Source organism: Salvia hispanica, chromosome 2, assembly GCF_029641045.1.
Source record: "Salvia hispanica isolate PSC_SH4W2 chromosome 2, Shi_PSC_v1, whole genome shotgun sequence".
NCBI lineage: Eukaryota > Viridiplantae > Streptophyta > Magnoliopsida > Lamiales > Lamiaceae > Salvia > Salvia hispanica.
In genome coordinates this window covers 5327137-5468002 of record NC_142693.1, presented here as the reverse complement: position 1 = coordinate 5468002, position 140866 = coordinate 5327137, and the positions used below count along the sequence as shown (strand labels likewise).

At 35.4% G+C, this 140866-nt stretch overlaps 16 protein-coding genes, 2 non-coding genes and 4 pseudogenes across 32 annotated transcripts in view; 9 read left to right on the top strand and 13 right to left on the bottom strand.

Moving 5' to 3' along the window:
* The first annotated feature begins 1708 nt into the window (after positions 1–1708).
* LOC125208313 (ARM repeat superfamily protein) lies at positions 1709–6651 on the top strand. Of its 2 annotated transcripts, none has more exons than XM_089064519.1 (16): positions 1709–2167; positions 2462–2638; positions 2721–2845; positions 2942–3077; positions 3312–3461; positions 3553–3609; positions 3702–3797; positions 3872–3931; positions 4047–4121; positions 4202–4255; positions 4355–4456; positions 4570–5184; positions 5308–5406; positions 5632–5739; positions 5958–6119; positions 6304–6651. In XM_089064519.1, exons 1-15 carry the CDS (start codon positions 1772–1774, stop codon positions 6105–6107), a joined length of 2400 nt encoding a protein of 799 aa, XP_088920645.1. In that variant the 5' UTR covers positions 1709–1771; the 3' UTR covers positions 6108–6119; positions 6304–6651. The 2 variants fall into 2 exon arrangements, with proteins under 2 accessions (XP_088920645.1, XP_047963855.1); XM_048107898.2 differs by having other exon boundaries at positions 5958–6128.
* Positions 6652–7667: 1016 nt separating this feature from the next.
* On the top strand, positions 7668–13179 carry LOC125208324 (phosphatidate cytidylyltransferase 1-like). The gene is made up of 12 exons (XM_048107910.2): positions 7668–7826; positions 8728–8924; positions 9807–10057; positions 10350–10501; positions 10804–10945; positions 11318–11474; positions 11773–11820; positions 11916–12002; positions 12200–12328; positions 12434–12490; positions 12685–12768; positions 12841–13179. The coding sequence occupies exons 2-12, from the start codon at positions 8841–8843 to the stop codon at positions 12928–12930; spliced, it is 1281 nt and encodes a 426-aa protein (XP_047963867.2). The 5' UTR covers positions 7668–7826; positions 8728–8840; the 3' UTR covers positions 12931–13179.
* Positions 13180–13960: 781 nt separating this feature from the next.
* LOC125221667 (CRM-domain containing factor CFM3A, chloroplastic/mitochondrial-like) lies at positions 13961–18553 on the top strand. The gene is made up of 9 exons (XM_048123864.2): positions 13961–15079; positions 15699–16269; positions 16346–16476; positions 16650–17000; positions 17116–17272; positions 17347–17639; positions 17761–17820; positions 17931–18017; positions 18165–18553. The coding sequence occupies exons 1-9, from the start codon at positions 14135–14137 to the stop codon at positions 18291–18293; spliced, it is 2724 nt and encodes a 907-aa protein (XP_047979821.1). The 5' UTR covers positions 13961–14134; the 3' UTR covers positions 18294–18553.
* A 117-nt stretch (positions 18554–18670) lies between these two features.
* Positions 18671–20952, bottom strand: LOC125221672 (DNA-directed RNA polymerase V subunit 7 pseudogene; annotated as a pseudogene). Its single transcript, XR_016135520.1, has 3 exons — positions 20823–20952; positions 19969–20132; positions 18671–19357 (listed from the first exon to the last, which is right to left on the bottom strand). The product of XR_016135520.1 is annotated as a DNA-directed RNA polymerase V subunit 7 pseudogene (transcript).
* Positions 20953–22191: 1239 nt separating this feature from the next.
* On the bottom strand, positions 22192–23847 carry LOC125205945 (small ribosomal subunit protein uS19x). The gene is made up of 4 exons (XM_048105171.2): positions 23697–23847; positions 23468–23613; positions 22986–23043; positions 22192–22697 (listed from the first exon to the last, which is right to left on the bottom strand). The coding sequence occupies exons 1-4, from the start codon at positions 23697–23699 to the stop codon at positions 22449–22451; spliced, it is 456 nt and encodes a 151-aa protein (XP_047961128.1). The 5' UTR covers positions 23700–23847; the 3' UTR covers positions 22192–22448.
* A 944-nt stretch (positions 23848–24791) lies between these two features.
* LOC125185353 (calmodulin calcium-dependent NAD kinase-like) lies at positions 24792–29225 on the bottom strand. Its single transcript, XM_089063661.1, has 9 exons — positions 29114–29225; positions 28815–28997; positions 28501–28724; positions 28361–28419; positions 26282–26506; positions 25860–25989; positions 25469–25791; positions 25256–25400; positions 24792–25117 (listed from the first exon to the last, which is right to left on the bottom strand). The coding sequence occupies exons 1-9, from the start codon at positions 29121–29123 to the stop codon at positions 24875–24877; spliced, it is 1542 nt and encodes a 513-aa protein (XP_088919787.1). The 5' UTR covers positions 29124–29225; the 3' UTR covers positions 24792–24874.
* A 5193-nt stretch (positions 29226–34418) lies between these two features.
* On the top strand, positions 34419–34489 carry TRNAG-GCC (transfer RNA glycine (anticodon GCC)). The gene has a single exon. It is a non-coding gene; the product is annotated as a tRNA-Gly (tRNA).
* A 2224-nt stretch (positions 34490–36713) lies between these two features.
* LOC125201374 (uncharacterized) lies at positions 36714–38552 on the top strand. The gene is made up of 2 exons (XM_048099457.2): positions 36714–38159; positions 38285–38552. Exon 1 carries the CDS (start codon positions 36770–36772, stop codon positions 38153–38155), a length of 1386 nt encoding a protein of 461 aa, XP_047955414.1. The 5' UTR covers positions 36714–36769; the 3' UTR covers positions 38156–38159; positions 38285–38552.
* A 2338-nt stretch (positions 38553–40890) lies between these two features.
* LOC125218409 (rust resistance kinase Lr10-like) lies at positions 40891–45592 on the bottom strand. 3 transcript variants are annotated; one of them, XM_048120070.2, is made up of 5 exons: positions 44884–45592; positions 44773–44805; positions 42797–42838; positions 42587–42673; positions 40891–42493 (listed from the first exon to the last, which is right to left on the bottom strand). In XM_048120070.2, exons 1-5 carry the CDS (start codon positions 45572–45574, stop codon positions 41187–41189), a joined length of 2160 nt encoding a protein of 719 aa, XP_047976027.2. In that variant the 5' UTR covers positions 45575–45592; the 3' UTR covers positions 40891–41186. The 3 variants fall into 3 exon arrangements, 2 of the variants coding, with proteins under 2 accessions (XP_047976027.2, XP_088920132.1); XM_089064006.1 differs by having other exon boundaries at positions 44773–45592; XR_016135172.1 differs by lacking the exon at positions 40891–42493 and having other exon boundaries at positions 42576–44805; positions 44884–44988; positions 45234–45371.
* Positions 45593–53695: 8103 nt separating this feature from the next.
* TRNAG-GCC (transfer RNA glycine (anticodon GCC)) lies at positions 53696–53766 on the top strand. The gene has a single exon. It is a non-coding gene; the product is annotated as a tRNA-Gly (tRNA).
* A 138-nt stretch (positions 53767–53904) lies between these two features.
* Positions 53905–55930, bottom strand: LOC125217343 (SWIB/MDM2 domain superfamily protein). 4 transcript variants are annotated; one of them, XM_048119013.2, is made up of 4 exons: positions 55794–55900; positions 55534–55651; positions 54638–54823; positions 53905–54175 (listed from the first exon to the last, which is right to left on the bottom strand). In XM_048119013.2, the coding sequence occupies exons 3-4, from the start codon at positions 54809–54811 to the stop codon at positions 54044–54046; spliced, it is 306 nt and encodes a 101-aa protein (XP_047974970.1). In that variant the 5' UTR covers positions 54812–54823; positions 55534–55651; positions 55794–55900; the 3' UTR covers positions 53905–54043. The 4 variants fall into 4 exon arrangements, with proteins under 4 accessions (XP_047974970.1, XP_047974967.1, XP_047974971.1 ...); XM_048119010.2 differs by having other exon boundaries at positions 54638–54832; positions 55794–55898; XM_048119014.2 differs by lacking the exon at positions 55534–55651 and having other exon boundaries at positions 54638–54832; positions 55794–55930.
* Positions 55931–62944: 7014 nt separating this feature from the next.
* Positions 62945–65374, top strand: LOC125185344 (DNA repair protein XRCC4-like; annotated as a pseudogene). The gene is made up of 5 exons (XR_016135027.1): positions 62945–63180; positions 63253–63395; positions 64405–64533; positions 64793–64915; positions 65047–65374. The product of XR_016135027.1 is annotated as a DNA repair protein XRCC4-like (transcript).
* On the bottom strand, positions 65351–66467 carry SYP111 (syntaxin of plants 111). The gene has a single exon (XM_048102846.2). It carries the CDS (start codon positions 66391–66393, stop codon positions 65467–65469), a length of 927 nt encoding a protein of 308 aa, XP_047958803.1. The 5' UTR covers positions 66394–66467; the 3' UTR covers positions 65351–65466.
* Positions 66468–67404: 937 nt separating this feature from the next.
* Positions 67405–73111, bottom strand: LOC125201619 (CwfJ-like family protein). Of its 3 annotated transcripts, none has more exons than XM_048099806.2 (11): positions 73046–73111; positions 72312–72386; positions 71645–72053; positions 71392–71537; positions 70969–71157; positions 70724–70888; positions 70048–70434; positions 69641–69720; positions 69171–69534; positions 68340–68552; positions 67405–68107 (listed from the first exon to the last, which is right to left on the bottom strand). In XM_048099806.2, exons 2-11 carry the CDS (start codon positions 72354–72356, stop codon positions 67778–67780), a joined length of 2328 nt encoding a protein of 775 aa, XP_047955763.1. In that variant the 5' UTR covers positions 72357–72386; positions 73046–73111; the 3' UTR covers positions 67405–67777. The 3 variants fall into 3 exon arrangements, with proteins under 3 accessions (XP_047955763.1, XP_047955761.1, XP_047955760.1); XM_048099804.2 differs by lacking the exon at positions 73046–73111 and adding an exon at positions 72802–72973 and having other exon boundaries at positions 69641–69717; XM_048099803.2 differs by lacking the exon at positions 73046–73111 and adding an exon at positions 72802–72972.
* An 8197-nt stretch (positions 73112–81308) lies between these two features.
* On the bottom strand, positions 81309–84149 carry LOC125203575 (putative late blight resistance protein homolog R1B-23; annotated as a pseudogene). The gene is made up of 2 exons (XR_016135089.1): positions 83916–84149; positions 81309–83680 (listed from the first exon to the last, which is right to left on the bottom strand). The product of XR_016135089.1 is annotated as a putative late blight resistance protein homolog R1B-23 (transcript).
* Positions 84150–84745: 596 nt separating this feature from the next.
* On the bottom strand, positions 84746–94714 carry LOC125221067 (TNF receptor-associated factor homolog 1a-like). Of its 4 annotated transcripts, none has more exons than XM_048123206.1 (13): positions 94624–94714; positions 93812–94027; positions 92316–92427; positions 91749–91837; positions 91592–91660; positions 91349–91478; positions 90829–90987; positions 89955–90303; positions 88584–88696; positions 88041–88188; positions 86926–87395; positions 86645–86846; positions 84746–86331 (listed from the first exon to the last, which is right to left on the bottom strand). In XM_048123206.1, exons 2-13 carry the CDS (start codon positions 93990–93992, stop codon positions 84958–84960), a joined length of 3396 nt encoding a protein of 1131 aa, XP_047979163.1. In that variant the 5' UTR covers positions 93993–94027; positions 94624–94714; the 3' UTR covers positions 84746–84957. The 4 variants fall into 4 exon arrangements, with proteins under 4 accessions (XP_047979163.1, XP_088920756.1, XP_088920755.1 ...); XM_089064630.1 differs by having other exon boundaries at positions 84746–86333; positions 86650–86846; XM_089064629.1 differs by lacking the exon at positions 94624–94714 and adding an exon at positions 94127–94145.
* Positions 94715–100494: 5780 nt separating this feature from the next.
* On the bottom strand, positions 100495–102420 carry LOC125205713 (putative acetyltransferase At3g50280). The gene is made up of 2 exons (XM_089063422.1): positions 101724–102420; positions 100495–101205 (listed from the first exon to the last, which is right to left on the bottom strand). The coding sequence occupies exons 1-2, from the start codon at positions 102417–102419 to the stop codon at positions 100597–100599; spliced, it is 1305 nt and encodes a 434-aa protein (XP_088919548.1). The 5' UTR covers position 102420; the 3' UTR covers positions 100495–100596.
* Positions 102421–103819: 1399 nt separating this feature from the next.
* On the top strand, positions 103820–106298 carry LOC125219395 (putative acetyltransferase At3g50280). The gene is made up of 2 exons (XM_048121369.2): positions 103820–104501; positions 105529–106298. Exons 1-2 carry the CDS (start codon positions 103827–103829, stop codon positions 106150–106152), a joined length of 1299 nt encoding a protein of 432 aa, XP_047977326.2. The 5' UTR covers positions 103820–103826; the 3' UTR covers positions 106153–106298.
* A 3589-nt stretch (positions 106299–109887) lies between these two features.
* On the bottom strand, positions 109888–111283 carry LOC125185337 (phenolic glucoside malonyltransferase 1-like). The gene has a single exon (XM_048081861.2). It carries the CDS (start codon positions 111281–111283, stop codon positions 109934–109936), a length of 1350 nt encoding a protein of 449 aa, XP_047937818.2. The 3' UTR covers positions 109888–109933.
* Positions 111284–118116: 6833 nt separating this feature from the next.
* LOC125202514 (trans-cinnamate:CoA ligase, peroxisomal-like) lies at positions 118117–120631 on the top strand. The gene is made up of 3 exons (XM_048100920.2): positions 118117–118347; positions 118537–119543; positions 119850–120631. The coding sequence occupies exons 1-3, from the start codon at positions 118150–118152 to the stop codon at positions 120337–120339; spliced, it is 1695 nt and encodes a 564-aa protein (XP_047956877.2). The 5' UTR covers positions 118117–118149; the 3' UTR covers positions 120340–120631.
* A 15202-nt stretch (positions 120632–135833) lies between these two features.
* On the bottom strand, positions 135834–137179 carry LOC125185325 (anthocyanidin 3-O-glucoside 6''-O-acyltransferase pseudogene; annotated as a pseudogene).
* A 2626-nt stretch (positions 137180–139805) lies between these two features.
* LOC125202031 (7-deoxyloganetic acid glucosyltransferase-like) overlaps positions 139806–140866 on the bottom strand; it is a 2711-nt gene continuing 1650 nt past the window's right edge. Inside the window, exon 2 of the mRNA XM_048100342.2 lies at positions 139806–140866. This exon is cut by the window's right edge and continues 110 nt beyond it. Within this exon, the coding sequence (XP_047956299.2) occupies positions 140000–140866 (867 nt within the window). The 3' untranslated portion in view covers positions 139806–139999.

Genomic DNA, 140866 nt, shown 5'->3' with positions numbered 1-140866 from the left:
GAACCTTAACCGAAATTATACAAATTCACTCATTAGGATTTCAAAATGTATAGTATGTTTTACTTGGACACGAACTTAATTATATTTACTTATACAAAGAGTCAAAAAAGAAGGAAAAACCAGCAGAAAAATAAACTTTAATAGTCAACTAATCCAGATCTAGTGTATTTATTTTGATTAGACTACTTATTTTGAGGGGACATCTTACATTAATTGAGCAATAAAAATTAGATTAAGCTAATAAAATGATGACCCTAAATTTATTTTGTGCTAGCTTAATTAATTAATTAATTAATTAATTATGTTGTGGGCACCCACACCTGCAATATATGAGAATCTTGGGGCACAATAATAATTATTCCATATGTTGGTTGAAGTTGGGACAATGGATCCCCCGTGGTAGGGACTAATCATCCCACTTATTGCTTTCGATTATCTTATTAATCTTCTTAATTAAAATTTATTTATAACATTGTATAACAATTTGTTTATTTTGTGCACTATGAGAAATGAAAAAATGGGCCTCACCACCTCTTATTTTTCAGCATCCAAACGCGGTTTTTGGGTACCATATCAATTATTAACTCAAATTGGGTCAACTTTATTGTTCTTCAAATAATTATTTTTCATCGACAGAAAACTATAAATGAAATGGGGGAGTAGCTCAAATTTAAAAACTGGAATCAAAACTCATTAATATATTTGCAACTTTCGATACTTGGTTATTTGAGGACTAACCGTGATATCCAAGAGACTCAAATAAATAAATAATATTGCCAAATTAATTGAAAATCTTTACAATATGCTAAACATAACATCAAAAATTAATACTCTCTCCGATCCTAAAAGTAGGAACTTTGGAAACGACACGAGATTTAATGCAAAATTGGTAAAGTAGGAGAGAATGTGAGATGAAGAAAAAAATGGGTTAAGTAGATAGGAAGAGAATAAATGGTCAAATTACTATTAATGGATTGTGAGGTCCATATCCTAAATTGGAGAATTTCTACTTATAGGAAAATGGACTTAAAAAAGAATAGCAAAAGAAAAGATGGGCTCAAAACTACACCAACCGGAAATCGAACCGAGGTATGTACTAGGTGCTAATATATTATAAAATACTTAAGTTATTATTCACTTATAAATGTTAGATAGTGTTACGTTAGAAAAAAAAATTCTAGTGGAACTTATCCTTTTCTATGCTCACAACGCCTACAAGAAATGGGTCGGACCTAGGCGCGACCAAGGAACATCCGTTGCAAAGGAGCAACGCGGACTGTGGACCATGGCCGACAATCGTCAAGGCCACAAGTCCATCTATAATATTTATAACTTTTCTCATTTTATCTTAAATTTCATTACAATTCCTTTATTTTTCATCCATTGATATTATAATCCATTCACATATTTCACATATAACTATTAAATATTCATGGATCCCATGAAGAAAATGAGAATTCATCTAATAATAGTACTAACAATCAAGATGAAACAACGTAATATAATCGTTGAGGACAAAGGACATTAAAGCCTGAACCCTTTACAGGGTGCGTAAGATAAATAAGCCCAAAAATAGGATCATGGCCCATCACAAGGAAACGACGTAGACCTAACAAATTAAATCAAATAATGAGCCCAGCCAATTTTGTTAGTACACGGCCCATTAATTAATCAAATGTAAAAACAGCAGTAAATAAAAAACAAAAATAGCAAACAAAAACAGAACCCTGAACCCTCACCGCCGCTTCTTCCGCACTTCAACTTCTCGGCCATGGCGGCGCTACCGGCCAATGAGATATCGGCGTCGGGACGGACCTCAGTAAAGCTGAACCTCACATCCCTGCAATCCATAATGAAAGTCGATCCCGAAGGATACAGCTCGGAGCTTTCGCTTGTTTACGATCAATTTAAATCGTCCCTCGACCTATTTCAGCAGCAAGCCGCCTTGAATTACACCTCTATTAGTGGAATCTCCGCCGATACCACCGTCGCCAAGGACTTAGGCGACAGGGCAATGTTTTTGGCCCATGTTACGCCGTTTTACCCCAAGGAATTGGCCCAATTCCCGACTGAATTGGTTCAATTGCTGGAATCCTCGGCCAAGAGCCTGCTCTCGGGTCTGCGGGTGCAAGTGACGCAAGCCTTGATACTTTTGGTCAATAGAAAGGTAACTCTTTTCTCCGTTTAATGGATTATTTCTCGGTATTGTCAATTAATTGATATTATCAGGATTTAGGAGTAAAATATAAATGCAGTATTGTGCTATTTTCCACGCTATTTGGCCATAATTTTGCAAAAAGTAAAATGAAATATGGTGGCATAGAAATGTGTTTTTTTAATCATGGAGTGTAGTTAAGTTTAACTGGATATGTTGTTATGATCAATGTTTCAACTAAGTGTGTATTCCTAGGTAGAATGAACACTAGATGTATTCATATGTGTTGCTTGTGTTGTATTCCAGATCATAGATATTGTTGAGACACTAGAAGTATTCATGGTGCTCCAGACACTGGGGGACAAAGCGTTACAAAAACTAGCATTTTCCCACGTTATTCAAAGCATTAGGCGCATGAATCAGAAACATAAGAACGATCCGAAGAATAAGGCACTCCAGAACATTTTGTTCAGAATGCTGCAGGTATAGTGTTTACATGATTTGTTTCTCACCTTTGTTTTTAAAGTTTTTGAAGTGTGATGTTAATGATTTTTGTGGAAATCAGCAAGAGGACGAAGCAATAGCTAAGCGAGCGCTAATTACCCTGTGTGATCTCCATCGGAGGAAAGTTTGGTGTGATGATAGGACAGCAAATGCTATATGTACGGCATGTTTTCATCCGTCGACAAGGTTGTAGCTGTACAGTTATTTTTTTCTGCTGCTTTATTAGTTCTGGCTATCTGGCTGATGTCTGATTGTCTCTATATATATAATTTAACCCTGCAGGATCATGATTTCTGCCTTGTCGTTTCTTCTTGATTTTGAGAAGATTGAAGATGGTGATAGTGATGATTCTGACAGCGAAGATGACCAAGCAACCCCACAGCCTCAAGTAGTACTGAATAAAGAAGCTATGTACAAGGTGTGTTTCATTCTTTTAACTCGTTGTGGGCTTTTGCTTCAAATGATTATATAAACTGACTGCGACAATAGCATAATAGCTTAGTAATACATTTATATAAACTTGAGCTATGTTCTCCTTCAATTTCTTTTATCAACTTTTCAAGCATTAATTGTTTTGGGACATTCTTGATATGTTCCATTTCCTATTTCTGTATGCATACCAAATGTTTATGTATTACTTTGACCAATTTAGGCAAACCATAAAGGCACAAAAGCAAGCAAAAAGAAGAAGAAGGCAAAACTGGAGCGTGTTGCACGAAGTATGAAGAAGCAGCAGCGTTTATCATCCGAGAATAGTAACACAAACCACTCCTCACCACTAAACCATTTGATAGATGCACAGGTTTGCTTAATAATTTCACTGTTTCTTCTCTAATATTATCATTCTTTAAAGGCGCTGGGGGAGACAGGCTCTCATCAAATTTTGTCCACAGGGTTTTTCTGAGAAGCTATTTTCTCGACTGCAGTCTAGCACCCAAGAAAGGTTTGAGGTACTTCATTTATATACTTTAACATGATGGGGCGATGGCTGGAATATATATGCTTTAATGATGTGGTAAATATTTTGTTTGTCTTCTCATAGGTTAAAATGATGATGCTTAAAGTAATTGCACGAACTGTTGGCCTTCACCACCTGATCTTGTTGAACTTCTATTCGTATCTTCAAAAATACGTCCAGGTATGCTTATCCATTACTAACATGAGGAGGGTATTCATCCTGATATTAACCAAGCCCGCTTGTATTCACTGTAGCCACATCAACGAGATGTTACAACTCTACTTGCAGCAGCTGTTCAAGCCTGCCACGAAATGGTAACTTCAAGTTTTATTACCCAAATTTATGTGATTTCTGTTCATGATTCCTCATGAGCTTATCTTAGTTACTGGATAGTGTTCTCATTGATAAATTTTGGATTCTTTCAACTAGGTACCACCAGATGCAGTTGAACCATTGTTTAAGCAAATAGTAAACCAATTTGTACATGATCGATCACGACCTGAGGTACCATTGTGCTTTATTAAGAGGAACATCTAATTCATTGTATCTTGAGTATCTTAAAATTTCATCTCTCCTTTTTCCAGGCCATCACTGTCGGGCTGAATGTAGTTCGCGAAATATGTCTTCGCATGCCTTTGGTAAGTTCAGAATAGTTTTGAAGTATGTTACTGACCTGCTTTTTTCTTCTCAGTTGCAGAGAGCCAGAGACTGACTGTGCATTTTGCTCCTATTTCCAGTTAATGACTGAAGAACTGCTCCAAGACCTTGTCTTATATAGGAAGTCACATGAGAAAGCAGTTTCTGCTTCCGCTCGATCACTTCTTACACTATTTAGAGAGGTACATATCTAGCCCTCCACCCCTTGTGATTGTCTTTACTCAAGTAAGCACCTTTTTTGGAAATTGTGTTGTTTAGATATTTATTTCATAGAATCTGAAATCTTGGTTCGTAGGTTTGCCCATCATTGTTAGTCAAGAAGGATAGAGGGAGGCCCACTGGACTTAAAGCTAAACCTAAGGCATTTGGTGAAGTGCATGTTGAGAGCAATATCCCAGGTGTTGAGCTATTGGAAGAAGAAGATCAAGGGAATAGTGATGAGGACATTGATGGGGATGATAGTCCTGATGAGGACATTGATGGGGATGATGGTCAAGGAGATGATTCTGTTGATCTTGTTGAAGAGGATGGAATAGGCGAAAGTGATGGTGGGGGCTCCATTGGCTCTGATGATGAATTGGATGATGGCAGTGATGATAGTGGCGATGATGATGAAGTCTCTGATGGAGATGATATTGATTACAGTGTTGACGGTGCTAGTGGTGATGAAGAGAGTGAAGATGATGATTTACTGGAAATCAATAATAGTAGTGGGAAGGATGCCGATGTTGATAGCAATAAACTGAAACAGAAGAAGCGGAAGTTCTCTGATTTTGAGGGCCAGTTGAATGCTGCCAATAATAGTCTTCGTGCTTTAAAGAAATTAGCAGGAACTACTGAGAACGTCGCTTCATCCTCAAATGATGGAATTCTTTCTAACGAGGACTTCCAAAGAATCAGAGAGCTGAAGGTTTGTGCTTTTTACTCCTGAATGAAGGACGCGTTGGCCATTGACCACTTTTTTTCTTGGCTAGTATCGCAAAGGGTCGTGTGTTTCTATATGAATGTAACATGTCACTGGCTTTGATAATAGGCTAAGAAGGATGCAAGGACTGCTTTGACACAACATGGATTCAAGCTTCCTACCTCAGACCAACTTAGCCTCAAGAGAGTAGATGCTGCAACACTCGAGGTGAGCTCTCCTATTTAGTAGTTTCCTTACCCCATATCAATTACACGCAACATTATATTGGTTTCAAGTACCCTGATAAATACAAGGAGAAACTGACGAAAAATGACACGGTTCATTTACTGTATTCAAGTTGGAGCTTTATATTCTTGTTTCCTTATCAATTCTTAGTTAGTCTTCTCTTATTTTAGTTAGTAAAAATCTAATGCATTTGCTTATGTGCATCAGGCAAACATAAAGAGGAAGTTAACGAAGGAACAAAAATTGGCATTGATCAGAGAAGGAAGGGAAGACAGAGGGAAATATCAAGCCCGCAGCTCTCTAAAGAAGAAAAAGGTATGTTATGTTACCTATGCTATAAGAACTTTATTATTAGAGAGACCTTTTGTTTCCACATTCGTAAGCAAGATTCGCAACTATCTCTATTTTTACTCTTGTAGGGCAGAATTAGTCTCTGTCTCGATTGATTTATGTGAATAATAAGGTCGCAATATTGCATTGCTTTTATGATTATAAGTAGGTCTAGTGTTTTTATACGTATCGTTGTTGGACAGACTGGTGGTTTAAGCAATCGGGAAAAGGAGCACAAAAAGATCATGCCTGATGCCGCAAGAAAAGCCAGGATATCAAGAACTCGCCAACAAAAGAAGACTAAACAAAAACATTCGGATAAACAATTCCGTGGAAGGAAAGCATGGAAATGATCTGTGGTCTTGGTAATCTTGGTTCGTCTTTTATGCATTACATCTTCTTCCAAATCCAAGTCATAGCGTACCCAATGTTTATCAATTCATCTAGAGAATATCTGGAGACGAGTGTCGTGCACAGCACACAAATCCACTCCTCTCACAACCCTCATTGATGATCTAATTAAATTCTTTTTTTCGTAATTTCTTTTAGGACTTGTGTGTTGCATTGCTACTGTGCCGGACGAATTTTGGCCAGGAAAAACGAAAAGTCAAGATCATAGAATTTTGGCTTGAAACCATCTTTCTTCTTCATGGAAGAGCATGAAGTCCACACAGTGGGAGCAGCTACATAAGTTGAATATCTAACTTGCCTTCCGAATCAAGATGAAGGCTTCAAAGTTTTGTTAGCTCTGTTGAGTGTTTTTAGGATTGAATTTCGAGCTTTAGAGTAATGATTTTATTGTTCATTTTAAATTATATAAGTGGGTTGTTTTGGAATCAGAAAGTGGTGTATGAATATTTGCAAGTGTTTCAATACTGAAAAAGTGTTTTATGACAATTTGGTCTTTATTAGCAAGTTTTCAAAATTGAGTAAAAAATCAGAAAATTAGTTGTTCAATTGCAATAGACCCATAAGAATATTTGATTGAGTGCAGAATAAAGTTAAGTGATACTAACAAGTAATCATAGTATTTTATTATGCATGATTCGACACTTGTTACAATTCAATCAAATCCAGAAAATGTAGTACTACTAGTAAGTTCTACATTTTGAATAAATAATTAACAAGAATAGATGCTCAAATCAGCATAATCTTTTATCTTAACTTTTCCTAATCAGCCAACTTTCCTAGATTCCAAAAGTATAATTTGGTCGTGAGGATCCCATGTAGTGTGTATAAAATTGTGTGGTGAAAACTTTAATTTCACTAAATAAGTGGGACTTGTATGCAAAAGAAAATTTGTACATAGGGAGAGACTCAAATTAAATCTACATACATAGGCTTATTAAACCCTTAATAACATATCTAACTAGTGCATAAATAGTACACAGTCTCGAGATCAGTAATAAAAAGATAGTAGTAGTAAATTAATTTAAATAATTAATGATCTCAACCACTTCAAATATTTTATAACTATAGGCTTAGTAAATAGCCGAAAATTCCTCGTGGCCTAATTATACGTCTATAAAGTTACATTTGTAAATAGTCTTAATGAACCCTAATCATGCATTTATTTGAATTTAAATGCCCACAACACTCTACTTTTTTTTCACCAGCAAATTAACTACAAGTGCATAGTAATTTTATCTTCTATATAACATTAATAATCTTATATACTTGAATTAATACTTTTTATTTTACAACAATTATAAACCATTGCGCTATAATAAAACTTTTTATGATGTGTATTTATGGTCATAAAACTTTTTATTATGAGAATCTCTTCATTTGTTCGGTGATGATTTGCACCCCCGATCTATTGAACGAAGTTCCCACAAACTATACATAAACCCCTTTTAATTAGATATAATTACATTTTCAGCCCCAAATATCTTAAGCGAAAGAATCCCACCAATCCTCACGCACTTACTTCCCCCACTCTGTTGGACTTCTCCTTTTCCCTCTAGAGAGAGAGAGAGAGAGAGAGAGAGAGAGAGGCGAAGGTCAGATCTCCCTTGCTATTGAATCTCCTTGTTTCTGCTCAGTTAACGAGACGCCTTGTAATTGCTCAGGTTTGTCTTCTCTTCCCTCTTCTCTGCTGCTAGTTTTTCTTATGCAATTATGCGTCCATTTCTATCGTAGTAGTGCAGCGTAGTTGTTGCTGAATCCTTTTAGATACTTGTTGTGAAGTTATGCATATGTTCCTCGCCATTATTCTATTTTTTTTTCAAATGAATTTGGTTTAATTCGCGAAGATTTGTCATTTGCCAGTTTTAATTTATGCTTCGCTGTATATGTACATATCTGTCGTGTTTCTGGCAATTTGAATGATTGAATTCTGCGATTGTATGAAACATGTCGAGGCATGATGAAGATATGTTAAGTTTCAAAAAGGTTTTGAAATGTTTTGGTGGTGCATTTATTGCAGGAGCTTCTACCTTGTTATTGGTGTATAATAATCCGGAATTCTGTTTCTGGCTGTTGAAATGTGTTTAGTATGAGAGTGTTTGTTATAGAAGTGTGCTTCTGTCTATTTTGGTTGTGTAAATAGGACTGGGAGGTTTAGAATTGGGACGAGTGATTGGAGAAGTTTGCACACTATGCTTCGTTTACTTTGGAGTTTGGACATTCTGGGGAGATTGCTTTGGAGAATATGTCATGATTGTAAGATTGGAGAATTGTAGATAGAAGATGTGCTAGCAGAAATATGATAGATGTATTTTGGGGAACTCTCCACGTATTGTTTGTTTTGGCTTTAGAATTTTCGGATTTTATTGATGAGCGGCTAGCAAGATAAAATTATGTATCCTAAAAATATTTAAAGTAAAGTAGTTTTTGTTGCTGATTAAGGGATTAAACATAATCACTGAGGTGAAATTTATGTATTATTTTCCTTAATCTGTTGAGAAACTTCTGGACTTTTGGGTTGATATTGATTGTGCAATGATGAGGACTTTATTTTGGTTATTCCAGCTACTTGGAGATTCAAGTGGGAGTTAACATTCCGAATTCCCAATGCTAGCTCTCAGTTCTTAAGACTTGTGATTCTAAACGGAATATATTTGTAGTGGCTATACATAGAAACAATGGACAGGGATAATGGTTCTGGTGGCCCATCAACACCTAGTGGACCTACTGCAAGGTTACGTCGGCGGAAAGGCTCAACTGAGGTTCGTCAGGGTTTGTTTTGTTATGTTTTCAATGTCGATATCTGATATTTGGTATTTCCAGCTGAATATGTGAGGTTGTATTAGTTTTTGTTTGAGAATGAAGGTATCTTTGGATCAGTGAATTTCAAATCTCGTAGTAATAGGTTTGAAAATGAAATTATGTTTTTTTAATATTTTATGTTTGATTCGCTATAATTTAAATTTGTAATAAGAAAATGAATAAATATATCTTAGATGCGGCCATTGAAATGATTGCTTATGAATGTGGAATGATTATATAGGATTGCAAATATATTATCCAACCTAGTGATGCATTTGGATTTCTAGTGAAAAGAGAGTTCAAATGAAATTAATGAATATAGTTTGTAATGTTTGGCATAGCAGAATGCTGAAATGTTCCTTTGGAGAATCAGAGATATGACTGAACATGGCCTTCTTTTTAGATATAATGTGATGCTGCTTACTCTTATAATATCCATAATTTTTTTATAAAGTTCACTTTCCATCTCAATGCAGTGTTTATTAAGAAAACCAATCTACTGCCTACTTCTTCATGTGAGAAGAACCTATGTTCAAGCACTTAAATTGCCTCTAGTATTTGTGTACTAGCAGTGTCAATCACTGCATGTATGTTGAGATCAAGTGCCCAGTTCCCCCCTGCTTGCTTCTTAAGAAAGTTCCTTAGAGGAATAAACTGTAGCAATAAAGAGTTAAGTAACTAATAACTCATAGAAAAACTGTGCATTGCATTCATATTGCATTTATTTTACTTCGCTTGCGTAATCTGAATATATCCTTACGCTATTTTAGCTTTGACTTCTACTAATTGATTTGGAACTGTTTTAAAAAGTGTCTTAATTGCCTTTTATATTACAACTCCAGGTCGCTCCAGAAGTTGAAACAAACGGCGATCGTTTACTTTTAAATGACCGTAGCAAGTATAAGTCAATGTTAATCCGGACATATTCAACTGTCTGGATGATTGGAGGATTTGTCTCGATAATATACTTGGGTCACCTTTATATATGGGGTATGGTAGTGGTTATTCAAATATTTATGGCTAAGGAGCTGTTCAATTTGCTTAGGAAGGCACATGAAGACCGGCAACTCCCTGGTTTTAGGCTCTTAAATTGGTGAGTACTGTAGCCTTTTTGCCAACTCTCCCATATTTATGTTATTGGCATTCTCTTTTATGGACTTCAGATTTCATGATTCCTGAATGCTGAGCTTGTTCCATCTTGTTAATATGCTTAGAGTTTATAATGCTGCTTCCATAGTTATTACACGGTGGCATCAACACCATAACTTTGGACTGACTGACTGAGCTTCTTTGGTCTCATTAATCCTGACCTCCTTATTTTTCTCTCTCTTTGTTTTCTTGTTGTCTCTATCTTTGCCTTACATGACGTCACTTCATACCTTCAGGCACTTCTTCTTCACAGTCATGCTTTTCGTATACGGTCGTATTCTCAGTCAAAGACTTGTCAATACTGTGACTATGGACAAATTCTTGTATAAGCTGGTGGGCAGACTTATAAAATATCATATGGTGACCTGTTATTTCTTGTATATCGCAGGTTGGTATATTAGTTGATACTGCATTTTTCTTCTGTTATTGTTTTTGTATGCATCAGTAGGCTAGGCTGTATCTAATTATTAATTTTCCCTTTTCAGTTTGTTGTATGCCTGTTCATGGATTCCCCTTCATGCTCTATATTTAAGCTTTTTTGTGTGATGGACTGATGATGTACTCCACACTTTATGATTTGTATGGCCTCCAGTATACGTGCTTGTATGTATATTATCTTTTAGGTGGAGTAAGATGTCCTATACATATTTGAACAAGAAACTGAGTATAACCTCTTTTTTGTCTGTTCAGGTTTTATGTGGTTTATCCTTACATTGAAAAAGAAGATGTACAAGTATCAATTTAGCCAATATGCTTGGACACACATGATTTTGATTGTGGTGTTTACACAATCAGCATTTACAGTGGCTAATATTTTTGAAGGAATATTCTGGTAAGACGACTTTATTTTTCCTGTTTATTGTAAATTTGCTTCCATTTCATATCTCCGAAATAATTGTGGTCTTGTAATATTACTTTAATACAATTGCAACTCTGGTCGAGTTAACAACAAATTACTTAGAAGAATAAGTGACGGACTATTAAACTTCTCGATAAACATACTACTTTGATTCCTTTTATTGTTTTCTTTATGTATCTTGATGACTTCAACTTCTCTTTCAGTGAAACTAGTGCCTACACCATACACTTATCACCTGATTCACATATCATTTACTAAGAAATGAAATGGTGCTTGCTGACTGTATTATACTATAAAATTTGAACTAGTACAAACGAGCTAAAGCAAAATTGACGACAATTTCAGGTTCCTTCTTCCAGCATCACTTATTGTCATCAATGACATTGCTGCTTATATTTTTGGATTCTTCTTCGGGAGAACTCCTTTGATCAAGCTCTCACCAAAGAAAACATGGGAAGGCTTTATTGGAGCGTCTTTTGCTACTATGATCTCTGCCTTTGTGGTGAGTTAGCCATCCATTTATCAATAAAAACCACAGCAATGGACACATAATTTTTGGCAAAGGTTTTTTGGTTTGCTATCAATGTCTATTTTGTTTCTTCAGATCAATATATCATTTCACATTTCCCAAGTCTTCATGAATGGTGATAAACTGCTTATTCAATCGTTTCTTTTGTATCTTCTAGTAAATTCTTATTTAAACTAAATAAAGCACAATTATGGATAATCTAGCTTTAATGACAGGCGGCTTAGTTCTATAAGTTTTGATGATAAATTTATTTCTCATTTTTTTTCTACAGCTGGCAAATGTAATGGGTCGCTTTCAGTGGTTAACATGCCCAAGAAAGGTAACCGTGGCAATTTCTTAGTTGTCGACTATCTCTTTGAATTTTATAGGATTATGTCCGGTGGAGCACTCAAACTATCTCTTTGAATTTTATAGGATTTGTCGACTGGTTGGCTAGAATGTGATCCTGGTTCATTGTTTAAGCCTGAATATTATACTGTGCCACAGTGGTTTCCTGAATGGGTAAGCGCTTAAGCTATCATTTTAGCTTCAAGCTTGCATCATCTAATATATTTACTTTTATGAAGATAATTATTGTTTAATACTGTATTAATTTTATCCTTTGATCTGCTTGCCGAATTTTTATCATCTTTGTACTCCAGCTGGTGATTTTCCAGTTTAAAGTTGTCTAATTATGAGCTACAATACACTTATTGCAGTTTCCATGGAGAGAGATTTCTATTTTACCTGTGCAGTGGCATGCATTATGTCTTGGTCTTTTTGCATCAATTATAGCACCTTTTGGAGGCTTTTTCGCCAGTGGCTTTAAACGGGCTTTCAAGATCAAGGTTCGGAAATCATTCTTCACCAATCCAAGTTCTGTCACAGTTAGTCTTCTTTTGTTGGAATCTGATGCTGTACATGCTCTTTTGTGATTTTCTGGTTTGTACCAGGATTTTGGAGATAGCATTCCTGGACATGGTGGTATCACAGACAGAATGGATTGCCAGGTGGGTTCGAAAAAGTTTGTGATTTTTGAACTGCAACTTAATACTTGGAAGGCGAAACCTGTTCTGTATGATGTTTGAGTTGGTCTGAACAGTTTCTTACATTTTCTTTCAATGCTCGGAACAAATTTCGTAACAACTACGTCTTTCTTGATCTACTTGCGATTTTCTGCTTATTAACACTGACCAATGTGCAGATGGTGATGGCCGTCTTTGCATACATATACCACCAATCGTTCATCGTACCACAAAGCCTGTCAATCGAGATGATCATGGACCAGGTATGTACCCGTAATCGTCTGCAAAGATATGCGAATATTTTCTTACGACTGTAAATTATACTGCTGTCGTAGATTCTAATGAACCTGACGTTTGAGGAGCAGAGAGCTCTGTACACGAAACTCGGGCAGATAATTATGGAGAAGCAGTTCGGAGAATCCTAAATCTCCAAGCCGTTGCTTTCGGTAGCCATGTGTTTTTAGTTCTAGTTTTGATTCTTCTTTTTGTGAAACTCAGTTGCCATGTACATGTCTTGTTTTTTTATTCATTTCTATATATACTTTGTGATAATGTTGAATTTAGGTGCTGGTATTGTATAGCACTTTGATAGTTGATTGATTAGTTACGATGCCTTCTAATTGTTAACGTTTCAACAATGTTGTGATAGAATAAATGTGATTGGTGTTCGATAATAGGAGTATATTCCATTCACTCATTTTGCCACTAACAATCAAGACTAATAAAACAGCATCCTAACATAGTACACAAATTTTGCCACTAACAATCAAGACTAATAAAACAGCATCCTAACATAGTACACAAAAATGATCTTTTACAAGTCTCATTTTGACAGTGTCGATTAATTCATTTTACTCATATTTCATTATAAAATTTGTAAATTTAGATTATTTGAGTGAAAAAGTAAAATACTACTACTATTAATTTTTTTATATTTACTAGCAAATTGTCTTATTTATTCAAATTATATCCCAAACTATCTAAACTTAAATTATTTATTCAATAGGAATCGACGGCCTTAGGAAAATCAATCATATATGCAGGGTAGTGATAAAATCCAGACCTATATATTGTACAAACTCCAAACTATGATCTGGACCGTTAGAAAATATCAATAGATGATTAAAATACATCAACAGAAAATGTTAACACAGTTTCAACATATTTTCAATATAGCATCAACCGTTGACATTGTATTGACATTTTCTGTTTGATAAAATTTTGTCATCTGTTGACATTTTCTAACGATTCAGATCATAATTTGAAGTTTGTACAATATTTAGAGTTTGAATTTAGAGTTTGAATTTGTTTGAATTTAATTACATCCCCATTTGATTAATATTTACTATTTAAATGATATATTAATAGGTAGTAAAATAGTAATGAATTTGAAAACCATAAATGTGAAAATAGAAAAATTACTACAAATAATTTGTGAATATTACCCTTGGTGTCTCATCATCCTAAACCTCATCTCTCTTTTCCACCCACACATACACCACCACCTCTGCCACCGGCGCCGTCTGACGTCGTCTCCATCTTCTCTTCACACACCACACTGCATTGCACCAAACTTCTGTTAAAAAAACAAGCTCAATTTTCATGTCTTGTTTCGTATGTGCGTAGAAAATGAGAATTTCGGTGGTGCCCACCTACCAATTCTGCCCACAGCCTACCTTCTTGATGGATTCATTGCAGAGCTCATCCTGCAAATTCCATCTAAGAAAAACCCTAAGTCTCTCCAATCCCACTTCTTTCATTCCCGCCAAGAAACAATTTTTCTGTGCAATTCATCACAGAAGCAGCTCAGATTTTACACCGAGGAAAAATCCTCGCAAAAGATTCAATCTTTTGCAGAAGAACAATGGTAGGGTCGGTTTATCTTGGGAAGATTCGAGCTCAAAGCCTAGTATTAGTAGTAGTAGTAGAGTAATTTCATCTGGTAGTTCTTGGTTTGATAATTGGAATGTAAGAGGTGAGACAATTGGTGGGAGGAGACCTCAGGCAGTGATGAATTATAGGAATAGAGGGGATGCTTCGAGCTCGGATGCCGAAGAGGGCACTAGTACTAGTACTGGTGGTAGTACAATGCAGAGGATTGTTGAAAAGTTGAAGAAGTTTGGATACATGGATGATGTTAGTGAGGAGAATGGCAAGAAGAATGTAATTGAAAAGGGATCTGTTGAGGATATATTCTATGTTGAGGAAGGATTGTTGCCTAATACTAGGGGTGGATTTTCGAAAGAGTTCCCTTTTGGGGATGAGAGTGCATCTATGGGTGGTAATGGGGAGGTGAGTTTCCCTTGGGAGAAGAATACTTCGAATGTGCCAAAGAGGACTTTGGATAGTCGAAAGAACCGTAGTTTGGCAGAGATGACTCTTCCTAACTCAGAGCTAAATAGGCTGAGGAATTTGGCTCTTAAGGTAAAGAATAAAACAAGGGTTACTGGAGCAGGGGTGACGCAGCAGGTTGTGGAGACGATTCGCGAGAAGTGGAAAACATCTGAGGTTGTAAGGTTGAAGATTGAAGGGCCTCCTGCGCTCAATATGAAACGTGTGCACGAGATTTTGGAGGTGAGCTTTTCTAGCTCAACATTTTTCGGTATCCTTTATATTTCACTGTTGATGGTAACTCTATTTTGGTGTGATAACTGTGTAAAATGTAGTTTCAAGGATGTAACTGAAGTGATTTATTGATTTTCATTTCTTGTTTTGAAACTAAGTATTTATTGATCATCAACTCACAATGCAATGATTTTGAATGGTTTACAGTAATGTCTCAGGGTATGGACACTAGGATTTGAATATAAATATGATAATAGTCTGCATTCTGCAAATTATGGAAATCCTTAAGTCTCTTACTTAGAAGTTATATTGTTCTTAGAGCAGGAAAAACTAGTGTCATTGTATTCCGCAATTCTTCATTTTTAAGTTCTAAAGGTAAGGTGTAGTCATGCTGCTTTATTTCATAACTGTCACTTCTTGTATTCTATTCTCCTGATTAGTCTTGTAAAGGTAGTATTTTGGATTTAGTAACTCTTGGAATAATATGCTCAAGCACCGTTGTAACCTCGTATCTGGTACTAGACTTAATAATAGCCGGTATAATTCTACCTTTAATAGAGTTCTTTCGGAGTTGTGAAAGTAAATCAATATTAGTCATTCTAGTTGACATTGTATTCTTTTTGCTTAGAGAAAAACTGGTGGATTGGTTATTTGGAGATCTGGGACCTCCGTTTCAGTTTATAGAGGCGTGACTTACGAGGATCCCACACAAAAGATGAAGAAAAAGATATATAAAAGGCATGAATCACCTCAAAAGTCTCTACCTACCACTGAGAAGACCAGTCGGGATTTTTCCAACCTCATTCCTTTAGCTAACAAGGATGCTGCTCAAGCAGAACAATCAAACATCATGAAGCTGGATGCTGCTCAAGCAGAACGATCAAGCACCATGAAGCCGGATGTTGCTCAAGCAGAAGGATCAAGCATCATGAAACCGGATGATACAACGTCTGAAACATCATCTGAAGTGAAATATGAAGATGAAGTGGACAAGTTATTAGACAGCCTTGGCCCAAGGTATGAAGATTGGCCAGGTGAGGGTCCACTTCCGGTGGATGCGGATTTGCTCCCAGGTGTTGTCCCTGGTTACAAGCCCCCCTTTAGATTACTTCCCTATGGTGTGAGATCGACACTTACAATGAGGGAGGCGACTTCTCTGCGGAGGCTTGCTAGAGTGCTGCCACCACATTTTGCAGTAGGTAAGCAATGCTGAAGGAAATTAGACATTCTATGATAAAGATTATCGCTATACTATTGATGATTTGCAATCTGCAGGAAGAAGCAGGCAGCAACAAGGATTGGCTGCAGCCATGGTCAAGCTATGGGAAAGAAGTTCGATAGCAAAAATTGCTCTTAAACGTGGGGTTCAGCTAACAACCAGTGAGAGAATGGCAGAAGATCTCAAGGTATCCCAAATAGGCCAATTTAGTTTAGTTGCCCATATATTTAGAGTTGTAAATAACAAGCTAAACAACCAAGAGAGATACTCTTATCACTTGCTTGATTTCAAGAAACTGACAAAAATTGAGGTAGATTTAATTATTTTAGAATATGGATAACAACATGCTACCTGATACAGAGATTAACTGGAGGTATGCTGCTCTCAAGAAACAAGGACTTCCTTGTTTATTACAGAGGGAAAGACTTTTTGGCACCAGATATCTCTGAAGCATTGCTGGAACAGGAGAGATTAGCAAAGGCTTTACAGGATGAAGAAGAACAAGCACGGTTGCGAGCCTCACCCTTTTTCACACCACGTTTTGAACAGATTGAGGAATCTGGATTTGCGGGTACACTTAAAGAAACTCTAGATTTAGACAATAGATGGGGAAAACAACTGGATGATGAAGATAAGGAGAAGGTGATGAGAGAAGCAGAATTGTTGCGACACGCCAACCTTGTGAGGAAGCTGGACAATAAGCTTGCTTATGTAAGTCTCGTCTTCTGGGCAACTAAGTAGTATTTTGCACCAATAACATGATTATTAATGGATGGATAAGTTTAAGAAAAAAATGTTTTGAATGACTTGAAGCTTCTCTAAACAGGCTGAAAGAAGGCTACAGAAAGCTGAGCGAGCCTTGTCAAAGGTGGAGGAGTCTTTATCTCCAGCCGATCAAGCAGATGACCCTGAAAGTCTCACCGATGAAGAAAGGTTTATGTTCCGGAAGCTTGGTTTAAGGATGAAAGCCTTTTTACTACTGGGTAAATAAAATGTCTACTATACTATGCATTTTGGTTTCATATGTGGGCATTTTTGTCAAATAGTCTCATTTCAGGGAGGCGTGGAGTTTTTGGCGGCACAGTGGAGAACATGCACTTGCACTGGAAATATCGGGAATTAGTGAAGATCATTGTTAAGGCTCCAAACTTTGAGGAGGTCAAGAATATTGCACTAGCTCTTGAAGCTGAGAGTGGTGGTATCTTGGTTTCCGTAGATAAAATATCCAAAGGATATGCAATAGTTGTTTTCCGGGGCAGGGAGTACAAAAGGCCACCATTGCTGCGGCCTAAGAACTTGTTGACGAAAAGGAAAGCTTTGGCACGTTCAATTGAACTTCAAAGGAGTCAGGTACCCACTTTGTTTGTTCAACTTTCTAGCACATTATGTCCATTCCAGTAGACGTCATCGTTGTCTACCCTCACAGTGTGATGCATATTGTAATTGACATGTACGTTGCATTTTCTTGCAGGCCCTCATAAACCATATAGCAACCTTGCAAACAAGAGTGAGGGAACTAAGAAGTGAAATTGTATGTAGCTTTTTTGCTTATTATCTGTATCAAATTGGGTCGGTTACTATACTTGTTTTAGTGGATTGTAGAGAGTAATTTGTGTCAAAACCATTATTTGGTGATTGTAGGAACAAATGGCTGCTATTAAAGACCAAGGAGATGAAGAACTATACAATAAACTGGAATCAGCTTACCCTTCTGAAGATGACAGTGAGGTAGATTCTTTATTTTCTTTGTAAAATTCAAGATTCTCAACAGAATTAACAGAAAATATAGATTTTATAGACTTAGATAACATGATAGATTTTTTCTTGTGCTTGTATAAAAAAATGTTTCCTGATTTGATTTTGGAACTTTTACAGGAGGAAGGGGATGAGAGTTATCTAGACACCTCAGATGGCGCGGTTGAAGAAAATGACGAAGTGTATTCAGAAACAAATTTTCCTTATGGTTTTGAAGATGAAGTAGAAATAGAAAGTGCAGAGGTATGATCAGCAATGACAGCAGTGGTTACTGTTTATAATGGGAAAATTGAACGAATGAAGAGATGTGCGCAAGTTTGATGCAACGAATCCTCGATATGTAGTATGTACTTGGCTCTTCGTGCGCAGGTTTGATGCAACCAAACCTCGATATTAGATGTTCTTAGATATCGGATTGAAGATAACAACACTGCTATCTCGAGCTGTGTGAATGTATACAAGTTTTTTATAAATGGAATTATACTGCATTTCATCTTGATGCTCGAAAACACATTCCATTCACACATTTTGACATTCAATTAATTTATTAGAATTCATCTCAAAAGCAAAGGAGACTTCTAATAAGGGGTGAATAAATAGTAAACTCAGTCGAAATTGAAATGCTGTTGGAGAGGTCAAATGAAACTCATTAAACATGATGAACAAGTTGATACATATCGGAGGTGTTAGCTCAGAAGCTCAGACTGTCTGGACAACATTCCACCACAATCGGCACACAGATATACTTATGCTAAGAAGTTGCAGATTACACAGGCCCGAGAAAGTCACCTTCCAGGCTGACAAGGGCTCGAAAATCTTTCTCATCCTCATCATATCTCTCAGCAATCACCGTAACTCGCACCAACGTGCCATTTTCGATCTTCAATTGCTTGTCATTCACAAAGCACGGGTTCTCTCCGGGAACATACTCATAGCCAGCCATCTTGTGGTGAGAGATGTATACCTTCTCAGCAGGCCCGCATCTTAAGAAGATGCCATGTTTCAGAACCTTGTGGACAACGCCTTCCAGGGTCTCGCCTGGGAGGATCTTGAATGTTATGCAACTGAAATCCACTGGGAATAGGAGGGCCCCAGACTGCTGGCTGATTAATCCCTCGCCAATGCGGTCCAAAGTGGTTACGGCAATGAAGTAACCTATATCTTTAACAGCCTTCTTTGTAGCAAAGTCATCCAGGAGGCGAGTCAATATGGCCCTCTGGAGCATCAGTCCTTCAGTATCGAGGTTCTCAGCAGGAACTAACACGTTCCAAGACAACTGTGTTTTAAGAAACATTTTTTTCACCTCAAAGCACCTGTCACGACAGTTGAACGTCAGAACTATTAGTACCATTTACCAATGAAACCAAAATTGTAGTCCTTCTAAATAATGAGAGCTATCATCAGAGAGAAAAAATGTAATAGCAGCACGTGTTCATTGGTGCCAATAGATCCTAGTACAGTAGAAGTTGAATATGACTATGAGGATGTGCACTAAAGTGACATGAATTATGAATTTGACCAAGGAAACAAATAATGGATGGTGGTGAGACCTTGCTGGTGCAGAATTGGGAAAGATATTCCTATAATTACAGGAAATTATTAGTAGGAAATGGCAATCAATAGCATACTACACCGACTCCTCAAATTATTTAGTGAAAAGGTCTGCTAGAGTAATCAGCAGGATAGGGCGACTTCTGATTCTAGGTAACAAAATCTGAGATTTCTTCTAATTACTCAAGTGCTTTGAAATTTCCTGATAATTTAACAGTGAAAAAGAAATTCAAACATCATGGACAATAACAAACTACATTAATAGAAGTATAGAACACATGAGTAAACTACAAATTCACAGAAAAATCCCAAGAATGAATAAACAAGAAAGATGGCAATACAAACAAGCTGCAAATATTTCTAATATGCTGACCTTGAAGAGGGGGAGCAAATTGTCTCAACTCAGGTGGATAAAAAACCGATTCGGTAATGTTGCAGAATCCAACTAAAAACTGGGTAATCTTGCAGCAAATCCAACTAGAAACTGATTCTCCAGGCACTGAGGCATCCCAAGGCTCTCTTCAAGTTTTTACGCATCTAATACAATAAAACATAGGATATTCACTTTCTACACATCTAACACAACTAACTATAGGATATTTTCATGTTTTTGAATAAGATATATACAAAAGTAACCATTAGAGCACCCAAATACTTCAAGAACTACAAAATATAGGAGTATACAAAACATGAAAATCGAGACAGGAGGAAAAGCAAGCTAAAAACAGCAGCATGTGAGCTCGAATACGCATTATTCCTTACAAATTAGTCGATCCTCGCTCCATTCATTTCGTATAAATTTGACTTAAGCAGCAGGCACGAGTAACAGTCTAGTAGTGATCACAACTAAAATCCTCTGTTCCAAAATCAACAAATTGCACAAAAAACTAAACTTTTAATTTCTTTTAGTGATACGACTCCCGGTGATCATCATAAGCACAAAATTTCAGTATCTTCTAGGTCTTGTTACAATTGATTTATATAAAAATCAGTAAATCGCATTAAACTACTTTCACGCATATAAAATTGAATGGTGAATTAGCACATTTGGTAAACTGCATCTAATGCCCTTCCTTGCATGCTTGGATTGAGAGAGAGAGGGTATGCATAATTGGGGTTAAACCAAATTGCGTTACATATTATAAATGAAAATTGAATTAAACAGAGAGTTAAAGAATTCAAGCAAGTCGGAGAATATAATCAATAGCATTAATTGAATAGTGAAACCTGTTGAGTAGAAGAATGAAGAATCGACTTGTTGAGGAATGAGGGCAGATTTTGAGCTTCTCTCTTCTTCGTTATTTTTACCCAAAAAGGATCGAATTTCAATTTTCACCACTTTACACATACACAGGGGATTCCGAGTTACATTTATTTATTTATTCTTTTTAATTTATAAGGTTATATATTGTGTATTTTTTCCCTCTTTTAAATAAAAAATACATCAACATTCATATTTTCTGATCATTTTTACATTTTTTTTTGATAAATTTTCTTTTTTTGAATTTTGGAAATTTTTTAATTAAAGTTTGTTTTATAAATCGCTATAGTTTAGCTCTTTTCTAAGTAGGTTTAGATCGTTTAGTTGTCGTTTTCTTGTTAATGGAAATGATTTAGATATTGTCTATTCGTATTAAGTGGGGCACGAGTTTTATGAAATAATGTGTATTTTGACATTTATGATTTTTATCTATCAAATTGTATTTGCTTCGGCGTTTTCATGAGTCATTATATATGAGATGTTGGCAAAATACAATTAGATGAGTCTTCTCTTAATATTTGAATTCGACTTAAACTGAAATTATCTTGCTACAGAGATACAATGTTGGAAATTATCTTATAATGCTATGAAATCATCTCTAAATTTCAATACAATGTTGGACATTAAATAGTTTTCAAGAAACATCTATCGTTGAAAACAGGGTAATGCTATGCAGCCACATTATGACTGGCCATAAAATAAAATTTTAGTAAGTTTGATTATATGACTATTAATGATTCAAATAGCTCATTTAATACTCCAATAACTTTACAATATTATCCTTTCTATTTAATTGTTTGTTTTTAATTTCATTTCTTTAATCCGATTTTTACATTTCTTTTTTTAATTCATTTATTTTTGAAGTAATTTATTAAACTATTTTTAAATCTAAGATTAGGGTTTTATCTTCCCTAAATCTTTTTCTATTATACCATATTAATGTTGAAATCAATAGCAATTAAGTTGTGACACGATCAGGCAGTCTATAATATTTTTATCATGTCATAGTTTAAAATTATCAATTATACTAAAAATATAGGGTGTATTATAAAACAATTTCATAAATCAATATACTAATTATTTTTATATACTATGATATAGTTGTGTTTACATAATTATCTTTTTCTCTTTATTTTAAACATATTATGTTATGTTCTAACTTAAATTTTAAAGGAAAAATAAGAAAATATCATTATATCTACAGATATATAGTAATACCTGTTAAAAGCAACTTGTTTCAAGGATCATTATTTGCTCAAGTGAGTTGGTTATGCATATTAGCTAGTTACAATTATTATCATTCTAAAATTAAAAATCAGTTTCGGCCGAACTACATGTCTATAAGCTCATCATTTTTTTAAAAATATACTATACTGTAATTAAAAAAAATACAATGAAAATAAGTACTATAATCCAATATGCAGAATTCGCATAACTTACTAATAGTACCACACTAACAAAACTTCAGAAATGCAACATTTTCCCTTTCCACAGAGCATGGCTCATGTAACTCTCTAAAGAGCCCAGAGTAGCAAGCCAAGCCAATGCACAAGCACTCGAGGCTTTGCTCGACCATCCACCATGTAGAGTTTTTACTTGAGAGGAATGAATCTAGAGGAGTGGGTGGCACCAATACCGGGCCTACCGTGCTTGACTGGCTTGTATGAGATTGAGAACTCAGCAAGGTATTGCCCGATCATCTCAGGCTTAATTTCAACGGGGTTAAAGGTCTTTCCATTGTACACTCCAAGAACACTTCCGATCATCTCGGGAACAATGATCATGTTCCTCACGTGGGTTCTCACTAGGGCGGGCTTCTCACCTGCTGGGGCTTCACGTTTCTGGAAATTTTGATATTCCACCAGTTAGGATAGATGAGACAAATCAATTGAAGGTTAAACAAACATGTCTAGCGAGATTATCACAATAGTGGAGTAACAAACTATTATTAAGACAGCACCAATTAAGGACTAACTGTTGGAAAGAATTTCTGTTTTAATGTTGCAACTAGCAAGACATAAATTCATAAAGAAAGTGTAGATATGATCAAACCAAAAGCACAATCACAAAATTCAATGGAATAAGTAGCGACGGAAGTAAAGTAGTATATAAAATATTTGAGTACTTACAGCCTTGCGCAATTTCTTGATCAAGGCCATGGGCTTCCTCTTCAAACCTCTCTGGAAGCTGCTCATTCAACAACCAAATGAAAGATCAAAATTTATTCCAGATAATATAAAAACTACATTAGAGACACCCTATATTTATTTAATTAGCTCATGACACTCAATATGAATTTAATAAATTTTAACATTGTAATCTACTAACTAAACTAGATTAGATAGAGAAAAACAAGTCTACTTAAATCTGGAGATAACTAAGAAAGGTGTAAATACAAAACGGAGTAATGTTAAAATAAGCTGAAAATTCTAATAAGCAAGTAAATACATCCTAAACAACAGGCCATGTCACAATCCAGCAGAATGCGAGGCAATTTGCAGAAAAGTAGAATTCTGTGATCAAGCAAGATAAAATCGAGTTCTAATTCATAAACCAAACGCAGCAATTAAGCAACAGGAAACTGAAAGGAACAAAAGGATAATGTTTCTACCGCCTTCTGGCGCGGGCACTGAGAAGCTTGACGAGGTCATCGGTCGACATGTCAAGCAGAGAATCGAGATCAACGCCGCGGAAGCTAAACTTCTTGAATGTTCTCTTCTTCGGCAGTCCAGCCGCTACTTCGGGTTCGACGTCCGCCTGAAAGATGCAACATAAAGGCAGAGTAAGTTGAATTCGCACAAAACGAATGTGATGGAGATTGATAGAGATACTGCATTCACCATAGTTGCCGGTGGATAGCTCTGGATTGCAGCGAGAAGGTGTGTGCAAGTGTGAGCTCCGCAGCTAGGGTTCCTGGACGTAATTGGGGGAGAAATTGGAGGGAGAATCAATTTATATGAGTGTTAGGGATGTGGTTACCAAATCCAAAGCCCATATTTATTTTTAGTTGTTTACTTGAAGCCCAATAGTTTTTTTTTTTTTTTTTAATCGTTAATTCTATAAATTTTACTACTACTACTATTATTTTAATGTTCCAAATAACTAGGAGTATTTACCAAATTTTCTCCATAAATACACCTTTTCCATGTCCTTCACTATCAAAATACCTCCAATTTCATCACCAAAATTCTTCCATGTCAGGGAGATTTAGATTATTGAAAAAAAAAAACGGATAATCTGAAAGTCGTGATAAATCACTTTTAGATCAAATCAATTTTGGTGTTTCTAATAAAATATTTGATTGGATACAATTCAGAGAAATCAGAAGTTCTATATGTTGATGATCGAGAAGTGTCTAGAACCAAAAGAAACGATCAGATTTTGAAGAAGATGAACCAGTGCATATGTTGGAGGGAAAAAATTGAAAATAACTAATTTTCAAAAGATTTCCGAAATTGCAAATTAGTCCTTTGACTTTCAAAAATTACATTTTCGGATGAATTTCTTACACAACAACTTCGTTGGACCCCGCTATCCGGGGGCGCTGCCCCCGAACCCCCGTTCATCTAACATCATAATGAATTCAAATAAGCGTGCACTCCGCACCTCCAGACTTATATGATGTGTCATTATGATAATACTGATAAATCAAGTTAATCCAATTACACTAAAATATCCAACATTCCAATCATATATCCTCTTTTTTTAATCTATTTACCTTAAAATATTTCTTCATTATTCAAAAATCATTTGTCACATGCATAACAAAGGTGATAACACTATTGCAACAAATAACCAACTTTAATTTAATTTGGTTGAAAATGTGGGTGCATTAGGCGATGATTAGTGATTTATGTATTCTTCATTTCACTTGTGCTAGTGTCATTGTTGCTAATTCTTGTTGCAAGTGAATCTTCCTAAAAAGTGAGAAAGCAAGAGAAAACAGAACTCTTTCATACAGATTTTGTCTGCAGCTCACACCTATACAGTTGATCAACATGAAGTAAAACACAAAATCTCATGAAGAAACATGGGTTTCAATTTTCTTGACAACAGTTTGAATCTGCAGCTGAAGACTATCCCTAGCAGAGTGCAACACTATATCATTCCAAACTGACTCAGCTTCATACATAATGGCCGGATCTTTATACAGCTCGTATATCGACTCTGCTTCCTCGTTCAACTCTTTCACCCTTGTCAAACACTTTATATCATCCCTATCCACCAACAATTTGCTATCTCCATCTTTCCACGCTATCAACTGCACAAAATCACAATAGGACTCGATTCAGTACTCTCTCCGTCCCTTAAAAATAGATACTGTCGAATGCAGCACCAAAAGAAGTTGTTGTATTGCGAATAGACGATATATTGTGAGTGAAAAATAACGGTAGCTTACCCTGGGAGGGCCTCCGGGCGCGTTGGTGCAATATAGCCTAGCATTATCAACAAGCTCAGTGTATCTTGAAAATGCATTTGCAAATCTCTTGTGTGATTTCAGCTGTGATTTCACCCTCACTGCTCTCCCTATTTGTATTGCTCTCCTACAAATGAATCATCAAGTTCAAAATCATACTATAAAAATGTGAAAAATGCAAATGATCAAACTCACCTTATGCCTCTAACAACAGCAAGATAGGGATCACACACAACTCCCACTAACTCAATCCTATAAGGCTTCATCCTCTTCTTCATCGTCTCCTTGTCTCCCTCGCCTTCCACACGAGCCCAATAGTTCTCCGTGATGGTACCGTCCTCCTCAACCTTGTACCCAACTCCCATCCTATACCGGTGCTTGTGCACGTTCCTCGCCATTTCAATTGTCTGCTCGACAAACGGCTCCCATGACAGGGTCCCGTCCATGATCACGTCCCGCCCTTCGTTCAGCGCGGTCACCAGGAGCGACGATGCAGCGTCTGTCGAAGATTGGTGCACCTGTTGCATGAAAAGTGTAAGCGATCTTCTTGAAAAAAGTCGAATGATTAAAACAAGAGCAAGCGTACGAGTTCAGCTGTTTGAAGCATGTCTTGATGATGGCCTCTTGAGCTCAAGGCACGGTATATTACGTCTGTCTCCTTGAAAGCATCGGCCTCCACAACCACAGCGTTCGCTGCTGCTCCCGACCAGAATGATCTGCAAAATTCGACCACATCCAACGTTAATTAGAACAATCGAATTAACACACTCTCATTGTTGGTGTCCCAACTAAAATTAGAGGACGCTAATGAAAGCGTCATAAAAAAGCAAAAGATTAAGTTAATTTGTCCTTTATTTAGAAACGTTTTCTTTTGCTTCCTATTGTTATAATTTAAAATTTACCAATGCAAGTAATTGCGTCTCAAATTTTTTTTCCCTTTAAAAACAAGTTTTTTTAGTGATGTGTCATGTTTCAGAAATATAAAGGTGATCTAGCTAGGTACATTACTCTTTCATGATGTCCTTAAGGACAGTGCTCTTGCCGGCGCCCATGCCGCCGCCCATGAGGAGGAGGACGGGGCTCCTGTGGCCCTCGGCCACCGGAGCCATGACTTCGGAATGATTTAGGTCATTGTTTGATGTTATCGTTCCGATTGCTTTCAACTCCTCCACTAATGTAGAGAACACTCTAGTCACCTTAAGGTCCTTGGTCATCTTATCGAACCTTAGTTTCCTGTATAATCAAATTAAACATCAAAGAAAATTAATACTAAATCCAAAGAATACTGTATAAATATGCATTAATATAAATCCAAGCATTGCTTGAAATAAGGACAACATGCATGTGTTTAAAACTTTAATGTGTATGAATTTACAGCTGGTTATCTGTGGTGTAATTCCATGGAGTTTTGTAGTGACAATATTAAAGTACAAATATAGTACCCCTCCGTCCCACCGAAGATGACCCACTTTCCTTTTTCATTCGTCTCAACCAAGATGACCCCTTTCTTATTTAGGAAATATTTAAAATACTCAATGATCATTTCCCTCTCTTACTTTTTCGCATCTCTCCTACTTTTAAACGTCCAACAACCTTTTCCCTCTCTTACTTTTTTGCATCTCTCATACTCTTAAACATCAACAATCTTTTATCTCTCTTACTTTATCCATCTCTTCTACTTTTAAACACCCAACAACTTTCTCTCTCCCTTTTTAAACACTTTAAAATTAACATGCATAAAATCTCATGCTATTCCAAGAAGGAGTCATCTTCCTTGGGACGGAGGGAGTATTGATAATGACCTTAGAATATAGGGACTACTCTCTTCGTCCTATTCAAGATGTTCACTTTTACTTTTTAGTTTGTCTAATTCAAGATTTTCACTTTTTTATATTTGGAAATACGGAGTAAATCTCTTTCTCCTTTTTCTTCATTAAAATATTCAACTATTTTTTTTTCTCTACTCATTCTATTTAACAACTCCTCCAAAAATCTCGTGTCATTTAAGAATGTGGACATCTTGAGTGGGTGAGGGAATAATATTTTCGATGAGCCGACAGCTGAATCTTAGCCTATCTTCTTCATAGTTGCTTACAGCCTAATTGGGTATCTTAGTCAACTAAGTACTCCATTACACTTTAATTTTTTTTTAAGTAGAATATGTACTTACTGATCTAAGATTCGAATTATATACTCATATCCAAGCCCAATATCTTGAATTTCATTTCAAAATTTAATAATATAATACTCATATCCAAGCCCAATTTTATTATAAATGAAACATACTTTTCAGTAAGTAATTTTATATAGCATTGTTTGTGAATTAATAATGAGAAAATAAAATAAAAGATATGAAAAACTAAAGATGATATTGTTTCTATTTTAAGAAAGATTTTATTCTTAATGGGACAATTAAAAAAAAATAATTTTTAATGGAAAGTAGTATATTTTTTCTCTGCAAACATTAAACTTAAAATTATACTCCACTTTTGTGCATTTTTTATATACTTTCTTTTTCCCTAGGTCTAGCCTCGAATATTCCCCACAATTACTTAAAATTCACTTAAATGATTCGATGGGATAAACAACATCAATATATAATTATATAACTAAACCAATCCATCTTTATCCTAATAATCGACATATCTAATTAATTACTTTTAAATGTAGAAAGCAAAAGTCACCTGGTCTACAACTTTTAAGTTTTATAAGAAAATATATGGACCCCTTGATAATTGAATCTATCACAATAGAAATACACTTTATATTAATTGTGTCAGCCAGATAACACATTGTGATTATACTCCATTTGTTATCCGATTATGCTTGTATCTATTATCTTCAAGATACATAACTTCTATTAACAAAATGGATTAAAAAACCACTATTTTATCATCCAAAATTATCAAAAAAAAAAAACTCTATTTCAACATTTCTTCCTAAAATAATTTATCGCCAAAACGTGTATCCAATTGGATGAATTCAAATCCACCACCTAACCATAATTATTTATTGTGAGTCCTAGTCATGCCACCATAATTGGTGGTATAAATGAATAAATAAAGTATAAAAAAATAGTGAAGTGACCTCGTTGCTGCCATCACGAACTCCTTCAGCCTCTTTTGTTCAGAATCAACGCTCAGTATCTGCACATTAATTAATCTCCAAATCATTAATATGAGAAATTCCATAAAAATCATATAGTACTATAAAAAAAATAATAGAACCTGAGTAATTAAGTGGGAGGCATGACTCCAATGAAAAGCCAAGTATCCAAGAATGCATCTTTCAAATTCTTCAACCAAATTGACATACAAATCCTCAGCATTTGGCTGCTTTGAGAAATACTCATATATTTTTTCATCAACTCCTTTGGATCTCTTGAGATATTCATACGCCAATTTAATCAGCTGCGGACACTCCTTTTCATCCTCAAATCCAATTTGCCTTGCTGATTAAAATTAATAAAATCAATCAAATTAAAACACCATAAATCAGACATATTTATATTTGTACATAAATTATAGTATATGTAAAATACCAAGATAATGGGAAAATTTCTCGATTTTTCCGAGGCGGCCGGAGCCGGTCTGGTGGAGGATCGGAGCAAGGCGGTTGAGATCATCCTTTGAGAGGGCGGATTGGCGGCGGCGGAAATGCATGACGGCGAGACCCACGGCGGTGGCAGCTGCCACGTGTGCAGCAACAATTTTGGCCAAAGTGTCTACACAAAGTGGATTGAATTGGATTGAAAGGATGTTTTATATGTAGAGAAAAGATTGGTATGTATTTAATTGTGTGGAAATTGAGTGGGAGTCAAACAAGGGGGGCTTTGCTTACCTCGATGCATCGCCACTTAAATTAGTGGGAAGGAAAAGTCTGATGAAATTAATTTGACCTTTAGCTTTACAGACGTGGGGAGAATTAATTCACCACACTTACATAATGGAGTGTGTGTATGTGGTGTTATATATAGTGAGAGGTCGATCAAGTCAATGATTTCATTTTGTGGGATTAGGCATCAACATCCATGTGCTTGTTTATGATCACACTACAGTTTAATTAATTTATTCAAATGATAATACTGTACATAATATTTTACATAAAATGTTGCATAATTTAAATACTCTACAAGAGTGTAAATTTTAAAATTTTCTTTTAGCTAGAGTTTTGTCAATTTTTTTAAATAATAAAATATTAAATTTGAATTTATATCGAGGGCGTTGTTGTGTTTGTCAATGACATTATTTTGATGGTCGGTGGAACTTATCCGTATGTTTATCCGAAAAACCAAAGGTACGCTTCATTTCATAGACGGTTGCTCCTTTCATTCGGTTCGACAAGAAGCTATGGATTATCACCCTTTATATCAAATTATGGTCTATAAATTTCATTTTTTAGGTTAAATCATGGTCTGTATGGAATACATGTAACAAGATGATGATCAAGGCTCAGAAGTTTGTGAAAAAACTTCAGTTTTGGCATCTTTGCACACGAATTGGCGGATGGTGCTCCCGTTTCTCTTTCTCATCGGGAGAATATTTGAGAATTAGAGTACCATCGAAATTGTGAGGGTTGAAAACGGAAACAAGAAACTACAGTGAGCACTAGGCATGTAGTAGGTTGACGCCCTTTCCGATCAACTTTTTACCTTTTTGGTAGGTGTTTGTGTTGGTGGATGTCTCCTCTCTATTAGGTCTTATCGCGCACTCCTTGCTTGATTGCTTTCTCTTTTATTTTTTGCTCATATTCTAATGTTGCTTCCACTAAATTATTTTTTTCTTGATCGATTGTTACTCGCTCTTTTATTGTTTAGTTTTTCGATGATCTTACTTTAGGCCATTTTTTGTTGTTTTATCTTTTGGCTAAATTCCATTATTTGATATGAGATCTTTTGATCTAATCGGAAAAAAATGGTACTACTACCGTTACTAAAAACCGTGCTCTTTTACGTACTACGCTAGATAACAATCTCTAGTTGGTGGTACATTTATTGATTCGAACTATAAATAAATTAACCAACGAACATTAATGTTAATTTAACTACCTAAGCTAATTTCCAATGTATCTCATAACCTGACTTTCCCACTCATTTCCCACTATAATTGCTTCAAATTACAAAAAAATTAATCAACGAACACTAATGTTTTTTAACTACCGAAGCCAATTCTCAATATCGTAAATTTCCCACTAATGTGGTGTGGGACGGTAAGATATCTAGTATGTGATGTCGACAGCGAACGCTACATAGGGAAATTTAACCTTCTAGAATATATGCCACTAATTTCTAGTAATTTTTTTATTTAATTCCCTGGCAAATTTTTTATTTCCTACCTAATTTAACATTCTATGCCCTTATCAACAGCTCTACTTGAATAGTTTCGTTTCAATTTTATATGATATAAAATGTTGTCGTTGCATTTGTGTTGATGGTGACCAAGAATATTTATATATCAGTTCGGACAAGTTTGAGAAGAGAAATTAATTCTCATTGGATAAAAAAAGACTTGGATTAATTAGTTTTCGCCGCAGTTCTCGTGTTAGAATTACGTTTTAAAACAACTAGATATATTTTACTAAAAAATGATAACTTGTCAATAAAAATAATCCCACATCTATAAGATCATGTATTATACTAGTAAATTTTAATTTAGTCAATTATGTAGTATTGTACTAGTAAATTCTATTGTACACAAGTTTGAATTTAAATAATAATATTGTTCAAACAATTTGTGTAAATAATTGAGAGTGTGAAGACTTGTAATTTGAGTTGACCCGGTCATTGTGTTTATGAATTGGAATTGACCGAAAAAGTCTTCTCTCGTCCTTTGAATACAAAGTCAACTGGACTAATTGAAATAATTGTGTTTCATGCTATCCACCAAGAAATAATTAAAACCAAAAATTGATTGTATTACAAAGTTAATTTGGAATATTTTATTTATTTTTAATTCTATTTAACATTAAGTACTCATTGTTTAGGAGAGTTGAAGTGGAAACAAAATATAGTGCACGGCTTAATAATTGACCGCGAATGCACTATGTAATGTGATTTAGAATGGTTGGTTGACACTACTATCATTGCTATTAACAACTTTTAATTCTGAGATGGATATGCATTATTGCACTTACCGTATACAAATTTATGCCACATATTATTAGTTTATTTCACACATTGACATGAAATATTATTAGGTATAATAAATTTTTTTTTTTTGGTAATTACCGAGAGTATCTAAAGGCGGGCAGTGATTATTCCCGCGCTGATTTATAGGCACTTCGATGGGTGGGACAACTGATCCAAGGATTTAAGGCTACTCCACACCCAAAGGCAGAGATCGATCTCATGACCATTTAGTTAATGATCGATGAGTCCCATGCCATTAGGTATTATAAGTTGATTAACCTCCGATCAACACCTAGCACTGAATAGACTAGTTATTTTTTAGTTCAAATGTTGATTGTTTTGTCACAAAGCTAAGGTAATACTATTAACGTGCACTTAGAGAATAATCACATGTTGTTAAATTCGCTTATTGTTCGGTTAGCAAGATTATATCCCCGGCTTAAATATGTATTGTGCGTATTTGGTTCATTAGATTGAATCCCACAACTTAATCATAGATGGATAAATATATGATAATTAGTCATAGACATTCCCTTCAATTAAAATAATCCCATAACTTAATCTTAGATTATATCTTGGTAGTATTTATTATATCTACGAATCCGAACACCACCTTAATGTGATACTTATGGCGTGAATTATGCTCAAGAATATAAACTTACGATTTAAAATTCACATCCTTAGAATAATCAAGAATCCGCGATTGATGTAACATTCTCAATTTAGATCAGATACGACAAATGATCGGTATGGAAAGCTCAATGAGATGGAGAGAGTGTCGAGATGCCATCTTCCGGGCGCTTGGAGCCTAGAAGTCAGAATAATTGTTGCACTTCCATGTGTGAGTTGCATACATTTTTCTATTTTTTCAAATTTTTATATAGATAATGGGCTAATAGATATAATATAACAAGTTAAAAAACCCAAATAACAAAATAAGATTTTAAAAGCAATTACATATATAAAAAGTGAGGCCTTTAATTTATTGTACTGTTAATTTTAAAATTGCAAAATTAATTATGTTAGATACTACTACTTGATAATTATAATACTAGTACTAAAAAGATTGGGGTAAGCTTATACCAAACAAAGAATGATAAAGCAAAATGGAAGTTGAGTGGATAAAATGCCAGAATAATACGACAGCACGTTTTGATTCCTCCAGCTGGTAATGGAGAATCAATTTTTTATGTTGATTCTATCTTTGGAGCATTTGATTCGATTTCATTCTCTTCACAAGAAATCGGAGGTACGTAGATTCATGTCCTCATTAAGATTGTTTTAATCCAATTGTAGGAATTGAAGGAAAAGGCATACCCCTTTTTATGGCTATCTCCATATAAAATAGTGGAGATGTTCCTTTTCTTAAAATGCTTTTCCCTCATGTAATATTATAAATCTCGATTGCACCCTGGTATGGAAAATACTACTCCCTTCGTCCCACAAAATTCGTCACCATTTGATCCGGCACGGGTTTTAAGAAATGTAAAAGAAAGTGAGTTGAAAAAGTTTGTGGAATGTGGGTCCTGCTTTTATATATTAGTTTTATAAATAAATGTGAGTGTAAATGTGTTAGTGGAATGTAGGGTCCACTACCAAAAATGATAAAAGTGAAAGGTGATAAATTTTTAGGGACGGACGAAAATGGAAATAGGTGACAAATTTTCAGGGACGGAGGGTAGTAGTTGTTAAATAGAGGACTTTTTACTACTATATAACTAATAGAAAGATCATTTGGAAATACATAGATAAAACTCAAACTACGAAAAATGAAATTAATAATGAAAATCAAATTAATTCGAGTTGAACCGTAAGTCGGGTCGAGAAGAAAAACTCTTCTGGCATTGACATATTTGTTCTTGAAAGTAAAACAAGTTCTTTCTACCCCATCGTCGTAGCACTGCTTGACCGGATTTGACAGAATTGTGTCGTTGTGTGTACTTTCTCTCAAAAACCATGCTTGTATGTGTATTGTTTTTAATATAGTTTGAAATTGTTGTTGATTTGTAATAAAGAATTAAATTGTTTTAATTAATTGTTTAATATGAAGAAAAGTATAAGCAAAGAAATAAGTTGATGTTCGTAAAACGTAAGATTATTAATATTCTAATTAAACTTAAGGCAAAAGGGAGCGTTTATTCCAATTTAAAGTAACTCATTTCTTTCTATTGGTCTGTTTTTTCATTTATTTTGTGTTCCTTATTTTATCTAGCTCTAGTAATAATGCACGAGTACTCTATTTACTCCATTGGCGATTTTCTCCTTAAGTTTTGATGTAAATGCTTGGGATAAGTTTGTGTTGTCTTTGTTAGATATTCATGTAATCATGTAATGAAAATGTAGCTGAAAAAACATATAGATAAAGATCTGGATTTATAATCGTGTGCATTCTTATCTACGATTGTCACGTGCTGCTGTTGGATTCACTACTATCGTGGTCCATGCGTATTACAATCCGACAGAATCATTTCAATCCAAACGCTCGTAGAAGAAAACTAAGCAATTTTCCTATAGAACTGTACGTAATCTCTAGAAGGTTTTTTCTATTATCCTTGTTGCACCATGGAGAAGTTAATCATAAAAGTTCTAGGCCAATGGGCTCATTACTTATTATGGTGAATTAAGTTAATCATAACCCAACTATAATGCTAGCCCATTTTCTTTAAGTCTAAGGTTGCTATCTTTGTTTTTAATACTTACTCCATTTCTTTTCTTGCCTTGCGCTTGTAAAGTTGTACTAATAGATAAATATTTTAATTTACCTATGGTTTTTTTATATATAGAAAGTAACAAGGTAACTTACAAGCCAGATTGTAATGTTTATTCCTCAACTATAATTCTATATAAAGAAAATTTGACTCAGACATCACAGTCCCCATTCGATAATGTTTTTATCAAATTACTACTATATATAAAAGGTCACACTTTGAAATCGAACTTACCAAACATGACTTTTAATTAGGCATTATTTATATACCTGTATATTGAATTTTAAATAAACAGACAATTGTGCAAGAGGCACCAGTGGTCTAGTGGTAGAATAGTACCCTGCCACGGTACAGACCCGGGTTCGATTCCCGGCTGGTGCAGTTTCTTTATTTTCATTTTTTATCTTATGTTTTCTGCTTCAGAAACATAACATATTTCTTTGTTTTTGACATTATATTTTTGTGTAATTTCTTTAGATCAGATTGCTATAGTCTTATAGATGTGTGGTTATTGATAAGTCATATTGATATTATTAGAAAATAATACTCCCTCCGTCCCCATTAACAGTCACAGTTTGACCGGACACGAGTTTTAAGAAATGTAAAGAAAAGTTGGTTGAAAAAGTTAGGGAATGTGGGGTCCACTTTTTTATATTGGTTTTATAATAAAATGTGAGTGAAGTGAGTTAGTGGAATGTGAGACTTACTACCATTTATGGTAAAAATGAAGTGTGACTCTTGGGGACAGACCGAAATAGAAAAGTGTGACTCTTAATCAGGGACGGAGGGAGTATAAAAATATATTATAGTGTAATTGAATGGTTATTGATAAATCATTGGATAGAAACTACGTAGATTGAAAGAATATTTTTTAAAAAATTTAAATAATATTCAAAATAAGGAAAAAATAAATTTAGTAATAAAAATAACTATTGAAGTGGCTTGTTTGGATGCTCATAAACATAGCTTTATTGGAGTGGGTGGATGGTCAACTTGCCCAAAATAGAGTATAAAAAATTATAAGCATCCTTATTAATGAATCCTTCCATATTTTTATGAATACATTATATCCCAAATAATATTTGACCTTCAATTTTAGCAAAAAAAGAAAATATGATGGGTCTAGCAACAAAAATTAGACCAAAAGGATTTGGTGGTGAGAATAAAAATGAAAAGGTGTAACGAGAGAAGAATACTCATTGGAACCTATGATCTCTCGTAAGAAAATGAAGGCAACATTAGAAAGAATCAACACTTTCACTAGGATAAACAGTTCACTGGCTTCATAATTTATAGATACATAACCATAAATACATCCATTTACTTGACTTAAACTAATAGAGGAAATCAAGCAAACCTATAAAGAGGAATTTGAATTAACTCTCACATAAGGAGATGCTCACGAATGAGTCTTCAATTCAACATTTAATAAAGTCTAGAATTTAAAGTCTCACAAAGAAATACTCCATATAGGTGGGGTTGAAAAGGAAAAGCCTTAAAAATGAATAAATTCAGTCAGACAGTGTCAAATGCCCGTCCGGGCGATTCCTACGCTTCATTTTGCCCGGTCATACGCTTCATCTCTCTGAAGTCACCCGTTCTTCATTTCACGAATTTCGTAAAACGGTCATAACTCTTTCCACCGAACTCCGATTGAGACGTGAAAGATACTCACGCGAAAATCTTCCAAAGACGAAGACATTAGTGGTCTTTGAAGAGCATTTGGATGCCATTTCAATAGGCCGATTACTCTTAAAATCTAGTTACAGTTGATACCTTTGATGCACGGCTCCTGTAATCATATCAGAAAATATAATAATTATTTTTTACTGTGAATTATCAAAAGAGTAAAATAAGATACTCCCTCCGTCCCGCTTTAGGAGTCCCGGTTGATCAATTTTGGGTGTCCCGCTTTAGGAGTCCCGGTTGAGATAAATTAATAAAAAATGCCTACAAAGTGTTAAAAGTGGGTCCCAACATCCACTACAACTAATAAAAAAATGTTAAAAGTGAGTCCCAACATCCACTACAACACTTATTTATTGGACAATTAATTAAAAGTGGGTCCCAACATCCACTACAATATTTATTTATTACACATTCAAACATTTTTTTCTTAAAACATGTGTCCGACTCAACCGGGACTCCTAAAGCGGGACGGAGGGAGTATTTTATAACGCAGTAGTATATTTATTTTTAAAAGGCTTGATTGGAAAGTTGGGCACAAATCACTATTTCGGTGTGATTGTTATCCGCAATTTTTTTTTATTTGAATTATCCAAGACATTTTGTATTCATGTAGTACCCAAATTTTCAATCACAAGTATAAGTTCGTCCCATAAATAATCCACTCGTATTAATACAGCGATTTAGTCCAGATATTTTTCTATAAAAATAAATCAAAATATGACAGGTAGCCTTCACAACGAGTCCAAAAATTTGTCATTCAAAAATCAAAATCAACAATTAATCACAATGATTAAATTTCCTAATCACTTCCATTTCCATTGATTCCTTAATAGTACTCTAATAATTTACTCCAATAATGTCAATATTTAGTACTGATAAAATTCAAAATGTTAGGTAAAATGTAGACATCTTATCAAATCCTCCAAATTAAAAAGAGAGTCCAAACAAACCCCAAAAAAACAAGTCTTCAAAATGGATACGCATCTCTGCGACGAGCTCCTCGAAGAAATCTTCCGCCGCCTCTCTCCGCCGTCCTCCGCCGCGGTCTCCCTCGTCTCGAAGCGGTGCCGCCGCCTCCTCCGCTCCTCCACCACCTCCCTCTCCCTGAACTTCCCCCCTCCCCACAACCCCACCACCATCAAATCCTTATCCAATTTCCTCTCCCACCATCCTTATCTCTCCTCAATCTCCCTCACCGGCGGCGGCGACCCTCTCCTCCTCGCCGTCACCGATTCCTGCCCCAACCTCCGCCACCTCCGCCACCCGGGCGACCCAGTTTCCCCCTTTGCCCTTTACACCCTCTCAGCCTCCTGCCTCCATCTCACCTCCATCTCGGTTTCTCTCTCTAGACCCCTCTCCTTCCACTGGCTCCCCTGTTTCAATTCGCTGAAACGCCTCTCCCTTTCCTTCACCGGCCCGTCAATTGAAGATAACAATCTCGAAATTGAAGAGAACAGAGACGTATCTGATTCGGAATTGAATCTGGAAAGCCTCTCTCTGCGTGGAATTTCCGCCGGAGACAGTGCGCTGAGCTTTCTATGGAGGAATTGCAGGAATGTGAGGAATTTGCAGCTCAAGAGCTGCGATAGCGTCGGAGATTACCCTTCGTTCTCGAAATTTCTGAAATTCTGGAACAATTTGGAAGAAGTCGAGCTGAGAACTTCCAGAAGCATCGTCGATTTAGTCCTGCTGAAACTCGCCGCCGATTGCTTATCTCTGCAATCGCTGCTCGTCCACGACGGCGGCAACAAGGAAGGCCTCCTCCACTTCATCAATCACGCCAAATCGAGCTTTACGAAGCTCGATTTGAGATTGCCGCTCGATCTCGAAAACGCCCATTTAATCGCGCTATCCCAAAACCCTAATTTCAAAAATTTGAAAATCCTACGGCTGGAGAGCTGCTGCCTCGTCACGGGGGAAGGGCTGAGGGCGGCGGTGGGGGAGGCGATGGAGGAGCTCGCGCTGATAAACTGCGACGTGGTGGAGAGGGAGGCCGGATTGCTGGCGGCGCTGGGGCAGAAATTGGGGAATTTGAGGGGGCTGGATTTGTCGCACAACGAGATGATGGTTGGTAAGGATCTGGTGTCGATGGTGGTGTCGTGCGGTGGATTGGAGGAGGTGAGGCTGAGGGGCTGCGGTCGATTGAGCGACGCGGCTGTGATTGCGATGGTGAGGAGCTGCCGGAATTTGGAGAGAGTTGATGTGAGCCGCTGCGGGGGGATTGGAGGGGAAGGGGTGGAGGCGCTGGTGGTGAAGGCGGCGGCTTTGAGGAGAGTGGCGGTGGAGGAGAGTAAGCTTACTCCGCTTGCTACGACGGCGGCGGCGAGGAAATATGTGGAGATTGTGGATACACTTTGATGGGGTTTCATTTTATTTAATTACCTATTTATATAATTAATTTATTAATTACAATTACAGTAGATATATAAAAATTTAAAAGTGTGTCTAGTAACCCTTCTTGATTGTATATTGGATTTCTTGCTGAAGCACAAGTTGAATCCCCAAGGGCACTCACAGCATGCCCGGAAGAGGTGTCGCGCCTAAGGCCCGGGATGAGATGGTGCATCGCAGGTGGGGAGGTTGGGCCGGGGACCGGGATTGAGGTCACATTTGCCTATTTGTAAACTGTGAATTAAGGTTTTAGAGTCTGATCTGAAAAGTACTCCACATTGGCCTATTTGTAATCTGTGAATTGTTGTTGTTAATGTCTGGTCCGAAATATTGATATGATACATGAATTATATGTTTGATACCATTGTAGACTAGTAGTAATATGTTATATGTTGTGAAGTTGTTAGTGAAGTAGGGGTATGATTTTTCTTGTAATATTAAAATTGCATGTGGTAAATGGTGATTAGTTTTGGTTTTAATTTATTAAATTGCAGGGCAAAAGAAATTGTGTTCGGTTGAAATCAATTAAGGAATTAATGGCCATATTTTGATGGATTTAAAAAGATGTTATGACATACTGTATAAATTTGCTAGCCAAAACGAATTTTGTCGGAAGAACAATAGTAGCACTATGTAAAAACTGAACAATTTACAATATAAGTTGTAATGAAAAGACTGAATCTAAGGCTAAAAAATGGATAGTCAGATTGAAGACACTTTCTTGTGTTTCTGCCATAAAACTGAAGCAAACATCTCAGTCGCCAATTGGATAATGTTTTTATCAAATACTCGGATTAGGATCCTCACTTACACTGACTGGGCTGCGCAAAAACTGTGCAACAATTGTGCCATCGTGGGCTACTTTTACTTTTTAAAACTTTTTATTTATTGCAAAAGTCAAGAATTGTGTACTTTAATTTTTTATATCATTTTTGTTTTGAGATTTTGGGTCTTTTCTTCCTTATATCTTTAATTGTAAAAAGTTGTTAAGTTATAAAGAATCAAAATACACAAATAAAAAGGTTGTAACTCTAACTGTAAAAGTTGTAACTGCAAAATACAGTTATAATGAATCAAAATACACAAATCAAAAAGTTTTAACTATTGCAAAAAGTTGTAACCGCAAAATAATGTATATTTATAAGAATTGAAATACACAAGTGTTAAGTTAGTTTTAACATTAAATAAGGTTTCCCATTGAGAAAACAAGTTAGTTTAAATCTAAATAAGTCATAATTAGTCACACTTTCACCGGATAATAAACTTAACATTAAATTTCAAAATTTGAAAAAAAAATTCTATCTTTTGACTTTACTCATGAGTGGATGCTTTTCTCGTATGAACATGCAATCTATATATTTTCCATCATAGTAGTATTTATTTCCAGTTGTCTTGTGTCTTGATGTTATTTATTTCATTTTTTATATAAGGTATAAATGTGATTTTTTAGTTTATAAATACAGTAGCTACAATAAGCATGAAGATGGAGAAGATAAGGATTTGGATTAGGATCCTCACCCGCAGCGCTGAGCTGTGATAAAATGTGCCATTTTGGGCTATTTTATCTTTTTAAAACTTTTTATCTATTGCAAAAGTTATAATTGTGTAATTTAATTTTTTATGTTTTTGTATTTCTAAATTTTGGCTCTTACTTCCCCTTTATTATACACCAACCTGTATATCTACACATGAGATAAGAGACAAAAATGAATTAATTATGCAAATAAAAGTCAATTTATGCTGATTCATATATGTTGTAAAATTATTACTCCCTCCGTCCCGCTTTAGCAGTCCCATTGACTTTTCTGCCATCTTTTTATAAAAATGATAAAAAATAGTTAAAGAAGAGAAATGGTAAATTAAGAGAGAGAATAATATAGGAAAGAGTCTTATCTAAATTATTGTCTCTCTTACTTTACTATTTCTCCATTTTAACTATTTTTTATCATTTTTACAAAAAGAGGGCAAAAAAGTCAACGGGACTGCTAAAGCGGGACGGAGGGAGTAAATTTTTTAGTGAATACATTAATCGCTAAGTGGAAAAAAAATATGATACTTCACATATTATGAGATATGAAATATTAATGAAGTAAAAAAATTAATACTCCTATATTATTACTCCTAGTATATATGGGGTTTTGAAATAAATGGAGAAAAGAAATTAAATAAATTGGATTTAGTTTATCAACTCTTTAGAAAACAAAAAGGAAAAGAAAAATATCAAATTTGTAGATCCCGTATCTGGGGTCGAGTATTTACTGGAGGCTTCTGCTGCTGAGGTGCTTGGGAAAGGATCATCCGGGAATAGTGTCGCAGGCTTCTGATGTCTATAGCTTTGGAGTTGTGCTGCTTCAACTTTTTTACGGAGAATCATCTCAAGATTTTGCATCACTACCAGCTGAGCTGGTTCGATCTGTTAATCATACTCATGAATTGCCTGCGGAGCTGGTGGATGTCGTTTGTCTGAGGTACGGAGACGAGCAGGCGCTGGCACAAGTGTTGCCGATGGCAGCGGGTTGTGTTGGCACAGTCGTGGAACGTAGGCCTACGATATTTGAAGTAGTGAAGGTGTTGGAGGAAATTGAATGTTCACCTGTTCAATCAGGATTGGAATCCGTACAGAGTTACCGGACATGAGGAACTCCGGATAGAAGAACGGCCATCGAGACTCCAGAAGAGAGCTGAATAAGTTGATACCAGAGTTTGATGCAGAGAAAAAAAAGAAGAATTCTATTACGATAAAAGGTCTGTAAATGTTAACAATGTGTAGTATCTCGTTGGTCACGGAGGGTTCTTCACCTGACCACCACTCTGAGTCGGCTCAAACGTACTCGCTGTGATTATACAATACAATAATGCATTATTTTATGCAATGGACGCTCCACTTTTAAATCCTAAGTTCTCAATTCCATAACACTAAACACACTCCACAGGAAAAGGAAAAGAAAATTGGGACACCAAATTTGATACAAGCAAGAGGTGAGGGAGGATTACATATTCAAGCTATACTAATCTCAATGACACTGCCATCATCATAATCCAACTGTGATATAGAACTAGCTGAATCTGCAGGACGACTCTGGACCTCGTTCACTAAGTGGGATGGATGCTCTGGAATCTTCAAATCTTTAACATCACCTTCCAACATCTCCAACACTCTGTTCATGGATGGACGATTATCTGGATTCATTTGTATGCACCACAATCCAACTATTGTCATCTTCTCAAGTACACTCTTTCCAATCCCATTTTCATCATCAACATTGTTGTCCTCTTCTTCAATAATTCCAATCCCCTCGCCTTTGTTAATGCAGTCATATATCCAGTCTGGGAAATACTTGGTAGAATCATCTTTGTTTCCCCCCAACTCTCTGTTTACGCCTGCCATCTCCATCAATAGCATCCCAAAACTATACACATCGGCCTTGTGAGACACTGGGCCGATACACCTGTTGATGAGTTCCGGAGCAACATAGCCTATGGTGCCTCTAGCTGCCGTCATCATCACTGTGTTCTTGTCTACCGAGTATAACTTTGCAAGCCCGAAATCGGAGACCTTGGGGACAAACTTGTCATCAAGAAGTATATTGTGGGGCTTGATATCAAAATGCAAGATCTTGATATCGCAACCACAATGCAAATAGTGAATCCCTCGAGCCACTCCAATTGCAATCTTGAATTTCATATCCCAAGCCAATGAAGATGCTTTTTCTGGGTTGAATATGTACTTGTCAAGAGAACCATTTGGCATGAAATCAAAAATGAGGACGCGCTTGGATCTCTCTGCACAATATCCAACAAGTTGGACAACGTTGAAATGGTGGATCCTCCCAATTGATCCGATTTCATTGATGAAATCTTTGTCATTTATTTTGGCTTTTCCCAATAGCTTGACTGCCACATAAAGGCCACTTCGAAGCTTTCCTTTGTAAACAGAGCCGAAGCCACCTTCACCTAGTTTTTCTCGAAAGTTTCTAGTCATCTTCTTAATGTCGGCATAGGAGTACCTGATAGGGGACAGATGGTTGTCACTTTGTAGGAAGCTCTCTATTTCCTCGTACGCGGACAAATGCCTTCTTCGGAATATGTAGATTAAGAACCCCATTGCGCAGAGAAACCCTACGATGAATCTTACTTCCAAGCCGAGAACAACACTATTAAAAAGTTTAATGCGTTGTACTTCATAATATACCCCCGGTGGGTTACCCATAAAGAATGGGGGACCGCGGAGCAGGTGCGTTGGGATAGCAACAAGGGTTTGAGGACCAGGGAGCTCACCAACGGACATAGAACGGGGGAGCCAGGCTGCATTTCCACACATATTATTGCAAAACAGAGTGAAAACATATCCCAATAACAGAAATCAATCCAGACAAAAGGTGTGAAAGAAGTCTTTACAGGTTGTTGTTTCAGTAAAAAAAAAGGTGACAAGTCCAATGGTGATAATGATTTTTGCTGGAATGGTTATCCCCCCAAATACAATAGCTGCAAATTTCTGTACAAAGTTAATCACTGTCTACATACAAATCTCTTATGAAAATTAATTTATTCTAGACATTGAATTAGTAGTCAATAAATAAATAGTGCAGCAAAAATTTAAGAACTCACCAATTATGAGCAATAAAATCATGAGACAGCCTCCATATGGACCTAATGAGGAATACAATCAAAGTTGTAGAGATGTGTATATATAGGATGATGGTCTTTTTAGAACTCTTCTTAGAGTGCTGTAGAACCAATCATATCCATTAGATCTATGCTTCATACTCATACTACTGTGTGTGTAAGAAACTGATATTGTGAGTTACATGTAAAATATTGATATATTGTTATGGCGTATTATTAAATTTCTTGACTTGAACAAGATGATGCATTCCTCATTAACTGAAAAAATAATTTAAATAAAGAGTTACGTGAAATTCAAAGTATGAGATATTTTTAGGAAGGAGAAAGCAATTACCTTTATTAGTTGACGACCATATATATATACTTACGGGAGTTATCAATTACTAACTTGACCTTTAATTGCTAACTACGACTAATTTAAAATCATAAGATTAGTAGAGATCTAGTGGTCTACAAATTGACACGGGTAATTTTATTTTATTATTATTTAAATTTAAAAAGATAAGAAAACTAATAAAATTATGATTTTTGATCAAAATGTCAATATAGTGTATTAAATATATCAATACGATGTCTTGAATATGTAAATACAATTTTGAATTAACATTGTATACACATTATATTGACATATTTTGATAACTATATTGACATTAAACTGCTTCATAAAAATCCGAAAATTTGAGATTTTTTTTTTCAAAAAATTTGACATCGGAACATACGCAAGCGAGATCTCGTTAGAATCCTTATAAAATTATCTTTAATTTGATATATGTTGTGCGCAAAAATAATTTAAATTATGGTAGTTATATGAATTTACAGTTTTGTGATATTTTTCCAAAAGTTAGTTATAACTAATTTGTTGTTAATTGACCTTAATAATATTTTTTTTTGCAATATATTGATATTCTAAGTTGAATGATTTTAGCCTTTAATTTGAAGATCTAATGCATATCATTTAATTATAGTTAGCAATTTAAAGAATAGTTAGTAATATAACACACCCTTATATATTTACTTCCTCTGTCCGCGAATAGGAGTCCCGGTTCACTTTTACCATAAATGGTAATACGGTCTCACCTTCCACTAACTCATTCCACTCACATTTCATTTAAAACTAATATATACAAGTGAGACCCTGTTCCACTAACTTTTTTATTTTTTAAATATTAAAAATTCTAAATTTAGGGTTTCAGGTCTAAATGTCAACACAGTGAATTGAATATATCAACATCATGTTTTGAATATGTCAACACAGTTTCATATTAACATTTTACATGTATTAAGTTGACATATTTTGTTAGTTATATTGATATTATCTGCTTAACAAAAAATACTAAGATTCATAAAAAAAAAATCATATTTTGCTCGAAACATATGCAATTGAGATCTCGTTGGAATCCTTATTAAATTATCTTTACTTTGATATATATTGTGGGAAAAAAATTAAATTGAGATAGTTATAATCATTTAAAGTTTAGAGATATTTTTCAAAAGTTAGTTACAACTAATTTGTTGTAACTTGACCTTAATACCCTTACTGACTTATTTTTATTATCGTATTGACATTCCGGGGCTATGATCTAAGCCCTTGATTTTAATATCTAATAGCTATTATTTAATTGTAGTTAGCAATTAAGTATTGAATAGCAATATAACACTCCCCCACACCCCTATATATATACTTCCTCTGTCTGCGAATAGAAGTCCCGGTTCACTTTTACCATAAATGGTAATACGGTCTCACCTTCCACTAACTCATTTCACTCACATTTCATTTAAAACTAACATATACAAGCAAGACCATGTTCCACTATCTTTTTTTTCACCCACTTTTCTTTATATTTCTTAAAACTCGTGCAGCCCATAAATAAGACTCCTAATGGCGGACGGAGAGAGTATATATCACTACTTGTTATATTCTTCTTAATTTATAAAGTTTGAATAACAGATTATCTTACCTTCAGGTGATAGGAAGGTTTCCTTGATGTCGTCTGCAATTTCAAGAACACAAAAAGGTATCAACATTAGAAATAAAATCCTAAACTTGTAAACAAATGATCTATTCTTACCCCATTTAAGTAAAAGCTGTGAACGCAAGCAACCTTCTCGGCTGTAGCGACACCTCAAAACGATCCAATTTAGATTAAATCCATATAGCAGGAACTGATGGATTTCTGGGAGCGACACATTATTCAAATACTCCAAATTAGGTGTATTAATCCAATAAGATGTTGCTAGTACAGAGTTTAATGTGCACATAGAGTCCATATCTTTGACACGCATGTCTCCAACATTTATATATGTATATTTGCTATATTGTTCACAATCAGTAAGTTGGGTGAAGAGGGTAGAATTATGCAGCGGATGCTCGCAGCTCACCAAACTAATGAACTTATATAAGCCTCTGATAAAAGGAAACCTGAAATAATAATCAGACGATGAATGTATAGGGAAAGAGCAAATGCTGCTGTCAGTGGAAATTTCAGAGACCCTCATGGTGAAGTTTTGGTAATCGATTGCTTTGACATAGTATTTCCGGGATTCGATGTAAATTAAGGTGACGTTGTTTTCGCATACTAACTCGTAGCCGGGATCGCTACAGTTGCTGAGGCGGAAAGGGGAGCTGATATTGCGAATGAGGCCACAGGAAGAAGGGGGACATTTTGCATAACAATTTTGAATGAATTGAAGTGAGAGAATGAAAAGAGATGAGTAAGTGAGGAAGAGGAGGTTTTGAGTGATCATCACTCTTGGCTTCATATTTTTCCAAATGCAAGGCTCTGGATATATGACAACCCAATTATGCATAATGCTCATCCACTCAACCACCCAATATTTAATAGAGAAGCAAACCAATAAATGAAAGACTTGTAAGTCTTCTCTTCTTGATTAGTCTAGGGTTGCTTGTACTAATTTCTACCATAAATGATAAACCCTTGACTAAGTCTTCTCTTCTATATTTATGAATATGAAAATATTTAAGAAAAATGTTTTGGAGACATAATGTCTAAGACATAACGAGGTTAAAGTAGTAATTTTTTTATTTTACATTTAATTTTAAATTAAATTTATATTGTGTATATGTACTTTGTTGCCCCTGCATTTATATATGGAAGTAGTATTAATTAAGAGCTTGATAAGGTTAATTTGATTATTTGTAAAATATAGAGTTCTTAACTAAATTTACTATATCAAGAAAAATTAAATTATATTTCAAAATATAAATAACTTTAAATTATTATTTTTTTACATCATTGTTAATGCTAGTATTGACCATAATTAATATTTACTTTTCTTTATTAAATATTGAAATTTTACTATATCATGTAGCAACAAATTTGGAGTATGCAATTTTGATTTTAAAATTATTTGAGATGCAGTTTTGATTTTAATACTAGTTGAGTACGTAATTTTGATTTTAAAATTTTTACAATTTAATATTAATTCTTTACATTTCATTTTTACTATTATTTCTGGAATTACAACTCAACAAAAAAAATCACATGTTCATAACTAATACTCCTATATTTAACATTTTAAAGCCATATATTTAAAATCTTCTCATTTTCTAATATTAAAATTACTAACTAAAAAAGTATATTATTAATGGAGCTTACTAATTTTCTTAATTCGTAATATAATTAGTTGATGTACGATATATTAAATAATCTAAAATGAGAAAAGTGAATTCATCCAATTATTTTCGTATTAAAAAATACAATAATTTTTTATTTTTGAAACATTATAGTGTTAATTTTCTAAGCATAATTTTATAGAGTCGAAGTCTAACTAGTAGTACTTGTCAATCAAAATATAAAAAGAATATTGCATGTGATAAAAGTTAAGAAAGTTAATACAAAAATACAAAAGATAACGCAAATAAATGATTCATCATAATAACTACTACTATTAATTTAATCATACAATTCAAATTTGAATAAGAAATTTAACAAAAAAAATACTAAAATTAACTGGCTATGAAAGTATAACATAAAAAAAGAAAATAACTCATAATTAAATTATCAACTGGTTAGATAAAAAATTATTTGAAAAAATAATAATATATGAAGTTATCAAATTATTTTATTATTAAATAATAATTTAGTATGCATTATAATACCTAATTTATAATCTGAATTCATGATTTTTAAATAAATAATATAGTATAAAATTAACATGAAAAAAATGGCATGTAAACATATAAAATGTTTTGAGCATGATTGTAGCTTATCTCTAATCAAATCAACAAATATGCATTTAGATAAAGATATTTAATTTGATTTAATATTCCTTAATTAGATTTGTATCCATTTAATATGATATTGGATAAAGTAATCATTATAAAAAATATATCTATGTTAAAATGCCATAAGAGTATTATGTCTTAGAGACATTATATCTCTAAATCACTATTCAATATTTAATAGCAGCAGTCACAACAACCAACCCACCATATTAAAAGTGAAGTGGGACTTTTTCAAAATAACTTAAGAGATTATTTTGTATATTTCATTTTGAGTCCTTCGAGAATAAAGGAGTGATTTGTATACTTGAGTAATTTGTATACAATAAAATAGTAATTTGAATACTTGAGTAAGTTTCTTTTTCGCATTTATTTCGTAAAAATGATAATAAATAGTTAAAGTAGATATTATCATTTTTATAAAATGAGTGCAAAAAAGAAACGACTCAACTACCTTGACACGGAAGGAGTACTATTGAATATTACTTGAGAACTTAATCCAAAATTCAGTCTGAGAATGTAGTTGGTTTTCCATTATTGTTGATAGTGATATGCTAAATAGTCATTTAAATCCTACTCCAAAGTCAACAAAACAAATTAGAAGAAGAAAAATTGGTCATAGATCTTAAGATGTGAGTTTTGTGGTGGAAAAGTATGAGAAAGAATGATGATCACTCAGAACCTCCTCTTCCTCACATGTTCATCTTTCTTCATTCTCTTTCCAACTTGCTATATGCAAACTGCACCTCTTCTTCATGTGGCCTCGTTACAATATTAGCTTCCCTTTCCGCCTTACCAACTGTGGCGATCGTGGTAACGAATTACTATGCAAAAACAATGTCGCCTCCATTTATATCCACTCCCGGAAATACTATGTCAAAGCAATCGATTACCAAAGCCATACTATGTTTGGTATGATGGAATAGAACGAGGGAATTAAAACATAGATTCCAAACACTATACACACACTGCACATACGCGCACACACACTACACACTAAATACACCTGCTGCACACACTACATATAATATACTCACAATAAAAATTTGAATTAAATTAAATTAAATTATTATAGCTTCAAATCCAATTATAACATAGTTACAAATCTATTATACCAAACATTGTTATAATCTCTTTGTCCCATTAAATATGCAACATTTGCTTTTGCGCACTTTTTGAATAAATTATACAGTAATAAATAACTAAAGTGTTGAAAAAATAAAGTAAGAGAGATAATAATGTAGAGGAGAGTCCCCTTTACATTATTCTTTTTTTTATTTTATTTTTTCTCCACTTTAATGATTTATTATCATTTTTCAAAATATGTGTGAAAAAACAAACCTTTTCTATTTAATGAGACAGAGGGTGTATTTAATTTTTTCCTTCAATTTAAACTTTGTGGATGATTTTTGTTTAATTTTTTAACTATCAACTAGGATTTATTCTACCCAAGCAGGATAATGTTTAGTATTGTTCCATTGGTTCAACAATATGAGTCATTTTTCACTACAAATAGTAAGTAGACTTAGCAATAGACCTAGGTTGAACTTAATCGAGATTCAATGTAAGAAACTGAGTCCAGTCCAACTCGTTTCTGTCATGAGCCAAGGCTGAGCCGACCTCAAGCAACCTAGGCTGAAATGGGGTTGGATCGGCCCAGTCTAGTTGGCAACTTTATTATATGTTTCAAATTTGCATTTACTCATTACTCTTCTATATATGAATTTACATTCAACTACTTTTTTAATAAAGTATTTCTTTATAGTTGTTATCTCATGCAAATAAAAAAGTGGCTTAAACAAAGAGAATGTTACTTTTAGTTAAAAACATGATAAATTCAGAACTAGCGTATGTAATTTTTTCACTTCGATTTCTTAAAATAAACATAAATTAATTTACTCCATTATAAGTGTTTTATTATACATACGACATGAAAGCAAAATTGAGCTTAACATTTTTTCTGGTTTAAACACGTCTATCATAAATGATGGAGACAAAGTTTTTACTTTTATCTCTACCTTTTTTTTGTGTATTACGGTTCTTTAAAACTTGAATTTTATTCCTAACATGTGTAACGAGTATGCTAGATTAATAAATATAATGAGAAATAATCTACAATTGGATGTAAAATTAAATTTAAAAAAAAATCATTTCATTTGAAAAGATTCAACAACTTTGATAGTAGTACTTATATTTTTTTTTCTCGAGGGAACCCATATCATAGTTTCTACATACGCAATTTTATGAAAATGAACATATAAGAATGAGTTATTGACTATTCAGGGATCCCAAATCATAGTTCCGTACATACACAATTTTATGAAAATAAACATAATAACTATGCTATGAAAGAGGAATCACATATCATAGTTCTAACACACACAATTTTACGAAATAAACATAACCAAGGATGCCTTTGATTTAGAGGCATAGGGAAGAGGCCGTCGTTGATGATTGAAAATACTACCATAAAGTATTTTAATTTTATATGAAAGCTACACTAATGAGAAAGATCGTTGTTACCATAATGTTGGACGCCAACTAACGATATAATTAAAGTGTTGTGACTTTAACGATAAATAATAAATACAATTATCACTAACGACAAAGATCATTATCACAGACAGTGTTGTTCAACGGCGAACAAACGAAAAAATCGTTGTAAAGTTACAAAATTATTCTATCATCAAATAATAAATTGCGCATTTAATTTCAAAAGTACTCGTGTTTATTGAATATTCGACAAATGTCCACCGACGACAAAGATCATGTGATAATATACAAGCATAAATAAGAGTTTTAACATAAATATACAAGCTTAGTTTAATTTAAATTAGAATTATTATTTTATCAAATAGCGAATATATAACATAAGATTAGCAGTTTGTTTTTATCGATAAACTAACGACAAAGATCTCCATGACAATTACTGTTCAACAACCGACATACGACAAAGAATGTTGCAAACTGCAAAAAATTAAGATTTTCAGCTTAAAAAACAAGCTTAGTATAACCCATGTCCTAGTTAATTTCACTATCACCATTCATTAAAATTCAAGAATCTGGAATAAAAATAAGAGAATCATTTGACTTTGCTTATGAATGGGATCCCACTTAATAGTTCCTACATTCACAATTTTATGAAACTAAACATAATAACTCTGCTAAGAATGAAGGATCCCATATCATAGTTCCTACATACACAATTTTATGAAAATAAACATAATAACTATGCTAAGAATGAGGGATATCCCATTCCAATATCATCCTACATACACAATTTTATGAAAATAAACATAATGCCTATGTTAAAATGAGGTATATGGAAGAGGGCATGATTGATCTTGAATGCACTGGTCCTCCTCATCCCATTCCATTTCCAAAAATTAAATCCCAAAATTAGCAACATGAGATCAAAGATGCATACGATTCCAAACACTTTCCATGATATTTCTCCTTTATTTTAATATTTTTATATTAAAATCCTTTTAAAATTAGTCTAATTTATTGAAATGAAGATAATACTTTTCATGGATTCTAAAAAATAAAAAAACAAAAAATAAATTGTTACCATGGCATACCAGAATCCCGTTGAAGAGCAACAACACATTGCTTCTCCACCCCACTCTCCTCATCATTTAATAATAATAATAATAATAATAATAATAATAATAATAATAATAATAATAATAATAATAATAATAATAATAATAATAATAATAATAATAATAATAAGATCCCAAAAGGAGGACACCATCGATCTTGTAGCATAGGGGAGTGAAACTAACAAAAGGAGGCTTCTCATAGGCATATGGGAGAGGACACCATCGATCTTGTAGCATTGGTCCGCGTCATGCCATTCCATCACTGGAATCTGCAAAATAAGATCCCAAAATTAAAGTACACACGATTGTGTGTGTGTTTTTATAAAATATTTTGTAGTCACACTATGTAAATATTTTGTAGTCACACTATGTATATAGAGATAAATGAACCGATATATAAGTTTCACGAGTTAATATATTATCAGATGATTTTGAGATAAAATCCTTACCTTCTCCATCTTTTGAGAGTCATTACGCTCGCGAAGCTAGACTAGCCACATGCCTTGTAATCGTTGTGCGATTGTAAGGTTGCTTTCATTGTCGATGTTCGGGTAGACTTCTCCCTCAGTGGCTCTCGTGAGATTTCTAGCCCTTCTTACACCATCTTCCTCCTATAATAAAAAATAATATAAGTACCAAAATTCTGAGAGAAAATATATACAACTTTGTTTATGTAGAAGCTAACCATTTCCAGAAAGATGAAATTAACCAGATATATTTCAAGTATAAAATCACCATTCTATACAAATTTATTAAAAATAATATTATACATATAAATTAGAAAGTGAAACCCTATAACTAAAATACACATAAGTGTGTGAATGTGTGTGTGTGAGAGAGAGAAGCGCATACATCTTCACTGGAATTGGATCCTGATGCCATTTCCTTGAAGAAAGTGAGCTATTTGAGAGAGAAGAGGCAAAGAAGAATGAAGATAGCAGTTGAGACCGAGAGAGATGAGTGAAATGTGTGTGAGTTGAGAGGCTATTTATAGATGGCATTTGCCAAAAATAAAATTTTAATTATGATGAAAAAAGCATCCTCTTATAATAAAATGTCAAACGATTCTCTTTCGGAAAAGACAGGGATCTTATTTATTTCAGATTTTATTATTTGTTGAAAGTTTGTCTAAAGTAATTATGACCTAAAGAGCCAAACAATTCTCTTTACGAAAGTGGTGAAAGTGTATTTAATTATGACCTAAATATAAACAAAACTTTATTTTATACATGGTGAAACTCTTATTATGTAGCTTACGATATTTGTCGTATGTAAGTCGTTGTTTTATAGTTATCGCGACGATATTTGTTGTTAGTTAATGGTTAAAAACAAACCTTAAATCTAACATTAAACTCTTTATTTGGTAAAAAAAAATAACACGTATTTAAATTAAACTATGCATTTTCATGGCAAAACTTTTATTTTCGTAATTTACAACTATATTTATCATCTGTCGTTGCACAGTAATTATCACTGTGATCTTTGTCGTTAGTTGACATTTGTCAAATATTCAATAAACGCGGGTACCTTTTGAAATTAAATGTGAAATTTAATATTTGGTAATAGAATAATTCTATAACTTGCAACGATCTTTGTCGTATTTTGGCCGTTGAACAATATTGTTTGTGGCAATGATCTTTGTCGTTAGTTGACAATCATATTTATTATTTGTCGATAAAGTTACAACAATCTTTGTCGTTAGGATGGAGCATGTGGAGACAGTGAAGCCATGGTGTGGGGTCGACATAAGCGGTGACGACGTAGAAGAAGGAATGGGGCATGGGTTAGAGGTAGGGGTGGCAAATCGTGCGTGTCGGGTCGTTATCGTGTCGACACGATAACGACACGAACACGATAACAACAAACACGAACACGACCCGTTAAGAAAACCTCAAACACGAACACAAACACGACCCGCTACCCTCAGACACGAACACGACACGAACCCATTAACGACACGAACCGTTTCGGGTCAACACGACACGAACACGACACGAACCCATTAATGACATGAAAATAAGTATTGAAAAATGAAAATAATAAGAATAATAATATTAAAATATTATGTGTTAATAAGAATAATAATATTAAAATATTATGTGTTAACGGATAACACGAACACGACACGATCACGCATTGTTAACGGATAACACGAACCCGACACGAACACGACACGAAATTTTCGTGTCCTTAATGGGTCGACCCGATAAGAACACGAACACGATAAGCTCTGACCCAAACCCATTAATTTCGTACCGGTTCGTGTCGTGTCAAAAATTGTCAGCCCTAATTAGAGGGTGTATATAAATAAAACAAAATGCAAAGGATAGAAAACCTTTTCAAATGAAACATCGTCGTTTTAAATAAAATAAAATGAAAATGATTGTAAACTGTGAATTAAGGTTGTTAGTGTCTGATCTGAAAAGCAACTCCACATTGGCCTATTTGTAAACTGTGAATTGTTGTTGTTAATGTCTGATCCAAAATATGGATATGATACATGAATTATACTTATGTTTGATACCTTTGTTGACTAGTAGTAATATGTTATATGTTGTGAAGTTGTTAGTGAAGTAGGGGTATGATTTTTCTTGTAATATTAAAATTGCATATGGTAAATGGTGATTAGTTTTGGTTTTAATTTATTAAATTGCATAAGGCAAAAGAAATTGTGTTCGGTTGAAATCAATTAAGGAATTAATGGCCATTTTTGATGGATTTATAAAGATGTTATGACATACTGTATAAGTTTGCTAGCCAAAACGAATTTTGTCGGAAGAACAATAGTAGCACTATGTAAAAACTGAACTATTTACAATATAAGTTGTAATGAAAAGACTGAATCTCAGGCTATAAAATGGATAGTCAGATTGAAGACACTTTCTTGTGTTTCTGTCATAAAACTGAAGCAAACATCTCACTCACAACCTGACATCTAATTCTAACTTTTAAATTGGGGATTATTTAGATGCGTGCATATATTGAAGGAATTAAAAACATACAAATTGTAAATAACAACATCTTAAACAAGCAGCACCAGTGGTCTAGTGGTAGAATAGTAACCTGCCACGGTACAGACCCGGGTTCGATTCCCGGCTGGTGCATATTTTTTTTCTTTTTTTAAAGCCTTTTGATATTTTATAAGCCTTTTGATATTTGGTGTTTAGGGTTCAGGGTTAAAGCCCATATTAATTAATTAATTGAGGATTATAACTATCATTAGCAATTACTGACTGCAGAAGTACAGAACATACCAGCCAATATTTTTCAATGCAAAAGAGTAACATATGTGAAATTACTAAAACTGAAATACTAGAGCATTACATTAAACCAACACAAACTTAAACCAAGTTCAAAACTGCAAATGCAGAGCCAGAGCCCTCAACTGCCAGGCTGCTTTGGAAAATGCAACTTGATCAACGGGGGAAGTTCGGTCAGATCAATCGTGGACTTGCCCAATAGAATGCTCTTCAGCTTCGGATCACAGTTGACTACATTCCTGTTGACTGGATCCTATAGCAATTGATACAAATGATCAAATACAGTTCAAATTTTCTAGAAGCTCAAGCAGTTCGTTACTACAACCTACGAACGAACCGTGCTGCTTTTCTTTTCTCTATCACAGCACAATATATCAATCACCATTCACCACCATTTACATACAACAGTTGCTCATCAACACAAAAAAGTCATGCTTTGTGCTAGCAAGAAAAGGAATTTTGGATCATATCAGGAATTTCAAGAGAGACGTATATATGCATATATCATTTAGAAACTCTTATCTGCCAAGTTGTTTCTAGTCCACCTATAAACAATTATCATAAATGAGACGTATATATGCATATATCATTAAAGAGAGATGTAAATATGCATATATCATTTAGAAACTCTTATCTGCCCAGTTGTTTTTAGTTCAACTAAAAACAATTATCAGAAACATAGGTGAGTACTAATGATGTGGATTTTGGAGCTGACCTGGAGATTGTTATCCTTGATATAACCCCAAACACGCTTAAAGCAACCGAGTTGTGAACTTTGAGACTGGCCCATGAAATCTCTAAGCACGGTAGGCAAATTCACAATGTCGATCAAAGATGCAACTTTCTTGGGGTTGTCTGTAACAACCTTCTTCAACCTCTGCGGAAGCATTCTCACCAGTACCTGCAGCCCCTAAACGATTGCAATAAAACATCAGCAGCTAGTCATCTGTTGTTATAAAACATGTTCCATCAATGCATTACTGACATTCACTTAACCATATCCAAAAATCTTTTCCTTGAATTAGTGGTAAAAAGAGACATAATCAAAGTTTCTTGACGCGAAGACCTCAAAATTCCAATAGTTTATTTCTTTAGGGGGTAGGCTTCTCATTAGCTTATACAATAACTTCCCAACATAATCGTAAATCCAATCAAATTTTCTGTTTTGGCTCCTCTGAGATTTGTATAAGCTAAAAATTTTTATAAGAAGGGCGCCTTCAGGCCCTTTAACGCAGAATAATAGTTCAAGATAGTTTTTTGTCACTTTTCCCTAAGCTTATAAGTCAAGCATAAATATTTCAAGTAGGCAGAAACTAGTATTCTTCAAAGCAAAAAACTAGTTATTTCACCCAATTTTCAAGCTAAAATGTGGAGTAACATAGGTGAATGGCTCTTGCCCAAATTAGGGCATGATAATTGCAAATTTTTGCTCACACTAGATCACATATAAATTCGAAGTTTTGAAGGCAGCCATTAAAGTGTAAAACTAACACAAATCAACATCATTATCTTATAGTCTCTTTCCACCAAAACCTCAACAGTTAGCATCCACAACTAAGAGTTTCATTATTAAATATAAAAATGTAAAATGTGGAAACTTGAGTTGATTACCTAATACGAAAGTAAGGCCATCGAAAATCCTATCCCCACATTTCCATTCCCTCAATTTCTGATCAACGTAATGGATTCCCTCAAAATCCCCCCTTTCTGCAACTCTTATCGACACACACTGTTTTGAAAGAGTAGCGAAAGGGAGAAGATGGAATTTAGCGATGGCCGTGTTGTTGGGGGCTTTTTTGTTTGATGATTAGAGTTGTTAGAGAATTGAGAAAGCATGATTGATTGATAACAGAGTTGGAAACGGTGATTACCTGAACTCAAATCAGCTTCCTGATTCTTGTTGTGGAACAAATTAGAGAGTCCTCACAGTTTACAGAGCAATGCGACTAGGTTTCATATATCTCCAAATGTGAATTATCCAGAATTCACCCGCGCGTGGGAGAGCGTGAAAACAAATGTTAATTTTATTTAAGTATCAAAATTGGTCTTCAATACTTTATCTTTTAAATTTTTGCATCCTCAACATTTCAACTTGGATTACAATTAGTCACACACTATTAATTCCATCAATTTTTAAACGGTTTTAACGATTTTGATGGTTTTAACGGTCCTATTCGAGTTAAACCAGTTTAAAAATCGGTCAAAATCGGGTTAAAATCGTTTAAAAACTAACGGAATGGTTAGTGTTGGATCAATTGTAATTCAAATTGAAATGTTGAGGATGAAAAAATTCAAAAAATAGAATATATGACCAAAATCATAAAATGAACATATGTTAAGGACAATTTTATAATCATATTTTAAGAGCAATATTATAATATAATTCGTGGATCGAGATTAGGTGTATATTAATTGGACTGGTCCATTAGTTATGGACTTTTGGCTAATTTAAATCCACGGGCTAATTTGTAACTATAAATGTTTGGATTTTAGGTTAGCCCGATAGACTAATCGACTAAAAATTGACCATGAAAATTAGTGAGTATACGCACATTGTAATTTTGAATGCTAGAATAAATTAGAAAATGACATTGGATAAGAATGAAGTTTATTTAATTTGAAGTTGTTGAATAATTTAATTTATGCACTAGAGAAAAATGTCGAACCTGAGCACCGCCCGTGCTTTCTAATTAACGAGCACTTTTCAAAATTCATCGAGCACGTAATGAAAACATTAACAAGCACTTTCTGAGTATACAATCTAATGCTCGGTCTAATCCAAGCCCTTTTGCCTAGCGGTAAAGGGATGTTTGGATATGGCGCCATATCCTAGAGGTCACGAGTTCGACCCCTAGGAGGTCCAATCTGGAATTAATTTCCTATGTGGACCTGACAAGCTTATGGGCTTGTACCCAGCTGTGGGGGGTTAAGTTTGCTTGTGTGGGCCTGTACCCAGCTGTGCGGGGGGGGGGGGGGGGGGGGGGTTAAATTTGCTTGTCATAATTCGTGTGGGCCTGTACCTAGCTGTGCGGGGGGTTAAGTTTGCTTGTCATAATTCGAACTCATTTCAGGGGTAGATGGGGAACCATTGACGATCCTCTAAAAAAAAAATCTAATGCTCGGTCTACTTTAGCAAAAAAAAGAAGAAATATTTTAACACGTTACACACCAGTGCACCACCATAGTGCATGCCTGCTCGGTAAACTGCTTGACCACATTATTGCTCGGTAAGAGCATCTCCAATGCTAAATAGGCCAGCAATAGGCCAGCCACTCTCTCTCCCTGCCACGTCAGCAGCATTAAAAATCCACCTGCCACATCAGATTTAGACCAGCCATAGGCCAGCCGCAATAAAAATAATTCAAAAAATACTGCATTTATGGAATTAAAATTACGATTAAATTACGGAATTAAATTTACGACACATATACGGGAAAATTAATTCATTTCATTCAAAAAAAGTACAAATATTTAAAAAAAAAATACATGATTTTTTTTTTTAAAAAAAGGGCTTCCACACACAAGCCCCGCCACTCTCTACTCCTCGTCGCCGTCGCCGCCGTCCTCGCCGTCCCCGTCGCTGCCGCCATCCATGGTATCTGAGCCCACGTCAGAACCCGCTAGTCGTGCCCTCGCGATTTCCAAATCAACCCGCATGCTCTCGAGCATCGAGTGAAGAAACATCTTCTCCGTGGGGTCAGTGGCGGTCATCCAATCTTGGAAGACCTTGTACATCTGATCCCGCGTATGGTTACGCGAATGGAGAGTGTACTCGAGTGGGGCGGGTGGGAGGGCGGAGGACTAGACCTCCTGGGGCGATAGGGGGGATCCTCCCCTCGCAGCCCGTTGCGCCCGCTTTTGTCCAACCGGGCGAGGGCGACCAGCAAATGAAGGAGGGGATGGAAACTCCTCAGCATCCGGGGGGAGGTCGTGGGATCCGCCGCTGCTGCCGCTGTAGTCGCCGGAATAGTTCAGCCTCTGCTTCTTCGGCCACCCAGCGTCGCACCCCGCCCGGAACTTCTCGGAGTCATTCAGCAACAAAAGCACTCCCAGAAGTTGAACTCCTTATACTTCCCCGCCAAGGGGAACTGACTCTCGGCTATCCTCCGGGCGTCCTCCTCATTCTGCCCACTAGTGAGCTGACGGACGGCGTTGGCGTACAACGACAAAAAACGGCCGACCGCGGCCCTGATGCACTCCCACCCCTTCCGGACCTCCTCCCCGCTGAAGTCCTTCCCGTGCGGGCAGTGCCTCCTATAGGCAGCTCTGATCTTCGCCCACATGTTGACGACCCGCTGGTTGTTCACAACCAGCGGATCGTCGCACACCTCCAACCACCCCCTGGCCACCCCGGCGTACTCATCCTCCGTCCACTTCCTCCGGCCGAGGGTGTCGTTACCAACGGGCTGCGACGACTCGCCGACCGCCTTGGCCTTCCCCTTCGTCTTCTTCTTCAGCGCGGCCCGCCTCGCTGGTACGGGAGTATCCGGATCCCCGAGATCGATCCCCATATCATGCAATGACAGAAGGTCATCGCTTGTGAACTGCGTCTCCACTGGGATCGACGTGTGAGACGAAGCCGTCAAAAAATCAAGCGAGGGACGATATACCGTGTCCCCTCCCGGTGACCCCTGCATCCCGGGTTGCATACCGTGCTGCATCCCCCCTGCATCCCTCCCTGCCACATCATCCCCATCATCTGCTGCAGCATCTGCTGCTGCATCTGGGGCATACCTCCCCACCCCGGCGCTGACTGCCCACCGCTCCCCTGCCCCCCGCCCGGCATCCCCCACGGCATACCCCCCTGGTTCCCCCCCTGCATCCCCCCCGGCGCACCGGCCATCATCCCCATCAACTGCCCCCAAGGGATGTTAAACCCTGGGCCCATCTGGCCCCATCCAGATTCCATAGGTACCGTGGGAGTCTGAGATCCACTCGTCGCTGGACTGGACTCGTTGTTGTGATACATCGCTCGATGATGCTCTTGGACAGAAAGTTAGAGAGAGAGAAAACTCGTTAAAACAAGTGCTGCAAATGAAAATGAAACTAAAATCGCGTTTATATAGGTTTTTAAAAAAAAAAAAAAAACAAAAACAAAATTCGGCGCTGGCGATCGCTGGCCGATCGGGCCGCCACAATGGCGGCCAGCGCCGAGCGATCGGCCAGCCCACGGCGACCCGCTCGCCGATTTCCCGCTGGCCGCCTCTAATGGTTCGGCTAGTCGATCGGCCAGCGCCGCAAATCGACTAGCCGGTCGCTAGCCTACCATTGGAGATGCTCTAATGTAGATGTGGAGCCAAGTAAATAGCTGGTACATCTAGTGGGAACCAATTCAACTCATATTTTGGTCGAAAAATTGGAAATCGTCGAGCACCGCAGTGCTTGGTACCGTCGAAGCCGGAACATTTTGCTGAACATCATCCCAAGCATCACAGTACTCGATAATATTAATCGCTTTTGGTATCATTAGTCGATGTCGCGATGAAGACCATAAATTAATGTAAATTGGTGACATAAATGTCAATCAATTTTTATGGATAAATGCACGGGTATAAGGAAGAATTGAAGGAGAAATCACTTCAAGAGAATAATGGTAGTATTAGAGTTATGATCACCTAAAAGATTATATATTATGTTTCATTTGATGTACTTATTATCATCCATCTATACTATGACTATTGGAATATAGTACGGAGTATTAGATATTACATGTGTAGCATTTTTTTGAGTTGGGAAAAGAGAGACGTATATATGCATCTATCATTAAATCTCTACAAACTTTAACTTTGCAATAGTAATAGTTTAAGAAGAGTCAAATAAAAAGGAATGCAATATATACTGACGGTCAATAAGGGGTAAAGACAATGAAATCTAACAAACTAAAGTGAAAAAGTTACAAATTTATATTCTTTGCCAGTATCAACAAGCAAAGTCCAATATAGAAAATCAACCACAGAAAGAGATCAATACCTAACCTAATTTGTCGCATTTCCACACCAATATTCTTCGCCTGTTTTTCAAATAATTCGGTGAAAACGTTGAATGATAAACTAAACAACAAAACTCTAAACCAAATGGTCACAAGATTTATTATTGCTTTACTTTTTAGAGAAAAGGAAATTTTTGGCTTCTCTCTCTCCCTCCACATATTATTTTCTTAAATCCCACTTGACATACACATACACACACCATATGAAAAACAAGAAATTTTTTAACCAAATGACAGTTTCTTAATCCAAATTTTGATATTACTTTCAAGGGTCAGAAGATCATATCATTACCTTGGATTGAATTCCCAGCATATCTTCATCAGCCCCAAAAGAAAAACTTTTGAGCAAATTCATAACAATATACAAAAATTTTGGGTTCATCAAGAAAAGACATACCTAGAGTGATGAGCAATGAGAAAAGTTTAAGAGAGCTGAGGGGAATGAAGCCTGGTCCGAGATCATTCTGCACATATATGGATCGAAGCTAGAATGTTCTCGAACCAGACAACATTCCCCTGAACATCTCATCACTAGTATCCTTGAGGGGTTTGAAGAAGTGGATCTTGATGTCTCCATGCATTGATGTTTCAAGGAGACTTATATATACACATGTGTTTGTGTGAAGGAGAGAAGGGAAGGGGGATAAGGGATTTCTTTTTTGACAATTATTTCCACTTTGTACTTTCATGCTTTTCACACACTGGAATTCAAACAAAATCACCATTTTTGTCACACAACCTTTTCATCTTATAACTAACTTGTACTCCTACTATCAAACAAAATTTACTTACCAAGTCGCACCTAATTTTGTACGTACCGTGTTGGAAAACGATAAATATATTCGAGCATTGACCAAAATGAGTATATGTATATATATTTCCACGTAATTTATTACAATTTCCGTGTCAAAATTTCCGGTGCGGAAATGTAGGCTCGATCGGGCCATATTTGCAACTCGCTGCAAAAAGATCAGGCCGTTTTTGCAATATTTCAAAGGTCGTTCTATTTTTTGCAACACGGGCCAAAGGTCAGCCGTATACTATAATTAACCCTACTCTCCAATAAAAATGATCATAGTCTATATGGGTTCAATGTTATGCCATTTTCAGCTCAATGTGTAAACATTACACAGATCAAAAGCATGTTATTTTCGGGAAATGCTCCATGATCAGTCTTATCAGCAAAAAAGAAGTTATTAGTACTAAAGATTGTTTCTTTATATTTAATCAGTAATAAACAATTAAGAGAAATTATTGTGTGAAGAGTGTTACTTCTACATTCCACTAATAGTAAAAAGCAGTGAGTTTAGGCAGAAGTAGACAACATTCATAAATGAAGCCGTTATTTACCAATTTCGAGTGATTCCAACCTTAAAGATGAAGCAACAAATAAATGGTGCATGTGGTGGTTAAGGATGTCTCCATAAAGAAGAGTACTTATAAAGAGAATTAATTAAGTAGGAGAAGAATGAATCTTTCTTGAACATGCTCTAGTATGCTTTCTGAAGATGTAAATTTTGGTTAGGGGTGTAATCGAACCGAGTCGAGTGCTTTAGTGTTCATATATTATCGAGCCCGTATTATCTCATAGTGAAATTAGAGTTATAATTCAATAAAGTAATCTCTTCCAAAATTATATTCTGGATCGGCCATTGTCAAAAATGATAGATACATCAAACTCAACTTCTCTACCTTTGAAAATGACAAAATCTACAAATATCTATGTAAAGGGGTTTGACAAAGTCATGTGGGAAGAAAGATCAATGTTGGGCTGTTCATGAATTGCAAACACTATTAAAAAGTTTGTTGAAATTAAAGTGGTCCAAATCATGTCATAACCTAATTAGTGTCTACCTACATAGTGAACATGAGCATATCACCCCACATGTCATGTAAATGCTTTTCTTGTGATGCTTGTTAAAACTATAACATGCAAGTAGGGTTCTAGCCGGTTCCGGTTCCAAGGGGAGTGGAATCGTAACCGGACTGACAACCCTATTTATGGTCTAGTTTTGAATCGAAAACTTGCCATTTCAGTTTATGTTCAAAATTGGTGGGTTTTTTCATGATTTTCAATATTTTTTGCCAATTATTTCGAGTTTTGAGCCAATTTTTTCTTTTTCTTTTTTTGCCAATTTTTTTGGACTGCGACCGCCGGTTCATGGTTAAACAATGTTAAAACACTGGTGGTCCAGTTAAAACCTAACAATTCTACACACAATGTCCTAAATAATAAATGCTAATGAAGGGAACTACTATAAATTCCTACATTCGTCCCACATTAAATGTCACATTTATTGTGAGCGCGAGTTTTAAGAAATGTAAAGAAAAGTAGGTTGAATAAGTTAGTGGACTATGAGTCCCACTTATATATATTAGTTTTATAATAAAATGTAAGTACAATTGGTTGGTGGAATGCTTTAGTAAAAGTGAAATGTGACTCTTATTGTGGGACGGACTGAAAAGGCAAAATGTGACATTTATGTGGGACGGAGGTAGTAATTGACTATCGTCGATGGAATATTCCAATGCAGATTACCGTAATTCCGTTGACAACCAACCAAATCCAATATTCTTCTACTCGGTTAGGCTCGACTCATATACAAACCTAGTTAGGATCCTGATAATTAGCTAAGGAAACAAATAGAGGCAAACGATGAAGACACTATATCTTAGTTGATTTCACACTTCCCCTCCAACCATTAATTATAAGATGTAGGGGATATTTCACTGATTTTTATAGACATATGGATGACAATAAAGTGCGGTTCAGTTGGTAAGACGTTTTTCCTTCAACCGAGATCAGAGGTTCGAATCATCACGAGTAGATGGGAAATCATTGTTGATTCTCTTTAAAATAAATTGTCATCACGAGTAGATGGGGAATCATTGTTGATTCTCGTTAAAATAAATTGTAGACAGATGGAAATGAAAATATTTGGGCTATGATGTTGGGCTTACATATGAGCTACCAATTTTCTAGGTTTTTTAGATTTGGGCCTTTTTATGCAAATTGAATATGGATTAACAAAGCGGGAACTCCTCTCTCTCTCTCTCTCTCTCTGTAAAAGCTTCCTCGACACACCGCCAACAGCAAGCTCGCAGAAATTCATCATCGAGAAAAATGGAAACGCCGAAGCACACATGCTTGAAGCTCCAATTACCGATGGGCGGCGGCGTACCTGAACCCGTTTTTGTGAAGGGTACCTGGTACCCGACCCGATTCGACATTTCCGTAACCGACGGCCTCCAGGCTTGGACTTGCCATGGTAGGTACACTAATGGTAGCCAAATTTGTTGAATTTATTTATTGATTTGATTATTTTTTGTATGCGGGAAAGCTACTGAGGAAGAGGTGATGGAGAGAGCGTCGTGCTGGGACCAAACGGCGCCGTACTACATTGACTTGGCCGAGAGGTATCTCGGCTTTCAGCAACCCGGGTCCGTTTACGGATTCTCGGATGCTGGAGGCGGATGCAAACGGGTATGTTTGAGCTTTCGTTTTGATTGTTCCTTACCAATTGGTTCAGTTATTTAGTGGAATTTCGTGAATTCAATTTTTGTGTAATTTGTAGGGATTGTTTTAATTTGTGCTCTGATTTGGGGGAATTCGATGGTTTTTTGTGTAGTAAGGCTGAAAAATGGAGACTTTGGGAATAATATGAAAATGGATGTAGAAAATGCTCATGATTTTGATATGAGGATTCAGTTCACATAGTGATCATTTAATTAACATTAAACTGACATGGTAGATTTATGGATTTCTATGGCCGAGTGAGTTTATTGATTCTGAGATGATATAAGTAAATGATAAGTTATATCTGTGAAACTTTCTCTATGTTCTCATTCGCAAACTATGCTGATTTTAACATGTGTCAATGAACTCTGTTTACCATAAAACTATTGAAGTCATAATTTTTATGGTGTAGCTTGTAGGAACTATGCTGATTCTCCCATGTGTATGGATTTTTCTAGGAATTTCTTGTACTAACAAAATCTATGTAGAGAGTTGGATTTTGTTGTTAACTACAAAATGAAGTGAGGTTTCTCTACTATACGAACGAAAGGGCGGATTTATGTCATTTTTCAGTATTTGATGCATTAATGAAAGCGAATGCAAAGTTGGGTATTCTGTGTCTATTTTGATGGAATCAGGAGTGGGAGGAGTCGATTAGTTGACTAAGTAAAAAAATCAGACTTCTAAATGAGTTCAGCCTATTCATTTTCTAGTAAAGCTACTACGTACTTTTTCTATTTGTAAGCATTTTCTTTACAACCTCTTTCTGTCATAATAAAATTCTCATGCAGATCTAAGCCCTCCAAAACCTTCCTTCTTCTACCATTGATATTGTCGATCAGAATATCTTATTTTTCACCAAACTTGAGGTTACTATATTGAGTTATCAACAATAAGTGAAAACAGTCTTCCTATTGGAGGGATAGGAAAAATATCCAATGATTACTTTTTTTACGCGTGGTTTCTGATTTTGCAGTTATCGTGGACGTTTGAGAAGGAAGGTATGAAACTGGAATGGCGGTGGAAATGCCACCCTTTGCCCAATAGCAAACAAACCACAGTGGATGTGTTGGACTTTCTTATGGATGCTAACATAAAGCTGAGTGTAAGAGAGAAGACTTTATATCATATATTGCGCTCTATCGCATTATAACCCTTGCAACGTGCTACGCTGCAGATCCAATTCTATTTTCTTTTGGCAGGAGTTCTTTATATATGTGCAAAATTGTCACTTGCTTAGTTTTTTTATAGATCTTGTGAAAACTAACTGTAGACTACATGCACACAAACTCTATCCTCTCTCACTCTCTTACACAAAAGAACAAACTATGATCGCTGTTGATATGGTTCTCTTTTTTGAATAGGAGGAGGTTGTATGGAAATCGCAGTCGTTTGACAAGCTCAAACTGGAGGCTGAAAAGTGCCTAGCACAAAGTGAGAAACTCAGCAGTGAGAAATCAGAGTTTGAATCTGAAATATATGGAAAGGTACAATTTCCAGGCTCCTGACCGTGACTGCGTCTCCCTCAACCGTCTCCTATATATTTTATATTTTTTGTCTTGTGAGTGTTACAAGTGTAATCATAATTTTTGCCATAACATGTCAATTTTTCTTGCAGTTTGTTCAGGTCTTGAACTCAAAGAAAGCAAAACTGAGAACGCTACGCAATAGGCTCTCCAAAAAGCCCTCAGCTGAAAATTCCCCTCAAGAAGAAGTGTCCTCAGATAGTGGTGAAGAAAGTGAAAAAGAACAAGTGTCCTCGGACAGGACTGAGAGGATGAAGAAGATGAAGAGGACCCAGCAAAAGATGGTGGCGTTTCCTCTTCTAAAAACGCCCCAACCTCTAAGCCCCGCGGTAGAAAAAGGAAGTAAGAGAGCATAGGGTTTGTGATATTGTATGTACATTGAAAAAAAACTCCGAATTGAAATGAAATTTACTTCTCATACTTGCAAATATTACAAGAAATTATACATGAATGGATACATTCATCTCACGAGAGTGAAAGCAAAAACAAACATATCAAGGAATAGTATTCCATCACGATCTAGTGAAACTGGTGGCAATGGGGATGACAACAAGAAGAATAATGGCTAGCAGCAGTATGATCCCGATGCACAAGCATCGCCGGCTGCTCCTCTGGTGATCCTTCGCAACCTTGAGGTTCTTCGCTCCAGCGCTCACATACTGCTGCGCGTTCATCACGTGGTGCTCGATGTCGTCCATCTGCTCGCCCTGCGCCTCCACCATCACGGCCATGTCGAGGAATATCTGGTGCAGCTCCAGCAGGCTCTTCTCGATCTCCTTGGCTGCGTCGTGCCGGTCCTGTATCTCCACCACCGTCTCCACCACCTTCCCCCTCCCGTGCTCCTGGATGGCCCTAGACAGCAGCTCCTCCCCGCCGTTCCCGTCGCCGCCGGAGATGATCTTCTCGATGACCTCGTCGTCGGGATGCTCCCCCGTGACGGTGAAGTAGCGCCTCCCGACGTTCTCCTTGTACTCGGTCATCATCCGCTGGCGCAGCGCCTGGAAGTCCATCATCAGCTCCTTGAGCTTCTTCCGGAGGCCGTTGGTGACGGCGGAGCGGGTGCGGTCGACGGGGGTGCCCTCCTTGCAGCCGGAGAGGCGGCGGTTGAGGGCGTTGGAGCGGTCCATGTCCTCGAGGCGGGCGCGGATGGCGCGGGCCCGCTTGAGGACGGAGAGGATGTCGGCGTTGACGGAGGCGCGGAGGGACTTGAGGGCGTCGGGGTTGTGGAGGGACTTGCCCTCGTCGTGGGAGGCTTGGAGGCGGGCGAGGGTGTCTCGGATGGCGGCCATCTCTTGCTTGACTTGCTCGGCTTCTTCGAGGAAGGAGGTGAGGTTGGTGTCGATGGGGGTCGTCACGCCCATTTCGAGGTCGAGGTCTTTCATGGCTTCCTTCTTTAGATCGACGTAGCTCGTGAAAGATTTGGTCATCAGATCGTTCATCTTGATTTGCTTGTGTGTGTGTCTGTGTGTGTGTAAAGAGAGAGAGAGAGAGAGAGGTGATTGGTGGAATGAAGTGAGAGAGCAGTACTGAATATATTTGAATAGATTGAGATTTAAATTGGAATAGCCGTTGAAGTTGAGGAAGCAACGGCTAGTTTATTTGAAGCCGACAATATACTTTTCATCTGGCAATTCTATCGGATCCGATGAATGTATTTAATATCGTAACCGATGCAAAAATGTATTTTAATAAAATGTTTTTTTTGTATATTTACTTTTGTTTTTATACTTGATGGTGCGTATTAATTTTATATTTTACTTATTACTCTATAATTTTAAACAATTTAAAAAATAGTTAATTAAAGTAATTTGCAAAATTAATAATGTTACATTTGTTCTTTAAAAATAACGACTATTTTCATTATGGCACGTCTCTTAAAATTATGCATTTCTAATTTAAGAAAAGTTTTTTTTTCTCTCCAGTGATGTACTAGAACTAATTCTCCATTAACAAGACTTTAATAATTTTTTCTTTTGGTCTCTTGTTTTACTAATTGTGCGTTAAAATCTATGCCGTTTTAAAAGTTGCTATTTTCAAAGGACGGATGTTGTGTAAATTTAGATTAAATGAATGTGATGTTGACAAATATTGCTCACATGAGATATATACCACCATATCATTTCTTTTATAAGTGTATTTGCTTTTAATATTTGATTTAAAAGAAAAAGAAAAGCTGCAGAAAAGTTTGGATGCTAATCCATCTATAAATATCGGTTGACGGATATTTTCAAACGGAATAATTTCTTCTATTTTCTTTGATTACAGATGTACCGAACACGCCTTTAGCAGAATCCGACTAATCATGCTCGACCAAGTTTGCGAATTAAGGTCAAAGTCTTCTAGTGACCTTAAGGTCACCCCATTGCGCGTTGGTAGAATAATTACTTTATTAATTACTGCTCCGTACTTATATAATGGATTTGTGCATCAAATGACACGGAATACTATAATTGATCATAAAATGTGTATAATTTAGCTGATTTATTTTACAATTATTCATTAAGAAAATGTTGTTCTTTATGAAAAAAAGAACAATATTAACCTTAAAATCAAGTATCATGGCTATAATTCAACATTGTTCAGCGACAATTTACATCAAACTTGACCCCAACTCTCTGAAGCACCAGCCAGACTCACAGCATTCATTCGAACGGAGTTTTATCTCCCATCCTATTTCTCCAACTAACATGTTTGATAGAAGTGAGGATCATCACCATATATAACAACACAAGATGGAAAGATAACGACCGGATTGATCATCGATAGCATGCCTCAAGTAGCACGAAACCTGACTGAGAGACATCAGCAAAATCAATCACCAGATTAGTCCAGCTGCTTTGTCCAATCGAAGGGTTGCCAGTCCTTCACAAAACTGGCAACTGCTTGCTTTTGTGTCTCGACAGACTCCTTCCTCCTACGTCCATGCATATCTTCAGCTGGCAGTTGCAGCATGCCCCGGACTACATTGAGGCCAAAGTTGCCTGGAAAATCCTTTTCATCGTCTATTACGTGGACAAATCCCTTGCTCAGTCCAAATTCAACATGAAAATATGGGAAGTTTTTGGGGATTGAACCACGCAGTCCCTTTTCGCTTGTGTCAATGAGCTTCTTAGCATTGTGTTGACTCCATTCATCTTCAGCTTCGTCGATTGCCTGCAGCATATTATACATTTCGAAAATAAGTATCTCGGCAAATTTTCAATCATTTGCAGAAGCATCAAAACTATCAACCTGATGCAACTATAACTAGACTTAAGAAGACGTCACATAAAAGATGATCAATATGCAAGGTAAACAAACCAATCCCTAAATTTCAGAAGTCTCTGATACACATTTGGTAAGAAGGAATATCACATAAAAGATTATCAATATGAGATGAACTGACCTTCTTGAAGTAAAGAGGTGCCTGCTTAGCAATATCCCGGGGCACAGGTATGCATTCAACCAAACAATGCCGTCTTTGTCGTGCCAACCCCACTACAGTCTCAAAGAAAACTACATCTTTCTCCTGCTTTGCAAACATCATTATCAAGCATTTTTTGAAATTCCGTATTTCATCCCACACATTATTATCAACAGTTCTCGTGGAAATCTCGTGCTGTAAGAGTGAAATGAACAGGCATAAGGTAACAATCAATAACAGACATCAGTGCAAAACTTAGATTACAATCTAGTCAGAATACAATATCAACAACTTTAGGATGGGAAACTTTTGCTCTTGGAAGTGATGAGTAATGAGTGAAAAATTAACAAAATGTGGTTAGAATCAAAGCACACACAGCAGCATAGTCTAATCGAGGATGTTTGGTTGACAACTTGTAGAACATCAAGGAACTGACAGGATGTGTTTGATCAGGGATCCAGAAAAATAAATCTCCCAATTCTTCACCTCCAACAAGTTTTTGAACATTTAATTTAATTATCAATTCTTAAACAAATCCTCTCAATGCCTCTCCCGATTCTCAAACCTTTTAAGAAAACCTCTGATGTCATGTAATTGAGTTTCCGTTGCTCAGAAAAGGATTCTAGAAGAAGTTAACACAGGCAAAGAAAAAAAAGCTCTTTTCTTAACTTAATCTAAACTCCTTAAATTGCAAATATTTTATAATGACTGGCAGTTAATTCATATAAGCAAAAATTCTCATAAGTCAAAACCAGAAAAGCTGTGAAGCAAAAATTCATACAGAAAAAAAAAATTGATTCACTTTGAAGTTACCTGCAACGTCAAAATGCAACAATGACCTGGGACGACTGGTTGCTGATGAGGCACCGCCAAATAGGTAAAGTTTGCAATGGAAATCACTAGATGTTTGGGCCTTGATGGATTTTCAAAACAAAATTGGCAGCGCTCCTGCTGAGTTAAAATGCGGTTTGCCGAATTAGTGATCTCAGATGACTTGCGACTGCTATCCCCTCCTTTCTTCCGAGTCTTTTTCCGAGGACCATCGTCATAGTCATATTCTTCATCAGCTTGATTAGATATGCTGAAACGTTGATTCTGCGCGATTCTCTGAGCTAGATGCAAATCACCATCATCCTCTTTCCTCTTTTGCCTAGCTGATACATCATGCATAATATACCTAACCAAATATGTAACCAATTAGGATGTAAGAGGCAGATGAAAAGGTTTAAAACCAAACGCCAACAGATTAGGATTCGAGAATGAGGCATAAAATGAAAATTCACCTGCTTGTGGTTCCATCAATTTGTGGTCTACTTGATTCATTACCAGCATCCTGTTTTCCTTTGATATTCTCAGCTTCCTTCTGAATAAGGGGTCAGACATCAGACATCAATTGGAAAAACAAAAAGAACATAGAAAAGTTTAAACTGTCAAACCAAGCCTGCAACTAAGGTAAAACCATAGAGGAAAAGAAATGTGGATGCATAGTAAAAGATTCACTTGTTAAGCCTTCTACTGATTTCTAATAACAAAACTAATTTACGTCACTACGTGGACCAAACTACAAGCCAGAGTTTCAGAAGTATATCGACATGATTGAGAAATACCATATGCTTATCCGAGGACATCGGTAATAGGAGCAATTAATGAGATACATAATGACCCATTGAAGAATGAAAAAAATTATTACCATCAGTTTTTCCGCTTCTTCGTGCCTTCCCTTCAAACGAAGTTGCAAGGCTTTGGCAGCCAACTGATTTGCACTCATGGGAGGCCCCAATGTTCCAACATCCTCTTTATTTTCTCTAAATGCAAAATCAACTGAAGCAGAAGAGTCTGCTCTTGCTTCAGACTTTGAAGAACTGCTCTGATCTACACTTTTCTCCTCCTTATTCATAAATGCGGCCATAAAATTTCCATCATTAGAAAACTTATTTAAATTAGACATAGCAGCAGAGACAAGAGCACTATCTTCAGCTGACATTTTGTTCCTTTCACGCTTTCCCCAAGATAAAGAATCATGAACTTTGGGCATTTTCATTTTAGAATGCCGAGGGGTTATGTCCTTTCTGTCAATCTGACAAATATCGTTAGACAAAAAAAAAGTCAGCGTATAGAGACCATATCTTTTAGTTCAACAAGACATAATCACAATTTGTGTAGCCTTGAGAAGGAACATAAAGCTACGAGTATCATGAGTTCAATCATATAACGATAAAAAGCAATCCACCTGATTTTGTTTATGATGATTTAAACAAAATGGTAAATTAGAGTTTCGGGTTAGATTCTTTATTGAAAAAAATGCAATCATGTTTCACCAAAAGTATATAAGTTTAACGATGTAATGAAAAATGAGGAGCCAATACCTTTTCAGCACTATTGCTTTCTACATCTAGATTCTTTTTTTCTTCTTTCATCAACCCTTTTCTCCTGTGATTTATGGCTTGAAGATGGGCATGAGTTGATGCAACATCACGAGAACCCACAGAAGCTGCAAATTGACCCATAGAACCCCAACGTTCTTCAACAACCTGTAAAAGTGTAAAAAACAACTGAATTAAAGATTACGCAAAATGATTGAATAGACAGCCTACTGTTCCAATGTTCATACCTGCTGAAGGTTCCGTCCTTCACGGGCTGCTTGCTCTTTTGATCTTTTCAAAGCTTTAAGCCTCCAGCTAGCACCTCCATCACCAACAACTGTAGTAGATTGCCCAGCCTTACTATCAGATTCTTCAGGATAACCACTCCCATTATCTTTCAGGTATGGATTCAATTCTCTAGGATTATCCTTCTTTATCTTCAGATCACAAAACAGTTCAAATAAAAAAAGATGAAGTTCATGAGCTGAAGTTCGATGACATCAACTATAATCAAAATAACATATGTGGCACAAAAACCTGGAAGGGCCAACACGTTACTATCAGAAATATTTCTTTTACTTTGCTAATCATAATATCTACTGAACATAACATTCTTTAATGGTTTCATTTTAGTTCTTGAAGCAAGAGCTGACATAAGTTAGGAAGTATACCTCTTCAACTGAAGCTTCTTCTGGCTCAACAAGAGAGGACTTATTAGAGATCTCATCAGAACTATTCTTTGGCCGAAGCATCCATCCCAATCCGGTTTCTTCTCGTAAAAGGTCTGAACTTTGTGATTGAGATCCTTTACTACCAGCTGATATAAAAGGCCAAGCAGATTTAGAGAGATCACACACATACACATACACACCAAAAAATAAAATCCTAAAAATATTGTAAGAGTAAATACTAATTTATACGTACTGGTCAGTTTATTTTCCATTTCCCCTCTATGATGTCCCCTTTCTTCACCTGACCTTTCACTTTCAGAATCACCACTTGATTTATATTCTGATGAATAGTCTCTTCTCCGACTCTTAGCCTTCTTCTTTAACTTACTTCTGTGCTCATGCTTCTTTTCTCCTTTTCGATTCTTATGCCTCTTAGGATCATGTCCTTCACTTTGGCTATCACTTTCATCAGAAAATGAAGACAAATCCTCATTTGAATCATACCACTTCTTTTTCTTTCTAGATCCACTCTTTATTCTTTCAGTGCCTTCATCATCAGAGCTACTATACCGGGAATGTTTACTTTTTTTTCCAAGCTTTTCCTTGGAACTTCCTGATTTTCTTTTCTCTTTTCTTGAGCTGTAGGACTTCCCATCTTTTTCCTTAAATACAAACCAAGCAAAAAGTTAGGAATACAAAATAAAAACTTTCTTATACATGGTGATGACTGTATACGATAGTACCCAATACATGAGGTAAGCATTTGAATTGCATATCATATGAAGCTGATAAAAGCACAGAAATGCATAACCAACAAGGATAGTTAGCTACACTATGGGACAAATTTATTTGGGAGGATATTGTGCTATAAACTTATTTAAAGCACACAAGCGGTAAAATAGCACTTTGATGACACTTACTTCATCAATATGATCCCGTGGTATGAACTTCAATCCAGAAAACATAGTTCCTCCCGAAAATGTCAATTCAGAAAGCTACAGAGAAATAAAGCAAGTTAATTGCTAAGTTAATAAAAAGCAGTACAGTATACTAGCCTTATACGAAACAAGATGAAACAATAATATCAGCAAACACAAGAAATCCACAGCTTCTATCAGTCATTGGGTTTTTTACCTTTGAGAAAAAGACAGACAACATAAAAAGCTAACTATAAATTGCTGAACCAATAAGGGGCTTGTTAAGCCCTTAACTACAGCCTAGTTGGTGGAGTTGATGGCTAGTGACTAATAAAATTGAGCTCAATTCCAATAAGTTTACAGCTTTGTATCCCCAATTAAATTTCTCCAAAAACCTATATAATTTCACACTTTCAAATAGTTAGGTTAAGTTATCAAACACTGCTGTATTCAAATTGTGTCAAAACAGATCTAATTTAACAGAGATAATTACCAAAATGCAGTCAAATAAATCATAATGTGGTCTCAAATTGTCATCTTCATCACACTCCATTCCACCGAAACTAAAACATACAAGTATTCCAAAATCGATTGCAAACTAGCAAATCCATAACCCGGCCATAGCCGCCCCCGCCCACATGCTATGTCTATTGTATCGAGAGACTTAATATCTATTGTATTGAAAGGCTTAATTTTTGTTGTAATTTGAGATGAGAGAAAAGAGTGAATGAAATTACCTGAAAGACGAACTGCGGCGAAGAAAAAATTGCAGGAGGAAAAAAAATTACGTTTTCGTTTTCACGAAGAAGAATACGATTAATTGGGTTTATCTTATATGGAATTTGATTTTACTACTTTACACATTCAAAAGGTAATTACTATTCTGTTTTGGTTAATGGTATTATTAATTTATTTTATTTAAATATCTGTATTACTTAATTAAATGGCTTCACTTAATTAAATTAACTGTATTCACTTAAATTAAATGATGATACTACTATTAAACTTAAATAAAACAATTAGAATATACTCCCTCCGTCCCATTAAATATGCAACATTTGTTTTTCGGCAAGAGATTTTGTGTAGTGTTGTTTTGTGAGTTAGTGAAGAGAGAGTAAAATAATAGAGAAGAAAAAGTAGAGAGAGTATTGTTACTATTTTTAGAAACGTTTCATTTTTATTGGAAAAGACCAAGAAGGAAAACGTTTTATTTCTAATGGGACAAATGGAGTACTTATTTGAATTCATAAAATCAAATTAATGACAAATAACAAATTACAACAATTAGTACAAACAAATTACAACCCCAAGTACTTTAGTTTCATTTTGTGATGTCCACGAAATAAAATGTCTCATCTCTAAAAATAGAAAATTTCTCTTTACTTATTTTTTCTTTATAATTCTCTTACTTTACTTATTTTTCTCCTTATCTTTATTACCGTATCAATTTCTCATTAAAATCATACCGTTTACAAATTGAACTAGGAGTATTTTTTATGGATACCTTACTAGATTTTTTAATTTGATTGCAGATTTTTATTTTAAGTTCGATTTAATTTTTAAAATTTAGACAATAATAAATTGAATTAAAGTTTAGTCCCGCTCCGAATAAACGATTTAGGTGGGCGATTTGCAGAAGGGCGATATGCCGAAAACAGAGAAATTTTCTTTATTTTTTTGTTTTCCATCATTACCCAATGGGCCGGCCCAAAATAAAGATGATTTTGTTTTCTAAGTTTTTCATTCCTAGATTTTATGATGAATATATTCTTTTATAGTACTACAACTTATTTTCCTAATCTTTTTAATTTATTCTTTTTAAACTTGCCTATATTATTTTCTCATTTTTTATTTTTATTCACGGACAGCCTCACATCACTTTCTTTATTTTCATGCCTTAATCGTTTCACTTGACAAAGAGTATTTATTTGTAACAACTCCTTGTTATTTAATGTGCTTGTTCGTCGATTTTATTTTGTGTATTTGTTCGCTATTCTCATTTCTCACAAAATGTGGAATTCTCACGGATTCTTCTCATTCATGGCAGAGGTTGATTTGAGACGATACGTTAGATAAGACATTTTTTTATCATTCAATCAAGTCCACAAGGTAAATGAGAAACATTATTAATTAAAAAATATTCACTTTAACTCTACTTAAAAATTATACCATTATAAAAAAGCGAGATGTTTATATCACCCCTACAAAACTATGTTTATATCAATAGTTAAATATTCGGAAGCAATTGTGACGAACATGTAAATGTGCCGTTGACAAAGCCTACCACAGATAATAATTGTTGATACTCATTCCGTCTGCCATTAGAAGTCTCATTTGAGTTCAACATTCGTTTTAAGAAATACTTTCTCCGTCCACTATTAGGAGTCATATTTGAGTTTGACACGTGTTTTAAAAAATGCAAAGGAGAGTGGGTAAGAAAAGATAGTTGGAATATGGGGCTTATTTTTATATAGAGATATTGACACCTGATATCATGGAACTTTGAAAAAAGTTGGATTTTTCCCACGAACTACAAAACAATATCACAAACTTTACCACGAGTTTGTTATTTCCCAACAGTGCCAAAATTCTGGTTATATTAATAGATTAAAGAACAAATTTGGAGGGTGTGCTTTAAGAAAAACTATTCTCAAATATTGAAAATCATGAAACTCTCGAAGTTGTTGTCGAGAAATTACGAAAAAAATCAGTATCATGACATTATTTGCCAGAATTTTTTCATTGGTGGGAAATAACAAACTCGGGGTTAAGTTCATGATATTATTTGCCAATTTCAAAGTTCGTGGGAAACCCAACTTTTTGAAAGTGATGTATACCTACCATTTATAGTAAAAATGAATCGGGACTCCTAATGACGGACGAACTAAAATAGTAAATCGAGACTCCTAATGGCGGATGCAAGGAGTATAAAAGAAAGTGGGTGAGAAAAGATAGTGAAATGTGTGACTTATTTTTTATATACTCCCTCCGTCCCAAGTTACCTGAGTCGTATTTCATTTTGGGTTGTCCCAAGTTACTTGAGTCATTTATCTTTTTAACCAAAATCAAAACATCTAATCACACTTACTTTATTCTTTGTTTTACTTTATCATCTCTTACTTTATTCTCTTTTTTACTTTATTTAACTCACTAAACACAATTTTCTTAAATCTCGTGCTGAAAAAAAGCCTCAAGTGACATATATAGGACGGAGGGAGTATTAGTTTTATAATAGAATATAAGTGTGATAAGTTAGTGGAAAGTGAGATATTATAGTAAAAGTGAGGTATATCTACCATTTATAGTAAAAGTAAACGGGAACTCCTAATGGCGGACCGAAGGAGTTCTTGATAAAGATATGACCGCCAGCTTTGGAGAATCCACGTTGGTTCCAATTAAGCTTCTAATTACGTAATTAAGTTTATTACATAATTCGAGATTAGTGCGCATTTAATATTAATTAACTTTCCAGCTAGCCCACTCTATATTTTGCCTAACTTATTATTTTTTGAGTATACGTATCAAATACACAGGTTAAAATAGTATAGTACAGTTATAGTATTTAGATTTACGTATCCGTTTCTATTTTTTTGACTGTGTATGGTGAAAGTATTTTCGTTTTAATTTCCAAGACATTTGCTAATCGAATGTAGTTAAGAATTGAGTCGAACTGAGGATTAATCAAATTGATTTTTATTACTTTAAATTGTACTCCGCATATAATATTATCAATTTTCTGAACATAATTAGTTAGTTTTTATGCCCAGAAATGTAGTAAATTTCTTTTCATAAATAGGAGATTATTTATGAAACTTATGCTAGAATGTTTGAGCTAATAATTAAGCCTAATGAAACGAAATTCAATTAACAAACTATTGCAGGGAAATTGAACGGCTTACTCATTTGCAAGTTGCATTTTAATTAATTTGTAATAATTTTTCATTGCTTGTTGTACTAGGTTCGATGATCAAACTTAATATGCATTTATAGCATTACTTTTAAATAGAAACGTTGATTTGCGAATAAAAAATTAATCGGAACATTTTTAATATAATGCTGGTCTAAAATCGATCATAATACAGCAAATTACAAATATACATATATACAAATTCATATTACAATGAATCAGCTGAAATCCATACAGATATATGGTATTAACATGATTACTACTTCACGTACGCCTTGTATTATTGTATATAATACACAAAAGGAATTAATTATAAAAAAATAACTTAACAATAAAATAAAATAATATTCCTATAATTCTTTGCCATATGCTTAAATTACCTACTTTAAAGTTTACAAAGCAAAGATCTTCATTTCTCTAGAGTCATTGCTCCAAATGAAGGCGGAGGGGCATGGGCGCGACGACGACCGGCAAAGTGCATTTCCTTGATGGGACATCCGGTGCCACCGCTGCTGCCAGGGATGTTAGTGCAGCTCGAATGGTCGGAGGGAGGGACGGGACCTCTTTCGAGGGAATTCATGAAAAGACTCATTGCTTCATCATGCAATAATAATCTGCTGCTTTGGCCCATCTCAAAGCATAAAAGACAGCTTAGAGCTAAAACTAGTGCAATATTGAAGTTCTTCATTTGTTAAAAAATGTGTGATTATTTGATGGTAGGGATACGAATATTTATACCGTGGAGGCAAAATGAGATTACTAATTTTCTAGTTGTTGATAGGTTTAATTGACTATTAACAAGTAAGAATTTTTGGGCTTTGATTGTTTTAAGTAATGAGTCATTCAGCATACCATATAAGATTTGAAATTTGGAAAAAGTTAGGATTTAATTTCAACTTAAGTATCCATTCTTGTTATTAATTTTGACCCCAACTTAACATTGGTTGGATGATTTATCTCAAAAACTAAATTTTCGATGACACAAAATCATTATTTTTAATTTAGTTTCTATTTCGAATGAATATAATTAGTTTATAGACTATACAACCTAATAAACATAGACATATTCACATGATTGATACGTAATTGTAATATTTGCAATAATTAATAAGCTAGTTTTATGTCTGGTTTTCCAAATAACTTACGTGATTAAATTACATTAAGGGACTTTTTTCGTTGTTATAGTTGAATTTATAATACCATTTCAGAATCGAATACTGTTCAAATTCAAAGTAAACTTGTGTTCCAGGTTTCCACATATGACAAATTAGAATTCAAATGTCTAATTGCATCGTGCAAAGTAACAAATCTCAAAACAAAATCTAGCTATAAATCACAAAGAAAAAACAAAGTGTACAAATTATAGCCTTTATATTAGGGCCAACCATTTAAATTAAGCAAAACACAACTGCTTATACTTTGATTGTTTATTTTAATAGATTCTTATACAATTTTTTCATTTTAATAAGTCCTTATACTTTTATATTCGATATATTTCAATCCTTATTTAACGGAATGTGTTCCAACGCTTATAATTAAACAACAAATTTCCTCGTCTTTGTGCGCTATTTTAGGTTTTATTTTTAAATTTTTTGCCTTTTTAATTATATTTATGTTATGCTGATATTTTTCAACTAGGATATTAGATGGATTATATTTAAATAATTAATATATGCTGTGTTATTTTATAGCGGAAACCGTTAAATAAGGATTGGAATATATCGAATATAAAAATACAAGGATTTACTAAAACGAAAAAATTGTACAGGGATCTATTGAAATAAATAATCAAAGTACACGGACTTAAGGATGTGTTTTGCCTTTAAATTATGTCACGTGACATATTTATAAGATTTACTATTTTATACAATAAATGTAAATTAGGGAATCAACTTTTTTATACTCATGGAATAATCGACAATGTTATGTGTAGATTCATTGCTGTAATGTCATAGATATAATATATGTAATGAAATCAATTTATTGTTATAATGATGTAGATTTTATATTATTTAATGATATATGTGCCATTTCAGTGACAATGAACAAATCTAAAATATCTCAAAAAAAATAATTTTTTATGGTATAATTTTCTTTTAAAATAAAGTTTCATAAACTATACTCCATATGAAATGGCTTAGTTGCAATGTATATACTACCAAAAATGTAGTACTAATATATAAGTGTGTTTTTGAATTGTACTTAACGTGTGGTTTTGCTCTTTCTTAAGTGCATGTTTTAACGATTAAGTGCGTAAGAATACAAAAATTAAGATGCAATTACGTCACAATTTAAGATACAAAAGAGAGTGTCTCTAAGTTGGTGATAAATTGTTTTAATCTATTTGCGTCTTCTGATTTGGGTTGAGACACATAAATGAAAACATTTTTTAAAGTATTAGTAGTATATTTAAAGCTATAAGTAATTTTTTTTGAAGCCGTTTTTTAAGTGGTAGTAGTTCAATTACATTTTCCTTTTAATTAATACTCCTAGCTAGATTGAAAGGTTAATTCACCCAAAGTGCGTGAGCCGTGAGTAAATATAATCTCTAAAGATTTTAAAGTTTCAACTATAAACTCCAATTAGTTTTGATTAGGGGTGGGTAGGTACGGTATACCTTACCGAAACCACCATACTGTATACCTTACCGTTAATATGGTATGCAAAAAAGTCAACCTTTATCTTACCAAAGTTTTCAGTATACCGTATTTTCGGTATGACTAATTTTCATACCGATACCCGTACCTCATTTTCGGTATACCGTACCGAAGTTTGGTATACCATACTTTTGCGGTATACCTGACTTTCAACATCAATTAAAATAGAAAATCAGAGTTTTTAGAATATTAATTATATTTTATAATTTTATAAATAAATTAAATATAATTTATTCATAATTATATTTATGTTTCACAATAGATTTTATAATTTAAAAATATATAAAATATATTTTATATATAATTGTATTTATATTTTTGTGGTATATACCTTAGTTAACGGTATATACCTTAATTTCCGGTATATACCGAATTTCGGTATGCACCGGTATACCGCGGTATTTGAAAATTCATACCGTTACCTTACCGGAATCTTTCGGTAAGGTATCATACCGTACCGAAAGTCACGGTATACCGAAAATTCGGTATTTTCGATATTTTTTCGGTACGATAAGGCCGATATTTTGGTATTTCGATATTTTTCCCCGGCCCTAGTTTTGATAGATTGGAGTTTAAAAAATGGGAATAGGCCGACAAATGTGAATCTATGCAGGAATTATGAGACCAACTTGGATTTCCTAGTTAGGAAGTCTCTTGGAACTGTCATTATAGGAGTATATATTTCTTAATTTGTTTTCTTTCAACTTTGATAGTCTTAATTTTCTTTGAATAGAAAGAAAATAATGAGTTTCAAACTATGTCGTAGCACACAATTAAATATAAAATGATACTCCTTAACAACCACATTATGCATATACACTTATAAAAAGAAAATATTAATGAAATATCTGAAAATATATGATTATTTATTTAATCTCAATTTTGTAAATGTAAATTTAATCATTTAGACTTTAAAACATTGACTAATCATTAAAAAAGAATAATAAAATACAAATAATAAATTTTTGCCTTTAAATAATATTGATGAAAAACAAGGAAAAATAAATTGACAGTCATAATCTAATTGAGAATTTATGATAGAATGTAAGTATGTAAAAATAATCGAATGTTAATTAGAATTTTGAATTTATTATTTTTGTGACTGCAATAACTTGGAAAAAACGTCACTTATAGACGTATATTTTGGTGTAATTCAATTCAAAGTTGTTGTTTGAAATAATTTAATTTAAATATTTTCTTAAATAGGTCAATCTAAAGATGCAACTCACGAGTCCAAGACCATGACCCATGTTAAGACACCAATAAATAAAGCTTAATTGGGTGGTCAATCGACTTTTCCGTTTTTCGTAGCATATCACATAATTTTCACATGTTCTTGAAAACATTAATTAGTTGACTGTCGATCGATACTATTGGAAAAGTATAGCAACTGCCTATGGGAAGTTCATACTATGTGAAAATGAATACTGTTCCTGAAAATTTATTACTTATTTTTTTTTATTCGTTTCTAAAAATTTATCACCTTTCATTTTTCTCATTTTTATAGTGGACTCCACATCCACTAACTCATTTTCACCCACGTTTTATTATAAACTAATATATAAAAGTAGGATTCACATGCCACTAACTTTTTCAACTCACTTTCTGATTAGTACTCCCTCCGTCCTACAAAAGATGTCGCACTTTCCTTTTTAGTTTGTCACATAAAAGATGTCACATTTTCATTTTTGGAAAAAGTTCTCTCACATGAATATAAAAATAATATTTTCTCTCTCCATTTAACACACAAAATAAAACCTCCTAAAATCTCGTGTCGTTCCACAAGTGTGACATCTTTTATGGGACGAAGGGAGTACTATATTTCTTAAACTCATGCCAGGTCAAATTGTGCCAAATTATTAGAGACGGAAGGAGTATAAAGTGAGTGTAGTTTGTAATGTTCAATAATAGTAACATGAATAATATATTTCATTGAGCGTTTGATTTGTAAGATTGTATCTCGAGATTAAATAGGTAGCATGTTTAGTTCATGAGATTGAATTCCACAATTCAATCACAAAATAATCATGTGATATTTAATCATATTCAAACTTCCTTTAACTAAAATAATCTTAATCCTAGATTATAATATCTTGGTACTATTTTATCTAGGAAATTGAATACCACCTAATCATTTTCAAAATAAATACCCCTCCGTCCAAACTAAGATGACACATTTTACTTTTTATAGTTTGTCCCAACTAAAATGACACATTTTCATTTTTAGTAACTCTAAAACAGCAGCCAAGATACTAGAATTGACTAATTGAGTAGTAAAATAACACAACATAACATTTCTACGTAACATACAACTTCATACTCTCTTTTCAAGCACAAGATAAGAATAACATGATCGTTTCGAGCTCTAAACAGAAGAGTAATTAAGTAATCAAGAATTTAATCATGGGTAACTTAAAAAATGAAGTACATACCAGAGAAGCCCCAGAAATGATGTACTCCATTTCATAACGATGCTCAAAGTTGACATTCAAGATATTGTGGACAGCACTAACCATACAAGATCAAACAAGTGGAAATACAATTCACAAAATAACCTCAAAAACTACAAAATCAGCATGGAATTCCATCAAGAACAGCCCTGGTTAACAACTAACAAAGAGTCGAAGGTCTTGGGAAGTTCAGAAGTTGGTATCATGATTCATCAGCATTGCTGAAACCACACCTTGAAGTTGTAGAGATGAGATATGTATGTGAAAATGCAATCAATGAGTAAATCAATGAACTTGGCTTTTACCTTTTCGCAGTGTGATCACGTGAGATACGAAGTCTGAGATCGTAGTTGTCGTATTCAGATTGTTGCACCTCCTCAATCCTTCTTGCTGAGGCCAATGCAGAATCGCTGCAACCTACTAACTCGATTAATTGGAGTGTTGGGATTTCTCCAATGTCGCCAGGGATTTCCTTTAGATGCGGGCAGTCTTCTATAAATAGGTGGCGGAGTCTAGGGAAGTTGGTCTCATCGGCTATCCAACGCACAAGACGCAATTCTTCAAGACATAGAAACTGCAGTGAGCAAAATATATCTCCATCGCAACTCTCCCACTCGCTTCCAAACATGCATCTATTTATCTTGAGCACTTCCAGCTTATGTAGGGTCGTCAACTCTCCCGGCTTTATTGCACAATCATGTAGAAACAGTTTTCTGATATTACAAGGAAATATAACTCTGGAAAGACAACTACTGAAGACTCTTAATATTTTGAGTTTGTGAAGATGGCTATGATCTATTCCCATGGATGTTCCCATTATGTTACATCCCAACTTTCTAATATTTGGAATGCTTTTGAGGAAACCATTCCTGATTGCCGAGTCAGTTAGATACACGCGCCGAATCATTTGCAGCTTCAATAGAACACTATATTTCATGTCCTCATCTTTCAACAACTCTAACTCATTCATCTTGAGATTTCAAGTGATTCGGCAATTCATCTTCAATAGATCCTTTAATCTCATAGTCTTCAGGGAAAGGTTCCATGTATAAGAAACAAGGTTTTAAGTGATTCGGCAAGTGGTTATAACTTAAAGATAATATACTAGAGAACTGCTCATCTGATTGAGCAATTGCAGCTGTGACGCTGTTCCCAATTTTCTCCCAAGCATCCTTTGATTTTTCGATCTTAGATAGTAGCCCTCCAATCACATTGATGGCTAGAGGAAGCCCGCCGCAGTCTCTCGCAATCTTTTGACCTATCTCTTGGAACACAAGAGGGCAATCCTCTTCTCCAAACACAAGTTGGTGAAGTAGATTCCAACTTTCAGAATTGCTTAGCAACTGCACATGAATACATGATGCATCAGACTCGAAGAGTTGGCATATTTCCCCACACCTGATTCTCAAGTAGTGATCACAATCTGACTCCCCTCATTGTTGTCTGGAAAATAGATCCTTATCTCATCCCAGAATTTCGTGCTCCATACATCATCCAATACAAGCTCTGATACAAAATATGCTTTAACTCATTATCTTCCTTATTAACATGTTGGTCACATTCTTTTCCAATTATGCAACGAAGAAGGCTTAAGAGAATTGCCCGCATATTGTAATCTTGTGAAATTGTGGTCCAAGCACGAGCATCAAAGCGATCAACAATCAATAGATCTTCATAAAGCTTTCGAGCAAGTGTAGTCTTTCCTACTCCACCCATTCCAGCGATGGGAATGATCTTCAGCTTGCGCTCCATATTTGTAAGCCGATCCTTCAACTGCAGCAGATCTTCATCAATTCCCACCAAGTACTTGTTCAAGCTCGAGGAAGGTGCACCAGTACTCATTGAACTGATGGCCGACATCTCCTTTTCTTCCACCTCCACATGCTTCAAATATTCAAGATGTTGCGAGATAGAAGCACCACTGCGAGCTAGCATCGCCTTTCCCTCCACAAGCTTCACAACTTGTTCTTTCGCAGAATCAAGCCGTTGTGTTACTTTATGTAGATATGGCGTGACGAAAGTAAACCTCATCCCTTGAGGGGTGTAAAGCATTTGATGAAACATGCTTGATTCAATAATATCTTCTGCTTGATAAGCTGCATCTCTGATTTGCCTCTCCAAACTTCCTAGTTTTGTAAGTGAAGACTTTTCAAGAATTTCCTGCAGAAATCTGGCTTTTTCGAGTAAGGATTCGAGTCGTGGTTTGTTGTGACCAACATTCCAACGCAGTTCTTCAGGATTAAGAATTTGTTCTAGGATGGTGATAAGGGATTGAAGATTGTAAGCCATTTTTCTAATCCATCTCTTTACATTTCGCACTCAGCAAAGACTATCATAAGTAGAAGCTCTTACCCACCTCTGCAAAATGAGAGGCCGGAAATCACTGAGACTTTTTTGTAAAACCCTTAATCCATTATCTAAACAATCGAAAAGAGATATCATATGATTTTAATTATTACTACAATTCTACAAAAGACATGATTTTGGAAAAATGGGCAGATTTTTTTGTTCCTCACTCTCAAACTTAGAACAATAATTGGATACCATAAGTAAGTTTAGCAGCAAAATTAATGTAGTAGAGGAAGAATCTTACCTAGGATTCGAAATTGTAGAGACATTGAGAGAGATTTGAGGTGTTAGGCTGGCGGCGGTCGGACAACGGTGGGTCGAGAAACAGAGCTGTGAGAATGTGTGACGGGGAGACAGAGATGGACAACCGGTGATGGAAAGGAAAGCAAGCGGCGCGGCAGCGTGAAGGCTGGGGAGATGATTGGGATCGGCGGGGAGAGTGTAAAATGTGAGACTTCTTTCTCTTAATTTCTCTCTTAGTTTTTTTTTTCATGTTCATACTTAAGAGAGAGAAAAAGATAAAATATTGCAGCTGGGAATAAATTGTAATGGACCCACCGTTATATTTTATGTTGTAAGGAGTGAATTAGAAAAAATATTAGGAAAAGAATTCCTTTCATATTTAAATTAGTGTCAATGAATAATGAAATTCCTATTATTATTAATGTTTTAATTTTGGTACAAGTTGTAAATAACTTGATATATATGAGTAATAAATTGAGATAATTTTCATAAATGGAATGTCCATATTTTATGAGACATAAAAATATAAAATGAACATATTTTTGAGACGGACGGAGTATTATTGTTTTCAATATGTTGAGCTGTCGGCCGCCGGTTTACTATGGTGATAGCACCAGCGCATGCACGGAGTAAATATAAACTCATATAAAAATAATGGAATGTACCAAACTAAATAACTGATGAAACTTTTTGTACTAATATGAAACAAAGGTATTACATTTTGAATGAGTTGTGAATTTACCCCGGACATGGATACTTATTTGTTTTATATTACTACTGATTAAATACAAGTGAGATACCAAAACCAAAACTATACATATACAAGTGAGATACCAATACCAAAACCAAAACTCTATAGATAAATTGATGTTAGATAATCCATCCAATGCTAACTAAAGTAAACCAAATATATCGAACTTAAAATTTTTTCAAGAAAACTAAGAAACCATAATCACCTTTACAAAATGTTTAATAACAAACATCATCACTCCATATCCAGTCTCCATCCTTCTCGAGGCAAATCACTGCCATATATATAAAATTCAGAATCCATTTGATGGTCGAAACACTGCGTATCCATTGACATCAACAGTGAGGTTTTGATAGTCTGCCATGCTGTAAGGACGGCTGTCGTTCTCTGTGGCCTGGGCACTCAGGAAGGACAGATCAGGACCAGCCACTTGCCACTGGTTCGGAATGAAACCATCAATCTGCCCGTTATTCGCATATGGTTGAGAGCTAGCTTGAGGAATCATGTGGCCGAGGGTATCATGAGAAGCTCCTCCATAACTATGGTGTAATATGTTGTGCTGATAGCTTTGCATCCTCTCGAACCTACATGAGCTCGTTGACATGACAGGGTCACCGGGGAAACTAAAATGCCGGTTTAGGTAGTGAGATCCATTGCTGAAATTCTGATAAGCAGAACCCGAGACTGATAAATTTCCAACTCCATGCTCATCATCAAGCAAGTCATTGATGATGTCTAGGTGTGGAAACTCATCTGTCAATACATGGTTCTGACGACCTGTTGTGCAGGCTGAGATCCCAGATTGAAGATGGTCATGTGACCTGACACGTGATGAACTATATAAATCATGACTCTGCATACCATTAAGCTGCGAAGCATGATGTCCGGGATCAGGTTGCTTCCTGCTGTTTTCCCTCTGATAAGAGTCTACCCAGAGAGGTCCGTTCTGTAATCTATCGTGGTGACTCATCATTCCAAATGAAAAACTTGGCTTAGATTGATTTGTTTCCATCAAATCAGAGCTACTTGATGAGAACATGGGCGTAGATACAAGGGGAGGTGCATGTGAGTACGCAACGGATGCATTCACCACTGAACTTGCAGAATGATTCTGAGTAAAAGCAGGAAAGCTTCCAGTAGCAGCGCCACCCACAATTGCATTCCGATATGACTGTGGAAAATGGTTTTGAGTTTTAGGAACAGCAGGTTCAAGCCCCAGGCGACCAGCAGCACTTACTGAACGAGCCAATACAGGTGCTGTCGGGACCACAGAAACAGCAGCGACAGAACCAGGAGTTAGAGGGGCACTCAAGGGTCTTGATATAACCGGCATCGATGTCAGTGAGGTCTTATCAGCTTTAATCATCATGGGCTGTATTGGAGGTTTTTCACTCTCAAGCACTTGATGACTGGTTAGATTTTCAGTGAGCTTCGGTGTTGCAATCTTCTGCGTATCTGAAACCAACATGACTGATCTGTCAGCTTGGTTCAGCCTGTTCGAAGAAGATTTCTTGCCTTCCACATTAACCTTCGAGTCCATTTCTGTAGGAGCAATAAGTGGTATGCTTTTCGAAGGGCTCCTGCATAGAGAAGCTTCCTTATCCTCAGATGTATCGACATCCACACTTCTGGTGACAAACTTCCTAGACGAGTCAGATTCTTCATCCTATGACAAAAATGCAGAAATTAGTTTGTTACAAGTAGGGTGAAAGTGACAGATTGATCCCTAGACAATTGAGGCTTATTAGAAGTTAAAGAAAGACAGTCAAAAGGATGCACAACTGGTGCAATCAAGAAAAATGCACTATCGTCTAGTCAGAAACCACCTAGATAAATTGATAGGAATAGATAAATAATCCCAAAGCCATGGGATTGGCATAATAACCAATAGCATGGCGGCAACAAGATCTGTTCATATATAACTATCAGCTTCACACATTTCCATCAATATATCAAAAAATCGAAATGAAAAGAAATACCATCTTGGGCATTTGATGCTCAGCCCCAATTGCCACCCTATCAGAATGATGAGCCACCTGAGAAAGAGGTTTAACAGCCTTGGAACTTTGAGATCGATTAACTTTAATCACTGCATCTAACACCACTTTAGATGGATGAGACACTTCTTCTTTAACCGAACCAGCTTGGTTAGACTTTAATTTGCTTTGGTGGTTCCTCCCCCTAAAACGTTGAAGCAAGAAGTTGTCACATTTTCCATAAACTAGGAGTAAATCAGAGTACGTGTAAGGTTATTGATTACCTGCTGGGAGATTTTATATTTTTCTGGTTATGAGAATTTCCTCTCTGTGGGATACTTATGACAACAGAAGGAACTGAGTCAGATGAACAAGTGGATGAGCTATCATCCACGGCAGATGAACTTCTTCCTTCTGTTCCATTTTGCACACTTGAAAGTCCACTAATCCCACTGCTACTGGCTTCTGTTGGAGGATGCATTTCAGAAGTATCGGTGTCCCAATTGCCAGGACTCACATCTCTGTCTTCTAAATCTGGTGGTAATATTTCAGGAATACATTCCTCAGAATCAGAAATATCCGAAACATCTTCCACAGCATCGGATTTTTCAAGTAACGACTGGGAGTCGGCAGGTAATGAGTCTTTTCTCTTGACAATGTCAATATCTTGCTCAATTTTGTCTTGTATAATACTGAGAGACTTGTCGTCCTTTCCCTTGTCTTTACTTTTACGATTATTTCGTTTCTGCTTGGCCTGAAATTTTAGTTGTGGACGGCATTATTAAACTTTCTCATGATTCCAGGCTTTCTGAAACAAAAGAGATATGGCAAATAGAAAAGGGATATAAAGCGAGAGGAGGGAAAAAGAATATAAGAATTTAGAGGGCAGACATAGTAATAACAACATCTTCCGTGAAATCTAGAGAAGCAGGTATCAATGGAAGTGATGCAAAAACTTTGTTGAGAAGATCGCTCTTATCTACTTAATGTATACCAGAAATCATACATTCTCTTTAATGGCAGTATCAACAAGTTATCACTCTTACATGCAGGTTTCAAAATCAATGAAGCTTCATTTTGAATTTTAGGAAGCATATGTTCTCGAAAGATGTAAATTAAGCGCGAAAGAGATACACATGCAACATGCACTCACACCAAGCAAACAGGTGAGGAGTGTGATGAAGGTAGCTTTTCGAACAAAGTAAACACTTATCACAGACAGCGAACAGAATGAATTTACACGGTGCCACAGGGGAATCATATTTGAGAATAATAGATTACCATGACTAACTTCTTAGCTGTATGTCGAATTACTTCAACCATAGAAGTCTAAAACAGTATCATCCAATGACAGGAACTACTAAAGACTGCAAGGTAAGAAAGATAACTGAAATAAAACCTGTTTCTTTTTAGACTTCTTTTCCTTATCCACTGCTGCACGCTTTGCTCTGTGCTCAATCTCAGCAAGCCAAGCTGCCTCCTCTTCCCGTATGAGCTCTTCTTGCATCTTCAGAGAAACAGCCTCCAGGTATGCAACTTCAATTTTACTGCTAGAGCAGCAAAAAAAAGCTAAGAATCGATACAATATGATAATGTTGAAAAAATTGAACACATGTAACATGCATAAACATTAGATATAAACACCATACATTATACATATATGTGTGTGTGTCTGAACAATGCAAGAGAGAAGGTTATTACGTGCAAAATATAGAAGATCTTTTGAGAAGGTTATACTGCTAGTGGTTATTACGTGCAAAACATACACAACATGACCAGAAATTTTGAGAATGGACACATTATCAACTATAGTGTATATTTCATAGAAGATCTGCAAGAACAACAAAAGCAGAATACCAAAGACAATGTTAATAATAGGCTACTTCTCTACATTCTTGACAGCCCACCTCATGATCAGCCATTAACATTTAATTTGGCTTACCTGAATACATGGGCTAACATGAATATCTCAATAGTCCGGCGACCCAGTTCAGTAAGTCTCCTTTCATCACGTTCAATTGATTCTCTGTTAAACTCTTCCCCCAAAGTCCCATCCTGTAAACATGATTGTCAAAACTAATTTGTGCATAATGTATAATTAGTCGGATGCAGTAAAATCCTAAAGCAAATTGAAGAAGAAATAGTATGCATTAATGCATACAGAAAAAAGCTGGATGCATGGAGGACTCTCAATAAGAGGTAATTTAGTTGTGAATAAGTGTCTGCAGTGCGCAGTCAAGGCTTCAACTATGCTTCCATGATAAACACCAAGATTCTCACATAGGCAATACTTATCAAGTCATAATAACTAGGATCACCAAGTAGAGCATAATAAACATTATACTTTACTGCAACACGTAATACCATAAGTGTTGTCTTGCTCTCTCTCTTACAGCGAGACATACTCTCTCAATCTATGGAAACCAAAATTTAAACTCTTGGTTCTTCTCCTTCCATCCGATCTTTCATCACTGATTTCCTTTTGATAGTCCCTCAATACCACTGCCAACAAGCTCAAGCGATGCAGATACAACTCCTTGATGTTTTTAGTTGGAGCTTCATCAGACCAGCCTTCTGATTTGACACCCTTTGATGTGTCAAATAATTGCCATATTTCTCAACTACCAATAAACACAACGAAGAATAGGAAAAGAAAAAAAAGGAATGGTTTGATATACCAAATGGGGGGTTGTTAAAATATCCCAAAAGAAGCAATTTATTATGTTCCTTCTTTTTCCCAAGTTCTTACTATCTCGTCCTGAAATTGCAATTGTTGGAGGCTCTTCAATCTATGGCTTTAATAATTCCAGGCCACAATCCATTTTATTGCTTCAATTTTTCTTTTTATGTTTATGTGAGGCTTGGTGTTTATGATTACAATTTGGGTTGTTCTTGGGGATGGCAGTGCCGCCTGCACCAATATGGAAGGAGGCGAGAACAAGATAAAAGAAGGGGTTAAATTTAGAGAGGGAGCTTTTTCGAAAATAACTTTAAGAATTTTACATCAAAATGAGGTCATTTTGTATATTTTGCATGTTGATAATCCATGTGATTCAATATATGTTGGCCATGTATTTCCATGCCAAAGCTCGCATGCCACAAATGATTTCAGGTGCTGGAGACTGAACTTCGGGTCAAATTTGTTCAACACATTAAAGGTTGGGTAGTTAAAGTAAGTGTTTAGAGATGTTGGGACATTTTCGCTAAAAGAACTAAAACATTACATAACTGATACTTACCCCCATAAATATGTGACATGGTCGGGTCTGTATAAAATGATGAGCAATAAAATTCACAAAATCATGATCCTCACCTTTGTACGATTTTGGGGGCCCTTCTCTTCCTTCGGAGGCAAAGGTTCTACAGCAGCCCTCTCAAGCAGTGGTAGCACATCATCCACCAACACAAACATATCTTTTTCTATTCGAACAATAGGAACAGGTACTTCATCTGCATCCACATACTTACCCTTGTTCTCTTTCCCCTTATACTGGCCCTCGAGCACTTTCAGACCACTGTACAATGAGTCCATAACAAGGGTAGATGTGACTTCCTTTTCTACAAAGAACTGCTTTACGATGACTTTCAATATTGTCTCAGTTTTTTCTCGGGACATGCGGCGCCTGCAATTTTGGTCCATACCGATCCAGAAAGAGAAGAAGCTGAAAATTCATTACAAGTACATAACTGATATTAGAATGTTATTAATTAATAAAACAAAAGGAACTTCGTCATACAGTTAATGAATCATGCATGCAAAACTCAATCTAAATGTCAAATCAACAAGAGCTTAAAGAAGTCAATTCTAAAGCTCTTCAAAACTAGCTGTATTTCAGAACTATTGGAAAGCAGCTGTGCCTGATGATAAGCAACTGCAAAATAACCTGCCCAATGTCGATCAAGATATGGATGAGCAATATCCACAAAGCTTTTTACCAAACACCCATGCTGTTATACTTGGCTTTTCATACCATAGACTAACAATAAATGAGTTAGTACTTACGTAACATATATAAGCAAAGTCAAATGATAGTCAATATGAGACCTCTAGGACACAAGTTCAACAACCACCCTACAAGATCATACAAAACTGAAACAATACAATGCTCCATTATCAGAAAACGTATAGATGCCATGCGTTTGCTAATTATAAGAAAAAATGAAGTTGGACATTGTACGCACTATACCTGGACCATCTAGCTTTCTCTTCAATTAGCTTTCCGAGTTTCCCTCGACGCTCTTCCACAAAACGCCGGCAAATTTGTTCTACATTTGTCAAATATACGCGTACAAGTTCTCTCCTGTACTGATGATCAAGACAACGAAACGGTCGTTCTGCCCTCTCCCTGAAACCAATGTAATATTCAGGTTTTATTGAAAAAATTATGGGTATTAACTGAGCAAAGGATGAACTTTTTCTTTATTTGAGTGCCAGAAGAATTCTTACTTAATTGTCATCTGCACTCAGAACAATTAGATGAAGTTACTCACTATTTCTAACAATCACAACCAAATGTGCTGCAGTGGTTCTAATTTCTCAGATAAAACCCAAAGAACATAGCAAGGCAATCTAAATACATGTCAATACAAAAACCATATCATCTGAAAGATGCCATTTTTTGTCAACTTTATTAATTTAGCATTTACATGCCTAAATCACACACACACACACACACTAAAAAAAAGGAAAATAAGCTAAGGGGGTACCTTATAACTTGCACTTGAGCTTTAATTATCAAAGTATCAGCATCAACAAATCCATCCACTACCTTTGATAGCTCCATAAATTTCTTCCATCCCCAGTCATGCTCCTTTTTCCAGAAACGATGTAATGTATCTTCAGGTTTACAGAAGCATGTCAAAATAGGTAGCTCATGGACTGGGGCAAACTCTAGTTAAAAGAAGATAATGGAAACCAATATCATAATGTAAGAATAATTGATCACCTACCAGAGTATTTCGACTTTTTAGGATCTTTGTTCACCACGGCAATAGTGAACTGCGCAAAATGGCTCCAACCTTTCACACAGTCAAAACAAACTTAATAGTAATTACTTCAAGTTACAGACACCAGAAAGAATCACGGTTACATGGACAGTCATCATACCTGGAAGAAGCTTGTCATGATTGGCAACACATAGAAACAAAGAGAGGTGATTGCAGACATCACAACCGTGAGGATAAATTAAAATGTACCTACAAAACAAACCAATAGATGAGTTACGGTTGGATGAACAAAATAAATGAAATATCAGGTGGTGGATAGATCATTATCATTGACTTAAACGGGAAATGGATGCAACCTTCAATCGTTACATGGGAATCTGATCATTTATGTATCCATTTGTGTGCCCAATCTTTGAAGATTTAACGATTAATGGAGTTGAAGAATGTAGATATTCATCCTCACAAACATATGTTATTATGTCTTAGAAACTAAACTCTCATTTTGACCAAAGAAAAACAACCAGCAAACAGTATCTCAATAGTCAAGCTTTAATAAATTCTACAAGTACATGAGCATGGGAAACCTCACCTTGTGATCATTGCATTAGCCCGTTCCAGAATCTAAAAATTATGTCTCATAATTATGCAGCATTATAACAGAGCTGCAATATTTTTAAAATGTTTACCAATAGAAAATGCAAAAAACAAGTCTGAAATTAGATCTTACCATTTGTAGCCTCCAATCTCAAACGCATTGCTCCGAAGTTCCCTTTTGTTAATTTGTGAAAACTTTTCGATTTTCCATGTATGCTTTCCATATAAGTCTGATGGTTTAGGACCTGAAACATTTAACTGACCAAATGAACAATGACTAATGATAATAAAACTGTAATGTTCAGTTGTTCACCAATATTAAGATGAAAATGTGAATTAAATAAGCATCAGAGTATGAAACTTTTACATTCTGAATGTGATCTTATGAACAAATTTCTACATATATGGCTGAATTCAGCTTTTCAATGATAGAATATAAATCCATATAGTATTATTAATAATCATAGGTTTCAAGTTATCCAGCAGGAGCTAATAGCAATTAGCAAATCAACCTTAACAAGGCACTAAAAAGTTATTCATCATATCAATGATGATATTGGTTTGAATTGTTAATACACTTAATAAAACTCATAAACCATCCGCATTAGTTCCATCAGAGATAAAACTTGAGACTTAAACTGATATGGTGTGAAAAGCAAATGCACCAAAAGCATTCGATAAAATATTGGCATACGAAACATAACACGCCATAGGCATATAATAAAGTATTAAACGGAATGGAATTTATGCAGATGCTTGATAAGACTTACTAGATGCAGTGGCTGTGGATTGATAATTATGGAATAAAAGTATAGAAACTGAAACTGATAAACGAAAGGGATGAATCCATAACCAAGAACGGAACGAGTCCTATCGTCACAAAACTTGCCGGAGACTACTATTTGATCCCTTCGATACTTCTCTCTAATTGTTTGATAAGTTATATAGAGAACTATATAAGACTCCTAAGCGTACTTGACAAAGTAAATCAAATCTACTAAACTGACACAGATACATACGAAGGGAAAGAAAGATAAACATAAAAATATCCACAAGATAAGGATGGAAAAATCACATCCAACATCCCCTAGCTAATGCAAATACGATCGGTATCATAAACACTCATGAACACATTACAATTCACTTTGACATACTGTTGACAAAGTAGAAGCCAGCTTAATTTCCAGTTAAGAGGAACCAATGCAGTGCTGAATGCATTTATCAAAATACCATCTCAGATTAGACCAAGTGTCAATTTCACAAGAAACAATCAAACAGCTTTATCAATAACATTTAACGGTCTGGTGCAATAGACAATCACTAATTATATGAGCATCACCACTTAGTATCCACATGTGATTTTTCTTTTCTTTCTACATTTCAGTTTTTCTTTCACTTTAATTTTCTTCATTTGCTCATGGGTGGGTTGAATGTCTTACCCAATAGCTGACTTTCATCAAACAGTGACTACTAAGATGCAGAATACGTAGATGTAACAAATTAACGAATTTCAAAATTTTCATAGATGATCACCACTCTTTTTTGAAGGATCCAGAAACTACTTCAGAAACGTATCAGGAGATTGCAGACAACACCTGTTAAGATATCATCAAAATATAAATAGCACACCTCCATCATTGCCGTCATCGCTATCCCAATAAGGAGGCGAAGTTGATGGAGTTCCATTCTCAACCTGGCCCGAAGACCTCCATTCTATCAATGCTTCTTCAGACTGACATCTCTGCTGCTCGCTCAAATCTCCTTCAAGCGACCTCCCAGCACCAGACTCATCAGTTACAGACACACTCATATTCTCCGGTCGCCAACTCTCACCCCCCTTTCAATCTGACCAGAGAAAAGGCAAAACAGCATGAGTTATGCACCTATATGCAGATAAGATAATGTACTATATACAGTTCCAAAATCACATATACAATAGCTAACCAGAAAACAAAACGGAGTGATCCATAAATTACATTCATGCATCGAAATGCATCTATGCTCCGTCGGAATCACAATTCGGATTCATAGCTTCAGCAAACTACATTTCATCAAGTTCTCGACTCCAAATTCATATTAGAAAAAGAAAAATACAAGTAAACCCTACTTTCCCACAGCCCCAGACTGATTTTTGATATAAATTAAGAACTCAAAGTATAACTGCCATCCCTCAGAATAAACACGCATCTAAAGACCCAAACTCTTTCTACACAATCAATAAAAGTCAATTTATTACTGAAACTGTAGACCGAAATCACATACAAACCACATAAAATGAATGTCTATATCACAAAACACCGAATTCATCAACCAACAAACAATTAAAAAAAATCAAAATTGAAGGCGCAAAATGAAATTCAGCAGTATCATAAATCAATCAAAAAATAAAGAGAAATAAGAAGGGTGTAATTCAGATCGAAAGGTAGAAGTGAAGCACATACCGAAAAAAGAAGCAGCTTGACGCAGAGAGATTTAGAAGTAGCAGAAGACGAGCAGAGGCGGAGAACATAAATTTACCTATATATATTGCCATAAATACCTTTCATTTTATTTTTCCCTATTCAGAGTAAGGAATTTACAAAATTATTTTTAAAGTTAATTCAATAGTCCTACTTTGATTTTCTTCTTTCAAAATTATAGTAGTTATTTTTATTTCATTTATTAATTCATGTGATGCACAACACATTATATTTGATTTAAAAAATTATTCCCTCTATTCCATAGAAATAGATCATATTTTATTTTTATTATATAAATTGGTCTATATCCATTTATAGCATATTTTTTTCATTTTCATTTACTTTATCATTTATGGCCACGTCAGCGGCCCATCTTAAAGGCTATCTCCCTGTAACGACAGCCATCTCATAGCCTATCTCAGATCTATCCATTTTCCACATTAGCACTGTTTTTATATATTTCACTTTAAAAATTGTTAGTGTAAATTAGAGAAAACTTAAATAACAAAATAAGAAAAACAAAAAAATTTCATTGAAAAGAAAACAAAACATCCTACATTAAAAAAAAAAAGATAGATAAAAACCTAGAAAATAACGGAAGCACACATCAATAGGACTCAGGTTCTGACACGATCCATTCCGAATTTGGAGAAATCCTTCAGTTGTTGATATATTTCCAAGTACTTGAATCCGTTCGCCCCGTTCGTATTGCCATCGTAGATGTCGTGAAATTTAGCGCACTCGTTCACCAGTCGTTTCCAATGCTTGCGTAGATTGCCGGACTGGTGTGTCGGGGCCTCTACGGGCTTTACTCGTTTGTATCTCTTCGTGATACGTTGATGCACTTTTTATTTGCACTATAAATACCTGCAAGTATACAGAGTAGGTATAGTATAGCAAAAGGTTAGTACCGGGTATCGAACACGGGGAAGATGTACACAAAGTGTCTATCTTCTACTAGAACTCAATTACTATCTGGAGAAGCAAGAATTATTGGAAACTTTTTGAAAACAGTAAATATTAAAAACAGTAAACAACTAAAAACAAGCAAATCACGGAGAGAAAAGTATAGAGATAAGGAGAATTCTAGGGATATGCTTTCGCTTTAATGGTTATACAAATTCCAAACTACAATACCCTAGCACAGTTAATACTTTGAAAGGACGAGTCACCTAGCTTATGCTCATGCGATACAAACGTTGATTACTAACATTAGGGTTGTCAATCCTAACACGTAACTCCAAAAAGCTCCTAAGACCCTTGAAAAGTCCTCACTCTCAATTAACAGTGCCGTATTAAAGGAAGCTAACTGTAGTGTCTACTAAGTGGATCTAACTCGCTAGAACTCTGTCACAGTTATGAAGCAAGTTGTATTGAATCATACATAATTGTGTCACTCAATTATGAAGCATCATGATTAACTTAGGGAAGAAACAAAGTAAAAACAAAACGGATATTAAATAGAAAACGGAATTGTATAACCAAAGTTGCTACTAACACATCCCTAGAATCCTATGAGTTTAGTTACACATGACTGAATAAACTAAAAACATAGATTGAAGGGAAAGCAATTTGAACATAAAACTAAAGCAAATAAAACCCGTAGGTTGAATCCTTGTCGTTCTTGATGTTCTTGAAATCCTTCTTCAACTCCTTGCACAATTGAAGTACTCTAGCTTTTGATCTCTATGAATGTGTTCTTGTTGTGTGTCGAAAAAAAAAACTCCTTTCTTGATGAAGCTTGAGGTCCTATTTATAGGGGAAGATTATTTCTCATCATAGAAGGAAAAGATCTTCAAAATTTGGTAAATCTTGGAGCAAATCTAGGGCTGGTCGGATTCGCCGCCTTTCTCCGGCGGGCCGCCGCACCTTGGCCGGCGGTCGCCGCGTTGGAGTTCAGAGACTCTGACCCTTCGGTGGCGGACCGCCACATGTCCTCCGGCGGTCGCCGGGCGAGACTCTTCTCCTAGCGTAAATTTCCGAGGCGGGCCGCCACATAGCTTTGACCGCCGGGCGCCGGCGGTCGCCGTACAACTTCGCGGCGGTCGCCGTCTGACTCCAGATTTCCAGACTATGCGTTTTTACTCCCCTTTTCGGCTCAAATATGCACATTTCTCACAAAACACGTCAAAATACCAAAATGTATAGAATATGCAAATAATGGACATGTAGAGTGATTTTGATAACAAAAACGGACCAAATAATGGCCTTAAAACAGTGCAAAATCCGGGCGTATCATACGTCCTCAGAAACCGCCCTCGACCTGTACGTAGCTTAGTATTAGGTCCTTAGAGATCTCTGTCCAACAACTAGCAAGAGCAATCGACTCCTTAGTGCCGAAGTCCATATTTGTGAAGAGAAGTAAAAATTGAGATAAAATTTGAGATTAGAGAGGGATTAATATAAATTGTTTTTAATATTTCTTCCTTATAGTTCTACCCTTTAAGATTTCTTTTTTTTGTCTGTTTCCTTATGTCTAGAAATCGGTGCCTATATAAAGGGTCCCTATGATTGAAGAATTGGACACCTTATTTTGAACTTCAAAAAAACCCACTCATACTGCAGCAAAAAACTACTTCTATTCAAAGTTAATACTTTTGGGAGTGTTCGATTTGTAAGATTATATTCGGGATAAAATTTATAATATGTTCGGTTCATGAGATTCAACTTCACAACTCAATTCTAAATAGATAATCATAAGATAATTAGTCATAGCTAACCCTATGGGACTAAAATAATCTCAAAACTCAATGTATCTTATTATTATTTTATCTTGAAAACTAAACTCCACCTTTCTCTGATCAAAACTTACCTTAAGGTTCTTTGTTGTGAAATTTTACTGTAGGAGACAGTAATGTTTAGAAAAGAGATGTTTAACGTTTTATAAATTTCTTGAAATTACATTTATTATGTCAGTTTTTACATTAATTGCTTTAATTAATTCTATGCCATGTTACGCGCAATGCACGTCACATTGCCATTGTACTGCCACCTAAGTTCAAAATTTGCCACATCAAATTTGCGCAATTGATAAAAGTTGATGATATTTATGATCGAATTTAAAATTTAGAAAATACTAAATTTTGATCAACGTTTAACTATTCCCAACCAATATCACATTTTAAGCATTTCAAATTCAAATGCATTTTAAAACATTTTATTTAATTTATGTCATTTCAATTTTTTTTACTTGGATTTATTTTTAATAGTATTAATTTAGACAAATATACTGAATTCAAGTAATTATTTTAAAAAAAATACTCCAGAAACTAATATTTTTTTAAAAAATTTCCAACCACCAAAATACTCGGATACAAAAATTAGCTAATGCAGACAGCTTCCATAATTATAGCGAGCACAAGTAGTTGCTCGGGAGAAAAAATTCCCTAGTCAAGGAATATCTAGGTGACAATCCTATTTGGTATGTCACATCGATAAAATTTTGACAAATAAAAATATATATAACTCTAATTCTAACTAGATATATAGATTATGGAAACACTCTAATTATATCTAGATATCATTTATTATATGGAAAGTTTGTGCACATATTATGCACAATAAATACACTATACATATAGGCCCATCATTTCATGTATTTAAAATTATTAAATCATTTTTTTCACTAAGTCATTTTATACGTAAATTAATTATACTAAGTCATCTTACAATAAGATATTTAGGAGATTACTTTTTTTTTATAAATACAGCAAATTTAGACAAATAAAAAGTGTAATTAACTTCAAATTTGTTGGCATTAAATACTGCTCCATATAAATTAAATTAATAGTAACACAAATGATTATGTAGTGTCTAATTAAATAAAATATATGGATAATTATTTAGAGTTGATATTAACTGTATGGATATTATATATTTTGTTAAATTTATAAACATATTTAATAAAATAAAATAATTAAAAAACAAATTTTAAAAATAATAGTAATAATGATAATTATAATAATAAGATTAAAAAACTAATTTTATTACATTAATCATTTTTAATATAGCATGAAAAAACTTCATAAACAAAATAGACAAAGGATTAGGGATGTCAATGTAGCCCGCAACCCGTAGGCCGGTCCGAATAGCCCGCCAAATTTTCAGGGTTAGGGCTGAAAATTTCTAGCCCGATAAAATTACAGCCCGATTAGCCCGCACCCGATTAACCCGCAACCCGTTAGGGCCAGACCCGATGGGCTGGCCCGAAAACCCGATAAAATTTCTATCGTTCTATTTGTTTGACTATAATTCGACACTTCATTGATTATTTTATAATATAGATTACTAAGCAATAACTTTTATTTTTATATATTAAATATATAAATTATATGTTAAATTTTTATTAACATAATAATAGATATATAAATTAGAAACTTCAAATTCACTAAAAAATATATTTAAATTTCTAAAACATGCTTTAAAATTTCTTGATGTTTATGTTTTATTGTACATAAATCTCAAATATTAGTATTTGATCATGTTTATGTTTGAGTTTAAGCATATATATCAAATTTATCATAATTAAATATTTTACATTCTATAAATATAACTAATTTTCACTATTATTTATAGGATTGAACGCATGTTAATTTTATCGGTAGCAACCCGATTAGCCCGTTGGGCTAGCCCAAAACCCGAGCTTTTAGGATTAGGGTTGAACTTTTGTAACCCGAATAAATTACAGCCCGATTAGCCCGCACCAGATTGACCCGCAACCCGAATAGGGTTGGCCCGAAACCCGGTGGGCTGGCCCGATTGACATCCCTACAAAGGATTGTTGCATGATAAAGCAATTAAATTTAAAATTTTATAAACTAGAACTACTATTAAAAAAATGATCGTCATTCCAATAACTATATTATGTGGTATATATACTCCATTATTTAGTGTTTATATATAGTGTGCCTATTATATATTGAATATGCATAAACTTTCCATATAATAGAATGGTGTACATTTATTATAGAGCGTTTCCATACTGTATATATCTAGTTGGAATATATATTTCCATTTGTCAAAATTTTATGGATGTGACATATCAAATAGGATTGCCACCTTGGTATTCCTTGACTAGGGAATTTTTTCTTGTTGCTCGGATATTCTAAGCACTAGTATGTCCGAGCACAATAGTCATGGTCATCAATGTTGCGAGCATACTTATAAAGTGCTCGGTATATATTTTACTACTAAAGTGCTCATCAGCATTTAGTTACTACTCCTTCCTCCGTCTCACTCTAAGTTGAACATTTCTTTTTCGGCACAAAATTAATATAGTGTTATTTTGTAATTTAAGTGCAGAGAATAAAGTAAGATAGAGAAAAAAAGTATAGAGTACTGATGTTTCAATTTTTAGAAATGTGTCATTTAGAGTCGGTCATCTCAAAAAGGAAAATATGTCACTTAGAGTAGGATGTATTACTCATTCCGTCTATAATTTAAAGATCCATTTACTTTTTTTTAAAATTTTGATATGCGGATGACACACACATTACCACTAATTTTTTCCACTTACAATCTATTATAAAACAAATATTATGAGTAAGACGAATATTTCACTAATTTTTTCTTATTTATTTTTCTTCACAAGGTCAAATAGTTTTATAAAACCCGTGACGAGTATATATGGCCTTTTAAATGGTGAACGGAATGGATATTAAATAAAAATACTCTCTACTCAAATATTTTAAAAAAAGATGAATAGAACAGTAGCTTTCTTGAAAGAGATGTTGTATTGATTTCTTGATTCATTACTAATTAAGTTCTACATCCATTCTATCTATACTACTAGTCTATGGAATGATCTAAATTAACATAGTCTTAACCTAGCTAGCTATCATCCAAACGCTAATATAGAAGCAAATAAATGTTGGTATTGCCACATAAGGTAATAGAACTGGGTATAAAGAACAAATCAAAGAGAGACTGAAAAAAGCAAGAGGAGAAATTTGGAAACTAGTGTGAAGTTAAGTAGTCTTCCATTGCCTTTAACGTGTCCTCGGTAAAGCAAACTTCAACGTCAATACCGCCGGGTTCGGCCGCCGACGAAACCACTACCAAGCCCTCAACCTTGTACGTTTTCCCACTCCTAATAGCAACCGGCTTCCCCCAACCAAAATCACAGTCGTAGACACGAAAGTGAGGAGAACTTGAGATGACAAGAGGCGGAGCAATCCCCGATGGCGCATTAGGTCTGCTGCGAAAGTCGAGCTTCTTCTCTGCGTCGCATTTGATTGCTTCATTACTATGCTGAGAAATCAATTGATTGATCTTGAGGGCGGTGGTGCCCAATTCTCCCTTCAATAGATCGCTCTCGCTAATTGCCAACGCAACGGGATATATCGCGTTCCCAAAATAGGCATCCGGGAAACACGGCAACCTTGACCTTGCGCCGATGGCGAATCCCAGAGCGTGAGTGCGAGTGGTTGAATCGCCTGAGCTGCCTAGTGTGCTCCGCCATAGATGAGCCATGAGTGCTTGCAGAGTAGATAGTTTGTCAGTTCCGGCTTCCGAATTCGCCTTCGCCTTGAGCTGACCTAGTTTCTCTTTGCTGAAATGGAATACCTGTTGCCAAATAAAATAAATAGTAGTTTTAAACGCTAAATGCCAAATACATAATTATAAAACAACGCAGAATCCATTACAAATAGTTCATTATACGAAATTCAATGATTTAGTAACAATGGCAACATGCCGCATAATTTAAAAATCTGAAGTTCATTACTCCCTCCGTCCCAGATAATTCGACACAGTATTCCACTTCGGGCCGTCCCACATAATTTGTCTCATTTCACTTTTACCATTTTTGGTAGTGGACCCCATATTCCACTAACTTATTCATACTCACATTTTATTATAAAACTAATGCTTTAAAAGTAGGACCCACACCTCACCGATTTTTTCAACTCACTTTTAATTAGATTTCTTAAAATCCGTGCCGGATCAAAGTGTGCCAAATTATCTGGGACGGAGGGAGTAGTTCATTATAATAAACTCCTGGTTTAAGGTTTGAGAGTGGTTTGATATGGATCACATTTCTATCACACCTAGGTATAAAGTGAGAAACTATATAAGTTGAGAACCTTATGAATTTCTATCAATACCTTCATTGGCAATTGAGATGGAGCAATTAGGTTTTGCTCCACTGTAGGGAGATGGATCTGCCTATTCTCTTCGGCGACGGCGCTGGCTCGGTCGAACACGGGGGATTTCGAGATCGATTCCGAAGCGCGAGAGATCTCTGACCAGGAAGTGAAGAAATGCCAGAAGGAAGCGCCGTCTACGACCGTGTGGTTGGCGGAACAGGCAATGACGACGCCGTCCGCTAGCTCGGTGACTTGTACCGCCAATACAGGCTTCCAGATTCCGTCGAAATTGGTGGCTCCGCTGTTCGCCGGGGTAAATGAATCCACGATTTCAGGTATGAAGCTCGGCTCGATGATGTCGGAGACGGAGACGGCAGGGGCGACTGCGTGAGTGAAATCGGCTCCGGCGTTATTGCAGTCGACGGAGAAACTGGCCATGCCTTCGCCGTGGGGGGTGGCGACGAGGCGGCCGGCGAGCGGAGGGAAGAAGTCTAGGGCGCGGGAGAGTGAGTTTTTGAGATGTTGGATTAGGGATTCGAATTCCAAATTAGGGTTGTGAAATATGAGGCTACTTTGAATGGGATTGATATGGAATGTTCGTATATCCCATGGATTAAGATCCAGTCTCGACATTGAATTTGATGCAGCGCCACAAACAAGAGATGAAGAGATCATCTTCACTTTTTCCGCCATCTCCAATCTCTAAACCATCTATTGCTGATTAAACGGGGTTACATTTAATGATTCATAATATGGACTTGATTAATTATTTTAAGTAGAATTTTTCCGAAGAATAGAAAATACTAATTTTGGAATTGGAAATGCTCAATACCCCGCGGGTCGTCGCCTTGACGAACCCTGGGAAGTGCACCGAAGAACATGAACCATAAGCCAAACCCAATCTAATATTATCAAGTCTCTAATAGATCAACTCAATAAAGACACGAACATAAAATGACTTGTCCCAAACTTATTTCTTGTGTCGGATTTTCTTGCCTATCGAAAATAGCCATCCCTAATCGAATAACCTATTCCCTCTGTCGCACTGAATAACCTATTCCCTCCGTTGTACTTTTACTAACAAATTCAAATAATTTCTTAAAATCCACACTGGTCAAATCTGAGACATTTATTAGAGACCAGTGAAAGTATTTCCACCGATCCTATTAAATATTTACATATTTTCTTACTTTAAATAGTCCCTAATAAATATCTCATTACAATTTTACCGATTTCACTTTCCATTAATTTATGCTATTCACATATACTAGTATAAAATTAATTTATAAAAGTTGATATATATTCCACTAACTTATTATTTCATGAATTATTCAGCTAAAGCATTCAGGCTTCCATAAAATAATTATTTAGTCCAGCAATGAATTATAATATCTTAAAACAGTTTTCAGCCCAACCCCCTTAATCTAAAAACCATCTGGCCCAATTAGTAAAAGAAGAACAAACAAGCCCACTCACTACCTCCTTCCTTTCTCCCTTCTCTCTAGTTTGAAGCAATTCAGTTCGAATCACCTAATTCTTTTCCTACACCATCTCCTGTTCCACTCATAACAAACATAAAATATGATGGTGGGCCTATTACTTATGTTTGTGAGAAGTGGAGCAGGAGATGATGTAGAAAAAGAATTAGGTGATCCGGACCGGACGCCATTACGGTTTCATCAACAATTGTTTCAAGGCTACCAATCACCTGTTAATGGGCTCAAACAGTAAATTTTCATTGACTTTCATGGGCTAGCATGGCTACCCTTTCTTTCACTTCGGTCAAATGACACTACTCTTTTCAAAGGTTACTTTTGAGGAATATATAAGTATAACATTATTTCTATTTGTACGAACCTACCTCTAGGAAAACGACAATTTAATTTGATGCCAACTTTGCTACTTTTTTCGAAATCTAAACAATATGATGAGTGTCATCCACCCGAAGATTTGATACCCCTTAAAGCACATGTGGTTTCACGTGGAATTTAACAATTGATATTTATAACAAATGTTAAAGTAATGAAACAATTGATAACAAAATTGTGTATTTAATCAGCAATAGATGGTTTAGTATGAAACCCAAAGTAGAAACTGAAGATGGCGGAAAATGTGAAGGTGGTGTCTTCATCTCTTGTTTGCGGCACTGCTTCAAATTCATTGTCAAGATTAGAGCTTAATCCATGGGATATACGAGCATTCCAAACAGTTCCTATCCAAAGATGCCTCATATTTCACAACCCTAATTTTGAATTTGAATCCCTAATCCAACATCTCAAAAACTCACTCTCCCGCGCCCTAGACTTTTTCCCTCCGCTCGCCGGCCGCCTCGTCGCCACCCAACACGGAGACGGCATGGCCAGTTTCTCCGTCGACTGCAATAACGACGGAGCTGAGTTCATTCACGCAATCGCCCCTTCCATCTCCGTCTCCGAGGTTATCGACCCCCCGAGCTTCATTCCAGAAGTCGTGTATTCCTTTTTCCCGGCGAACGCCGGATTCACCAATTTCGAAGGAATCTCGAAGCCTCTGGTGTCGGTGCAAGTCACCGAGCTAGCGGACGGCATCGTCATCGCCTGTTCCACCAACCATGTCGTCATAGACGGCCCTTCTTTCTGGCATTTCTTCACTTCCTGGTCGGAGATCTCTCGCGGTTCAGAATCGATCTCGAAATCTCCCGTGTTCGACCGCTCCATCGCCGCCGAAGATAATAGGCGAATCCATCTCCCAACACTGGAGAAAAACCTAATCGGACCATCTCAATTGCCACGGAAGGTATTCATAGAAATTCATGAGTGTGTACTGTTTCTATAGTAATTTCAGTTCTCCTTTTAACATAACAGTATTATATTCATAGGATAATGTTAAATGGCAAACTTTAAATAATATACAAAATCAAAACTATAATCTCGACCTTTTAAAAATCTCAGCAGATGACAAAATAACAGCAACATAAAATGTCAACCAGTGTTATCAATTTTTCGCCCGGGCCGCGCTCGGGGCGAGGGGCGGTCAGGTCGAGACCGGCGTCGCCCCGATGGGGGTGAGTCGAGCGAGATCCATGGGGCGCGCTTGGGGCGCCTGGGGCGAGTGGGGGCGAGCGGATCGAGTTGGGGCGACGAAAATTTGAGTTTTTTTTCTTTTTTTTTTCAAATTGGAGGAAGATGATACAACTTTTACTGCTTTTTAGTGACAGCTTCTACAGCTTTTTAATTTTTTGACTCTACTTTTTACTTTATTATTAAAATCTTTACTTTCATACTTCTAACAGATAGTACTACTCCATATTATATTATAGTAATCTATTTATTCTCTAACATGGAAATGGACTATAATTTATTAGTATTATATAGATGATTAAATTTTTTCAAATTATTTATTTAAATAATTAAAAATCAAATTTATTTACCTAATAATATGCATTATATTTACTTATTTGAGAAAATTTGTGCATGCCAATTTATTTAACTACAAAAGATTTATGCATATTTTATTCAATTAAGTATACTTTGTGCATATAAACGAGGATCGAGAATAAATTTAGACTTAAGTTGTAACTAAACATAATAGTGCGCCCCGATTCATGGGTCGCTCGCCCCGTTGCCCCATCGCCCCACGCCCCGGATTCCCCCCTCATCGACCCGGAGCGCCCCACGACCCTAACAATACTGATGTCAACACAGTGTCAGTGTCAATGTTCTCCCAACACTGTTGTTGACGTTTTTAAAATGTCTAAATTATAATTTGGAGTTTGTACAATATTAAGAATTTGCATTTGATTATTTATTTAATCGGCCGACAGGTATTCCATTTCAGCAAAGAGAAGCTAGGTGAACTGAAGGGGAAGGCGAATTCCGAAATGGACACCGACAAAATATCTACTCTGCAAGCACTTCTGGCTCATCTCTGGCGGAGCACAGCAGGCAGCTCCGACGATTCAACTACTCGGACTCTGGCACTGTCGATTGGCGCGAGAAGCAGGCTGTCGTCTTTCTCAGACGCCTATTTTGGGAACGCATTCTTCCCCGTTGCATTGGCGATGAGCGGGAGCGATCTATGGAAGGGGGGATTGGGCGGCACCGCGATGAAGATCAATCAGCTGATCGCTCAGACGAGTAATGAAGCAATCAGCCGAAACGCGGAGAAGAAGGTGGAGCCTCGCATCAGGCGCGAGGGGGAAGAGAAAGTGGTGATTCACGCAATGGGGAGTGCTCCGCCTATTGTCATCACAAGTACTCCTCGACACAATGTTTACGACTGCGATTTCGGGTGGGGGAAGCCAATTGCTATGAGGAGTGGCTACACTTACAAGGTTGAGGGATTGGTAGTGGTTTTTCCGGCGGCGGATCCCGGCGGTATGGACCTTGAAGTTTGCTTCGCTGAGGAGACGTTACAGACAATGGAAGACTACTTAACTTCACACTAGTTCCCTCATATTTTCCAAATTTCGATTCTTGCTCTTTATCTGATTCTCAATTTGTCTGCAATCTGTACTCCCTTCGTCCGTCATTAAATGTTCAATTTTTCCTTTTTCGTCCGTCCGCCAATAAATGTCTCTTTTCACTTTTACTATATTAGGTAAGTGTACCTTATGTTCCCGTAACTCATTCCACTCACATTTTTTTATTTATAAAACCATTATATAAAAGTAGGCCTCATATACTACTAACTTTTCTACCTACTTTACTTTATAAATTTGTACTGGTTAAATATGCGACATTTAATCATGTACAGATGGAGTATTATTTTCTCCTTGCACAAAACAATATTGCATCGGTCTACCAAATCTCAATCCTATTTTTATATAATTACTAGTATCACCCCCGTACGTTGCACGACCTACTGAGATGTCAATTAAGTAAATGAAATAATAAATGATAAAATTATATAAAGTTTATATATCACAAATAAAAATGCAACTCATGAAGCGCTGCCCCACCAGCCTTCATCTTTATCCAATAACCTTCATCTTCTCCACTCATCGTCTCCAACACTTTAATTGTCCTGTATTGACACCATTTTCTATCTGTGTCGAAATAACATTATCTGTACTTTTTCATCTCCCACTTTATTCTCTCCTCATTTACTCATAAAATAATTCTACATAAAATCCTGTGTCGAAAAGCAAATGTTTTATTTCTAATGGGACGGATGTAGTAATTAATATCAAACAAAAGTACTCGTTTGTGTATGGAATTCAATAAATGATATTCCCTCTGTCTCAATAAAAATAAAGACATTTTCTATTTTTAATGTCTCACCTCTACTATTTGTTTTAATTTTTTTCTCTCTAAAAAGGTGGGTTATATTCTTTACTAATAATATTATAATTATTTTTTTTTAATTTTTTACTTTATCAAATTATGCACTAATTTCAGGATATACAAAATGTTTATATTTTTATGAGATAGAGGAAGCATGTGATTTGTTTGCTGTGATTAACTAATTTAATGTCATTTTGTGAAATAGGACCCGCATGTTATTATAGTGTTACAATATCAATAAATAAGTGATCTGATCATTAAGTGGATTACGTGGTATAGTTACTACAAAGATAATGTAGAATAGTTTGTAGCTTTGCCAAAATGGTCAAATAGGGTCACATTTAATTTATTACCACCCGAGGCTGTAAAAGAATTCAGCTATAGTGAATCTCGTTGACTAATATTCCCTCCATTTTATAATAGTGGAGTCATTTTGTCATTTTGGTACGCTCAAGAATAGGAGAGTTATTTCCTTTTTTAGTAAAAGTCAACACATTTTTTCAATTACTTTTTGTTCTCTTACTTTATTCTCTCTTCATCTCTCTATCTTCTTTCCTACTTTATTCTTTCTTTACTTAACCCAGAAAAAAGCGCATTCACTACTATGGAACGGATGGAGTAAGAAGTTAAGCTCGTTGACTCTTAAAATTTCACAATAAATGTAAATAGCTCCGCAGCATTACGACTTACTAAATGGTCATGCCTTTCAGAAATCGTGCAACAACTTTTGTTGAACAATTATTTTCTTCAATAAAACTTTGAGAAATAGAGTGGAAGACGAATGAATGAATGGTATCTTAATTGTTTAAGTTGAGAGAGAAGATTTAAAAAAATTGAAAATAAGACTACTCTTCTATAATTTCAAGAGAGGGCGACTCGTCAAAAACAGTGCATCGTAAAAATGTATAGATTTAAATGTAAAATTAAAAAATTTTCATGATACTCCATCTGTCCCAAAAGAATATACATTCTGAGTTCAACACATGTTTTAATGCAAAAATTGGAAAAGTAAGAGAGAGGTAGAGAGAAAAAGTGATTAAATTATTGTTAGTGAAGAATGAGTCTCATCTCATTATCGAGAAAAGAGTTTCAAAAATTAGAAAATGTATATTCTTATGGGACAGATTAAAAAGAAAAGAATGCATATTTTTATGTGACGGGAAGAGTATTAATTTTTTAAATTTCTGCATCAACTTGTTTGATATTCAAGTTCCATCACAAAAGATAAGTCTTTACAGGTTGTTGATGATAATTGATATATTATGTTAATTCAAATTCTATGATTCACATCTTTGGAATTTGTAAATCATCATTATCGGTTATGGAGCACACGTTACAAATGAGACGAGCAATAACGAACTACAACGCTCGAGGTCACTTTGTTTAATTTAGATAAAATATGGAGTACTCCTTCTCTCCTTAATAAACAGACTAATTTTATCATTTTAAGTTTTCCCCCAAAACTAGAAAAAATCTAAATATATGTAAAATGTTTTTAATTTATTACACATCATTATTAATATAAATTCCACAATCCATTAACACGTTCCACTACCTTTTTTCGTCTCTTTTTTATTAAGCGGCGGATCTAGGTGGAGTCGGCTATTTCCTCTTCACACTCAGCTGTTGTTTAGATCCGAATAGATCCACTTGAACATTATTTTCTTGCTCAAGAATGTAGCGGGAGAGAAATGATGGAATGTATGTGCACTCCCTTCTTGAGTCAGCTTACTCCCTTTGGCTCCCAACGGTCAAAATTATTGAAGTTGCCGAACCAAAACAAATCTTTTAGGCCATGTTTAATTGCTTGGAAAGTAAAGTTGACAATAAATGATTTTAGGAAAATGAATTATTGGAATATAATTCCTAACTTTAATTCAATAATAATAATAGTTTTAGATAATTATATTAAGATTCTCTTAAGAAATTACTATAATTAAAAAATAATTATAATAATATATTATTTATTTATTGTTATAATGATAATTCAAATAACTTACTTAAGATTTTCTTAATTTATTAGTTTATATTATCATAATCATAAATAAACATATAATTATAATTATAATTTTTTTATATTATAATTGATAAAATTTATAATTTCAAAATTTCATTAAGGCTTTGTTGATTAATTATTAATTTATAATAATATTTTATTTTTAATAATATTACTCCATTATCTATTATATGCTACATAATTTAAGTAATTATACTATAATTATTTAATAAGATAATAATTATAACAAACAATTATAAATATCATAACAATATAATAATAATAATAATAATAATAATAATAATAATAATAATTATTATTATTATTATAATTGTAATGTAATTTATAGTTATTTATTATAATGGAGGTAAGTAGAGTATGATTCACAATTTTAAATTAATTTTTTAAATATTTATTCTAGAACTCAGAATCATGGAAAATTATACTATTTTCCTTGTTTTAAGGATTCTGATTACCTTCGCAGTTTGATTAAATCTTAAAACAAACGAAGTAATTTAAAAATTAAGGAATTACATTACTTTCTCATGCAGAATTCTAGTGTTTTTGCTTTATTATGATGCCTGACTGTTTATGCTTTGTATAGAACTTTTTTTTTTCACTTTATTGTCGATTGTTGTTTATTTTTGTACGCTCTTCATCCCAAGGAAGATGGCCCATTCCTTGGATGACATGATATTTTGTGCAACTTTATTTTATGCATGGAGAGAGGAATAAAGTGAGATAAATGTATTTTCATTTTTAATAATGAGTCAGCTTAGTTAGGACAAACCAAAAAGTAAAGCGGAGCATCTGGAGTAATAGAATTTTACCGTGTTGAACTATGTCACTACTTTTGATAGTTTACGCATTTTTTTACAGAAAATTTCTGTATCGCAGTTAATAATATTGGGCAATTCACTTCATAATTTCGAAAAATAACCAAAAACTTACAATTTGCAATTGATGTGCAAGTATTTGGTAAATACATCCGCAAAGATATCCATGGTAGCCTTAGGCATTGAGAGGCCCAACTCGATTCCTCCTTGAATGTGTTTACAGACATGGGCTGCTTCATAAAAGTCAGTATGAATGCATTCATACTTAACAGCTCTCCCCCATCCATAATCTGCATCACACTGATCAAGTTTTGATGATCCTACAACCCTGATCACCCTCTTCCCCTTCGTTTCTGAAAATATTTGTGCTCGGTTCTCGAAGAACTCCGTCACTCTTGTGCTTTTCAAAGCAATCTTAAGAGCCTCCGCAACTATCTCTGCAGCAGTTACAAACCCATCATTCCCTTTGAGTCTTCCGTGGGTGGAATTCGCAATGAATTGGATCAAGCAATTGCCAAAGTAATTCTCCGGAAGTGGCGGATTAAGCCGCTGCCGGCAATTGACCGGAGATCCAAAGTATTGGATCTGATCATCGTCGGTTTCTCCACCGCACTTGTTTAGGCAGCTCCATATGTAAGCACACACCACCACGAAAGTCGAGGGGCGGCCTATGGAAGGTTTCTTGATCATGATCAAGCTTCTGAGGTTGTCGATTTGGGAATCAGTTAGGTGGAATGTTGCTCGGACTTTATCAGATGGCAAGGGAAGTGTTAGTGAAACCGTCGGCCTATTCGTCTTCATTAGGTTCCATTGGGCTATGCTTAGTTTTTCCGAATCTTGAACGGAATCTCGGCCGTAGAAAGGCAGCAGATTTGGGAATAGGAATTGCTCGTCGCCGTTGGATCTGTTGATGGAAGCCCAGGTGTGGAGGAAGGCGGAGAGAGTGGTGGCGTCGCAAATGGAGTGATGGTGTGTGATGCCGATGCAGATCCCTTGGTTTGGAAACAAAGTGAGTTGAATAGCGAGGGGGCTGAATTTGATCTCGTCGGAGGAGTAAACAGCTGCCGGCATTTGTGGGACGAGTTGATGGAAATCGTCGGCAGGCTTGGGACGGTTGGACACTATGAAAGAGAAGTCATCGTCTGACGTGGCGATGGTGAGGGAGAGGGAGTCGCCGGTGGAGTAGCGGGAAACGGGCATGGCGGAGGAGGAGAGGGGGAAGATGATTTTGGATGAGAGTGGAAGGAAATGTTTGAGAGTGAGGGATAATGAGTGTTTGAGATTGACAACGATGGTGTCGAAGAAATGAGATTGGGAGCATTTGAGGGGATAGAAGTGAAGAGTCTCAGTGAGAATGGTATCGAGCCATACAACGTCGAAATGTAAAAGTGGGAGAGTAAGATCGGCGGCAGCTCCGGAAGACGGCGAGACGGAGTAGCTGTTTACAATTTTGACAGCCATTGAGATTTTATGTGATATAGCTAGGCTGATTCATTCGGCTAAATATATAAGAAATGAAATCAAACCAACTAGATACGCACCTGGTGACTCGATATTTCCTCCGTTCCATAATAATTGTCACTTTTATCGTGTGCACGAGTTTTAAGAAATGTAAAGAAAAGTTGGTTACAAAAGTTAGCAGAAAGTGATATTACTTTTTTATATTGGTTTTATAATAAAATGTGAGTGAATTGAGTAAGTGAAATGTGAGACCTACTTACATTTATGGTAAAAATGAAGTGTGACAATTATTGTGGGACAGAGGGAGTATTTGATTAAACGGTATTAATTGAAAGAACGAACTGAATGAATAATCACATGAGGTTTTAGGTTTTAGGTCTCTAGAGTAGGAAATAAAAATATATGCACTTTCCATTTTTGTCCATCCCATAAAAATATGTGTATTCCATTTTTTTGGAAAGTTATATATCAATTTAATAATGTAAATTTTTACTTTCCACTAACACTACTTTAACTATCATTCTCCTCCTATCTCCTACTTTAACAACTCAACACTAGAATTCCAGTCACAGACTGTAAAGAGATATTCGTATCCCATAGTTCTGAAATTTTTTTCTTTACCTTTTTCTTGTGAGTTTGGACTTTGGAGTAGTGGTGGTGGTAGGTGAAGATGGATGGTATGACAACATAACAAGCTCAATATATGGAGACTCTTTACTTTTTGCAGCTATTATATCTTCATCCTTCTCTATATCTCAAGTCAATGTCACCCACTTACTTACATCTTCTTCCTCAATGTATCGATTGCTTGGGGCATATAGAATCTCTATATGAATTGGAGGATCTAGCTCCAGCTCTTCCTGCGGTGGGTCATTCTCATAATGTTCTTTCTTCCAAAGTTTTTTTTTTTCTTATATTCATGTACCTTAGTGAATAGTTATATCCTTAGTAAAGAGTTTAATAAAGAGTCATGTATGTATCTATAAATATTATAATAATCTTCGCTATTTCTTTCATTTCAAAGGAATCATTCAATAAAATATTATATTCAATATCTAGCGAAGTATTTCTATAAACATATTCTCATCAAATATCAAAGTGCCTCAGCACATTATTGAATTCCATACCCAACATAAGTAACCAACTCTTTACTTTTTGAGTATATATTGTTCTGTCTATATGATTATATCTATTACTAGTAAATATGATTAATAATGTTTGATTGAATAGATCTAGAGAGGGTCAATATTTAATGTATGTGACATTCCCAAAAATTGATCACATAAGCGCAATAGTAATGATTCACACCGATATCTTTATTACAGATACAAGACGACATCCATAACCTTAATCGTAATTGATCTTGTATCGAAACCTCACAAAAATATAATCTTCAACTTGATCATCAGAGACGAGAAAACGCAAGATGTTGCTCCTAATGATCATGCGTGTTGAGCACAAACCTAATTCCCATTAGAGGGAAGTTGGGAGGTGTATATAATTTCTGTTCAGCCCAATTAGTTTGAGGCCTTTTGGGGATGATAAAAAACAAATTCGTACTAGCTTGGCTCCACCCCAAGCGAACAATATCAAACTAATATGCAGTTGACGATCTAAATAACTAGTCAATATCAAACTAATATATGTGTCAATAATACTAATGGCCAGCCTATATCAGATATTAATATCATAGCGCTTTAATTAAGTAAATACTCTCTCCGTCCCCCAAAATTCGTCACCATTTGACCCGGCACAGGTTTTAAGAAATGCATATGGGTCCTATTTTTATATATTAGTTTTAAAATAAAATATGAGTGGGAATGAGTTAGTGGAATGTAGGGTCCACTACCAAAAATGACAAAAGTGAAAGGTGACAAATTTTTAGGGACGAATGAAAAAGGAAATAAGTGACAAATTTTCAGGGACGGAGGGAGTACTTTTTAGTACTTAGATGAAAGAGATTCCTGATCCGACCATGAAATTTTCCTCCGTCCACCATTATAAGGGTATATTTGACCGGACACAGGTTTTAAGAAGTGTACTCCTTTCGTTCCAAGATAAGCGACCTTTTTGGATGTCCCACTATAAGTGAGTCATTTCCCCTTTTAGCAAAAACTCATTTCTCTTACTTTATCTCCACCTATTTTATTTTCACATTACTTCTCTACTTTTCCTTCTCTCATACTTCACTGTCTGTACTTTAACTATTTAAATATCAATTCCTTAAATATCGTGCTCCAAAGAAAAGCTTCGCTTATCTTGGGACGGAGGGAGTAATAGAAAGTGGGTGAGAAAATGTTAGTGGAAGACGGGTCTTACTTTTATTTATTAGTTTTATAATGAAATGTGAGTGAGATAAAGTTAGTGGAATGTGAGGACCATTGCCAAAAGTGGTAAAAGGTAATTGTGACTTGTATTGGTGGACGAATGAAATGGCAAAATAGGACATTTATTGCTGGACGGAGGGAGAATTACATTCCGTCACGAAAAATAGTCTAATTTTGCCATTTTAGGATGTCAATAAAAAATAGTCACATTTTTAAAATATGGAAAGTTTATCTCTTGTACTTTACCTAATTTTTCTCTCTTATCTCATACTTTATCAATTTTTTTTTCTCTATTTCTTATTTTTCCTTTTTATTTTCCTATTTGATCAATTTTTTATTAAAATTCGTGTCGTTAGCAAATGCGACTACTTTTCGTTGTTGAAGGGGGAGTATTAAACTTGGTTAGTTGATTTTGTGCACACATGAGTCGCGAGTGTAGTAGGTTTATAGGTTAGGACACATCTCTCTTTTTTTATCCTAAAATAATGTAAATGTCTACATATACTTTTCACAATTTCTATCAACAATTAAAAGTATATTAGTAATTTAAGATATCGTCCAAAATGCCTTTCATCATTTCATGCAAATTGAATATTCTAAACACGAGATTTGTAAAGGGTTAATAAATAATTTGAATAGCATAAACACAATGATTCGTTCCTTTTGTTGAAAAGTAATGGCCACATGACTCGCGAAATAATGTAAATGTATACATACTTTTTTCACAATTTATATCAACATTTAAATATTACTCCTTAATTTAAGATCTCGCAAAAATATCTTTCATCATTGCATGGATATTGTATAATCTAAGCACGAGTGTGTCATGTGGAAAATATAGTAGAATTATTATGTGTGATACTATGAAAACGAAATCAAAGGGGGGAGATACGCATGATGGCATGAATATTTATTTGCATAATTATAGTACAGGGCTGACAAACTTCTTTCCGCCAAAATTAATTTGCTAAAGTCCCGGAATCTTCTTCGAATTTTATTTTTGTATTATACAATTTATTTTCCCTCTCAAATCTCATAAACAAAATTCAACCTCAAACCAACGCAATAAATATTGAGCAAGTAATTGTTGCAAATAAACTAAGCCAAACAACATAGAGAGAGGAAAACGAAAAAGAGATTTGAAATTAAGATAAATATCTCAAATTCTATAAAAAATTATCAATATTCACTCGGGTGGATGTGATCAGGTCAATAAGCGAAACTCTGTCAAAAATCAATGAAAATCTCAGGATCTTATGATGTAACCGTTAATGTAGATTGTGTAGTCTAAATGTCTAATAATGTAGTTCAACTAATAATGTAACGCGCTTTAGTCGAATAATGTAGATTGTGTAGTCTAATAATGTAGCTTGACTAATAATGTAATGCTTTTACTGTAATAATGTAGCTTGGATATTATTATCACAACCATCCAATCTAAGGATCCAAGGGCAAGAATTTACTTTGATTTTTGACAGAATTTCACTTATTGACCATAGTGCATCCCTCACTCAGGTTCCATTATTGTAGGCCAATTTCGAAAGAGAACTTATAATTCAAATAAACATAAGATTGCAAAAAAAATTCTAATTAAGATCTAAAGTGTATCGAAATCAAATCATTTGGTGACCTTCTTGTCACTTCCCCAAAATAGGGGCATTAAAGAATGTGTTATAGGCACCGATTCATGGTAACAGCCTAATCATCAACTGGTTTTAGAGTGCACATAGTATCGGACTAACCACCTAATCATAACCAAACTGGTCGACCTAGATGGTTAGGTAGACAATCTATATCTGTCAAATCTGATTTTATTTCTCAATAAATTAATTTTGATCACTCAAATTAAATATTTTATCTAACTGGAGTATTTCAAAAGCTGCCGATGTTAACTAATACTCTCTCCGTCCCTGAAAATTTATCGCATATTTTATTTTTCGTCTGTCCCTAAAAATTTATCACCTTTCATTTTTACTATTTTTGGTAGTGGACTAACTCATTCCCACTCCCATTTTATTATAAAACTAATATATAAAAATAGGATCCACATGTCATTAACTTTTTTCAACCCACTTTCTATTATATTTCTTAAAACCTGTGCTGGATCAAATGGTGACAAATTAGGGTGGACGGGGGGAGTAAAATAAACCAAACTATCAAATTACCATTCCCATGCACGCCCTTCACGACATATCATTCTCGGGATATAAAAACAAGTTAATTATAAGACATAAGTCACTCTCACCACTATGTGAAGAGAAGATAATCATCTGTTGGTGAATTAGCTTAGCGGTATAGTTATTAATGTGTAAGGAAAATAACATGTGCCGAATTAATGGGACTCTTAATAGCGGATGAAGGGAGTATAAATTTTTTTAACGTAAATAAATTGTTCTGCCATTAAGCCCCTATCATAATTTATTCCTGCGTCCGCCACTGGCGATCACACACGAAATTGATTGATTAAGGTAAGTCTTATTGGATTCATGTCCTTATTAAGTTGACCCTTTAGCATCCTGATAATTCCGGGTTAAGTTTAGATAGCCCGCTAAAAAAGACTCTCTTCGTCCCATAATAGATATCACACATTCCTTTTTAATTTAACCCACAAAAGATGTCACATTTCTTTTTTGGAAAAATTTTGCTCACATTAATATAAATATACTATTTTCTCTCACCATTCAACACACAAAACTTCTCCAAAAATCCCGCATCATTACCCAAGTATGTCATCTATTATGAGACGTAGGGAGTAATTATTAATTAATTATTATTATTTTCTAAAAGTAAAATTTTAATTTTATTATCTAGGTTAGTGTAAAATAGGTTTAGATCGTGTAATTCAGGATTTTATACTCTAAATCAGGTTCGTTTCGTTAACTTGTTCTTCTCAGGTGTAGACAGTGTTCAGATTTGAAGGTAGCATGTCGGGTTTGTGTTCCGGTTAATAATTTCCTTAACAGGTAGGTATGGTTCGAGTTAGGCTTATTGTATTGAGTTCATGTTCGTCTGATATTAATAAGTACTCCCTCCGTTCCATAGTGTTAGAGTCATTTTGTCATTTTGGTACGTTCCGTAGTAATAGAGTCATTTTCTTTTTTAGTAAAAGTCAACACATTTCTCCTATACCTACTTTACTCTCTCTTACTTTATTCTTTATTCATCTCTTTACCTTTTTCATTTTCCACTTTACTCTCCATTTACTTAACTTACCTAACACAATTTTTTTTCTTAATCTCCGTGCCTCCATTACTATGGAACAGAGAGAGTAGTTATTTTTGTATACCTTTTTTCAATTTATCTTTTTCACTTGGAATTCACTTCTTTTTAAAAAGGTATGTATACCTTTTTTAAGAGGTAAATGAGAAATAAACTCCCTCTATCGCATTAGAAATGAGAGCACTTTTTCGCGAGTGTTTTACAATAATGATACTTTATTCTCTATTTTATTCGCATGTAATAAATAGGTAAAGTAATGAAAATGAGAGAATAAAGTAGAAGAGAGTCTTCTCTACATTATTCTATCTCTTACTTTATTTTTTCTCCACTTTAACTATTTGTTATCATTTTTACAAAACACGTGCGAAAAAAGAAACGCTTCATTTCTAATAGGACGGAGGGAGTACGTTAGTTTACTCTTTCCTTGGAAGATGCAATTGTAACTGACTTGCAATGTTTCAACCCTAATTAATTCCCAACTAACTAGGGTGATAGATCGCTTGTTTGATTATATATATGTTAATAGCCAATGGATACTCGAACCGATTAAGAATGAATATCGGTTAACCGGATAAATTTATAGCCGACCTTAAACAATTCGGCTATTGACAAATCAAACACCAAAAATGTTAGACAGGTAGGTGTCGTTCAGAATTTTTATGTGTGATCAATTGTGGATTACTCCCTTCATTCCTTAAAATTTGGTACCATTTAACCCGGTACAGGTTTTAAGAAATATAATAGAAAGTGGATTGAAAAAGTTAGCGGTACGTGGATTCTACTTTTATATATTAGTTTTAAAATATAATATGAGTGAGAATGAGTTAGTGGAATATAAAGTCCGCTACCAAAATTGGTAAAAGTGAAAGGTAACAAATTTTTAGGGACGGACGAAAAAAGAAATAGGTGACAAATTTTCAGGGACAGAGAGAGTATAATTGATAATATATCGGTGTAACCGAATTAATAAACCAAAATAAATTTTGAATTTTAACATTAAAATTATAATTATTAAATTTAATTTTAATGTAAAGTTTTAATTTGAACTAAGCTTTCATAGTTTCGATTTCTCTTTTGCGGTGAATTCAGCATATCAACTCCAAATTTACAAGAAAGTGATTGTAAAAATCATAGGAATTTCACTCTTAATTCAAAGGGTCTTCTATATATACATAATTCTAAACAGTATCAATTACACACTTCAAACTTCAAAGCAACTTATAACCTCCAAAAATATCTCTGTTTTTGAATATCTAGCTCTCTCTCGTACAAATCTCAACTTTCCAAAATCACCATCTATATCAAAGAAGAGAGAAAGAAATGGATAGACTACCAACATGTGAAGCAAATTATGTAGCTCTTACTCCCCTCACCTTCTTGAAGAGAGCTGCTGCCGTTTATTCGGATCGTGCATCGGTCATATACCGCAGCGTCCGTTTCACATGGGGCGAGACCTACGAACGGTGCTGCCGCCTCGCCTCCTCCCTCAACTCGCTCAATATTGTAAACAATGACGTTGTAAGTGAAATCCAAACTCATAATTTTTTAAGCATGTCACGTACCATTGACGAAATATTCAGTGGTCCAGACATATTATCACACGATGAGTCCAGCCAATTACAAATACTGAACTATTCTTAATTATATTTTATTTATAATTGTGATTTGCTGGATACACCATAATACAAATTCGAACATGTGGCATAGGTATCCGTGTTGGCGCCGAATATTCCGGCACTGTACGAGATGCATTTCTCCGTGCCAATGGCCGGCGCGGTGCTCAACGCAATCAACACGAGGCTGGATGCCAAAACCATTGCCACGATCCTCAAGCATTCCGAAGCCAAGATTTTCTTCATTGATTATGAGTTTGTGCAAGTAGGCCGGGATGCGCTGAAGCTTCTGATGGCCAGCCTACAGCCGGCGGAGGCGGCGTCGATGCCGCTGGTGGTGGTGATCGACGACATCGACAGCCCGACAGGAACCCGCCTCGGCGAGCTGGAGTACGAGTCCCTGGTGTCGCAGGGGAATCCGAGCTTCGTGCCCGCGGAGATCGCAGACGAGTTGAGCCCGATCGCGCTGAATTACACCTCCGGAACGACGTCGTCGCCGAAGGGAGTGGTGTACAGCCACCGCGGCGCGTACCTGAGCACCCTCAGCCTCATATTGGGCTGGGGGATGCAGACGGAGCCGGTCTACATGTGGTCCCTACCGATGTTCCACTGCAACGGCTGGGCTCTCACGTGGGGAGTTGCGGCGCGCGGCGGCACCAACGTCTGCATCCGCTCCACCACCGCCGCCGAGATGTACGGCGCCATCGCCGCCCACGGCGTCACGCACATGTGCTGCGCGCCGATCGTCTTGAACATCCTACTCGACGCAGAGCCGCGCCGCCTCTCTGCTCCGGTGGAGATCCTGACTGGCGGCGCGCCGCCGCCGCAGGCCCTCCTGGAGAGGATCGAGAGGGTAGGGTTCCGCGTGGTGCACGCGTACGGGATGACGGAGGCGACGGGGACCGTGCTGGTGTGCGAGTGGCAGAAGAAATGGGACCCACTCTCGGGCGAGGAGAAGGCGGCGCTGAAGGCGAGGCAGGGGATCAGCATCCTGACCCTTGCTGACGTGGACGTCAAAGATCCGACTACAATGAAAAGCGTGGCGCGCGACGGCAAGGCCATGGGCGAGATCGTGCTGCGCGGGAGCACCATCATGAAAGGGTACGGAAGACCCATGAGACGGTTATAATGATTTCAGTTCTCTTTTTATAACGAAATGTTAGGATAATTATATTTTATACCCTCTCCATTCCCGATTAAAAGTCACACTTTTCCATTTCGGTCTGTCCCTAATTAAGAGTCACACTTAATTTTTACTATAAATAGTAAGTAGGTCCCACATTCCACTAACTCAATTCACTAACATTTTATTATAAAACCCATATGAAAAAATGAGTCTCACGTTTCACTAACTTTTTCAACCAATTTTTCTTTACATTTGTAATTTTCAATTTCAATTGGCAATAGGTATCTCAAGGACGAGAAGGCCACGTCAGCAGCCTTCCGCAACGGATGGTTCTTCACTGGAGACGTCGGGGTAGTACACCCTGACGGCTACGTGGAGATCAAGGATAGGTCAAAGGACGTGATCATCTCCGGTGGGGAGAACATCAGCAGTGTGGAGGTGGAGGGAGTGCTATACAAGCACAACGATGTGGTGGAGGCGGCCGTGGTGGCGATGCCGCACCCCAAGTGGGGGGAGAGCCCCTGCGCTTTTGTCAAATTGAGGGACTCCGCCGTAGTCAAGGAGGCCGAGATCATCCAGCATTGCCGAAACAACCTGCCGCATTTCATGGTGCCCAAAGCAGTGCGGTTTATGGATGAATTGCCCAAGACTGCGACGGGGAAGATTCAGAAGTTTCAGCTCAGGGCTATGGCGAAGATGATACCAGCTCAGCCGGAGAAGATGCCGTCTCGCCAAAATCCGGACCAAATTCCTGCTTTGTCTCGTCTCTGATGATCAAGTTAATCATATCTTTAATTAACAAAATAATAAGCTATTGGTGTGACAATATTTGTTGTAGTTCCATTCGACGGAGACGACACCAAAAATGTTGCGAAATGAGTGCGACGAAATTCGCATGGCACTTGCAAAATGGGATAATGAGTCAAACGCATCCCTTCGCCATGGCGTACGATGGATTTCGGGCACCCGACGTCGTTTGCGGGTCACAATCTTCATTTTATTGTTTTTTCTACCTTCCTCATATTTTCCGTAAATGGTGGCTTTTGTTGTTTTACAATCATTTTTCTATCATTATTAATATATGTCGAATTCGATTTGGGTAAATTACTTCAAAAGTCATGAAATTTTACCGGGTCGTGCAAATTACATTCCCGGTAGAAACTGATCCTATGTGGTACGCGGGAGATATGACTTACCCTACATGTGTAATAAAAAAAAAGTAAAAATTTCCTCTAAAATAAAAATAGTACTTTAACCCAACAACAGAACAAGATCAAGTATTGTAGAGTATGACTGTTACAATATTGAATGTACTTGATCGCATAACCTTGTTTATTCATCACTATTGCGTTTACGCCATCGATTGGAGTATTTGGTTTCTTAGATTAGCTTTTCTTTATCTGATTTCATTAACTCTTAATCAGTTTTATCATAGGTAAACAATAAGCGAACACTAATTCTACATATCAGTGTCCTCCGAATTAAACACTAAACCCTATCCTCAGAATTAAACACTAAACCCTATCTACTTAATCAAATACTCCCTCAATTCTATAGTAATGGAGGCAAAACATTTCGGCACGGAGATTAAGAAAAATTGTGTTAGGTGAGTTATGTAAAGAAAGAATGAAGTGGAAAATGAAAAAGGTAGAGAGATGAAGAGAGAAAAAAGTAAGAGAGAGTAAAGTTGGTGTGGAAAAATGTGTTGACTTTTACTAAAAAGAGAAATGACTCTATTACTATGGAACGTACCATAATGGCAAAATGACTCTATTACTATGGAATGGAGGGAGTAACATATAAGACACACTTAATCGATATAGACAATAATATAAAAAAGTAATTCCTTCGTTCGTCATTAAGTGTCTCATTTTTTTATTTCGTCTGTCTGCCAATAAATATCTCACTTGAATTTCACTAATTTTAGTGATTGGACCTCACATTCCACTAATTCATTTTATTGACATTATAATATCAAATTAATACTGTAACGCCTCACTTTTTCAAACCCTAATTTTCAGGTTATAAAATTTTTGCATTAAATGCCTTAAATGCTATGATATGTGAATGAATTGATGAGCGATTAATTACATGATGTCTTTGTGACCTAATTGCGTGTGGGAGTTGAGATTGAGTTGAATAGTCAACTTGTTGAAATTATGACGTGGCTATTGAATAGTCAAAGATGTGGAAAATATGACGTGGTCGTTGAAAGGTCAATGCGTTGAGAAAATGAAGTGAAAGTGAAGAAATGATTGATTGGTGAATATTTGATGCGGAGTAATATAATTGTGGTGAATTATTTTCCTAAGGGATGAGTGAGAATTAAATAGGAGCATTATTTAATCATGTGGAATTTTCGATCCCTCCTATTTTATTTGGAGAAGGAATCATATTTTTCCGGATTTAATTATTTGTTTGGGATAATTATCCAAATTAAATCCAATGTCCGATTTCCACCTTGGAATTTTCGAAAACTCCACTTTGATTTTCCATGAGATTTTCGAAAATCTCATATATTATGGGAGAAGGGATTATTTTTATTATTTAATCTCTTATTTATTCTCTTCCATGAATAAATATAAATATGCTAGAATATCTTACCATATCTTGCCATATCTAAGAAGATATTGCCATATCCTAATTGAATTAGGATTTGAAATTTAAATCCCTTTTGAAGATTTGAAATACACGCCTATTTCCTTTTATTAGGAGAGGATTTAATTATTTATTCTGCTCCGTGATATCTTATTCTACTCCGTGAAATATTTGAATTTAAATCATAGGCTAATTTAATAGCCTAGAATTCGAAATTCCCTGCTATTTCTCTACAATTTTCGGCTACTCCAACAAACAAATCTCCTCCAAATCTTTTATTATTTAATTGTTGGAGTATATCTTAACCTCTATAAATAGGAGAGAAATCCTAAACCTAAATCATCAGAAAACCGCCGCCCCACTCCTCCATATTTTCGAAACTTCTCTCCCCACTCTCTCCAAAAATTTCTTCTACTTCCTCCATTAATTCTTCATCTTTTGGAGAAGAATTGAAGCTGATATTCAAGAGTTTATTGAAGAATCAAGGCTATAACTTGTTTCTACCGTTCGTTCTTTTGGAAAAGGTATTTTCTATTTTTGATCTTCTTTTCTTCTACCGATTAATCGGTGTTCTTGAGTCCACATGCATTTAGATTGAGTGAAGGGGAATTAAATTGATGAATTTTGGGATACATGTGTGAGTGTGTATGTGTGCGTGACCGTGTGTGTGTGTGTGTGCACGCCTCGATCGGCGTGCACATGTGTTGTGATCGTGTGCGTGTGTTGTGTGTGTGGAACACTCATGCGTGACACGATTTGATGGTAAATTTGGAGTTGTTATTTGAATAAAAATGATATGATAATCGTACTTTGATTTTTGGATGATGATATTAAAGATTTATCGATGGGAAAAAGGGAAATGTAGGAGACATGCATGATTTTGAATCAATGATAGAAACTGATTTGTGATACGCCTAATTTAAAGGTGATATTTCGCGTTCTCAGCGTGATAAACGAGGAGAAGAGAATACTTTCGAGCTAAGCCGACAAGGTGGGTTTTCTTTTAAAATAAGGACATTGTCCTAAACTGATATTGATGAGAATGAGATATGTGTTATCATGCCTTGATTTGTTTTGTCGTGCCTATCCCTCGTGGCTATGCCACTATTGATTTAATCGAATTCGGATCCTTGTAGAGCCGCAAACTCTACTTGGGTTAGTGTACACCAATGTTAGACCGAGTGTCAGCGTACGGGTTGGCCGGTCTAGTGACCTGGATTGCGGCCGCATTCCTTGTCATGTAGAATGAGGATATGGTAAACGTCGATGTGAACAATGGTTGCGCGACCGTGATATTTGATAAAGAATATATTTTGGTGCCTCGGGTCTTTCTAAAGATAAACTCCGACGAACACTTGAAAATGGCATGATAATTACTATTGTTGATAAAACTGTTTTCGGCAATGAGCCAACTAAGTATGATTATAGTACTCAGCCCTGCATGTGTTTTCCCTATGTGCAGGTTGAGCGGTGACGAGCGGGCGGCGGTGTTGAGTAGGAAATAATATCATGATCTGTTGGAACTCTAAGTGTCGTTGTGTCTCCATACATAGCTTCACTTCTTTCTTGGTCGCTTCCGCTATGAAAACTTGTGATCTATTGGTTGGGTTTAAACCCTTTTATTTCATGGGAATATTTTGGATATGGAACAGTTGGAATTATTTTGGAAACTTTGATAAGCATTTATTGCGATAGCCTTTTTGGTGGGATTCCTTTGCTAAGGCATTGTTCTCTTCCTATTTAATTGTTCATTAAATGCTTTGGTAAATTGCCTTTAAATGAGACCCTAGCCTATGATCTTTGTTGCATTTAAGTCTCCTAGATAGCGATCGCCATTATTATTGTACCCTAGAATGGCGGGTCGTTACAAATACTCCCTCCGTCCGGCCTAGCGAGACGTTTCTATTATGGCACAAGAATTTAGATAGTGGTGTCTAGTGAATTAAATTATCAGTACTCCCTCCATTCCTTCATAAGTGAGTCATTTTTCTATTTCGGAAAGTTCCCTCATAGTTGAGTCATTTCCATATATAGTAACTTTTTCCTATTTCTTACTTTACTCTCTTATTCTTTATTCTCTCTACTTTATTCACTTTTTACATTATTCTCTCTACCTTTTTTCTCTTTCTTACTTTTTTTTTATCTATTTATTTAACACACTCAACATTCATTTCTTAAATTCCGTGCTGAAAAGTTCCGCCTCAACTATGAGAGAACGGAGGGAGTAGTAAAGTAAGAGAGAGAGTAAAAGGTAAGGCAAATAGATTGGCACAATAAAGCGAAACGTTTCTATTTTGGCACAAGAGACCTTTATTCCTTTCAATTTCTTGATCACCATTTGATTGTGTAGAATTAATTAGATTAATAGGGAGATGAAATAATTAATCTGAAAATAAGAATAATTCACACCTTAATACAATAGAACTCGGGAGAGTTGAGGTTTTGAGTGAGGTCTTTGATCTCATCGTGCTTTTGGGAGTTAGGGGTTTAAGATTCGAAGGGGACTTCAATCCTAGCACCTAATCTACCGGTTTCTCTCCTCGGGAGGGGGTTTAATCGAGATCGACTTAATAACTCTAGGGACGCTAAAAGGTAAGGCAAATAGATTCGATAAGTGCTTGGAATTGTGCATCGGATCCTTCAATTCTACATTTTCTCAATATCATCTCTTCACATCTTGTTTACTTATTCTCATTTGTTACTTGCTTATTATATTCTTTCATTAGTGTTAGAACAAACCAAACTTTTTCCGATTGTCTAGATAGTAGTTAATTTTTGTTCACGTAGTAGTTAAGTTGGTACAAATTTGTCTATGTTGGATACGAAACTCATGCTTACTAATTGATGCACTAGTCTCGTACACTTGCGAGTATTACTTGTGTTAAAATAAGTTGAGTCAAGTTTTACAATTCTTTCCTCTCTAAGAATTGTAAGAAATATTGGGATAAAATTCTCGAACCATATACACGAAGTACTCTAACTATTGTAACCAAAGAAAAAAAAACAACAATAAATGAAATGGAAATTACAATGAAAATTAATCAGAAAAACCCTCGTTCAACAAGACTAATTACATCACGGTTAGTACTCCCGGATTGACGTATTATCCCCAAAGATAAAACGATTTCCTCCTAACATATATAACATCTCAAGCCCGCTAGACGCCTATGAACTTGATGGGGCTCCAAAAATCGATCAATACAATGTGTAGTAAAATGTTGAGAGCTTGAGAGAGAATGGAGATTGCTTTTGTTGGTGTGTAATTCATCCACAACTCTATAGCTTTTACATGTACAAAATTAGAACATGAAAGATCATGGAATTAAAACATCATAAATTACAAAATTAAGATAATAAAGGTTACAAATTTGGTAAAATGTTCATTATTATATTCAAAGATTTGTAACCGTCGATTATTCATAGTAGACTTGTAGTGCTCTAAAAATTAATCAAAGTACTCATTAAAATATTTAAATAAATATTCATGAGAGTTATTTATAAATATTCAAATACATGCCTAAAATTTATACATATTTAAATTAAAATTTATAAATATTTAAAATAAGGCTAAATTAAAATTTATAAATATTTAAAATAAGGCTAAAAGCTTTTTGATATATTGATAGATTTGCGGGATCAGTATCAGAGTTGGCGACATTATGAATGCGATATAGTTGTCAGCGTAAATCATTATTGTTAATAATTTATAGACATTGATTAGAAGAGAAATCACGAAAATATGATGGAAGATCTCTTTACTCAATAAAATAAATAAATTAGTGAATGTAAATGGAGAAAGTAGATGCAGAAAATCCCAAATCTTGAGATAACCATATGACCTTATTGGTACATATTTTACGTACTCCCTCCGTCCTATTAAATATGCAATATTTGAGAATTGATAAAGATTTTTATGTAGTGTTGTTTTGTGAATTAAAGAAGAGAGAGTATGGAGATAGAAATATTTCCATTTTAGGAAACGTTTTATTTTTAGTAGAACAAACTAAAAAGGAAAACGTTTCATTTCTAATAGGACAGATGGAGTATATGGTAGTGAATGATGAGCAGACAACAATGTGTATCTTACTTTTGACAACTTATAGATCCTTACTTAATCAAGACTGATTCCTTCGGCTAATTAAAAATATGCGAACGTAATCAAAGAACCAGACACGACAACGTGTACTAAAATTCTGGTTCATTTTACTATATTAAGAAAGGTTAATTGGTTCAAAATCATTATCTAATTCGTCTACAAACCATGAAATTTTGAACTTGTTCTCAACTCTCATTGGGAGTTTTTGTGAAATTATATATAATTTGGATGCCTATAATTAAACGTGGATGTTATGCACGATGAACTAAACAATGTTCGTTATTCTTAATGAAAATGATATCGTTTGGTTGAACTTCAACGCCCTCATAAATCATAATGAACTCTATTTTCAAATCCAAAATCCCTAAGCCTTTCATTATAATGATGTTTTAGTTTCATCCGTATTTTCAAATCTGAGTTATTCAACTAAAAGCTATAGTGAACTAAAATGCTTTTATGGTGAACTACAATGCCTGTATAATAAACTCTAAAATTTTAAATTCAATCTGAACCTTCTATTTTGTTACTCCATCCGTTCCATAGTAGTGGAGTCATTTTGTCATATTGGTGTGTTCTCTGTGTGGTAGTGGAATCATTTCTCTTTTTATTAAAAGTCAAGATATTCTTCTCACTTACTTACTCTCTCTTACTTTATTCTTCTTTCATCTCACTAATTTTTCTTAAATCGCATGCCGAAAAGAAATGCATCTACTATTATCGAATGGAGTATCGAATGGAGGGAGTATTTAGTATTAGTAATTTAAATTTATTTTCAATTTATGCATTTTGTTGTTTTGTACTAAGTACTTCTATATATGCGTGTGCGATTAACATATAAATATGTGGTCATGTGTTTCCGAGAGCCTGTCGCCCCCCTTATTTTATTGTTAATTGTTTGGCTAGGTTGGTTTGACGATGATTGCTTATGTGAGTGACAAGGTGTCATATGGTTTAAAATATTAATATTGAATGTTGAGTTATTTAAGATTATGAGAAATGCATTTAATATGAAACTGGAGAGATACGCATGATAGCATGAATATTTGACTAATTATATACACGATTCACACATAAATAATACTCCCTCCATTCCATAATAATGGAGGCAATTCTTTTCGACATTGAGATTAAGTAAAATTGTGTCAGGTAAGTTAAGTAAATGAAGAGAAAAGTAAGAAATGAAAAAGATAGAGAGATATAAAGAAAATAAAGTAAGAGAGGGTAAAGTAAGTGAAAATAAATGTGTTGACTTTTACTAAAAAGAGAAATGAATTCATTACTATGGAACGTATCAAGATGGCAAAATGACTATATTACTATGGAACAGAAGGAATACTATTTTCTTTGTCTTAATAAAAATGAATTATTTATCATTTTAGATTTTCCTATTAATAATAAAATATTTAAAAAAAATAATAATTAACTTTATTTTTCCACCTCTTTTACTTTATTTTATTTATATTAATTTATAAAATAATACTATATAAAATCTCATCTCAAAAAGCAAACATAAAATGTTTAATGGATGGAAAGACGATATAATATCAGGTGATTATGATCATTACTAATTATTTTTGAGTTTGAACCTTCAGAGTTCATAGATAGTATTCATGAATCACGTGATTTCAGAAACCTAACGATTGAGAGTACACATTACTAATTTCTCTATATTTTAAAAATAGCAACTCTTTCTATTTTAGTCAGTTCCTTAAAAATAATAACTTTCAAATTTACTATTTTAGGAAATCTTTTCACTTGTATATATCAATTTATTTACCACTTGTACCACTAATAAAGTGGACCCCATAATCAACTAACATTAATTCTATTATTCTTTTTTTCTCTAACTCTCTTTTACTTTATTAATTTTTCTCTCTAGCTTACTTTACTCTCTCCATCTCTCCTATTTTACTAAATTATGCATTAAAACTCATACTATTTCAAGTGTTTTTATTTTAAAAAAACGGAGTAAGTATTAAACAATAAACCAAATATGGTCCTACTACTCTATATAGCAACCGGCCTCTAACCTTTTAAGGTACGTCAGCACAGAAACTACAAATATTGAGGGTAACGAAATGAATTCCTAGGATTAATTATCTCACTACATTTAATATTCCGCTAGTCCCAACGAAATTGAGTCGTATTCCACTATAAAAAAAAAACTGCAATTTAGTGACGGCATTATCGACGGCATTATCCGTCACTAATCAGCGAAATATCTTCTCTGAACACGGTTATTGATAGATAAAGTACCAACGGATCCGTCAATAACAAGCTTGTCAAAAAAAATTAGCGACGTACTTATCTGTCACCAAAGTTACTAACCCACTCAATGAAGAAAAAAAGTAGGTGGTTGCCATGGTAAGTTCGTATTATGTGACGGACTTATCTGTTACTAATTAGTGACCGACAAATTTCAGTCATTCATCCGTCAGACCGTCACTAGTTCTTGAGTTGTTTTCTGCCGACAAATTTGTAGTGTTCCCTTTTGGGATGTCTCAATAAAGTTGAGTCATTTCCTTTTATGATTAAAAACAAAATATTTGATCATTTTTACTTTATTCTCCCATTTACTTTATTCTCTATTTTTCTTTCCTATTTTATTCATTTCTTCTACTTTTAATGACAATTTTTTAATCTTCGTGTCCAAAAATTTGGATTCAACTTAGTTGGGACGAAGAAAATACTACTTAAACGTTCACACGACAGTGATTCATTTAACATAATTAATTAACGTAACACGGAAAGGTCACAACTCACAATAAAGTATAATAATGTTCATGGAAGTGCGACCACAATCAAACTTTAACATGGATTTCTTAAGTGAGAGATCAATGAACAACGTGTTACATGGAAGTGTGGCCACAATCAATCTTGGGAACATTTCGAATAATTTTTAAGAATATAGTAACAATATCTTGAATATAGTATCTGGCTAAGGTATTTGATAAAGTATTTAACATGAATAAATCATTAGTTTATGGTTGTTTTCTTTTTAACTTCTTTTCTTCCTAGATTTATACTCCCTCGTCCCGTGGTGAGGGACACATTTTCATTTTTAGATATCTCATTCTAAATGATACATTTCTAAAAATGGAAACATCACTCTTTCAATTTTTTTCCCTCTCTCTTATTTTATTCTCTCCACTTAATTTATAAAATAACAGTACATAAAATCATGTGTTGAAAAAGAAATGCTCTACTTAGACCGGAATGGAGAGAGTATTTATTAACTGAGATAATTAGTAATGTGAAGTAACATTGACTAGTTAAGTTGAGGATTTTAATCATTAATTTAATATAAAAATTACATATTTTACCCGCGGTATTTTCGACCAATACTCCTTAAATATATTACGCGCAGTATTATCTTCCAATTTTATTTATATATTTAATCATATTTTAAACTTTTTTACTATTATGCCTTGAATCTGTATAGTTTGCCGCTAGCCGAACGAGGGGTCAGCGAGTCAGGGGGTCAAGGGGGGTGACGCCCACTTGCCTGGGGGTTCGGGGTGGGGAGTGCCCCCGGCCCGAAGCTATGATATGTTTCTATTTTAGGCCCTAATTATTATATTTGGCCTAGCCCATCGTATGTGTGCCTATTTATATAGAAGTAGGGCACACAACTCTGTAATCTGAAATCTTTTCTCCATTTTTTATCGTGGACGTAGCCAACACAACATTGCCGAACCACGTAAATTCTGTGTCTCTTTACGTTTCTATTTGTCTCGATTACACAATTGCTCTATTATGTCCATTAAAGTGGTATCATAGCCAGATCGAGTGGGGCCCAGGATGACTCAAGTTCGAGTCGGGCCCATAATGTCTTGATGTGTGTCGACTGCGTCTGTCTGTTCCCAATGTGATCTGGTTTGAGGGGGAGGTTTGATAAGTACAAACACATCCCACATCGGGAGTCTGAAGAAAGTTGGAAGGTGTATATAAATCATGTCCAAAGCAGACAATATTAAACGTATGTTGCAGTTTAAAATTCGAACAATATTTAAAAATCAGATTAATTTACAATTTAAAGTCGTGATCCTAATATATAATCTCATTTTCATCGATTGAGTTATTGTATTCTCTCCGTCCATTCAAGATATCCACATTCTTGAGTGCGGGATTTTAGGGCGAGTTGTTAGGTGAAGTAAGTAAATAGAACAAGGTAGATGGATTTTTTTGATGAGGCTAAAAGGATTTATTTTCAAATATAGAAACTGAGTATCTTGAATGAAACAACTAAAAAAGAAAGATGGACATCTTGAGTGGAATAGATGGAGTATCTTCATGATGGAACCGATGGAGTATCTTCTAATTAAACTCTTTTGGTACCCTTTTAAGCTAGCTCGTACATTTGACTCACATGCCAAGCCAACATCTATGGTTGCATTTATTAGCCGCGAGCCCGCGACCCTCTCATCCTGTTCTTATTACTCCCTCCATTTTTTAAAAATGACAACTATTTCTATTTTGGGTCGTTCCTTAAAAATAGAAACTTTAGAATCTTTTTATTTTAGAACATGGACCCACAATCCACTAAACCTACTTTCACTACTTTTTCTTTTCATCTCTTACTTTATTCATTTTTCTTTCATCTCTCTTGCTTTATCAATTTTTCTCAATTACTTTACCAATTGTACATTAAAACTCGTGTCGTTTCAAATATTTTTATTTTTTGAATACAAATGGAGTAAAATTTAGGCATTACATTTTCATCGAAAAAACAAAAATGTTAGATCGTTTTAAGTTTGAAAAATAAAAAATATATTAGTAGTAATAACAATTTTAATTTGAGAGTTGATATTTCCCTTTAATTTCGTCGTATGCTAAGAACACATTATTCCATTAGAATGCTTATTTTTAATTGCATCTTTCCCGTTTCGATTTAAGGGTCGGATCCAACAGGAATCATAACAGCTGATTAGCCCATGAGGTATCATGTCTACGAGAGACTAAGGCTAGTCTCACAAAAATGCTTCATTATGTAATGATTCATTACACAATTAGTTTCAACATACAAATCGATCAAGAACAACGATAACACTCAAGCTTGACTCACTCCTCTCAATGCATGGGCGGATGGCTTCACCGAGCCATCCTCAACCGCTTCAACTAACTCTTGTTTGTGTGTTGGCAAGTTTGTCCTCAATCTTGTCTACTTGTTCATTTGCATTCACGATCCCAAAATCAGGGCTAAATATGTAATTTCTATTATATACTTACTTTTTTGGTGAGAAATGCTAACTACAAATTACATGACATGATTCAGTCAAAATTATGAGTTACAAATAAGAATTATTAATGACTAGAAATTCGTTTAAAGGATGAATTAGTGTTTTTACTATTTTTTTAGTTTAAATTTAATTTATAGTTTTATTTACTTTTGAGTTCTTAATATTAATATTTTAATATTAAATAAAATTCTTCATTTTAGAAGGTAAGTCAATTCAAATCCTTTTAGGTATTATGTTGAAAATTTGAAGAAAGCCAATCTATAATATCTTATTAAAATATTGTAATTTTACTATAAAATTTATTTTAATTTATCCCAATTCATGATATTCATCCAAATATTACGAAATCATAATTTGGAAGTTGATAATTATTATGCATGATGAATTAAACAGCGTTTTTTATTCTTGAAGAAAACGATATCGCTTGGTTGAACTACAATGCCCTCATAGTGAAAACCGTGTTTTTGAATCCAAAACCCTAAACCTTTCACTATAACGACGTTTTAGTCACACCGTATTTTTAAAATTGTGTTATCAACTAAAACACCTTTATATATAGTGAACTAAAATGTTTTTATGGTCAACTACAACAACGTCTTTATAATAAACACCCCATGTATTCAAATTTTAAACTTTTTTGCAATCATATAATAATATCATGTGATTATGATCATTAGTATTGATTATTGTTGATTTGAACCTTCATAGTTCATAGATATTCATGTATCATGTGATTTCGGAAGCATAATAATTGACATTACACATTACTATCAAATACTAAAAAATTAAATATGTTACTCCACTACATAACAACCAGCCTCTAACCTTTTAAGGCATGTCAGCACATAAACTATAAATATTGAAGGTAATGAATTGAGTTTTATGGATCAATAATCTCACTACATTTATTTAATACTGAAATAAAGTACACGTTAGCATGGATTTCAGTGATTAATTTAACATAATTAACTAACATAACATGGAAAGGTCACAATAAAGTATGATCATGGAAGTGCGACCACAATCAAACTTTAACATGGATTTCTGAAAGAGAGAATCAATGAACAACGTGTTACATGGAAGTGTGGCCAGAATCAAACTTGGGAACATTTAGAAATAATTTTTAAGAATATAGTATCAATAAATATCTGGCTTAGGTATTTGATAATATTGAACATGAATAAATCACTAGGTTATGGTTGGTTATCTTTTTTACTTCTTTTCTTTCTAAATTTATATTCCAGTTGTTTCACTCTAAGAGAAACATTTTTTTTAGAAAAATATTTCACTTCAAATGATACATTTTTAAAAGAGTAAAAGCTAAAACTGGTCCTGAACATATGTCCATTTTACGTTTTGGTCCTAAACATTATCTTTTGAATTTTTTGGTCCTGTACATTTCAAATTGGATCACAATTGGTCCTCCGTTAATAATTTCGTTAATTTTATACTCCCTCCGTCCCACAAAATTTTACCCAGTATTCCATTTGGGGTCGTCCCACATAATTTTACCCATTTCACTTTTACCATTTTTGGCAGTGGACCCCATAATCCACTAACTCATTCTTATTGACATGTTATTATAAAACTAATACTTTAAAGCAGGACCCACATCCCACCAACTATTTTAACTCACTTTCCATTACATTTCTTAAAATCCGTGCCGAGTCAAAGTGTTTAAAATTATGTGGGACGGGGGGAGTAACAGTCAACGGGTTTAACCCAATTTTGACCAACTAAAGCTCTTAATTATGATTTTTAACTCACTAATTATATCCTTAATTATTTTAATAAATTATCATTTAACATATAAATTAAATAATATAAAAAAATGAGAAATTAAAAAAAAAACATCAATCACAGAACTATTTTCCCACTGTCCCAAACTAATTGTATTCTCCACAAAATCAACATAGGATGAGCTGAAAAATTTGCTCAAAGATGTAGAGATTCATCACCATCAAACAATCAGAACAAAACCCCTCATTCCAAACACCAAACACAAAAAAAAAAAAAAAAAAAAAATCAAGAACTAGACCTAATTCACTTTTTCCCCCCTTGTATATTTACAAGCAAATCTGCATCACTAAAAAATCAAGACGCCGCTGGCTGATTAGGATGCGCCGCCGCTGCTTGTGGAAAACGGTAAAATCTGGGCCTCGCCAGCGGAAACGGAATGATTATTTATATGATAATTTATATAATTTAATATTATTTAATTTAGACGTTAAATGATAATTTATTAAAATAATTAAGGATATAAATAGTGAGTTAAAAATCATAATTAAGAGCTTAAGTTGGTTAAAATTGGGTTAAACCCGTTGATTGTTATAAAATTAACGGAATTATTAACGGAGGACCAATAGTGATCCGATTTGAAATGTACAGTACCAAAAAATTCAAAATTTAGTGTTTAGGACCAAAATCGTAAAATAGGCCTATGTTCAGGATCAGTTTTGACCTTTACTCTTTTTAAAATGAAAACATCATTCTCTCAACTCTTTCCTCTCATTTATTTTTATTCTCTCTATTTAACTCACAAAATAACACTATATAAAATTATGTGTCGGAAACTACTTGGAGTGGGACGGAAGGAGTATTTATTAAGTGTGCTTAGTAATTTGAAGTAACATTGACTGGTTAAGTATTAAGTTGATGATTTTAATCATTAGTTTAAAATATATCAAAAGTACATATTTCACGCCCACGGTAATTTCGACCAATACCCATTTAATATATTACTAAGATGCTCGTTTATTTTTAATCAAATATTTTAAAATTCTCTTTCAATTTTATTTATATATTTAATCATATGTTAAAATTTTTACTATTAATATATAAAAATCAAATTTATTTTCTCCATCCGTCCCATTGATGATGACCCACTTTCCTTTCTTGTTTATCCCAATCAAGATGAACTCTTACTTAAAATGAAAACACCTTTATTTGTACTTTATTCCATATCTCTTACTTTACTCTTTCACTCAACACACAAAATAAAGTTGCATAAAATCTCATGCCGCCCAAGGAGAAGGTCATCTTTCTTGGGACGGATGAATACAATTTAAAAGTCGTGTCCTAAAAATCTCATTTTCGTCGATTGAGTTATTTCTTCTTTTAAGAATTGCTCACACTCTTGCGGTACCTGTTAAGCTAGCATGTACATTTGACTCACATGCCAAGCCAGCATCTATGTTTGCATTTATTAGCCGCGACCCTCTTGTCCCGTTCTTATTCAAATTTTGGCATTACCTTTCATACGAAAAAACAAAAAAGTTAGATCGTTTAAGTTAAAAAATAAAAAATAAATTAGTAGTAACGATTTAAATTTTGAGAGTTGACATTTACCTATATTCTCGTCGCATGCTAAGAACTCATTATTCCATTGGAATTCTTATTCTCAATTACATCTTTCACGTTCGGATTTAATTTATCTCCACGAGTTTTATAGCTATAATCATTGTCATGTTGTGGACCATTCATATGAGCTTATGTGGCCCAAGAAGGGTCGGATCCAAGAGGAATCATAACAGCTGATTAGGTCATTAGGTATCATGTCCACGAGATACTGAGGCTACTCTCACAAAAATGCTTCATTATGTAATGATTCATTACACAATTAGTTTTAACTGCTTGTGGTGTATTCTCCATTAATTGTGCTTGCATATATCACGTCTTCTATTTGTGGAAGTAATAGTATCTAGGTCGAATGCAAACGATAATCCAAAGCAAAGAACTCCAATGAAACAGTAAACAAGAGATGACAAAGGGAATTACATGGTTCGTTGTTAAAACCTACATCCACATGAAGGCATTCAAACTATATTATCAATGATGCAACATACAAATCGATCAAGAACAACGATAACACTCAAGCTTGATTCACTCCTCTCAATGCATGGGCGCATGGCTTTATCCGAGCCATCCTCAACCGCTTCAACTAACTCTTGTTTGTGTGTTTGTAAGTTTGTCCTCCATCTTGACTACTTGTTCATTTGCATCCACGATGTGAGGGCTAAATGAGTTCTATGACGCTCTAGCGTCTTGAAGCAATATTATAAACTTACCTTTTTGGTGAGAAATGCTAACTACGAATTACATGACATGATTCAGTCAAAATTATTGCATAATATGAGTTACAAATAAGAATTATTTATGATTAAAATTAATGTAGTCCCAACAAACAATGCCAAAAATTGTTCACTATCGGAATGACTAGAAATTCGTTTTAAATGATGAAATAGTAGCTAGTTTAAATTTAAGATTTCAGTTTCAAGAAATCAAGGATGATGTGTTTAATTCATGGAAATTATTTTAGTAGAATTGGAAATGAATAGAAAAATTACAAATTGGAATTGATGAATAAGTATTTGTTGAAGATAGACGCGAAAGAAAACATCTTAGGTTTAGGCATTGAGAAGCCCATGTCGATTCCACCTTGTCTGCCCTTACAAAGATGAACTGCTCCGTTGAAGTCTGTATGAATGCATTCATACTTAACAGCTCTCCCCCATCCATAATCTGCTCCATGTTGATCAACTTTTGTCGATCCTGCAACCCAAACCACCTTCTTACCTTTCAATTCCGAAAGTATCTCTGATCGATTCTCATAAAACTCCGACACTCTTGAGCTTTTCACAGCAATTTTAACAGCCTCTGCAACCGCCTCCGCAGCAGCTACAAACCCCTCATTCCCTTTGAGCTTTCCATTTCTTGAAGCCGCAATCAATTGGATCGAGCAGTTGCCGAAGTAGTTCTCCGGAAGGGGCGGATCAAGCCGCCCGCGGCAATTAACTGGAGAGCATAAGTATTGTGTCTCATCGTCGTCGTCTTCGTCCACCTCTGACTTGGCCAGGCAGCTCCAGAGATAAGCGCACGCCACGACGAAAGACGATAGGCGGCCTATTGAAGGTTTCTTGATCGCAGCCCATCTCTTGAGCTTCTCGATTTGGGGATTACTTAGGTGGAATGTTGCTCGGACTTTATCTGAAGGCGACGGTGGTGCTAGTGAAACCGTCGGCCTATTCGTCTTCATTTTGTCCCAATGAATCATGGTTAGTTTGGTTGAATCCTGAACGGAATCTCGGCCGTAGAAAGGCAGCTGCTCGATGACGTTGGAGTTGTTGATGGAGGCCCACATGTGGAGGAAAGCGTTGAGAGTGGTGGCGTCGCAAATGGAGTGGTGGTGCGTGAAGCCGATGCAGATCCCTTGGTTCGGAAACAAGGTGAGTTGAATTGCCAAGGCGCTGAATTTGATCTCGTCGGAGGAGTAAACGGCCGCCGGCATTTGTGCGACGAGTTGATGGAAATCGGCAGCAGGCTTGGGGTGGTTGGACACGACGTGTGAGAAGTCATCGTCTGACGTGGCGATGACGAGGGAGAGGGAGTCACCGGTGGTGTATCGGGAAACGGGCATGGCGGCGGAGGTGAGAGGGAAGATGACTTTGGATGCTAGAGGAAGGAAATGTTTGAGAGTGAGGGATAATGAGTGTTTGAGGTTGACAAGGATGGTGTTGAAGAAATGAGATTGGGAGCATTTGAGGGGATAGAAGAAGAGGGGTTCAGTGAGAAAGAAATCGAACCATATAATGTCGAAATATAAGAGTGGGAGCGTATGCTCTGCGGCGGCGCCGGAGGACGGCGAGACAGAGTGGCTCTCTACGATTTTCACAGCCATTTAAATTTGACGGGGGATTGCAAGCTCTCATAAATCTATACTTACATATATATGTATGATTTGCCATTTCCATATCACACGCATTTAATATTGATGGATTGAAAAGTATAGTCAATAATTGTAACACGCGTTACCTGTCAATATAAAATACTCTCTCCTTCTTGCTTAAATGTCCCATTTTTTTTTTTTTTCGTTCGTCCATTAATAAATGTCTCATTTCACTTTTATCATATTTTATAAGTGGACCTTACATTCCACTAAGTCATTCTATTCATATTTTATTTTAAAATCAATATATAAAAGACTCCATATTCCATCAACTTTTTCTACACACTTTACTTTATAAAGTCAAACAATTTCTTAAATTAAATATGAGACGAATGGCGAACGGAGGGAGTACTTACATTAGTATGGCCGAATTCGGCGTTCATGAAATGGAATTGCTTACGTCAAACTTGGTGACTTTTTTATTATGGATTGTGCGACTAATGCTATGGATCGTGCGACTATCACAAGGAAGTTAGTGCAGCCTCAAATTTAATGTATTTGAATTGAAAACATGTAACGTGATATAGAGTATAATCTGATGAGTTCCAAATTGAAAACATGTAACGTGATATAGAGAATAATCTGATGAGTTCCAAATTTAATGTACTCCCTCCATTCAATAGTAATAGGGGCGTTTTTCCATTTTCGTCTATTTCATAGTAATAGAGTCATTTCCATTTTTAGTAAAAGTTAACATATTTTTCCTCACATACTTTACTCTCTTTTATTTTTCTCTCTTTATCTCTCTACCTTTTTCATTTTCCACTTTATTCTCATTTTACTTAACTCACCTATAACAATTTTTCTTAATCTTCGTACCCAAAAAGTTTTGCCTCCATTACTATGGAATGGAGGGAGTATTAGATATTGCTTTAGCATATTTGTCAATCCATATTAATGATTTGAATCAGTTATGGACATCCACTAATTCAGGGAATGTATTTTTTTATAAATCAAATTCTAAATGAGAAGATACTCTCTCTCTTCACCCATCCATTACACTCCATTCCACCCATGACGCCAATTTCGATACCGAAGGAAGACGCCAACGTTGAAGATTAAAAGCAATTCTCCCATGCAATTTCTCTTGAGGTTTGTAGGGTTTATAGTATTTACACAATCGCGCCTCCACTACTCTCAAAAATCCTTATGTTCTTTCTGTTCTGATAAATTTTCGTTCGATATCTGCAGTTTTTTTCTGGGGTTTACAACGACCCCAATTTTCACTTCGTTGTTGAGGGTTTTATTGACATGGGTGGAGCATAGTTGCAAGTGTTCCTGCTTTAGTTTTTCCATGGAAAGAGACGGCGGATTTCTAATACAATTTTGTCATTCAGTTGCCACGACTTTTAGGACGATTTTGCTCACTGGGGCGGCTTGGTTGTGCATCTCCATTCTAATTTTTGTGTTTTCATCCTTATGTTTTTTGTTGTGGATTTTTAGTGTAAGTTATAAAATGTTATAATTGCTTGATATTACTAGAAGTGTTGCTTCTCTGTTTATATTGTCGAAAGATTGGGTGGCTATCTATTTTAACTACGCCGTTTAGTTGGTGCTATTTTTAGGTCGATTTTTGCCATTGCTGGGACTTGGCTCTGCATCCCCATCCTGATTTTGATATTTTGGTCCCAATGTTTTCGGTTGTGGAATTTTGCAAATCTGAAAAATTGTTCAATCAATGTTCACACACTACTCATATTTAATACACTTCACATGTTTCACACACTTCACACATTTCACACACTACACACACTTCACACACTACACACATTTCACATAGTATACATATTTCACACACTACACACATTTGACATAGTACACATATTTCACACACTACATACACTTCACACATTTCACATAGTATACATACTTCACATACTACCCACACTAAACACATTCCAAACACTACACATTTCACATAGTTTAGTGTAGTGTGTGTAGTGTGTGAAATGTGTGAAGTGTGTGTAGTGTGTGAAACGTGTAAAGTGTGTGAAATATGTGTAGTGTGTGAAGTGTGTGAAATGTGTGTATGTGTGAAGTGTGTGAAATGCGTGAAGTGTGTGTAGTGTGTGATATATGTGAAGTGTGTGCACTGTGTGTATATTTATCAATCATGTCAATTCAATTTCATATCAATTCTCATTTTTACCAAACATAGGATTTGGAATTGAATTAATTCCTTCCAATTCAATTCCATAGAATTCAAATGTTCACTCGCGAACAAACTATATTAAAAAAAAAAGAATGAAACTGATGAAGGGTCATAACGAGTTATACAAACACCGGACCAATAATTTTACGTATGGAAGTTGCACTGGTGCCTCAAATAAAGTGGTTAATACGTTGTCTAGAGTCGATGAAACCAAGGTGCAGGCTCACACGTTTGTCGTGATGTCACACTAAATGGCAATGTCTCATACAGCTTCACTCTGCCCACACTAAGGGCGGAATACCACATCTTTTTGCCGGAGGAGCCTCTTTTACTTTCACCATTTCTCTCACATATGCCCGAAGTCTTCATATTGTTTTGTGTCTTTCCATACAAACTAGTTAGAGGGAAAAATGTGTGAAAAGATAATTAACAAAAAACAAAGTCTTATTTGATTGCACTCTCAAAATACATCAGCCAACATTGCAACTTATGAATAACACAAACACACTAAAATTCGTTTACATGAGCATCCAATACATGGATGATAATGAAAATGTTCAAAACGCGGTGGACTTGAAAAACTGAATCAATCGGTTCAAATTGATACTGAATTAAATTGATTAAAGCTTTGATGATGCCCCGGACTTCAAAAACTGAATTAATCGGTTCAAATTAAGGTGTGAAGATCCTCCTTCACAAATAGCCTTGTTGGCCATATTCGCCATACCACGAGCCTTCTCCAACAACTCATCTCTCTTAACTTCCATCACCTCTCTAACCATTCTCTCAATCAACAACCTATCACATGTATCTTTCACATCCAATCCAATCTTCCACACCTCACTCACAAACCTGCTATTCACCATCTGATCCGCAAAATAAGGCCAGCACAACATCGGGACCCCAATCACTATACTTTCAAGAGTCGAGTTCCATCCACTGTGCGTGAAAAACGCCCCAACCGACTTATGACTTAGAACTAGTTCTTGTGGAACCCATTCCACCATCAACCCTCTCAATTTCGTACCTTCCTCAAGCTCGACCGGGATCTCATTTCCAATCCCGTCCCCGGCAATGGAATCCGCTCTAACCACCCACAAGAATTTCTTCCCACTATTAACCAACCCATACCAAAACTCCAACAATTCATCCCTTGTCAATGTGGCAACACTCCCAAAGCTCACATATATCACGGAATTGGGAGGCTGAGAATCTAACCAGGCAATACAATCGTCGTCTTCCTTCCACAAGCTGCTAGAATGATGCGATGATTCCTTTCCCTTTGCCTTCAGCAATTCTTTTAAATGCAAGTGTAAGGGGCCGATGGAATACAGATTCTGCTTCGCATTGTGTTTGTCGATTTGATCAAGAATCGGACCTTCTAAATCTTCAAATGTGTTGAGTATGAGACCAATAGCTTGACGTGTTCTCTTAATCTGTGCGATGATGGACTGGAGGCCGGCATTGTTGACGTCTTCGACTCGGAA

What these genes read in the sequence shown, in the direction of transcription:
- LOC125208313 (XM_089064519.1), top strand. Translation starts at nt 1,772, where the DNA reads ATGGCGGCGCTACCGGCCAATGAGATATCGGCGTCGGGACGGACCTCA. An exon ending in TTCAAGCCTGCCACGAAATG is followed by an intron (nt 3,932 to 4,046) that starts GTAACTTCAAGT and finishes TCTTTCAACTAG; the next exon opens with GTACCACCAGATGCAGTTGA. An exon ending in TTCTTACACTATTTAGAGAG is followed by an intron (nt 4,457 to 4,569) that starts GTACATATCTAG and finishes CTTGGTTCGTAG; the next exon opens with GTTTGCCCATCATTGTTAGT.
- LOC125208324 (XM_048107910.2), top strand. Translation starts at nt 8,841, where the DNA reads ATGGACAGGGATAATGGTTCTGGTGGCCCATCAACACCTAGTGGACCT. An exon ending in GGTTAACATGCCCAAGAAAG is followed by an intron (nt 11,821 to 11,915) that starts GTAACCGTGGCA and finishes TGAATTTTATAG; the next exon opens with GATTTGTCGACTGGTTGGCT. An exon ending in CACAGTGGTTTCCTGAATGG is followed by an intron (nt 12,003 to 12,199) that starts GTAAGCGCTTAA and finishes CACTTATTGCAG; the next exon opens with TTTCCATGGAGAGAGATTTC.
- LOC125221667 (XM_048123864.2), top strand. Translation starts at nt 14,135, where the DNA reads ATGAGAATTTCGGTGGTGCCCACCTACCAATTCTGCCCACAGCCTACC. An exon ending in GTGTGCACGAGATTTTGGAG is followed by an intron (nt 15,080 to 15,698) that starts GTGAGCTTTTCT and finishes CTTTTTGCTTAG; the next exon opens with AGAAAAACTGGTGGATTGGT. An exon ending in GAAAGCCTTTTTACTACTGG is followed by an intron (nt 17,273 to 17,346) that starts GTAAATAAAATG and finishes GTCTCATTTCAG; the next exon opens with GGAGGCGTGGAGTTTTTGGC.
- LOC125205945 (XM_048105171.2), bottom strand. An exon ending in AGTGCCCGCGCCAGAAGGCG is followed by an intron (nt 23,044 to 23,467) that starts GTAGAAACATTA and finishes TTGAATGAGCAG; the next exon opens with CTTCCAGAGAGGTTTGAAGA. An exon ending in TCAAGAAATTGCGCAAGGCT is followed by an intron (nt 22,698 to 22,985) that starts GTAAGTACTCAA and finishes CAAAATTTCCAG; the next exon opens with AAACGTGAAGCCCCAGCAGG.
- LOC125185353 (XM_089063661.1), bottom strand. An exon ending in GAAATTTTCCCATTATCTTG is followed by an intron (nt 28,725 to 28,814) that starts GTATTTTACATA and finishes AATTTTAATCAG; the next exon opens with CAAGGCAAATTGGATTTGAG. An exon ending in CCTCCCACTTAATTACTCAG is followed by an intron (nt 28,420 to 28,500) that starts GTTCTATTATTT and finishes ATTAATGTGCAG; the next exon opens with ATACTGAGCGTTGATTCTGA.
- LOC125201374 (XM_048099457.2), top strand. Translation starts at nt 36,770, where the DNA reads ATGGATACGCATCTCTGCGACGAGCTCCTCGAAGAAATCTTCCGCCGC.
- LOC125218409 (XM_089064006.1), bottom strand. Translation starts at nt 45,574, where the DNA reads ATGAAGCCAAGAGTGATGATCACTCAAAACCTCCTCTTCCTCACTTAC. An exon ending in AACCTTCCTATCACCTGAAG is followed by an intron (nt 42,839 to 44,772) that starts GTAAGATAATCT and finishes ATTCCTCATTAG; the next exon opens with GTCCATATGGAGGCTGTCTC. An exon ending in GATTTTATTGCTCATAATTG is followed by an intron (nt 42,674 to 42,796) that starts GTGAGTTCTTAA and finishes AGAAATTTGCAG; the next exon opens with CTATTGTATTTGGGGGGATA.
- LOC125217343 (XM_048119014.2), bottom strand. Translation starts at nt 54,811, where the DNA reads ATGCTTCCGCAGAGGTTGAAGAAGGTTGTTACAGACAACCCCAAGAAA. An exon ending in TCAAGGATAACAATCTCCAG is followed by an intron (nt 54,176 to 54,637) that starts GTCAGCTCCAAA and finishes CAATTGCTATAG; the next exon opens with GATCCAGTCAACAGGAATGT.
- SYP111 (XM_048102846.2), bottom strand. Translation starts at nt 66,393, where the DNA reads ATGAACGATCTGATGACCAAATCTTTCACGAGCTACGTCGATCTAAAG.
- LOC125201619 (XM_048099803.2), bottom strand. Translation starts at nt 72,861, where the DNA reads ATGGAGTGTGATGAAGATGACAATTTGAGACCACATTATGATTTATTT. An exon ending in CACGGGATCATATTGATGAA is followed by an intron (nt 72,054 to 72,311) that starts GTAAGTGTCATC and finishes TTTGTATTTAAG; the next exon opens with GAAAAAGATGGGAAGTCCTA. An exon ending in GTTGCATTTTGACGTTGCAG is followed by an intron (nt 68,553 to 69,170) that starts GTAACTTCAAAG and finishes TCACTCTTACAG; the next exon opens with CACGAGATTTCCACGAGAAC.
- LOC125221067 (XM_048123206.1), bottom strand. Translation starts at nt 93,992, where the DNA reads ATGAGTGTGTCTGTAACTGATGAGTCTGGTGCTGGGAGGTCGCTTGAA. An exon ending in GAGATTGGAGGCTACAAATG is followed by an intron (nt 91,838 to 92,315) that starts GTAAGATCTAAT and finishes TTTGTTTTGTAG; the next exon opens with GTACATTTTAATTTATCCTC. An exon ending in TCATGACAAGCTTCTTCCAG is followed by an intron (nt 91,661 to 91,748) that starts GTATGATGACTG and finishes ACTGTGTGAAAG; the next exon opens with GTTGGAGCCATTTTGCGCAG.
- LOC125205713 (XM_089063422.1), bottom strand. Translation starts at nt 102,419, where the DNA reads ATGGCGGAAAAAGTGAAGATGATCTCTTCATCTCTTGTTTGTGGCGCT. An exon ending in TATTGATAGAAATTCATAAG is followed by an intron (nt 101,206 to 101,723) that starts GTTCTCAACTTA and finishes ATTTGGCAACAG; the next exon opens with GTATTCCATTTCAGCAAAGA.
- LOC125219395 (XM_048121369.2), top strand. Translation starts at nt 103,827, where the DNA reads ATGGCGGAAAATGTGAAGGTGGTGTCTTCATCTCTTGTTTGCGGCACT. An exon ending in CATCTCAATTGCCACGGAAG is followed by an intron (nt 104,502 to 105,528) that starts GTATTCATAGAA and finishes ATCGGCCGACAG; the next exon opens with GTATTCCATTTCAGCAAAGA.
- LOC125185337 (XM_048081861.2), bottom strand. Translation starts at nt 111,283, where the DNA reads ATGGCTGTCAAAATTGTAAACAGCTACTCCGTCTCGCCGTCTTCCGGA.
- LOC125202514 (XM_048100920.2), top strand. Translation starts at nt 118,150, where the DNA reads ATGGATAGACTACCAACATGTGAAGCAAATTATGTAGCTCTTACTCCC. An exon ending in ATATTGTAAACAATGACGTT is followed by an intron (nt 118,348 to 118,536) that starts GTAAGTGAAATC and finishes CATGTGGCATAG; the next exon opens with GTATCCGTGTTGGCGCCGAA. An exon ending in GGGAGCACCATCATGAAAGG is followed by an intron (nt 119,544 to 119,849) that starts GTACGGAAGACC and finishes AATTGGCAATAG; the next exon opens with GTATCTCAAGGACGAGAAGG.